The sequence below is a fragment of the Primulina eburnea genome, chromosome 18 (assembly GCF_022965805.1).
Source record: "Primulina eburnea isolate SZY01 chromosome 18, ASM2296580v1, whole genome shotgun sequence".
Lineage (NCBI taxonomy): Eukaryota > Viridiplantae > Streptophyta > Magnoliopsida > Lamiales > Gesneriaceae > Primulina > Primulina eburnea.
Window position 1 is genome coordinate 20,704,240 of NC_133118.1, and position 144,179 is coordinate 20,848,418.

At 38.9% G+C, this 144,179-nt stretch overlaps 1 protein-coding gene across 1 annotated transcript; it reads left to right on the forward strand.

Annotated features, from left to right (window-relative positions):
* The first annotated feature begins 118,714 nt into the window (after window positions 1–118,714).
* Window positions 118,715–121,252, forward strand: LOC140819152 (uncharacterized). The gene is made up of 5 exons (XM_073179163.1): window positions 118,715–119,465; window positions 119,537–119,885; window positions 119,993–120,089; window positions 120,140–120,229; window positions 120,419–121,252. Exons 1-5 carry the CDS (start codon window positions 118,715–118,717, stop codon window positions 121,250–121,252), a joined length of 2,121 nt encoding a protein of 706 aa, XP_073035264.1.
* Window positions 121,253–144,179: the final 22,927 nt, after the last annotated feature.

Sequence of the window (144,179 nt, forward strand, 5' to 3'; positions counted from 1 at the left end):
ATCAAAATCTTTAAGCAAATCAAGCCATCATCGCTGCCTCATATTCAGTTTTGACTGTGAAAACAGATATTTCAGGCTCTTGTGATCCGAATGAATCTCAAACTTCTCACCATATAGGTAATGTCTCCATATCTTTAGCGCAAATACAATAGCCGCCAATTCAAGATCATGAATTGGGTAGCGAGTCTCATATAGCTTCAATTGTCTTGAGGCATAGGCAATTATATGTCCTCGCTGCATCAGAACACAATCTAATCCTCTATGAGAAGCATCGCAATAAACAACAAATCACTAGTACCTGATGGGATAGTCAACACCGGAGCACTGATTAATCTCTTCTTCAATTCTAGAAAATTGGATTCACACTCTTCTGACAAGACAAACGGTGCATTCTTCTGAGTCAGCAGAGTAATCGGCTTAGCAATACTGGAAAAATCTTTAATAAATCATCGGTAATAGCCTGCTAAACCCATAAAACTGCATATCTCTGGCTCTGATGTCGGTCTCGGCCAAATGATCACAACCTCAACTTTACTAGGATCGACAGATATACCATCGCCGGATATAATGTGTCCCAAAAACACAAAATGTCTCCACCAAAACTCACATTTCGAAAGCTTGGCATACAGTTTCTCAGCCCTCAGAGTTCTCAACACAATCCTCAAATGCTCAGCATGATCAATCATATTCTTCAAATAAATCAGAATATGATCGATAAAAATAATCACAAAATCATCAAGATACTTCTGAAATACACGGTTCATCAGCCCCATAAATATAGCTGGAGCATTTGTTATACCGAACGACATGACTATAAACTCATAATGGCCATACCTGGTTCTGAACGATGTCTTCGATATATCAGAATCTCAGCTGATGATATCCAGATCTCATATCGATTTTGGAATAAACAGAAGAACCCTGCAACTGATCAAATAAATCATCGATACGAGGCAAGGGATATTTATTCTTTACTAGAGCCTTGTTCAATTTTCGATAATCAATGCAGAGTCTCATTGAAACGTCATTCTTTTTACCAAACAATACTGGAGCACCCCAAGGAGAAACACTCGGTCTGATGTATCCCTTGGCTAGTAAATCTTCTAACTGATCATTCAATTCAATCGGTGCCATTCTGTATGGAGTTCTAGAAATAGGAAATGTACCTGGTACCAATTCAATGATGAAGTCTATATCTCTGAATGGTGGCAAACCCGAAATCTCATCTTGGAAGACATCAGCAAACTCACATACCACTGGAAAATCTACAATGATGAGCTCGACTTCAGTACATCTACCGAATACACAAGGAATCCTCTTCTCCTTTTTGTAATAATCGAGTCATAGATAACAAAGATATCAAAGGAATTCTAGATCTAGAACCCTTACCGTAAAATTTTCATTCATCAACCAAAATCAGGTCTGAATCTCACAAACTTATGGTAACAATCTATGATAGCTTTGTACATGGACAGCATATCAATACCGATAATATAGTAAAAATCAGACAACCCAAGTACAATACAATCTAACTCAATCTCATGGCCATCATACTGTAGCATACAATGTTTAACAGAATTCACTGATATCAAACATGTCCCCAAAGGAGAAGAGACAGATACTACAGCAAATAAAGAATCAACATGCAATGCATATATCAATGCAAATCTCTCAGATATAAATGTATGAGATGCACCTGTATCAATCAATACGTAAGAAGGGTAACCACAAAGCGAACAGTTACCTGCAACAACATCGTCTCGTGCTTCATGTGCTGGTTCTTCAGTCAAAGCAAATACCCTGGCCTGCTGTCTAGGAGGCTGGCTAACTTTCTGGCTTCCTCTTGGCATTGACTGTGACTGGGCTGGTGCTGGCTGGAACGTGTGAAGAGAAGATGATCGTCTATCAGGCTTTGCCACTGATCCAGATGATTTTGCTCCATGGGATCGTTGAGACCCTCGTTGTGGATAAACTCTAGAAAAGTATCCATGTTGTCTGCAGATATTACAACTACCAAACACTCCCTGGCATTGCTCGGTCGGATGTCTTCCGCCACAAGCTCTGCAATAAGCCCATGTATATAACTCTGTCTGGAACCACTGGAGCTAGAAGAACTGCTGCCAGACTTCTTAAATTGTTTTCCTCTGGCTTTCAACTGATCTTTCTTTCCACTACTACTGCCAATCTCAAATCTGGGAGGGGGTTCTTGGAATTGAGTAGAGGGTTGTTGCAGTTTTGGTGCTGGTGCAACATACGAAGCTCCTTTCTGCCTAATCAGGATGGCTTCAGCACCTTTGGCTCTATTCAAAGTATCAGCAAAGTTATTCGGTCTCCCAGTATTCACCAGTGTAAAGATCTCAGGATTCAGCCCATTAAAGAACTGATCAGCAACAACTTCGTCATTCTCAGTCACGTGTGGAGCAAAACGCAACAAGGTAGATAACTTGGCCACATATTCTTCTATATTAAACTGACCCTGTCTCAGATTAAAAAATTCTGCCCCCTTGTCTTTCCTGTACGACACTGGGAAAAATCTTTGATTAAATTCAGTTTTAAAGATGTTCCAGGTAATCGTCTTGCCTCTATGCTCCGAAGCCCTCTTTGTTGTGAGCCATCAATTCTTTGCAACATCATGCAACTGGTGCCCAATCAGTCTGACTCGACGTTCATCAGTGTAATCCAATGAATCAAACAGCATCTCAATGTCATCTAACCAACTCTCACAATCAACAGAAGTCTCAGTGCCTTTCAGAGTGGGCGGTTTAAACGACTGAAACCTCTTCAGTAATGTTTCCATCGGTGTTGCTGTCACATCCATCGGATTCGCAGAGATACTACCCTGTTCTGGGATTCTTCGAGTAGGCATATCTGATTATCAAAAGGGTTAGTAATCAAACCTGAAAAATCTATCTCAGTCCCTTTCTGATCATCTTACCTCTGATCAATAATTGGTTTTGATTCATTATCAATAATACACGTTACCAATCAAATCATATAATCAAGTAAACATGTATTAAAGCAATAAAACATGCTAGCACAATAAAAGCAGGAAAGAAAACTTAATCTACCCCACTCACTCTCTTCTATCTCAGTCTAAGGAACCTACTGCTCTGATACCACATGCTGTGGGGACCCAGACGCTAATTCATTTCTTAATCATTTTTGAGAATAATTGGATCAATTAAATAAACTGGGTCTATATTTTTTAAAAAAAAATACAAGTGCGGAACATATCATAATCAATCTGATATAAACATCAAAAGTAAAAGTACAAGTCTTGTACAAAATACATTAATGTCCAACTAAAGTTCAATCACTACATAACAAGTGTCGAAACCAATTCTACTTCTGGGCCCGGATCTCCACGCTAATCTTGATCTCTCATCCTCTTCTTGACCCTGATCATGTCCCACCTGTTGTCATGCGCACATAAAAACACAACAACAGCCGTATAACTCCAGTGATAATATCATTCCCAGTATAAAAAACGTATACATGCAATCATAAAAAAATATACAAAAGCATATAATAGTTATCAATCACATGTGTCAAATCTGAAAACATGAAATGATATAAAACTGTAAATAAAACTCATATCTCTTACTCGACTCTAACCTAGTCTAGTCTACGGATCCCGGTTCCCGGACGTTGGTATATTATATCGAATCTCTGCAATAGAAGTCGATCTACTCTTAAGCAACATCGATATAACCAAACATCCAATGTCTAGGCACCTCTGCCCAAGAGTTGGCACCTCTGCCAATGACTCGTTCTCAATATCTATCTTCTTTTCTCTTTTATTCTATAAGTCAATAGAATAAGCACATACATTCAAGTAATACAAAGGTATTAAAACAATAATAAACAAGTATGTGGTTTAGGGAAAACTCAATTCAATCTAACTTGAGTCGTTTTTCCCGGTTAACATTGATTTACACCTTTCTTTCGTTGGGGTTTGGCTCTGTTCTGTCTTTGAATCTTCAATATCAATCTGGAATGACATATTCGAAGAAATACAATATCAACATATACCCAAATCAATACCAGATATAATCATAAATCAATCTAATTATGTTTCGACGGCATAATATCACAATCTCGATACACCGTCGATATAAATAACAGACGGCCAATCTCAACAACTCATAATTAATCAATAAACACAATCTGATACCAAATCTGTATAATCTCAATCAAATCATATCTGAAAAATCATATCAATTTCATACAGTATCCGTTCTTCAATCCGGTTTCAATTATACGATGTCTAATACCTCAAGAATGCCATATATCAATCACATCTGATTTATTCAATATCATATTTTCGAATCATAACAAACATAAGAAAACTTACGTCCTTGTGAAGCCTCTGTCAAGAGGAATACGGTACTAAACTCGGATTGAAATTTGAAAGGGCTGATCTTGCACAAATCAAATTCTAAGATAGGAGATAACTTGAAACCTCTCTGGAGCTTTCCTCGGTTTTCCTTGCTACTCCATCTGAAGGAATGAATGTATTATATATATCATGCATGTGGAGAAACGTGGCTCATTCTTTGGGGCAGCATGTGTCGCGCATATGCGCGTCCTTCCTCGGCGAATATGCACTAGACCTACTGTCTCGACGCACAAGATTTATTCTGTTCGCGCATATGCACACCCTGACCCTGCGCATATGTGCGAGACCTATTGTCTCGGCACTTGTCAAGTTCACCAACTCGCGCATATGCGCGCCCTCTCTTCGTGCATATGCGCGAGGTTCTCTATCCATCTCGCGCATATGCGCGGATCATGTCGTGCATATGCGCGAGACCTTCTGTCCTCGCACATAACAATATCACATGCCATCTCAAATCATCCTTCGAAGTGGTCCTTCTATAAGCACATCAATTTATCAATAATCTCGGATTAACAGAATAAAAATCTTGGGCATTACAAATTCAAACATGGATAATTGCAACAAATTGCGCAAATTACATCTTAATAAACTTGATTAACTCAAAAATGACGCGTATGTGAATCAAGGATTTATAAAGCAAAATCAAATCATTTCATTATAAAACAATTCTTAGAAAATCTTTAGAGATTGGTAAAAAAGTTTTGATTTATAATTCTAGACTTCACATATTCCCAGGAAAATTACGATCAAAATGTACATGTCCATATGTTGTAAAGCATGTTTATCCTTATGGAGCTGTGTACATTTAAAATCCTAAAAATGGTGATGGTTTTAAAGTAAATGGATAAAGACTTAAACCTTTTTTTAGAAAATGAAATCTTTCAAGAGGAATTTATTTCCCTTTCCGATACATGAATTTTTTTTGTTGTATTTATTTTTTTTTTTATTTGAGGTTTCCTTAATTTTTTTATTTTCCCGGTTAAATGATAGATAATGGTACTCCGTGACTCTCATTGTGGGGACCCGGAAGCTGATCTGTCTTATTAATCATCTTTGGGATTTAATTATCAATTAAGATAAAACAGGGTCTAAAAATTTTTCTTTTTAAAATATAACTGCGAAAGGTAATAGAATCTAAACAATATATACATTTTTGTATAACAACTACAGTTCAGTAGAAAAGTACAACCTAAGTCTAAGGTTCAATTACTAAATTCAAGTAATAAACCAAATCTGCTACAAGTCCGGAATCACCACGCTAACTCGTCTTCTCTCATCGTCATCTCGACCCTGATCCAGCCCCACCTGTTGTCATGCACACATACAAAACAAGACAACAGCCGGATAACTCCGGTGAGAATAAATCCCAGTATAAAACATCGTAAACATGCATATACACATAATAATTCATGAAACATGCTGTCATGAATAAATTGAAAGCAATAGTAATAGATTTCATCATCTATGAAATCTAATCTAACTAACCATGTAACTCAAATCAGATAAACATGCACATAAACAATCTTAATCATAAAACATGCTAACCCAACTGAAAGCAGTAATGATGGGTCCCAAGATCTAGGAGCCACATCCATATAAGCATGCAGTTCTAATCAATTCATGTCTAGACTTGACTCGATCTATAACTCTAGGGATCCCGTTGTGAATAAGACGTCACTGTCTGTCGCCTACCCTACCAATCGAGGTGTTGTACGTCTTATTCCTAGACTTCGGCCTGATCTGTATCCGCATCTACAAAGGGGCGGTGATCTTCCCCTAAGCTGAGATATCGCCGAACATCTAGAAGTCTGCCTGATCTCCAGACTGTCCTATCTTAATGCATGAATACACAATCTGTAAACACACATAATCATTCTAATGCAATGCCACAAGAGCTGTAAACAAAGCATAGCAAGATTTGTATACAAGTTCTATAAACAAATCTATAAACAATCATATCAAAACATAAATAATAGTCTAGTATGTGATTTTATTGGGAAACTCAAATGAGATCTGATTTGAGTTATATCTTCCCAGATATCACATGAATTATACCTTTGTCGTCCCGGTCTGACGAAGACGATGACCTGTATTCAACTCTGTCCATCTCGAATCTGAAATGACAATATCAAATACTCTGTATCAATGAATAACTCAATATACAATCTGTTCTGATCAATACTCAATTCAGTATACAATCTGATCAATATCTGAACAATATACAATCTGAGTCATATCAATAATATCACAATCTAATCGAAATCATATCTGAATTTGATCAATCTAACTCAACTGAGGTTTCGACGGCATAACAATACAATCTGAATAAACCCCGTCAATCTGAACATCACAAATATAATACTGAACTCATAATCTGTGTCAATACAATTCATACTCTGAATACTAACACACTTCTGATATAAAATCTCAGTCAATATCTTTCAAAAATCATAACAATTACAGGAACGGTCTGTTCTTTAATCTGACTTCAATTCTACAATATCTACGGTAGCAGAAACGCCATATCTGAATCATATTCAATTCTGACAATATCATAAATTTAAATCTTGTCTAAACGTAACAAAACTTACGTCCTTGTGTAGCCTGCGTTGCTAGGAACACAGTACCGAAGTTGGATAGAAAATCAGACGGCTGGATTTCTCGCAAAAGGCGTAAGGATTTTCTATAAATTTTCCTCGACTTCTACTTTCTCGTTTCCTCTGTTCTTCTGAGGGAAAATCCAAGTTCTTATATATATATATCTATATACATACACGTTGCATGCTTACCAAAACGTGTTTACTTTTCGTGACTTTCGGTCGGCGCTCGAGCGGTGCAAATCTACCGCTCGAGCGCGGTATCTTCTGTCCAGAATTCCAAGTCGTACCCTTGGCGCTCGGGCGGTCAAAATCTACCGCCCGGGCGCCGAACCTTCTGCCCGAACGATGAATTACCGAAACATTGGCGCTCGGGCGGTTGTTTTCTACCGCTCGAGCGCCGGAGGTTCTGCCCAAATCCTTGGCTACTTATACAACGACGCTCGGTCTCGGCATATTGGTTCGTTTGAGTTCAATCATGATAATTACTCAACGTCTGATTATAATAATTAAATCTCGGGCATTACATTTCTCCCCCTCTTAGATCTGAGTTCGTCCTCGAACTCTCAAGTAATCAATTCAGCTGTACAAGAAAAATGTATACTAGAGTTCAACTCGAACTCAATTCTCTGATTCCAATCTGGAATAAGAATTCATGAAGTATCCTATCATAATACTTCTTAAACTAACTCTGACAGAATCAATCTTGCCATGCTGATTATACAACATCTGTATAAACCAATTTGTGAGTTATAACGAAACAATACTACCTGTAGTTGTTATCATATTTGCTTATCCCAATCCAGGACATATTCAGTCTTTATCTTTAAATACCAATCGTCATCCTCCGATGTTGGTGTCTTAAATCTATTCATGCTGAACTATCTGGATAACTAGTGCTAACATCCAGCACTAAAGTTCTACCAATATCTACCAATATCTGATTACCACACCCTGACTATCTGTCAATCTCTTTGACTACCTGCCAATCTGTAATAAAGAGAGCTTATGATATAGTCTATCACAAGTACAACTCCATTAAAATCACAATCTGATATCATCTAATTCAATACTCTAATCCATCTATTATTTCTTTGACATCGATCTATGTCATCTAGTTCTGTTTGTACGTAATCTGGTACAAACTGATAGATATAGATTGAGAAATCTGTCAATCATAATCATATCATATCAAAATCTAAAGAAAATGGCTGTAATGTCATTACGAAACCATAGAAATGTACTCCCATTTCTATTCAGAAATATACATATTCTGTAACAAATCTTCGGATTTCTATCTTTCTATCTTCTTCTGTTAGCAATTAAGACTTATCAGTACAATTTCTGCCAACATATCAGTACCATTTCTGCCATAACTGATCTAATTTGTTTATATCACAACTATATGTTCAAATATAATACATTCACAATCATCTGAATGAAAACTAACTCACTACTGTGCATTTCTGACACTATCTGTGCTTTCAGATTCGAACTATTCTGTATAAACAAATCAGGTAATAATATAAATTAAAGAAGAAATACCTACCTGGTATTCGGCTCTGATTATAAATATCAATTCTGTTATACAATTCTGAAACATTCGGCTATCACAAGGTAATCAATCTTATACAAACCCAAATCACATATCAGTTGCTCTAATCTAAACTCTGTTCTGATTATCGAAATACAATTCTGAGCATTCTGATTACATTTCTGAACTGTTGCAACTCCCAACTGTTTACATAATTCTGTATCAAACATATATGCAAACTACAGTAATATCAATCAGATTCTAGATAAAAACAGCCTATACAGATCTAGTGAGTTTAATAAAACTCATAACATAACGATTGCTGGCAATACTGATAATTCTGACTACTGATCAATCTTCACAGTGCCCAAATCATCTGCCATAACTCATCTGCAAATAGAATATGCTCCCAACCAGATAAGATATCACAAATACTAATGTAGAACAATAATAATACTCAGCAGATATAACAATAAGAGAATAAGATAATCAGAATAAGATAATCTGCTGATGATAAATTTCTGACATTCCTAGCATTCCTGAATCTAAGAGTTAGCAATCGGTACCCTTCTATTAATCTTCAATATCATTCTGTACTGAATTCTAGTATATAACCATTACCTGGTATCGATTCAGTTCTGAAATCTACCTTTCTGCTATCAAACACATCTGAAATCTTATCTAGGCAAATATCAATCAATCCTTACGTAACTATCAAATATGTAGTTGCTAAACTCGATTTCAGTAGGTCTACTGAATACATAAGGATACCATCTGTTCCTTTCTGTAATAATCGAGTCATCAGCAATACAATTATTAAAGGAATTCTGAATCTAGAATCCTTATCGGAAAATCTCCGTTTATCAGCCAGATCTGGTCTGAATCTTACCATTTCTGGGACGATTTCTACAATATCTCTGTACTTGTTCACCCTTTCCATGTCAGTAATGCAATTAAATCAAATAATCAACAACACAAGTACAGCACGATCTATCTCAATCTCATCTTACTGTAGTATACAACATATACAGAAATCTCTGATATCAACATTTCCTTCACAAGCAAGGACATCAATACTACAGTACATACCATCCCAACCGATATAGCATATTTCCATGCAACTCAGTCAAAAATATTCTTAACAATTGCATTAGTATATATCAATACATATGCAATAGAATCATAAAAAAAATTTAGTACCTGTTGTGGATTCTGGGTCTGTTTCCCACATTCTTCTACTGGTAATCCACCAACTCCTGGCGGCTTCTCGTAACTGATAAGGTACCATTTTAACCCTCTGTTCATCTGTACAATCAAGTAAATCAAACAAGATTTCTATATCATCAAACCAGTTCTGACAATCTTCAGATGTCTCGGTACCACTCAGAATCGGCGGCTGTAATAACTCAAACTCTTTCATCTTTTCTTCTAACTGAGCTTCTGATACATCCATCTGTTCAGACGAAGTGCTACCCCTTTCTGGAAATCTCCGAGGCGGTATATCTGAATATCAAACAGATTAGTACCCAATCTATGCAGTCTGTCTCAGCCCTCCTCTGATCATATACCTCTGATCCAGACTCGGTTCTGATTCAGGCTTAACCATTACATGCTGCAATCAACTCAGATAACAAACAACATGTAATAGGGAAAGCGATAAATCATGCTAGCACACATCATGCAAGTCAACATTAATATAATTCTCATGCTAGCAATCACATGCAAGGAAAGAAAAATCCAATCTACCCCGCTCATTCTCTTCTATCTCACTCTAAAGAATCAATCAGTTCTGACTATCTCAGTCTAAAGGAACTATCAGCTCTGATATCACCTGTTGTGGGGACCCGGAAGCTGATCTGTCTTATTAATCATCTTTGGGATTTAATTATCAATTAAGATAAAACAGGGTCTAAAAATTTTTCTTTTTAAAATATAACTGCGGAAGGTAATGGAATCTAAACAATATATACATTTCTGTATAACAACTACAGTTCAGTAGAAAAGTACAACCTAAGTCTAAGGTTCAATTACTAAATTCAAGTAATAAACCAAATCTGCTACAAGTCCGGAATCACCACTCTAACTCGTCTTCTCTCATCGTCATCTCGACCCTGATCCAGCCCCACCTGTTGTCATGCACACATACAAAACAAGACAACAGCCGGATAACTCCGGTGAGAATAAATCCCAGTATAAAAACATCGTAAACATGCATATACACATAATAATTCATGAAACATGCTGTCATGAATAAATTGAAAGCAATAGTAATAGATTTCATCATCTATGAAATCTAATCTAACTAACCATGTAACTCAAATCAGATAAACATGCACATAAACAATCTTAATCATAAAACATGCTAACCCAACTGAAAGCAGTAATGATGGGTCCCAAGATCTAGGAGCCACATCCATATAAGCATGCAGTTCTAATCAATTCATGTCTAGACTTGACTCGATCTATAACTCTAGGGATCCCGTTGTGAATAAGACGTCACTGTCTGTCACCTACCCTACCAATCGAGGTGCTGTACGTCTTATTCCTAGACTTCGGCCTGATCTGTATCCGCATCTACAAAGGGGCGGTGATCTTCCCCTAAGCTGAGATATCGCCGAACATCTAGAAGTCTGCCTGATCTCCAGACTGTCCTATCTTAATGCATGAATACACAATCTGTAAACACACATAATCATTCTAATGCAATGCCACAAGAGCTGTAAACAAAGCATAGCAAGATTTGTATACAAGTTCTATAAACAAATCTATAAACAATCATATCAAAACATAAATAATAGTCTAGTATGTGATTTTATTGGGAAACTCAAATGAGATCTTATTTGAGTTATATCTTCCCACATATCACATGAATTATACCTTTGTCGTCCCGGTCTGACGAAGACGATGACCTGTATTCAACTCTGTCCATCTCGAATCTGAAATGACAATATCGAATACTTTGTATCAATGAATAACTCAATATACAATCTGTTCTGATCAATACTCAATTCAGTATACAATCTGATCAATATCTGAACAAGATACAATCTGAGTCATATCAATAATATCACAATCTAATCGAAATCATATCTGATTTTGATCAATCTATCTCAACTGAGGTTTCGACGGCATAACAATACAATCTGAATAAACCCCGTCAATCTGAACATCACAAATATAATACTGAACTCATAATCTGTGTCAATACAATTCATACTCTGAATACTAACACACTTCTGATATAAAATCTCAGTCAATATCTTTCAAAAATCATAACAATTACAGGAACGGTCTGTTCTTTAATCTGACTTCAATTCTACAATATCTACGGTAGCAGAAACGCCATATCTGAATCATATTCAATTCTGACAATATCATAAATTTAAATCTTGTCTAAACGTAACAAAACTTACGTCCTTGTGTAGCCTGCGTTGCTAGGAACACAGTACCGAAGTCGGATAGAAAATCAGACGGGTGGATTTCTCGCAAAAGGCGTAAGGATTTTCTATAACTTTTCCTCGACTTCTACTTTCTCGTTTCCTCTGTTCTTCTGAGGGAAAATCCAAGTTCTTATATATATATATATATATATATATATATATATATATATATATATATATATATTTATATACATACACGTTGCATTCTTACCAAAACGTGTTTACTTTTCGTGACTTTCGGTCGGCGCTCGAGCGGTGAAAATCTACCGCTCGAGCGCGGTATCTTCTGTCCAGAATTCCAAGTCGCACCCTTGGCGCTCGGGCGGTCAAAATCTACCGCCCAGGCGCCAAACCTTCTGCCCGAACGATGAATTACCGAAACATTGGCGCTCGGGCGGTTGTTTTCTACCGCTCGAGCGCCGGAGGTTCTGCCCAAATCCTTGGCTACTTATACAACGACGCTCGGTCTCGGCATATTGGTTCATTTGAGTTCAATCATGATAATTACTCAACGTCTGATTATAATAATTAAATCTCGGGCATTACACTCATAGTCGGTTAAATCAGTTTCCCACAATTGCTGATACAAAAATAAAAAAAAATCATTTCTTTTCTTTTCAAAATGGATGAAATTCTCTCAAAAATTTGTAAATATTTTCCCTCTGTTTCTGAAAATTTTCTAAGAAAAATTTATGTAGGAAGGTGGGAAAGATTGAGATTGCTAATGCAAAGAGGAATTCCAGAAGATATTCTTCTTGTAATAGAAGCTAAGGTCCGATTAGGAGGAGAAGTTCCACGATCATTGCTCATTCGGTATTTGACTGGATTAGGAAAAAGCACTTATGCGAAAAAACGAAGGGCCAAAAGTTTAGGGGTTTGTCATAAGTGTGCAAGATGGACTTGTGACAAATGATGCAGATCTTTGGGATGTGTTTCCAATAACAGAGAATATAAAATTGATTTCATTAAGAATGATCTAAGTAAGTCTTGGGAATCCGACTAAATGTTGAACCGGGAGATACGACTCAAGTTAGATTTGACTTGAGTTTCCCAAAACCACACACTTATTTGTATTGTTTAATACCTTTGAACTCATTGATTGTGTATGGTTATTCTATTGATTTACAGAAAAAATGAGAACAGAAGATAGATATCGAGAAAGAGTCACATGCGGATGTGCCTAGTCTTTGGCGGAGGTGCCAAGACATTGGATGTCGGTTTATATCGATGTTGCTTAGGAGTAGATCGACTTCTATTGCTGAGATTCGATATAGTATGCCAACGTCCGGGAACCGGCATCCCTAGACTAGACTAGATTAAAGTCAAGTCAGAGATTTCGATATCGAGTTTGATATACAGTTTATCTTGATTATATTTCACAAATGGTGATACATGTTATCTGATAATTGTTTATGCTTTCTTATATGCTTTACATGAAATGCATGTTTACATTGTTTATACTGAGAATATTATTCTCACCGGAGTTATCCGGCTGTTTTTGTGTCTGTATGTGTGCATGACAACAGGTGGGACAGGATCACAGTTGAGAAGAGGATGAGAGATCAAGATTAGCATGGATATCCGGGCCCAGAAGTATAACAGGTTTCAGCACTGGATGTATAGTTGTTGAACCTCAGTTTAATATGAATATATGTTGTACAAGACTTGTACCTTTACTTTTGATTTTTATATCAGGTTTATTACATTATGTTCCACACTTGTATTTAAAACAGAAATTAGACCCAGTTTATTTAATTGATCTAAATATTCCTAACGATGATTAAGAAACGAATTAGTGTCCGGGTCTCCACAGCAGGTGGTATCAGAGCACTAGGTTCGTTAGACTGAGATAGAAGCTAGTGAGCGGGATAGAATGAATTTTCTTTCCTTGCTTTTGCAGTGCTAGAATGATTCCCTGCTTTAATACATATTTACCTGATTATTTGTTTTTTATTGGTAATGTGTATTATTGAGAATGAATCAGAACCAATTCTTGATCAGATGTAAGATGATCAGAAGGGGACTGAGACAGATTTGTCCGATTTGATTGCTAACCCTTTTGATAATCAGATATGCCTCCTCGAAGAATCCCAAAAAACAGGGTAGTACCTCTGCTAATCCGATGGATGTTACAGCAACACCGATGGAAACCCTACTGAAGAGGGTTCAGTCGTTCAAACTGCTGACTCTGAAGGGCACTGAGACATCAGTTGACTGTGAGAGCTGGTTTGATGATATCGAGATGTTGTTTGATTCTTTGGATTATACTGATGAGCGCCGAGTCAGATTTATTGGGCACCCAGTTGCATGATGTTGCAAAGAATTGGTGGCTCACGACAAAGAAGTCTTTGGAGCATCGAGGTACGGTTTTTACATGGAATATCTTTAAAACTGAGTTTTATCAAAGATTTTTCCCCGTATCGTACAGAAAATACAAGGGATCAGAGTTTGCTAATTTGAGACAGGGTCAGCTGAATATTGAAGAATATGTGGTCAAGTTCTCTACCTTGTTGTGAATTGCTTCACATGTTTCCAAGAATGACGAAGTTGTTGCTGATCAGTTCATCAATTGGCTGAATCCTGAGATCTTTACATTGGTGAACACTGGGAGACTGAATAACTTTGTTGATTCTTTGAACCAAGCCAAAGGAGCAGAAGCGGGTCTAATCAGACAAAAAAGAGCTTCGTATGTTGTACCAGCACCGAGCCCACAGCAGCCATCTACTACTCAGTTCCATCAACCCCCTCCTAGATTTGAGAGTGATAGTAGCAGCACCGGGAAGAAAGATCAGTTGAAAGCCCGAGTAAAAAAGTTTAAGAAGTCTGGCAGCAGTTCTTCTTGCTCCAGTGGTTCCAGACAGATTTATACAGGGGCTTATTGCAGGACTTGCGGAGGGAGACATCCCACAGAGCAATGCCAAGGAGTGTTTGGTAGTTGCCGCATCTGCAAACAACCGGGAAATTTTGCCAGAGTCTATCCACAGAGAAGTTCCCAAAGATCCCAGGAAGTTGAATCAATTGGATCAGTGGCACAACCTGATAGAAGATCATTTGCTGTTCACTCTTTCCAGCCAGCACCAGCCTAGTCATAGCCAAGGCCAAGAGGAAGCCAGATAGTTAGCCAGCCTCCTAGACAGCAGGCCTGAGTATTTTCTTTTACTGAAGAACATGCACATGAAGCACCAGATGATGTTGTTGTAGGTAACTGTTCTTTTTGTGGTTATCCTGCCTATGTACTGATTGATACAGGTGCATCCCATACATTTATCTCTGAAAGATTGACATTGATACATGCATTGTCTGTTGAATCATTATCTGCTGTAATATCTGTTTCTTCTCCTTTGGGGAAAGGTTTGATATCAGTGAATTCTGTTAAACATTGTATGCTACAATTTGACGGCCATGAGATTGAGACAGATTGTTGTACTTGGGTTGTCTTATTTTGATTGTATTATCGGTATTGATATGCTGACCAAGTACAGAGCTACCGTAGATTGTTTCCATAAGATTGTGAGATTTAGACCTGAAATGGCTGAAGAGTGGAAATTTTACGGTAAGGGTTCTAGAGCTAGAATTCCTTTGATATCCGCTAGAGCCAAACAATATGGTGCTCTAGAAATAGGGTCTGTCCCTGACATTAACTCAATACTGAAATTTATTTCCCTTTAAGGCGAAAATCCATGAATTTCTCAAGAAATACATCAGAAGAATCTTTACCACAGGAATATCCGAAACTTTAAACATTTCTTCCTATGCCACATTAACTGCATTTATCATGAATCCTTCATTCCCTGCCAATAACAGTCTAAACATTTCCACTGCCGACACTAATGGAATGAGTGACAGAGAATCATTAATATAAAAGTTCCACTTATTGCCATAATATGGTCTAAATCTGACAACTCCATGGAAACAATCAACGGTGGCTCGATAATTCGTCAAAGTATCTATTCCCAAAATATTGTCAAAGTCAGACATATATAATTTGATTAGATTAGTTATCATAATGTTATCATCAAATCTAATCACACAGTTTAGAACTATCTCACGAGACATCAAATACACACAGCACGGGTAGACACAGACACTGTATCCGACAACAAGGTAGTAGCTATCTCATGCTGATTAAAACTTTTGTCATAAAAACATATTTTTACCATCTGAATTCAGATAATGTTGGAAATCTTAAATTCATTAATTGCTCTTATAATCTATCTAATTCAAGATCATTAGCTCCAATTAAATTAGATAATATAATGTAAATAAATGTATTAACATCATCAGATTTTTCTCGACCAGTAAGATCAATTATGACAAAATTAAGAATTTTATTCTTTGCTTATTTTGAAATATAAAAATCCTACCAACCTTGATGTTGGCCATTAAAACCAATAATAATGGCTTGGGCAATTGTCCTATCATTATACCTTTTATTTTAGTGACAAAAGAGTATATTAACTTTGTTTAATAAAAGGTTTTATCTGATATTCAGATTTTCCATCTATATTCTATTCAGTAATGGTTTTTCGATTAAATTGAAAGTATTCTCTTTTCCTTATATTTTAAGTTTAATTGGTGCTACCTTTTTATAAATGGTTTTACAATAGACACCTTATGCATTTTATTAATTTGCATTTCTTCTTCTGAAAAAACTTGAATTGTTCATTTTTATTTATTACTGTAACTGAATCCTTTCTTTTATATTAATTTTTTGTAGTATATCTATTAGACCTTCCATAAAATCATTATCTTTTTTAGAACTTAAAAGAATTTTTTTTTAAGAATAAGAGGAGGTTTTCTCATTAAAGTTTTTGAACATCCATCACCAAATGGTTCTTGTTTAGATCTGGATAACATTTCTTCTTTTCTGGTAGTTCGATTTCTTAAAGAATGTAATGTAAAATGAGTGAAATTATTTTGTTGTATTTTATGGTAAAAATTTTAATTTCCTAATTCTGAGTTTATAGGAGCAACATAAATTTCTTCATTTATTTTTTTAACTTGTAAAGTAGCAAAAAGATTATGAATTTCAAAAGATTCTTCTCCTGTTTCATGAACACATATTTTATATTTTTATTCAAGTTTCTAAAATATTTATCTGAAAAATCAGAAATTTTTTTATTTTTTCTGTGAAATATAATTTCTCCATCCACTTCAAAAACTTTAAATTTGATCTAGTTTGTGCTACCTATTTATTATATCTTAAACAATATAACTCTTGTTGTTTTGGTTTTAAATAAATTAAAAACCATTTTTATTATTTTATTTAAATTTTTTGAATTAAAATGTCACTATTAATGAGCATAATATAATAACTCATATTCGAAAATGTAAGGAAATTAGAAGTTCTATTATTAACATGATAACTTCTTTGAAATCTAGAATTACTAGATATACTGATTTTTTCAAAATCAGATATAAACTAAGTAGAATTTCTACTTTCTTCGAGTAATTTGATATGTTAATGTCTTTGGGATGATATTTTTATTTCAACATCACCATCCACATACTGGATAATACTTTCTGATTTTCTTTTTTCCTCTTTAAGAGAATGAGTGATATTCTCCATTTTCCAGATTTCTGGAAGAGTAACTTGATTCTTATTAAATTTTTTAGGAATCATAATATTACTTTTATTAAAATCAGCTATAAAGAGAGTATTTTCTCCTTTTTTGAACTAATTTGATTAGCATAAATTCTAAAATTAGAAATGGTTGAATTCGTTAATTATAAAATATTCTATTTAATAGAGCAACATTTTTTGTTCCATCTATCACATCAAAACCCTCAGTATTTATATTTAATGTGGGTGCTTATATGATATTTGGATCAGAAATTGAAATTGGAAAATTAGCGAAACAACTAAAATATATAGGTCTTTCACATAATGAAGACTCTATTATTCCTAATAAGAATCTTCAAAATTATTATGCCTTTGAACTCTGACGATAATTAAGGATGAGATATTTAAACCTAATATTTTAAGAGGTTTTAAGCCTACTTGGATCATTCCTAAATGCATAGATTTATATGATTGCTTATGAATATTAACAAGCTTTTCTGATAACAAACTAATTGATTCATATCCTCTTTTTAAAGGAATTGCTTCTTCTATTGTTTTTATGATATAGTTTGATCTAAAATTAAAACTATCAGATCTATAGATCTTCATATCAGAAGAAGCTAGTAATTTCCAATCTTGAACATTTTATTCCAGAATTATAATCATGTAAGTATTTTATGAGTTATGAATTTGATTATATCTCAATCCTCCCATTTATTAAATCATGCCTCAAAAAGTAAATTATTTGTAAAAAATTAAAACTAAAATAAAATCTACAAAAAATCATATTTCTTTTGTTGAGAATCAACTCAAAAATCCAGACATCAATCCAATCTTCAGAATTCGGTTTGTTATACCCAATTTACGAAGACTAAAAAAGTCTTTAAAATCTTTTGAAAAACAAAGCTCAATACTTGCTGCGTAAGTGGTATAAGAGCCATTTACTGAAGAAATTCTTCTAAGTTAAAGAGATCATATTCTCTTGTTCAGAAGGAAAGAAGGTAGCTCTATCCAAGATCAATCCTTAAGTCAGGTATCCATAAAGCCTGTAAAGCTTGAAGGTTAAGGTATGAATAAATCCTTGACAGTATCTACTTGAATTCCTGATGGACAAGATAAAAAGATTTTTTACTAAGAAGAAAAACTCTAGTAGTGGTAATACAAAAATTAAAGAATTAATTATTTCTTAATATTTTGAGAAAATATTCAAGACTGAAAATTACCAGCATTTTTTAATACGAAGATCTATAGATATGATAGTTTTTGATGGACTTAATTTAGTTGTGGTGATGAGAATCAAATTTAGTAGGAATAGAATTTACCAGAAGCTATCGATTCTATTTAATAAAGACTGTACTTTAGTTAGTACTCAACGGCTTAGAAAAACAGAAGCAGAACTAAGGAGAACTTGACTTCACTAGATCAGTACTTAACGAATTTTACTCGATCGTTTCAATCTTAAATGTTACCATTACTTTACCAAGTACAAGTATTAAATGCTTCATTAATGCTGAACAAAGTCATTTAATACGCATTATCTATTTTGGCATGAAACAAGACTGATTGTTTTGTAGTCTTTTTGTAGGAACCTTTTTAAGAAATAAAGTTTTTTTATCAGAGTCATAGAAGCCTTTTTAATTATAAACGTTGGATTCAAGTTATCTATATAAATGGATCAAACCCATTTAAAGAACAACGCTGATTATTTTATCAAGAAACACATTATCTATCCAATGTTACTTGGAGCAACCGCGAACCAATCGTTATCTTCCAAAATCAACTTGCATAAAAGCAGTACACGCTTCATATCTTACATGTGATCTTTGGAGATCATTTTGTACTGCTGTATCTTCACCTCTTCAAGCAAAACACTTTACGATAATTTTCGAAGAAGAGTTTGTAATCTGGAAAATAGTCTTTTCCAGAACCTTGTTGTATTGAATTATATTGTGTTGAGTTACTAAGAGTTTCAGTAGGCAAAAGATAAGTTCTGCTGAAGTGGGTGTGTACAAGTGAGTACTGTAAAATCCAAAGTCTTTTATTGATACCTTCTGGAAACAGAAGAAGGGGAGACATAGAAGATTTTATCTTCGAATTTCCAGAAACAAATACTGTTCTACTGCCTACTATTATTACTGTTTTCACTTTACTCCATCGGATCGTTTCCGCACTTATATTTGTGATCTGCCGAACTTACTCTTGAACAAGAACAACTACAATCTCTAACAGGATTCTAGCATCCTTTACAAAAACTATCTTCGAAGGAAAGAGTTTATCCACCCCCATCTAAACTCTACATCGATCCCCAATAAGTGGTATCAGAGCAGATATCTCTAGTTCTGAAAAATTTACAACATTTATGGCACATTTTAGCAAGGTTCTCATGTTCTCAAAAGAAGATTTTTGATAACTGGAAGATCCGGATGCAAGCTCGCCTTGCAGCTCAAGATGATGACATATGGTATGTCATCACAGATGGTCCATTAAAGATTTTAAAGTCTAATACAGTTGTTGCTGTTACTGATGGTGCGTCCCAAATGGTTGAAAAACCAAGAAGCGAATGTACTGGCGAAGTAAAAAAAAGGCAATTTCGACAACGTCGCGAAGGATATTATTTATAAAACTCTTGATAAGAACACCTTTAGCAAGATCAAGATGTGCTCTACCGCGAATGAAATTTGGGAAAAACTCATTCAAATATGTGAAGGAAATGAGCAGACGAAGGAAAATAAACTATCTGTAGCAATGCAGAGATTTGAAAATCTGAAAATGAAAGCTGGAGAAACTCTAAATGAGTTTGATGAACTGTTCAGCAGCCTGGTTAATGAACTAGCAGCCTTTGGGAAAGAGCATGGCAATAGGGAAATATCACTCAAAGTAATGAGAGCTTTGCCCAAGGAATGGGATGTTAAAACAATGGTCATTAGAGTATCTAAATATCTAAACAAGTTGGAGCTACATGACTTGTTTGCTGAATTGAAAGCCTATGAGTTTGAGCTATAAGTGAGAAGCGGAGAAGAGCCCTCCACAAATCTACCAACCAAGGCTCTTGCTGCTACTACTACTACTGTTTCTACTGTTGTTGCTGCTTCTACAGTTGTTCCGCTAGCATCACCTTCTTCCATTATTGAGAGCACTTCTGAAAAGACTGCTGAAAAGATCAGCAATGTTGCTATGTCTCTCTTTGTGAAAAAGTTCTCCAGATTCATGAAGAAGAATCGCCGAGCTTACCAAGTCAGTAAGTTCACTTGTTTACAAGAGAACAGCTGCAATTATTTAAAAGTTGAGATGAGTAAGTTGAGAACTGAGAATGAAAGAGTAAATGCAGATTACCAGACAATGAGGTCTGAAATTCAGAAGTTGTTTGTTCTGGTAAATGCATGGAATAAGTCGTCTGTTTCATTGGAAAATATGCAAGAATTGTAGAAGCAATCCAGAGACAGAAGTGGTCACGGATTCAGCAATAATGAAAGCACTTCTGAAACCAGTACCAAGCCAGAAATGGATTAAAGAAAAGGGAAATACATTCATTTTGTTAAATCCAGTGTGGTATATGAACCAGAAGTACCAACTGTTCTAGTTGAAAGGAATGTAAATCAGATGAACAGAAGGAAGCATTATGGTCTGGGTTATGTTGAACCTAAGGGGAGAGTTCACCAGAGTTCTGGATCCAGTACATGATTCAACTCAGGAGGACAACCCTTTATGAAGGTTAAAAACTACCAGTACTATAATTCTAGACCTGTTCAGAAGAGATATAGGCCAGAAAACAGAAACAAAAGGGAAGAACAACATTCAAGATGCATACTATTAGAAATAACAGGCCTTCTGTTGCACACACCTCTTTGGATACTTGAAGTACAAGGTCACCAAGAATTGTACAAAACTGAGTCCCTAAAGGACTGATAAGGCTTGGACCCAAATAGATAAGGGTACCAGATACTAAAATTTGTGTTTGCAGAAACAGAAGAAGAAAACCAACATCAGAAATTATACATGATACCTGGACAGTGGTTGTTCCAGACATAAGACTGGACAAATGAGTCTACTTTCAGAAGTAATGAGTTGTGTTGGACCAAAGATAACTTTTGGGGACAACTCAAAAGGTAAAACAGTGGGTAAGGGTAAGATTATCCATGGTAACATAACTATTAATGATGTACTTCTGGTTGAGAATCTTTGTTAAAATTTGATTAGCATTAGTCAACTGTGTGATAATGGTTATTCTGTGGCTTTTCAGAAGCACACATGCACAGTTAAAAATGCTGATGAATCTACTGTGTTAACTGTAAAAAGAGAAGGGAACGCATAAAAAGTTTCTTGGAATACAGATCCCATTAATGTTCCTACGTGTTTATTTGCCTCTCTTAATGATAAACATTGGTTATGGCACAAGAGATTGAATCACCTGAATTTCAAGTCAATCAACAATCTCAAGAAGCAGAATATAGTTGACGGTTTGCCTGATATTAACTTTATTAAGAATCATGTTTGTCCTGCATGTCAACTTGGCAAGCAGGTGAGATCTAGCTTCAAGAACAAAGGTAGTAAATCAACCCTTTCGTTTGGAGAAAATCACATCCTCCATCCTTGGTTATTGGAAATCCAGCAGCTCCTTTGAGAACCAGAAGGCAAATGATTAATGCATATATGCATGCTGCCTTTATTTCTCAGAACCAAAGAAAATTGAAGAAGCTCTTCTAGATCCAAGCTGGATCGAAGCCATGCAAGAAGAACTGAATCAATTTAAGGAATGATGTTTGGTTTCTAGTACCTAGACCATCTCACCAAGCTGTAATTGGAACCCGGTGGCTATTTAGAAACAAGCTAAATGAAGAAGGCACTGTGATCAGAAATAAAGCAAGACTGGTGGCCCAAGGTTTCAGAAAAGAAGAAGGAATAGACTATGATGAAACCTATGCACTAGTAGCAATGCTTGAAGCTATCAGAATATTTTTAGCCTTTGCTGCTTTTAATAATTTCAAAGTTTATCAAATGGATGTGAAGAGTGCCTTAATAAATGGTCTAGTACAAGAAGAGGTCTAAGTTGAACAACCCTCCAGGTTTTACTGATCATTTCTTACCACATCATGTATTCAAATTACATAAAGCCCTGTATGGTTTAAAACAGGCACCTAGAGCGTGGTATGACACCCTCTCACAATTCCTTGTCAATCATGATTTTACAATTGGCACATTAGACAAGACTTTGTTCACTTTAATCAAGAATAAGAACATTCTATTAGTGCAAATTTATGTTGATGACATTATCTTTAGGTCAACTAACCCCAAACTGTGTGCAAAGTTTGCCAAATTGATGCAAGAACAATTCAAAATGAGTATGATGGGGGAATTAACATTCTTCCTAGGACTACAGATCAAACAATTTGATACTGGAATTTTCATAAATCAAGCTAAGTATACCAAGGAGCTACTAAAAAAGTTTGGTATGGAAGCATGCTCTGCTGCTTCCACTCCAATGAGCTCATCTACCAAGCTTGATAAGGATGAAAGTGGAATTCCAGAAGAGGTAACTCAGTATCGTGGTCTTATTGGCTTACTATTGTATCTTACTGCCAATAGACCAGATATTTTATTTGATGCTTACATTTGTGAAAGATTTCAATCTAACCCCAAGCTATCTCATTATATTGCTGCGAAACGTATACTGAAGTACTTAAAGAGAACTCAAAATGTCGGCTTATGATATCCCAATGATACATCTTTCAATCTTATTGGATATTCAGATGTTGATTATGCAGGTTGCAAACTAGACAGGAAAAACACAAGTGGTTTTTGTCAATTCCTTGGTGATAGGTTGTTCTCCTGGTTTAGTAAAAAGCAGACTTCCATAGCTACATCTACTGTAAAAGCAAAATACCTTGCTGCTGGAATCTTCTGTTCTTAAATACTGTGGATGCAACAACAACTCAAAGACTATGGAGTTCAAGCCTTTGAATCACCTATCTTCTGTGACAACACCAGTGCTATTGCAATCACGCAAAATCCAGTACTTCATTCCAGAAAAAATCACATTGACATCAGACATCATTTTATTAGAGATCATGTGCAGAGGAAGTACATTCGTCTGGAATATGTTTCTACTTATTTATAGGCAGCAGACATCTTTACAAAACCTCTGACTGAGAATAAGTTTTCTTATTTTCGAAATATACTCGGTTTAATTGACTTTACTTGATTATATGGATGTTGTGACACCCTGACCCGTTACAATTAAAAATACAGCGGAATTTAAAATTTTCTTTCAAATGGAAGGAGTTTCAAAATACATTTCATAAAATGTTTACAAAATAGCAATACATGATCATTTAAATGACATAACAAAAATACAAAATATCATTCCTATGATCATGCCAAAATCTTCCTTCCAACGGTATATGCATATGACCCCTATCCACAGTCAACGTCCAGGGCCTCCACTCTGATCTGCATCACATGAATAAACTGAAATGAGAATAAATCTCAGCAAGTGGAACTCTAACATAGCAATGATACATAGTATACTCTGTAAAACATGGCTTTGAAATCATAAATACCATCAACTCTGAAACATGAATACTGTAGCAATAACTGTAGCAATAGCATATCAATAAGATAGCAATAAGATGGTATTCTCTTTTCTCTGGTTGGATTGATATCAATAGTATCTCTGCTCTGGTGTGCTTGTATCCCTATCGATATAAACCGATAACTCTGAGGGATATAAGCCTATGGTCGATGATCATATAATTGCATGCAATGCTCTGACTATGATTAATCAATCCAATAAAAACATTTGAACTCTGAAACATTTAAAGCCGTCGTTTCGCAATCTCTATCTTTTCTCTTTTATTCCCTTTTTAACAATAGTGAGACATACAATGCCTCCAATAGATAATCAATGAAATCAATACATAACAATGGATCAATGGAAGGGAATAACACTTTGAAACCTTTAAAACACAATACATATAATATCATGTGAGCAAAGGGATGAAATTCCACTTACAAACCAATAGAACACCTCAAATAAGCTCTTGGTTCACCATCTACAACAATAATCCATAAATAACACCAACATCAACTCTATATCCAAGAATCCATAACAATAAATCCATAAATCCACAAGAATAACAAACCCAAGTCAACTCCTAACTCAAAACCTTAAAAGAATCGCACCAAAAGCTTACCTAAGCTTCCTAGCACCAAGGAGAACGTCGCTCTCAACTCGAATCGTCAAAAAGAAGCTTGGATTGAAGATAGGAAATGAAAGAAATGGAAGAAAACCCTATAAGGTAGAGAGAAAAGTCGAAATGAAGGAGAAGAAATGAGTAAAGTGATGGCCAACCACTCCAAAAAGCACTAAATATCTCGGCCATACCTTGACCGCGGGTGCGCCAACACAAGGACTGCGGGTGCGCCAAGCCTTCGACCAAACGTCATTTTCTGAACCACTGGGACCGCGGGTGCGGTCCTTACATGACCGCGGGTGCGCTCCTGCATCGGTCCTGCCACAGCGTACTCTGCGCACATCTTCTTCAAAGATCGCCTCGGAAACGCCTCTTCCCGTCCGAATTAGAAAACGTGGTAAACTACAAAGTTGTAGCTCTATGTCTTATCTTGACTCCCTCAAAATTTCAGATCATTTGGATGTCTGAGTAAAAAGTTATGCTAAATCGCCCAACATGTGTCACTGGAGGAACGTCGAATCACACGACACACTTCGGGACACTTTTGGCTTACCTTCCACAATTATTTGAACAAAACTCAAAATAAGAAAGTTATAGCCTTATGTCTTATCTAACCACTCCAATTGGCCTCACCTCATTTGGATCAATATACCATTTATCATGAATTTAATCGTAACGCCGCTACAATAACACTGCACATCATCTATAACCAACCATACTATAAATCATAAATCGAAACTCTTAACATCCAAACTATACATAAACTTACCCAAATAGCCAATAATCATACAAAATCTTAAACCATACCGTACACCGGGCTCGGCTATTACAGATGTTACCATTCTGATATTTATTTTATCTGTTATATGATATTCGACTAACATTGATTTATTTGGAGAAAAGTAAGGAGACAACATCGTGTAACTACTGAAATTTGTTTAATCAGACATATCGAATTTGTGTTATTTAACACTTTTTGTTATAAACAACTCTCATTTAATATTGAAGAAGTTGAAGAATCGCAAGTCAACCGAAACGCGCAAGTCAACCGAAACGTCTTCTGATTTATTCAGACTAAGTTTTTCTTATCCCTTATTTACATTTACATTTCAATAAAAGCGGTAGATAAACAAAGACATGAAAAAATGAGCTTTTTATTCATAAAACTAGATGTTACAATATGGTTATCTACTAGATTTGTTGATATCAGCATAATGAAGTACTTAAGTGCAAAGTACTTCAGCAGGAATCTAACTAAGGACTGCTTGGAACCCCTCTCTTTGAATGATTGTGGTTGTGGAAGAGATGATTTGACGGCTTAGTCCTAATAATTTCGAACAATCTAACTGATTGTTCATATTATAGACCGAGGAATTTCTTCCAAGTCTTCATATCTTGAAAAGGATGTCTTCAAACATCTTCTTACGAGATGCTGGAAATCGCCTCTGGATCTCCTCTGCTGATTCAGACTCCGGAGACGACTCCAAAAGATTACTTGTTCTACCCATTTGATTTGATAAAAGTGTAAATGACTTAGTTTGTGAAATTGCACGCACTTATATAGAGTCTCGGGAAGCTGAAGAGACATCCATCCGCGGACACGAATACCAAGAATCATCTGTCATTCCCTCAGATTTCATATCATCGCCTTTATTAGTTGCATTAATTAAGGAGGAATAGTATCGTTTTCAGAGTTTTATTTTCGTGCTTTGTCAGAATTAGAAAGGGTGTTTGTCTTTTCGATAAAACAATGTTTCTACTGGTTTTGTATCCAAGTGCTGGAAATATTTCAGAACCTTATTATGTCCAGTAGATATTATCATAAAACGACAAACCCTTTTTTGAATATTTTCAGTAACCAATTGGACAGCCCGCTCTTTTAATTACCTTTCAAAATTTTAAAATCATTAGTGTCTCTGACACCCTCTATTTAACTTTTCAAATACTCAACCGCAAACATATTGACACGTGTCCTCATGTTTCACTGACGGCTGTACATTTTTGAATATTAACTGCCTCTTTCATTTCCTGTTACTTTTACGCTTCCATACTTTGCCTACCAGGTACTGATTTCTCTTGCTCACATTTCTCTTATAGATCTTACTTCAAATTTATCTTGTTTACAGAAATGGCCGGAGCTTACACTTTGAGCGTTTATCAAGTTAACTTTGCTTCTGTCCTAACTATCAAGGATGAAAATCTTGTCAAGTTTTTTCAAGCTATTGAGAAATTTGGTCTCAGAAAATTTTTGGAAGCACCTGCCAATATCTACAAAACTGCTCTTTTGAATTTCTATGCCAAGGCAACTGTACAAGAAGGAGAAATCATCTATTCTCAAGGGAACGCATCTATTTCCATCGACGGTGCCTTATTGGGATCTACTTTCTTTTTGCCTTGTTCTGGTTTCTCTGAATTTTCTGGCATTTCTAAGGAGGAAATGTCTACTGCCCTACTCAATTTCTCAGCTTCTGGAGAGGAACTCTCTCCATCCTGTTTTAAGAAGCTTTTGAAGATGGAATTTGAAATGCTTGCTGACATTGTCGCAAAAGCACTGTTGGTGAAAGCTGGAACTTTTGATCGGCTGACCAAGGAAAAAGTTCAAGTGATGATCGCCATCACTTCTTGGTATAAGGTGGACTGGATTTGATTTCTTTTCAAAATCATGACGGATATGATTGTTCGAAAAAGTTTTGGTTTTGCTGTGCAGATCAGCACAATGCTCAAGGATGTTGGTTTTGCTTTTACTAAACAGGAGGCCTCCTACGTCACAATGGTTGATTCTGACAATGTGCTTGCGCTAAGGCCAAAGCCAACTGTGGCTGAATTTATTTCTATGAAAAAGGAGGTTGGAGATGCACAAACTGAGGCTCAAGAAAATCAAAAGGAAAAGAGTGGTTATCTCCACTAATTCTCACAAAACAGTATCTGAGGAGTTTGCTACTCCCTCCAAGGCATCTCTACCAGCAACTCCAAGTCTGAAGAAGGCTCGCACTCTCCTTCGCATAAAGAAAACATCAGCAATTGTTGATTTAGACGTTGTCCCATTGCGGCAAGTGTTTCCAGAAGCCACCTCTGTCTCTAAACCAGCTGCTGCTTCTGTTACCACAACATCTACTGCTCCGACTCTCGGACCCTTGCTGGAGTTGTTATTCTTGAATCTTGTAATGCCCGGAAAATTAATCCTAGTAATCGGTAATTATTGAATTATAATTTGATATGATTATGAAAGGATTAATCAGGACACGAAATACACGTATGTGTGAAAAGTGTGTGTATGTGCAAAGGAAACAGCACGCACATGCGCGGACAATGCGCGCACATGCGCGCATCGAACAGAAGGGTTCGCGCATATGCGCGAGGGATGGCGCGCATATGCGTGAAGGGGACAGTAGCCCCCCTAAATTTCCATTGGCCCGCGCATATGCGCCGATAGCGTGCGCGCATATGCGCGAGGCAGTGTGAGATGCACGCGCAGAGATTTTGCATCTCGCGCATATGCGCCGCGAGGAACCGCGCATATGCGCGAGACGTGCAGGAGGTTCACTCGACCACTTGGCTCATTGCATGTTCGAGATATATATATATATATATATATATATATATATATATATATATATATATATATATATATATATATATATATATACATGCAAAATCATTTCTTCAGAAAGGAAAATCGAAGAAGGAAACGAAAGCTTTGGGAGAATTTAGCTTTTGTGATTCAAATTCAATCGTGCGATCAATCCGTCCGTCCAAATTATAATCCGACTTCGGTACTGTTATCCTATCGACGTAGGCTACACTTTGACGTAAGTTTTGCTACGTTTTGACATGCTTTGAAATTATGCTATTGTCAGAATTAAATAGGATTCATATATGATGTTCTTGACATGTTAGACATCATAGAATCGAAGTCAGATTAAGAAATAGACTGATTATGGAATTATTATGAATTTCTGATTATAATCGGTTGATATCGGACAGATTTGGATTATGGATTGATTATAGATTGAATTGGATATAGGTTATGGATTGTAACTGTTATCTGGTGATGTTGTATTGACGGGAATATTGAGATTGTACAGTTATGCCGTCAATTTTGAATTAAATCCAGATTGATCAGATTGTTATGGGATTGACTGGTATATTGATATGAGACTATTGATATTGTCAGTACCAGACAGGCTTTGAGTTCAGGACTTTGACTGAGCGGGAAACCGAGACTGCAACGAAAGGTATAAGTCAATGTGGTATTGGGAGATGAACTTGAGTCGGTTTAGAGTTGGGTTTCCCTAAATCACATACTTTACTTTATTGCATTGATATTTGCATTGATTGATTTATATACTTGTTCTCTGGATTTTATACAGCAGGTATTAGAGGAGTCATCTTATGACAGAAGTGCCGTTAGTGGTGGGATCACCACGGGCACATTGCACGATGTCATAAGATGGTGTATTGGCGGATGTGCCAAAGTCTGTCACTGGATGTTTGGCTATCGATGTGGATAGGATGGTGGCTTTTTCTATTACTGTTAATCAGTATTGTATCGATGTGGATAGATTAGTAGCTCTTCTATTACTGTTAATCGATGTCATATCGATGTGGATAGAATTAGAGTTGCTTCTATTACTGTTAATCGGTACTATATTGATGTGGATAGAATAATAGCTTCCTCTATTACTGGTAATCGATACCGTATCGATGTGAATAGAACTGGAGTCTTTTCTATTACTGTTGATCGATACCATATCGGCGTGGATAGAACTGGAGTCTTTTCTATCACTGTTAGTCGATATACACATGCCAACTTCTGGAAACCGGGATCCCTAGACTAGGATTGAGTCTAGTCTGAATTATGATTGATGTCGACAGTTTGATTTGATATTGTTTATGTTTCAGACTTTGTTACATATATCTGTTACCTGATTACATGCTTTATATTGTTTATATGATTGCATGTTTCGTTGATTTATACTGGGAGTATATTCTCACCGGTTTATCCGGCTGTTGTCTTGTCTGTATGTGTACTTGACAACAGGTGGGACAGGATCAGGGTCCAGGAGATGAAGAGAGAGATCGTGATTAGAGTGGTGGCACCGGACTTGGACTAGAGATAGGGTTGAACACTTGATAGTAGTTGTCAAACCCTAGTTTGAATAAATGTGTTGTAATACAGGACTTGTATTTTATATACTGATAAGTATATATAGTTTGATTTCACTACGTTCCGCATTTTAAAAAAAAAAAATTTTAGACCCTGTTTTTAATTGATTAATTAGTCCCAATTATGATTAAGAACTTGATTAGCGTCCGGGTCCCCACAACAGGTGGTATCAGAGCGATAGATCCCTTAGACTGAGATAGAAGCTAGTGAGCGGGGTAGATTGATTTTCTTTCCTGCTTTTGATTGCTAGCATGATTCCTGTTTTAATATATGCTACTTGAATTATCTGATATTGATATGGTATTGTATATTATTGGAATGGATCAGCTGTAAGATGATCAGAGGAGGATTGAAACGGGTAAGTGGTATTTGGAATTACTAACCTCTTCGATTATCAGAAGCGCACAACAGTCGTTTTAGCATTCATCCTGGTGGCAGGAAAATGTACAATGATTTAAAGACACAGTATTGATGGAAACAAATGAAAGCTGATGTGACTACATTTGTAGCCAAGTGTCTGAATTGCCAACAGGTGAAGGCTGAAAGAAAGAAACCAGGAGGATTGTTACAGAGTTTGTCCATTCCTGAATGGAAATGGGATCACATTTCCATGGACTTTGTGACACAGTTGCCGAGATCCTCCCGAGGTTGTGATGCGATTTGGGTCGTGATTGATCGACTGACCAAATCTTCTTGTTTTATTCCATACAAGATGACGTACCGATATGATCAGATGGCCGATATCTATGTCAAAGAAGTTGTTAGATTGCATGGAGTTCCGAAGTCGATTGTTTCAGATCGTGATCCTCGGTTTACTTCGCACTTCTGGCAGATTTTGCAGCAAGCTCTCGGTACGAAATTGCATTTGAGTACCGCATATCATCCACAGACTGACGGACAGTCAGAACGGACGATACAGACATTGGAAGATATGCTAAGAGCTGTGGTACTGGATTTTAGTACTAATTGGCAGGATGCATTGCCTCTTTGTGAATTTTCGTACAACAATAGCTATCAAACGAGTATTGAGATGTCCCCATTCGAAGCGTTGTACGGAAAGAAGTGTCGATCCTCTCTTTACTGGGATGATATCTCTGAAGTTCCTGAGACTGGACCTGATATGATCAGAGATATGACTGAGAAAGTTAAGTTGATTCAGAAGAAAATGAAGGCAGCTCAGGACCGACAAGCCAAATATGCCATCCTCAGACGACGACCGTTGGTATTTGAAGTAAGAGACCGAGTATTCCTGAAGATTTCTCCTTTCAGAGGTGTTGTCAGATTCGGCAAGAAAGGGAAATTGTCTCCAAGATATGTGGGTCCTTATGCGATTCTTGAAAAGATAGGAGATCGTGCCTATCGACTTGCATTGCCGCCTTCATTGTCCGAGATACATGATGTCTTTCATGTATCGATGCTGCGGAAGTATCTCCCTGACGATTCACATGTGATTCAACCCGACGAGACTGAGCTGGATGAGACATTGAGTTATGTCGAGAAACCGATCAGGATTATAGATCGTAAAGAGAAACAGCTCAGAACGAAGATGATTCCGTTGGTGAAAGTACAATGGACTCGTCATGGCGTTGAAGAAGCTACGTGGGAGACTGAATCTGACATGAGACAGGAATTCCCAGCATTGTTTCACTGATGTAAATACGTACTCGCCTGTAATTACAGTCCTTCTTAATGATATGATTTGATTATCGATGATTTCGAGGACGAAATCGTATCTTAGAGGGGGAGAAATGTAATGCCCGGAAAATTAATCCCAGTAATCGGTAATTATTGAATTATAATTTGATATGATTATGAAAGGATTAATCAGGACACGAAATACACGTATGTGTGAAAAGTGTGTGTATGTGCAAAGGAAACAGCACGCACATGCGCGGACAATGTGCGCACATGCGCGCATCGAACAGAAGGGTTCGCGCATATGCGCGAGTGATGGCGCGCATATGCGCGAAGGGGACAGTAGCCCCCATAAATTTCCATTGGCCCGCGCATATGCGCCGATAGCGTGCGCGCATATGCGCGAGGCAGTGTGAGATGCACGCGCAGAGATTTTGCATCTCGCGCATATGCGCCGCGAGGAACCGCGCATATGCGCGAGACGTGCAGGAGGTTCACTCGACCACTTGGCTCATTGCATGTGCGAGATATATATATATATATATATATATATATATATATATATACATGCAAAATCATTTCTTCAGAAAGGAAAATCGAAGAAGGAAACGAAAGCTTTGGGAGAATTTAGCTTTTGTGATTCAAATTCAATCGTGCGATCAATCCGTCCGTCCAAATTATAATCCGACTTCGGTACTGTTATCCTATCGACGTAGGCTACACTTTGACGTAAGTTTTGCTACGTTTTGACATGCTTTGAAATTATGCTATTGTCAGAATTAAATAGGATTCATATATGATGTTCTTGACATGTTAGACATCATAGAATCGAAGTCAGATTAAGAAATAGACTGATTATGGAATTATTATGAATTTCTGATTATAATCGGTTGATATCGGACAGATTTGGATTATGGATTGATTATAGATTGAATTGGATATAGGTTATGGATTGTAACTGTTATCTGGTGATGTTGTATTGACGGGAATATTGAGATTGTACAGTTATGCCGTCAATTTTGAATTAAATCCAGATTGATCAGATTGTTATGGGATTGACTGGTATATTGATATGAGACTATTGATATTGTCAGTACCAGACAGGCTTTGAGTTCAGGACTTTGACTGAGCGGGAAACCGAGACTGCAACGAAAGGTATAAGTCAATGTGGTATTGGGAGATGAACTTGAGTCGGTTTAGAGTTGGGTTTCCCTAAATCACATACTTTACTTTATTGCATTGATATTTGCATTGATTGATTTATATACTTGTTCTCTGGATTTTATACAGCAGGTATTAGAGGAGTCATCTTATGACAGAAGTGCCGTTAGTGGTGGGATCACCACGGGCACATTGCACGATGTCATAAGATGGTGTATTGGCGGATGTGCCAAAGTCTGTCACTGGATGTTTGGCTATCGATGTGGATAGGATGGTGGCTTTTTCTATTACTGTTAATCAGTATTGTATCGATGTGGATAGATTAGTAGCTCTTCTATTACTGTTAATCGATGTCATATCGATGTGGATAGAATTAGAGTTGCTTCTATTACTGTTAATCGGTACTATATTGATGTGGATAGAATAATAGCTTCCTCTATTACTGGTAATCGATACCGTATCGATGTGAATAGAACTGGAGTCTTTTCTATTACTGTTGATCGATACCATATCGGCGTGGATAGAACTGGAGTCTTTTCTATCACTGTTAGTCGATATACACATGCCAACTTCTGGAAACCGGGATCCCTAGACTAGGATTGAGTCTAGTCTGAATTATGATTGATGTCGACAGTTTGATTTGATATTGTTTATGTTTCAGACTTTGTTACATATATCTGTTACCTGATTACATGCTTTATATTGTTTATATGATTGCATGTTTCGTTGATTTATACTGGGAGTATATTCTCACCGGTTTATCCGGCTGTTGTCTTGTCTGTATGTGTACTTGACAACAGGTGGGACAGGATCAGGGTCCAGGAGATGAAGAGAGAGATCGTGATTAGAGTGGTGGCACCGGACTTGGACTAGAGATAGGGTTGAACACTTGATAGTAGTTGTCAAACCCTAGTTTGAATAAATGTGTTGTAATACAGGACTTGTATTTTATATACTGATATGCATATATAGTTTGATTTCACTACGTTCCGCATTTAAAAAAAAAAAAAATTTAGACCCTGTTTTTAATTGATTAATTAGTCCCAATTATGATTAAGAACTTGATTAGCGTCCGGGTCCCCATAAATCTACTGAAGGGTCTTTTGCTTTTAGACCTCCGTTGCCTGCTTTATCTTCGGGTAAAGGCAAAGGAAAACTCATTGAAGAACCACCATTTCACGCCGCCAAATAATTTTTTCACATGGTATTGATCTTCATTTTGAAGAAATTGAGAAATCTGCCAATGAAGAAATAACTTTCTTTTATGATTGGCACAAGGTTCGAGTATTCCATCCTCTCACATTCTTCAAAAAACCAGGTGCATTTGGTAAAATGGTAAAGAATGAAGAGAGAGTATTTTCTCTTTCCAAGACTAAAAATGTGATTGAATGTGGGGACCTGGACGCTAATTCATTCCTTAATCAGCTTTTGGAAATAATTTGATCAATTAAGATAAACATGGTATAATTTTTTTTAAAAAAATTCAAGTGCGGAACATAATGGAATCAATCTGATATACATATCAAATTACATATCATGTATTACAGTATATCATAACAAACTAGTGTTCTTTCACTACATAACTAGTAATGAAAACAACTATACTTCTGGGTCAGAATATCCACGCTAACTTGTCCTCTCTCATCCTCTTCTTGACCATGATCCTGTCCCACCTGTTGTCATGCACAGATACAAAGACGACAACAGTTGGATAACTCCGGTGAGAATATAATCCCAGTATAAACAATGAATAAATGAAATCATATAAAAAAAATATATAAAAGCATAAATAGTCATCAATAACATGTATCAAATCTGAAAACATGAATCGATATAAAACTCTAAATCAACTAGTGACTCGTCATCTCATACTCGACTCATCTCTAATCTAGGGATCTCGGTTCCAGGACATTGGCACATATATCGAATCTCAGCGATAGGAGTCGATCCACTCCTAAGCAACATCGATTTAATTCAATCATTCAGTGTCTTGGCATATCCGCCACAGACTTGGCATCTCCGCCCACAACTCAATACACACTTTGCTGTAAATCAATAGACTAAGCATATCAATCTTACGAATTGAAAATATCAATGCAATAAATAAAGTATGTGGTTTTTTGGACACTCAAGTCCAATCTGACTCAAGTTTATCTCCCGGTTAACATTGATTTATACATTTCTTTCTGTCAATCTAACTCTGTTGAAGTCTCGAACTCAAAGCCTGTCAATACTCAATCTAGCAATGACAATATCGAGGGGTATAATATCAATACACCATTAAAATCAATACTTGATATTATCATAACAATTTCATACGATATTTGTTATTCAATCCGGTTTCGATTATACGATGTCTAACATGTCAAGAACATCGTATATGAATCATATCCGATTCCTTCAATATCATAATTTCAAATCATATCAAAATGTAATAAAACTTACGTCCGGTTTAAGATATCGTCGATAGAAACCCGGTATTGAAATCGAATTGAAAATATGACGGACGGATCTTTCACAAACTTCAAATTTCTACAATAAAAGACGTAAGGATTTTTCAATACTCCCTCGGTTCTTCTTTCTGCTGAATTTTTAAGGAACCACCGAATTGTGACATATATATATCTACCATGCATGACAAGGAAACGTGGCATAATTCTTTGCAGTGCACGTATCTCGCATATGCGCGACTTTACCCGGCGCATTTGCGCGAGACCTACTTGTCTCGGCATATCCCTATTCGGCAGCTTGCGCATATGCGTATCATCCTCCGGCGCTTATGCGCGAGGTTCTCTGGACTTGAACTTGGCTTCCCTCATAGCTCGCGCATATGCGCGTCCTCTCTCGCGTATATGCGCGAGGTCCTCTGCCCACCTCGTGCATATGCGCGCATCAGTGTCGCGCATATGCGCGAGGGTACTGTCCTCGCACATCAATTCTTATCATGCTAACTCAAAATCATGTCTCGAATGGTCCTTCTAATCACATCAAATAATAAATCAATAATCGCAAATTAACAGCAAATAAATCTCGGGCATTACATTGAAGCAATGAGACGCCGAAGTTTCATTCTTGAGCAGCTTAAACGACAGAAGCTGGAATCAGTGTTGAAGACTCATAAGTCAATTTTGATGCCTTGATTCCAACTGCTGCTCAGGATCAGAATGTGATTCGTGTTCTAACTGACCGATTAAGAATGAAGCATGAGAAACTTCTTGCTCAGAAACAGACTTTTGAAGATTCTGTACCGTATTCAGTAGGCTTCATTCTAGAACTTGCTCTAGACTAAGCCAGTTGACGAAAGAACTATAGCTCCTCCAGAAGCTAAGGTTTCTAGTACTCTTGCTTCCCCCAAGTTGCCTACTCAATCCTCTCCTCTCATATTTGTCCGTGAACTGGCTTCAGTGGATGAAGTCGTTCAATCTATGCTGTTGATATCTCTGCTGCACCAGAAGCAGCTCGGGCTGATGACATGGTCCAACCTGAAACTTCTCCAGCAGCTCAACAATTAGCAGAATCAGATGTTGCCCAATCTCCATCACTGCCGAATTTGGATATCTTCTCCTCTGCACAAAAATAAGAAATTGTAGCTATCTTGAATGATCAAATTCCATCCGCTGAACAGTTGGAGGCCATAGAAGCCAATAAACCAGAAGAAAGAACACTTCCTGAATCCTCTGCTTCTGCTGAAAGATCTTCTGCTGAACAGTCTATTGGTATCACTACTGCTCCACCAGATCTTGTTTCAACTACTGGCTTAGTTATCCTTCTTACTAACTCACCCTCTCAAATTCCTCATATTGTGCATCTTACTGAAATCAAAGAACGAATGCTCACCAGAAGAACATCTCCACAGGAAGAACAATTAAATCTTGAGTTTGAAATTGACACACTCAGACGGAATATTTAAAGAATCTCAGAGATCGTCAAGCAGTTATCTCATGCACATTCTGGTGAGGTCTTTGCCACCACAAATTTCAGAGAACGAGTCACGAATTATGTAATCAACACAGCAGAATCATTGACAAAACATGAGGTTGGATCCGACCTTTTCAGAACTAATGTCATGAAAAGCCACGCTGACCTCGTGCTTGGTCAATTTGATGTTCTTCGTAGAATCTCTACTCATGACGCGTCTCTTCACTCCGTCTCTACCAAGGTTGAATATATGGACTCTAGACTCGAAACTATCAACACTCAGATTGAGTCCCAATCTCAATCGATTCAGGCTCTGAATGAACAAGTTTCGAGTCAAACACCACTTCTAGAGATACTGCACAATGGAATTGTTTCTCTAACTAAACGAGTGGATTTCTTACTCACTCGAGTCTAGGTCACTGATGCCAAAAAAGGGGAAACAGAGAACAGAAGCAGAAGGAAGGACTGGAGGACATCAAGCAAAATCATCCTTCAGAAATAAAGATCCTCAGGATGAGGAAACTTTGTTCGAGATATTGGAAGAAATGACTAAAATTTCTTACCGCTTTATGAACCTCGTTCAACTGGCATCACCAAAAATGAGGAAATTGATAGACTTAATTTTGTTGTGGTGATGAGAATCAAAATCAGTAGGAATAGCAATTACCAGAAGTCAATACAAAGCAGAAGCTATCGTTTCTCTTTAACAATAATTTTACTTAAGTTAGTACTCAACGGCTTAGAAAAACAGAAGCAGAACTAATCAGCACTAAGCAGAATTTGACTTCACTATATCAGTACTTATCTGCTTTTACTCGATCGTTTCAATCTTAAATGAAACGTCATGTCCTTTTTATTGCTTTAAAAGTAGTAGAATTTTTTTTTAAACCCTCAATTTCCGACCATGTACATTTACCACATGAAAATATTTTTATAAAATATTTTACCCTTTTAAAATAAAATACCAACCATCTAGCATTTTAAAAATCAAGTGCAATAGTCATAAAATGAAATCGTCAACTGTTTACCAAACCTAAAAGCAATAAGTTTGAAAAGTATAGCTCATACTAAACCTCTCAAAAATCTCTCAAAAGCTTAAATAAATAGTCTTAAAAATCTTTAATCATAAATCATGAGTCAAAAGTCATAATGCGGAATAATATAAGTGTTGGTCCTCGGGTTGTGTGCGCCATCAGTCCGGTCCAATCATCCATCAAGGCCTCCAGCACCCTCACCTGCATCCATCACACCTAGTGAGTCTAAAGACTCAAAACACCATCATCTTTGTGGCAAATAATACATATAAAACCACATGCAACAGTGAAAAATACTTGTAATTAAAATAATATTTTCATGAAGATGCATAAACTTTAAACATGAACATTTCATGACATGCAAACATGAATTTTATTTTTCCTCAACATGACACGACATAAAATCTTTAACATGATCATGAACATTTTCCTTTTCATTATATTTTTTCTTTGTTGAATTCAGATCGTTAATTGTGACTTTCCTGACATGACATGACATGAAAAATCGATGGATCCATCTACATGAAACCACAGTACTGGGCGGCGGGGACACCAGCAACACTCTCACCGGTCAACTGGGCCTTGGCCTAACATGATCGAATAGAAATACGATCGTCGGGGCTCCCTCTGGGGCCTTATCCCATAAATGGGCTCCTTCTGGGGCCTTCTCCCCTCACGATATTCCCATTCTTACCTCAAACCTCGTATCCTGATAACCTCATATTCGTAATAATGGAAACACGATCGTCGGGCTCCAACTAGGACCATCAACCTCACGATATCTCCACCATTATCGAATTAGTCACAATTACTTCACTTCCTTCAATGTTTACATTCTCATCACTTTTAAAAAAATCATGCATAACATAACATTTTGTTTTTGAAACCAATCATGCAACATGTCTTTTAAATGTCTTCCTTAAATCATAAAAATTAATGGTCATTTAAATAAATCATAATTTTATCATGAAAAACTTGTAAACATTTAAAAATAATCATGATATCATAAAAACAGCATTTAGAGCACTTCCATGACGTTTACTGATTCTAGGTGTAAAAAGACCTTTTTACCCCTAGACATAAAATTCTTCGAATTTGACTTTTTCTTAATTTCTTGACTCTAACATGTCCCAAATAATTATTTAAGCCTACATGAATTTTTTCATATTTTAATTTGGTTTAAATCGATAACTTTTAATTTATTCTTTAAATATGACATATTAAGGCGTTTTAATCACGAATTAAACCACACCTTAATATAAAATTCCCAAATTAAAAACATAGACTTATAATAATTATTTAAGCTTAAATATGAGTTTTCATAATTTTATAAGGCCTAAAACTAGGCGTTTCAATTAACTCGTTAATTAGCGTTTCGTGCGGCGATTAAATCCCGAATAAACACAAAACTCGTTATTTTGATCCCAAATTTTACACGTAACAATTTTAAGATTTATTCTACCCTTAAAAGTCATGAGCCACCCCCGTGGACCCTTGGATTCATTTTTTGTTCTTTAATTTCGAAATTGACACACCTACGAATATACCGAGTCATCTCCTAATTTACTCGATCCACGCCCGAGCCACCTTGAGCCAAAACTTAGCCAACCCATCTAGGGACCCTAATGTGCAAGCCCAAGCCCAAGCCCAAGAACCCGTCCCTAAGTCGCTAAACGCCTTCTGAAAGTTGACCCAATTGCATGACTGTGTGTGTGTGAGTCTTCTTTTAGTTTTAGGACTCCAACCTTGTCTAGGACTGTAATGCCCAAGATTTTGTATCATGTTAATCTGAGATTATTGATTATTAGTGGACACGATTATAACCCGGACCATTTTGAGTTTAATTTGAGATGACTAAATTGTTGGGCGAAGATGGCGCGCCCGGGCGGAAGTTTTTAACCGCCCGAGCGCGAGTGCCTAGTGGAAGAGGGCCGAGAGTTACTCGCCCGGGCGGAAGTTTGTGCTCGCCCGAGCGAGACTGAATCGCGCAGAAGGGCCGAGAGTTGCTCGCCCGGGCGGAAATTTATGTCCGCCCGAGCGAGAGACGTGTTGAGCCAAGATCGAGCCACTCGTCCTGATGCATGTTATGGATATATATATATATATATATATATATATATATATATATATATATATATATATATATACATGCGAAATTTCCTCAGAATCTCAGAGGAAAAGAACGAAAGTTTCCGGGGAGAAATCACGTTCAATTTGATTATGAGAAATCCGTCCGTTAGATTTTAAATCCGACTTCGGTACCGAGTTCCTAGCAACGTAGGCTACAACTGGACGTAAGTTTTGCTACGTTTTGACATGCTTTGATATTTTGCTGTTGTCAGAATTGAATGGAATTCATATATGATGTTCTTGACATGTTAAACATCGTAGAATCGAAGTCAGACTGAGAAACAGACTGATTATGGAATTGTTATGCATTTTTAGGATATATAGAGCTATACCGGACAGATTTGAATTATGATTGGATTATGGATTATACTGGATATAAGTTATGGATTGTAACTGTTATCTGGTAATGTTGTATTGACGGGAATATTGAGATTATACAGTTATGCCGTCAATTTTGAATTAAATCCAGATTGATCAGATTATTATGGAATTGACTGATATATTGATATGAGATTATTGATATTGTCAGTACCAGACAGATTGTGAGTTCAGGACTTCGACTGAGCCAGAAACCGACGAAAGAAAGGTATAAGTCAATGTGGTATTGGGAGATGGACTTGAGTCGGTTTAGACTTGGGTTTCCCTAAATCACATACTTTACTTTATTGCATGGATATTTGCATTGATTTGATTAATATACTTGTTCTCTTGATATTAGACAACAGGTATTGAATGAATTGTCTTGTGACACACCGTGCCGGATAGTGGTGGTATCGCCATGGCACATTGCACAATGTCACAAGATAGGATGCTAGCGATAGAGCTACAGTCCATGACGGTTAGGTCAGGACACTGGATGTATGGTTATATCGAGTAATGGAATCCATTACGGAATTCGATATAGGAACACCATATTTGGTTATATCGAGTAAAGGGGTTGGAATTCTTCTATTACGGAATTCGATATAGGAATACCGGGGCACTGGTTATATCGAGTAATAGAGATTATGATTCCATCCTTTACGGAATTCGATATAGGAATACCACATCTGGAAACCGGGATCCCTAGACTAGGATTGAGTCTAGTCTGAATTGTAGATCTACGAGTATTGTCGACAGCATGATATTGATTATGTTTCAGATTTGTTACATATTCTGTTACCTGATTACATGCTTTATATTTGTTTATATGATTGCATGTTTCGTTGATTTATACTGGGATTTATTCTCACCGGAGTTATCCGGCTGTTGTCTTGTCTGTATGTGTACTTGACAACAGGTGGGACAGGTCCAGGGTCGAGGAGATGAAGAGCTAGATCGTGATTAGAGTGGTGGCACCGGACTTGTACTAGTTGTAGGGTTAAACACTTGACTTTAGTTTTAAACCCTAGCTTGAATAAATGTTGAAATACAGGATTTGTATTTTATATACTGATATGTATAAATGTTGTATGTCACTACGTTCCGCATTTTAAAAAAAATTTTAGACCCTGTTTTTAATTGATTAATTAGTACCATTTATGATTAAGAACTTGATTAGCGTCCGGGTCCCCACAACAGGTGGTATCAGAGCGATAGATCCTTGAGATTGAGATAGGAGCTAGTGAGCGGGGTAGATTGAGATTTTCTTTCCTTGCTTTTGATTGCTAGCATGATTTACTGCTTTATAATGCATGTTTATCTGTTTATCTGATTTGATTTGAAAACATGTGTTATTGAGATTGAATCAGAGCCGATTCTGGATCAGCAGTAAGATGATCGGAGGAGGACTGAAATAGAACTTTGGGTTTGGGATTGCTAACCCTTCTGATTTCAGATATGCCTCCGAGGAGAATGCCAGAACAGGGGAGTACCTCGAATCCTCCCATGGATGTGACACCTACAGCTATGGAGAAATTGCTGAAACGGTTTCAGTCATTTCATCCACCGACTTTGAAAGGTACGGAGAACTCCGTGGAATGTGAAAGTTGGTTGGACGACATTGAATCACTGTTCGACTCTTTGGAGTATACTGAGGAAAAGAGGGCGAAACTGATAATACACCAGTTGCATGACGTTGCTAAACACTGGTGGATCACGACAAAAAGGGCATTGGAACAGCGAGGTACGGCCATTACCTGGAATGTGTTCAAATCTGAATTTTATCTACGGTTCTTTCCAGTTTCTTATAGGAAGGACAAGGGAGCCGAGTTTGCAAACCTGAAACAAGGCCAGTTGAACATTGAGGATTATGTGGCTAAGTTTTCGACATTGCTCCGATTTGCTCCCCACGTAGCTGAACATGATGAGGTCGTAGCAGATCAGTTCATAAATGGCCTAAATCCTGAGATTTTTACGCTGGTAAATACTGGGAGGCCCAACAACTTCACCGATGCCCTGAACAGAGCCAAGGGAGCCGAGGCAGGCTTGATGAGGCAGAGAGAGGCTTCATTTGTGCTTCCAGCACCGGGACAGCAACAACCACCTCCTCGATATTAAGGAGGCAGCAGCAGTAGTACCGGGAAGAAGGATTTCTTGAAGGCTAGAGGGAAGCAATTTAAGAAATCAGGGACTACTTCGTCCAGTTCGAGTGGCTCTAGACAGACCGGTCAGAGCCAGAGTTATGCAGGACCGTACTGTGGTACTTGTGGAGGGAGGCATTCCACAGATCAGTGCCGAGGAGTAGTTGGCAGCTGTCGTATCTGTAGACAGCATGGACACTTTGCCCGAGTGTGTCCACAGCGAGGTGCCCAGGGATCGCAGGCAGCTGAGTCATCTGGATCAGTGGCTCAGGTAGGTAGACGACCATCTGCCGTTCATTCCTTTCAGCCAGTACCGTATACTCTGTCACAGCAGAGGCCAGGAGGGGGCCAGACCGCGAGCCAGCCTCCTAGACAGCAGGCCCGATTGTTTGCTTTGACTGAGGAGCAAGCTCAGGATGCACCTGATGATGTAGTTGCAGGTAACTGTTTTATTTCTGGTTATCCTTCATATGTACTGATTGATACTGGTGCATCACATACTTTTATGTCTGAGCGATTTGCTTTAATGCATGCATTGCCTGTTGAGTCCTTAGCTACTGTAGTATCTGTCACGTCTCCGTTAGGAACAGGTTTGATATCGGTGAAATCTGTGAAATCGTGTATACTGCAGTACGACGGGCATACAATTGATTTAGACTGTATTGTTCTTGGTTTATCTGATTTTGTTTGTATTGTCGGCATCGACATGTTGACCAAGTACCGAGCTACAGTCGATTGTTTCCACAAGATAGTTCGATTCAGACCTGAGATGGTTGAGGAGTGGAAATGTTATGGTAAGGGTTCTAGAGCTAGAATTCCTTTGATATCTGCAATGAATATGACTCGATTATTGCAGAAGGGAGCGGAGGGATTCCTGGTATATTCAGTTGATTTATTGAAGTCGAGCCCATCATTGGCGGATTTTCCAGTGGTGTGTGAATTTGCTGATGTCTTTCCAGATGAGATTCCTGGATTGCCTCCGATTCGAGAGATAGACTTCAGCATTGAGTTAATGCCAGGAATAGTTCCTATTTCAAGAGCCCCCTACAGAATGGCACCGATCGAGTTGAAAGAGTTGAAAGAACAATTGGAGGATTTACTAGCCAAGGGATATATCAGACCGAGTGTATCTCCTTGGGGTGCTCCAGTATTGTTCGTAAGAAAGAAGGATGGGTCGATGAGACTTTGTATCGACTACCGGCAACTGAACAAGGCAACGGTAAAGAACAAATATCCATTGCCTCGTATTGATGATCTGTTTGATCAGTTGCAGGGTTCATCTGTGTATTCCAAGATCGACTTGAGATCTGGATACCATCAACTGAGAGTCAGGGATTCTGATATCTCAAAGACAGCATTCAGAACCAGGTATGGACACTATGAATTTATTGTCATGCCATTTGGTTTGACGAATGCACCGGCGGTATTTATGGGATTGATGAACCGCGTCTTTCAGAAATACTTGGATGATTTTGTTATCATATTCATTGATTATATATTGATTTATTCAAAGAATATGATTGAGCATGCTAGTCATCTGAGGACTGTGTTGAGAATTTTGAGGGCAGAGAAACTGTATGCTAAATTGTCGAAATGCGAGTTTTGGCTGAAACAGGTTGTGTTTTTGGGTCACATTATATCAGGAGACGGTATATCAGTTGATCCTAGTAAGGTTGAAGCCGTGATGAGTTGGCCGAGACCTATATCTGTACCAGAAATTCGCAGTTTTATGGGTTTGGCAGGATATTATCGACGATTTATTAAAGATTTCTCGAGTATTGCCAAACCGATTACGCAGTTAACTCAGAAGAATGCTCCATTTGTGTGGACAGAAGACTGTGAATCCAGTTTTCTTGAGTTGAAAAAGAGACTGACCAGTGCGCCTGTGTTGACGATACCTTCAGGCACTGGTGGATTTGTTGTTTATTGTGATGCATCTCACCGAGGATTGGGTTGTGTTTTGATGCAGCGAGGGCATGTGATTACTTATGCCTCAAGACAGTTGAAACCCCATGAAACTCGTTACCCAATTCATGATCTTGAATTGGCAGCCATAGTCTTTGCATTGAAGATATGGCGGCATTATCTGTACGGAGAAAAATTTGAGATATATTCTGATCACAAAAGCTTGAAATATCTATTTTCGCAATCAGAGCTGAATATGAGACAGCGGAGATGGCTGGATTTACTGAAAGACTTTGATTGTGAGATTAAATACTATCCAGGAAAGTCCAATGCAGCAGCAGATGCGCTGAGTCGAAAGGTATGTGCACTATCCTTATCGACCATAGGTGTTTCGAATTTGATAGAGGACTGCTGTTTGTCTGGATTGGCTTTTGAAACAGATTGTCAGCCTCTGAGATTATGTGCGATTCGAGCTGAACCAGAATTGATAGTGAGAATCAAAGAAGCACAGAAAATTGATCAGAATGTACAGAATTCGATTTCTATGGTCAGAGTTGGTCATCAATCGGAATACCAGGTTCGAAATGGTGTTTTGTATGTGAATAATCGTATTGTTGTGCCAAATGTTTCAGATTTGAGACAGCGGATATTGACAGAAGCGCACAACAGTCGTTTTAGCATTCATCCTGGTGGCAGGAAAATGTATAATGATTTAAAGACACAGTATTGGTGGAAACAAATGAAATCTGATGTGACTGAATTTGTAGCCAAGTGTCTGAATTGCCAACAGGTGAAGGCTGAAAGAAAGAAACCAGGAGGATTGTTACAAAGTTTGTCCATTCCTGAATGGAAATGGGATCACATTTCCATGGATTTTGTGACACAGTTGCCGAGATCCTCCCGAGGTTGTGATGCGATTTGGGTCGTGATTGATCGACTGACCAAATCTGCATGTTTTATTCCATACAAGATGACATATAGATATGATCAGATGGCTGATATCTATGTCCGAGAAGTGATTAGATTGCATGGAGTGCCGAAGTCGATTGTTTCAGACCGTGATCCTCGGTTCACTTCGCACTTCTGGCAGAGTTTGCAGCAAGCTCTTGGTACGAAATTACATTTGAGTACCGCATATCATCCACAGACTGACGGAAAGTCAGAGCGTACGATCCAGACATTGGAAGATATGCTGAGAGCTATAGTGCTGGATTTTAGCACTAATTGGCAAGAAGCATTGCCACTTTGTGAATTTTCGTACAACAATAGTTATCAAACGAGTATTGAGATGGCATCGTTTGAAGCGTTGTACGGAAAGAAGTGCAGATCCCCATTATATTGGGATGATATCTCTGAAGTTCCTGAGACTGGACCGGATATGATCAGAGATATGACCGAGAAAGTTAAATTGATTCAAAAGAAAATGAAGGCAGCTCAGGACAGACAAGCCAAATATGCCAACCTTCGACGACGACCGTTGGTATTTGAGGCTGGAGACCGAGTATTCCTGAAAATTTCTCCTTTCAGAGGTGTTGTCAGATTTGGCAAGAAAGGGAAATTGTCTCCTCGATATGTTGGTCCTTATGAGATTCTCGAAAAGATAGGAGATCGTGCCTATCGACTTGCATTACCGCCTTCATTATCTGAGATACATGATGTCTTTCATGTATCAATGCTGCGGAAATATCTCCCTGATGATTCTCACGTGATTCAACCAGACGAGACTGAGCTGGATGAGACATTGAGTTATGTCGAGAAACCGATCCGGATTATAGATCGTAAAGAAAAACAGCTCAGAACAAAGACGATTCCTCTTGTGAAAGTACAATGGACTCGTCATGGGGTTGAAGAAGCTACTTGGGAGACTGAATCTGACATGAGACAGGAATTTCCAGCATTGTTTCACTGATGTAAATTTTGATACAGTGTTTGTATACATACTCCTTATTAATACGATTGACAGTTTGTGATTTCGAGGACGAAATCGTATCTTAGGGGGGGAGAAATGTAATGCCCACATTTTGTATCATGTTAATCTGAGATTATTGATTATTAGTGGACACGATTATAACCCGGACCATTTTGAGGTTAATTTGAGAAGACTAAATTGTTGGGCGAAGATGGCGCGCCCGGGCGGAAGTTTTTAACCGCCCGAGCGCGAGTGCCTAGTGGAAGAGGGCCGAGAGTTACTCGCCCGGGCGGAAGTTTGTGCTCGCCCGAGCGAGACTGAATCGCGCAGAAGGGCCGAGAGTTGCTCGCCCGGGCGGAAATTTATGTCCGCCCGAGCGAGAGACGTGTTGAGCCAAGATCGAGCCACTCGTCCTGATGCATGTTATGGATATATATATATATATATATATATATATATACATGCGAAATTTCCTCAGAATCTCAGAGGAAAAGAACGAAAGTTTCCGGGGAGAAATCACGTTAAATTTGATTATGAGAAATCCGTCCGTTAGATTTTAAATCCGACTTCGGTACCGAGTTCCTAGCAACGTAGGCTACAACTAGACGTAAGTTTTGCTACGTTTTGACATGCTTTGATATTTTGATGTTGTCAGAATTGAATGGAATTCATATATGATGTTCTTGACATGTTAGACATCGTAGAATCGAAGTCAGACTGAGAAACGGACTGATTATGGAATTGTTATGCATTTTTAGGATATATAGAGCTATACCAGACAGATTTGAATTATGATTGGATTATGGATTATACTGGATATAAGTTATGGATTGTAACTGTTATCTGGTAATGTTGTATTGACGGGAATATTGAGATTATACAGTTATGCCGTCAATTTTGAATTAAATCCAGATTGATCAGATTATTATGGAATTGACTGATATATTGATATGAGATTATTGATATTGTCAGTACCAGACAGATTGTGAGTTCAGGACTTCGACTGAGCCAGAAACCGACGAAAGAAAGGTATAAGTCAATGTGGTATTGGGAGATGGACTTGAGTCGGTTTAGACTTGGGTTTCCCTAAATCACATACTTTACTTTATTGCCTGGATATTTGCATTGATTTGATTAATATACTTGTTCTCTTGATATTAGACAACAGGTATTGGTTGAATTGTCTTGTGACACACCGTGCCGGATAGTGGTGGTATCGCCATGGCACATTGCACAATGTCACAAGATAGGATGCTAGCGATAGAGCTACAGTCCATGACGGTTAGGTCAGGACACTGGATGTATGGTTATATCGAGTAATGGAATTCATTACGGAATTCGATATAGGAACACCATATTTGGTTATATCGAGTAAAGGGGTTGGAATTCTTCTATTACGGAATTCGATATAGGAATACCGGGGCACTAGTTATATCGAGTAATAGAGATTATGATTCCATCCTTTACGGAATTCGATATAGTAATACCACATCTGGAAACCGGGATCCCTAGACTAGGATTGAGTCTAGTCTGAATTGTAGATCTACGAGTATTGTCGACAGCATGATATTGATTATGTTTCAGATTTGTTACATATTCTGTTACCTGATTACATGCTTTATATTTGTTTATATGATTGCATGTTTCGTTGATTTATACTGGGATTTATTCTCACCGGAGTTATCCGGCTGTTGTCTTGTCTGTATGTGTACTTGACAACAGGTGGGACAGGTCCAGGGTCGAGGAGATGAAGAGCTAGATCGTGATTAGAGTGGTGGCACCGGACTTGTACTAGTGGTAGGGTTAAACACTTGACTTTAGTTTTAAACCCTAGCTTGAATAAATGTTGAAATACATGATTTGTATTTTATATACTGATATGTATATATGTTGTATGTCACTACGTTCCGCATTTTAAAAAAAAATTTAGACTCTGTTTTTAATTGATTAATTAGTCCCATTTATGATTAAGAACTTGATTAGCGTCCGGGTCCCCACAAGGACACTTCCAGCTGGTTAACCATCGACCACCCATGACCCTAACTTTCCCTGGACCACGCCCAGACCAAGCCCAAACCAACCCAAGCCCTGAACCGCACGCACAAACCACCTGAACAGCCAGAAGCCTCGCGCGTTGTGATGCCTCCTTCACGATTTCCACTTCCAGCGTAGCGAGCATCAAACCCAGCCGCACCAGCCCCTGCCAGACCATCGTGCACCCTCTTATGACCCTATGGATCTAACCTAGCCCAGCCCCCAAGCCCTAGACGCGAGCACCAACCCATCTGCACAAGACAACAGCCTCGCGTCCACTTTGATCCCTCACGGCTTCCCTTCTTTCTTCGAGCCACCAGCGAGCTCATCACTCAAGCACCTAGCCCGACCCCTGCTCATCATCCTAGGACCTTGATGAACCACCTAGCCCAGCCCCAACCGAGCCACAGCCCCTGGAGTCTCTCGGCCACCAGAAAACTGCTCGAGAAGAGCCCCACCCTGCGTGAACTCCCTCCCCAGCCACAAGCTCGAACCCTAGCCACCCTAGGACCCAACCCAGCCCTAGACCGAGACCACCCCTGACCCTGGACGAGCCCTGGTTGAGCCCCACCAACCCATGCAAAGGAACGAGTCCTATGAACCACCACATGCATACACATACTTTTACAAACTCACGGCCCCTTTCTTTCTTTTGTGTCCTACGGTTCCAGCCTAGTTCTTTTAGTTTTTTTTTTTGCAACGTTTTTGGTGTGTTTTAGGACTCTTTAAAACATGTAAACCATCCTTTACCAATCCCTAATCATGGCAGCCCCTTAACGACCCAATATACATGTTTTTGAATCATAAATCATGCTTTAAAAATCACGTATGCTAGAAAAACGAAAAATATAACAAAGTGTCCCTTGATTTTCATGCAAAACAATTTTAAATAATTAATATGGTGTGAAAGATCAGTAAAGGAAGAAATATGGCGTGTATTTGCGTTTTAAACGCACGATTATTCGTTGACAACGTCGAAGAACGGGGCAAGACCTTTGGCTTGAATCTCCCTGGCAAATTCTCGATTTTTCCTCTTGAATTGTTGTGTGTGCCGTGTCCATGAGTTGGGGAGAATTTCAGAATTTGTGAAGTGTGTGGCTGTGTAGTTGGATGCAAAGTGTAGGGTTTAGGTGCTTTAATATATTAAATACACTAATTAAATAGTTAATTAGGCTTTAGGCCTATTAAAGGGTTTAATTAGGCCCATTATTCTTAATTAAAATATTAAAAATAATTTTGGTAAAATAAGTTTGTAATTTAATAGCCGGGTTGCCAAGAAGTTCGTATTTTTGTTGAAAAACCAACACCGATAAAATTTATGTCACGGCGTATAAAATCACCTCAAAACCCCATATTTTAAAAAATACTAAAAAGCAACAACCATATTTTAAATACTTAAAAAAATTATTTAATAAAAACATTTTCTATTTTTCAGCCCTCGGACTCCGTTCCTCGATCGCAACTTGAATAACCTTTAAAAATACATTTTAATGCAACAATGTAGAAAATGTATTTTTAACATACAATTATGCAAAACATAATTAATTCATGCAACTAAAACATTTAATTAAAAATACAAGAGAATTTAATAATTTATATGCATGTGGTTCACGTGGACCTTTAAATTTTCGGGGCGTTACAATCCCCCCCCCCTTTAATTGAATTTCGTCCTCGAAATTCGCTTATCTTTAATATCCCAAAGTTTAAACTTAGTTCTAGTATCCCAAAAATCGACGCTTCCGCTGCGTTACTCTGATAAAACTTAAACTCTAGAAGGTCCTTCTGTCTCCTTGATCCCAATTAAATTTTCCTTCTAATTCCTTATTTACAAATCGCAACTTAAAAGACCCATAATGACTTAGTGCTATATTATTATAACCTCGAATTTCAATTTTTCTTACAATCCCCAATATTAAAAGATGGATAACCATACTTATCGTTTATTATTTTCCTTAATTTATACCCAAAATATTCGTCGACTTATCATATTTCAATCCTAAAATCCCAAACGTATCTGCTAACGCTTAGATTTTTCCAGCCTAATATCGATTCATCCTTAAAAACCCTTGATTAACATTCCTTATAACACCTATAACCATGATATCCAAATGTTCCATATATTCTTAAAAGTCTAAATCCTCAAAATGCTTAACATTTAACATATTCAATTCTCACTTATTGCTAAACTAGTTCCCACATCCGTAATAATTGCAAAATCAATTCTTAATTTCCTCAAAAATTATCTTCATTGATCCTTAATTTCGAAAATCCTACGATTAACCCATAAGTTCTCGGTATTCTTAACTCACTTCTACGGGTTTCCCATAATATAAATTTCAAAAAAATTTAAACTTAGTCACCCAAAAATCAATTCCTATAACCAATCTTATCTTTCATCAAACTTAAAATCCCAATTTATATATTTTCTAATTCCAAATCCTTGCAAATCCTTAAATCCTTATTCCTTACGTCTAATTCCCAAAAATTAATTCGACTAGTAACCATGAATCATAATTTTTCTTAGAAAATCTACATGTCCCAAAGCATTCATAATATTCATGATTAACTTATAGCCCAAAAAGTAAAACGTCAATACTAAAACCAAAAAATCAACATCGTCCAATTCCACCACAAAGCCAACATGCGTTGAAATCAAATAATTTTTTATTTCATATCGTATCACGTATAAAAATTCTAAAGCATGTAAGTCATATATTATCATGAAGCTATTAAACATGTGACGTGAACATATAATTCATGTACTTATGTAGGTAACATCATAAAATCATATAAAGCATGTAAAAACTTACAACTTTGAGGCTTGACGACTGATCTTTCCGGCGCTGATGGTGGCACAACCCTTTACAGAAACCATTGCTCTGATACCAACTGAAATGTCCTTCTCTTTTTATTGCTTTAAAAGTACTAGAAATTTTTTTTAAACCCTCAATTTCCGACCATGTACATTTACCACATGAAAATATTTTTATAAAATATTTTACCATTTTAAAATAAAATACCAACCATTTAGCATTTTAAAAATCAAGTGCAATAGTCATAAAATGAAATCGTCAACTGTATACCAAACCTAAAAGTAATAAGTTTGAAAAGTATAGCCCATACTAAACCTCTCAAAAGCTTAAATAAATAGTCTTAAAAATCTTTAATCATAAATCATGAGTCAAAAGTCATAATGCGGAATAATATAAGTGCTGGTCCCCGGGTTGTGTGCACCATCAGTCCAGTCTAATCATCCATCAAGGCCTCCCTCACCCTCACTTGCATCCATCACACCTAGTGAGTCTAAAGACTCAACACACCATCATCTTTGCAGCAAATAATACATATAAAACCACATGCAACAGTGAAAAATACTTGTACTTAAAATAACATTTTCATGAAGATGCATAAACTTTAAACATGAACATTTCATGACATGCAAACATGAATTTTCTTTTTCCTCAACATGACATGACATAAAACGTTTAACATGACCATGAACATTTTCCTTCTCCTTATCTTATTCCTTTGTTGAATTCAGATCGTTAATTGTGACTTTCCTGACATGACATGACATGAAAAATCGATGGATCCATCTACATGAAACCACAGTACTGGGCGGCGGGGACACCAGCAACACTCTCACCGGTCAACTGGGCCTTGGCCTAACATGATCGAATAGAAATACGATCGTCGGGGCTCCCTCTGGGGCCTTCTCCCATAAATGGGCTCCTTCTGGGGCCTTCTCCCCTCACGATATTCTCATTCTTACCTCAAACCTCGTATCCTCATAACCTCATATTCGTAATAATGGAAACACGATCGTCGGGCTCCCACTGGGACCATCACCCTCACGATATCTCCACCATTATCGAATTAGTCACAATTACTTCACTTCCTTCAACGTTTACATTCTCATAACTTTTTAAAAAAAATCATGCATAACATAACATTTTGTTTTTGAAACCAAGCATGCAACATGTCTTTTAAATGTCTTCCTTAAATCATAAAAATTCATTGACATTTAAATAAATCATAATTTAATCATGAACATCTTGTAAACATTTAAAAATAATCATGATATCATAAAAACAGCATTTAGGGCATTGTCATGACGTTTACTAATTTCTAGGTGTAAAAAGACCGTTTTACCCCTAAACGTAAATTTCCTTGAATTTGAATTTTCTTAATTTCCTGACTCAAACATGTCCCAAATAATTATTTAAGCCTTCATGAATTTTCTCATATTTTTATTTGGCTTAAATCGATAACTTTTAATTTATTCTTTAAATATGACATATTAAGGTTTTTTAATCACGAATTAAACCAAACTTTAATATAAAATTCCCAAATTAAAAAATTAGACTTATAATAATTATTTAAGATTAAATATAATTTTTCATAATTTTATAAGGCTTAAAACTAGGCGTTTCAATTAACTCGTTAATTAGCGTTTCGTGCGGCGATTAAATCCCGAATAAACCCAAAACTCGTTATTTTGATCCCAAATTTTACACATAACAATTTTAAGATTTATTCTACCCTTCCAAGTCATGAGCCACCCCCGTGGACCCTTGGATTCATTTTTTGTTCTTTAATTTTGAAATTGACACACCAACGAATATACCGAGCCATCTCCCAATTTACTCGAGCCACGCCCGAGCCACCTTGAGCCAAAACTTAGCCAACCCATCTAGAGACCCTACTGTGCAAGCCCAAGCCCAAGAACCCGTCGCTAAGTCACTCAAACTCCTTCTGAAAGTTGACCCAATTGCATGAGTGTGTGTGCGTGCGTCTCCTTTTAGTGTTAGGACTCCTACCTTGTCTAGGACACTTCCAGCTGGTTAAACATCGACCACCCATGACCCTAACCTTCCATGAACCACGTCCAGACCAACCCAAGCCCAGACAAACCCAAGCCCTGAACCGCGCACACAAACCACCTGAACAGCCAGCAGCCTCGCGCATTTTGATGCCTCCTTCACAATTTCCACTTCCAGCTGAGCTAGCATCAAACCCAGCCGCACCATCCCCTGCCCAGACCATCGTGCATCCTCTTATGACCCAAGGGACCTAACCTATTCCAGCCCCCAAGCCCTGGACGCGAGCACCAACCCATCTGCACAAGACAGCAGCCTCGCGTCCACTTTGATCCCTCACGGCTTCCCTTCTTTCTTCGAGCCACCAGCGAGCTCATCACTCAAGCACCTAGCCCGACCCCTGCCCATCATCCTAGGACCCTATTGAACCACCTAGCCCAGCTCCAACCGAGCCACAGCCCCTGGAGTCTCTCGGCCACCAGAAAACTGCTCGAGAAGAGCCCCACCCTGCGTGAACTCCCTCCCCAGCCACAAGCTCGAACCCTAGCCACCCTAGGACCCAAACCAGCCCTAGACCGAGACCACCCCTGAGCGTGGACAAGCCCTGGTCGAGCCCCACCAACCCATGCAAAGGAACGAGTCCTATGAACCACCACATGCATACACATACTTTTACAAACTCACGGCCCCTTTCTTTCTTTTGTGTCCTACGGTTCCAGCCTATTTCTTTTAGTTTTTTTTTTGCAACGTTTTTGGTGTGTTTAGGACTCTTTAAAACATGTAAACCATGTTTTACCAATCCCTAATCATGGAAGCCCCTTAACGACCCAATATACATGTTTTTGAATCATAAATCATGCTTTAAAAATCACGTATGCTAGAAAAACGAAAATATAACAAAGTGTCCCTTGATTTTCATGCAAAACAATTTTAAATAATTAATATGGTGTGAAAGATGAGAAAACGAAGAAATATGGCGGGTATTTGCGTTTTAAACGCACGATTATTCGTTGACAACGTCGAAGAACGGGGCAAGACCTTTGGCTTGAATCTCCCTGGCAAATTCTCGATTTTTCCTCTTGAATTGTTGTGTGTGCCGTGTCAATGAGTTGGGGAGAATTTCAGAATTTGTGAAATGTGTGGCCGTGTGGTTGGATGCAAAGTGTAGGGTTTAGGTGCTTTAATATATTAAATACACTAATTAAATAGTTAATTAGGCTTTAGGCCTATTAAGGAGTTTAATTAGGCCCATTAGTCTTAATTAAAATATTAAAAATAATTTTAGTAAAATAAGTTTGTGAATGTAATAGCCGGGTTGCCAAGAAGTTCGTATTTTTGTTGAAAAACCAACACCGATAAAATTTATGTCACGACGTATAAAATCACCTCAAAACCCCTTATTTTCAAAAATACTAAAAAGCAACAACCATATTTTAAATAATTAAAAACAAGTATTTAATAAAAACAATTTCTATTTTTCAGCCATCGGTCTCCGTTCCTCGATCGCAACTTGAATAACTTTTAAAAATACATTTTAATGCAACAATGTAGAAAATATATTTTTAACATACAATTATGCACAACATAATTAATTCATGCAACTAAAACATTTAATTAAAAATACAGGAGAATTTAAAAATTTATATGCATATGGTTCGCGTGGACCTTTAAATTTTCGGGGCGTTACATTAAATGTTACCGTTACTTTATTAAGTACGAGTATTAAATGCTTCATTAATGCTGAACAAAGTCATTTAATACATATTACCTATTTTGGTATGAATCAAGACTGATTGTTTGTAGTCTTTTTGCAGGAACCTTTTTAAGCAATAAAGCTGTTTTTATCAGAAGTCATAGAAGCCGTTTTAATTATAGACGTTCGATTCAAATTATCTATATATATGGATCAAACAGATTTAAAGAACAACGTTGATTATTTTATCAAGAAACACATTATCTATCCAACATTACTTTGAGCAACCGCGAACCATTCGTTATAATTCCAAGCTCAACTTGCAGAAAAGCAGTACATGCTCCATATCTTACATCTGATCTTTGGAGATCGTTTTGTACTACTGTTTCTTCACTTCTTCAAGAAAAACACTTTACGATAATTTTCAAATAAGAGTTTGAAATCTGAAAAAGAGACTTTTCCAGAACCTTGTTGTATTGAATTATATTGTGTTGAGTTACTAAGAGTTTCAGTAGGCAAAAGATAAGTCCTGCTGAAGTTGGTGTGCACAAGTGAGTACTATAAAATCCAAGGTCTTTTAGTGATACCTTCTGGAAACAGAAGAAGGAAAGACGTAGAAGATTTTATCTTCAAACTTCCAGAAACAACTATTGTTCTACTGCCTACTATTATTACTGTTTTCACTTTACTCCATCGGATCGTTTCAACACTTATATTTGTGATCTGCTGGACTTACTCTTGAACAAGAACAGCTACAATCTCTAACAGGATTCTAGCACCCTTTGCAAAAACTATTTTCAAAGGAAATAGTTTATTCAACCTCCCCCCATCTAAACTCTACATCGATCCCCAACAGTTTTAATTTTAGACCCAATTATATCATAAAAACAATACAAGAAGCAATTCATCTAAAAGGAAGATATGATTCATTTAGTTTGTTATCACAAAAATTTGTTAATATTCATAAACAATCATATAAATTTATGCATTTAGGAATTATCCAAGTATGCTTAAAAACTCTTACAACATTAGATTTCAATAACTCATCCTTAGTTATCGTCATATATCAAAGACATAATAAATTTGAAGATTAATTATTAGGAATAATAGGTCTTCATTATGTGAATGCCTATACACTTTAGTTGTTTCCCTAATTTTACTATTTCGGTTTTTGATCCAAATCATAAAAGCACTCACTTTAAATATAAAAACTAAGGGTTTTGATATGATAGATAGAACATCAAATGTTGCTCTATTGTATAATTTTTTTATAAAGTAAATAAATCAACCATTTATAATTTCAGAATTGATTCTAATCAACTTAGTTCTAAAAGATGAGATACTACTCTCTTTATAACTTATATTAATTAAAGTAATATTATGATTCCTAAAACAATCAATTGGAATCCACTTACTCTTCCAGAAATCTGGAAAATGGAGTATATCACCCCTTCTCTTTAAAAGAAGAATAAAAAATTAGAAAGTATTATCAGTATGTAGACGGTGATGTTGAAATAAAATTCTCATCTCAAAGACATCTATGTATTAATGTACCCGAAGAAAGTAGAAATTCTACTTTTTCTATATGTGATTTTTTTTAAAAAAAGTATATCTGGTATTCAAAAAACCAATGAAAACATTTTTCAACCTGAATATAAGGTTGATCTTCTTGAATATAGTAATTCTAGATTTCAAAAAAGTTATTCTATTAATGATAGAACTTATAATTCCCCTACATTTTCTTATATGGATTATAATATATGGTCATTAATAATGACATTTTAATTCAAAAAAGTTTAAATAAAATTAAAAATAAAAATAAGAAAAAAAAGGTTTTTAAGTTATTTAAAACCAAAACAAAAAGAGTTATATTCTTTAAGATATAATGAATGGGTAGAAAAAACTATATCAAATTTCTAGTTTTTCAAATGGATGGAGAAATTATATTTCAAAAAAACAAATAAATTTTTTTGTGATTTTCCAGATAAATATTTTATACAAATTCTTGAATTTACATATAAAATATGTGTTCATGAAATATGAGAAGAATCTTTTGAAATTCATCCTCCTTTTATTGCTTTACAAGTTACAAACGGAAACAAATAAATTGATGTTGTTCCTATAAAATCAAAATTATGAAATGGAAATTTTGACCATATATTACAACAAAATAATTTCACTAATCTTATTTTACATTCTTCAAGAAATCAAACGACCAGATTAGAAAATTTTTTATCAATCTAAAAAAGAACCTCTAGGTGAAGGATGTTTAAAAACATTAAAGATAAAACCTCCTCCTAATCTTAAAAAAGAAAAATTTCTTTTAATTTCTAAAAAATATGATGATTTTATGGAAGTGTGGGGACCCGAACGCTAATCATGTTCTTAATCATCATTGGGACTAATTAATCAATTATAATAAACATGGTCTAATTTTTTTTTTAAATGCGGAAGGTAATGGAATCAAACTCCTATACATATCAGTATAAAAGTATAAATCTGATACAATATACAATCATACACATCTCAGGTTCAACAACTAACTATCAAGTGTTTAAACCCTATTTCTAGTCCAAGTCCGTAGTCTCCACTCTAACTCGATCTTTCTTCACCTCTGTGACCCTGAACCTGTCGCACTTGTTGCCATGCACACATACACACAAGACAACAGCCGGAAAACTCCGGTGAGATATAAATATCCCAGTATAAACAATGTATTAATGCAATCATATAAAACATATATAAGAGCATAAACAATCATAAAAACATGTATCGATCCAATCTGATTACATGAATCGATACAAATCTGTACCTAAATCTAGGACTTATTTATATCTAGGGATCCCGATCTAATTTAGACTTTGGTATGCAGTATCAAATGTCTACAATAGACGTCGATCTACATCTAAGCTCATCGATACACCGTAAGTCTAGAGTCTCAGCTGTTCTGACAAAGACTCGGCGGTTCTGCCCTAGCTAGGCTGATCTGCCGTAGACTCAAACTCTGGTTCTGCTATCATTCAATAGACTAAACATATCAATCTGATAATCTGCAAATATCAATGCAATAAAATAAAGTATGTGATTTTGGGAAACTCAAGTCAAACTTGACTCGAGTTGTGCAATCCCGAATCAACATTTATTTATACCTTTCTTGCTGTCGTTCTGATACAATCAAAGTCTTGATTCAAAGTCTGTCACTGTTCAATCTGGCAACGATCAATAGTCTTCGTTCTGAGCTGTTTTTCTTTACGATCAATAATCTGAATCGGTTTTTAAACATAGCTCAACGTCTCATCTAGTTCGGCTTCGTCTGGTTGAATAGCATGTGAAGCTTCAGGAAGATATTTCGTTAGTAACGATACATGAAAGACATCATGTATTCCAGATAATGAAGGCGGTAAGGCAAGTCGATGGGCACGATCTCCTATCTTCTCGAGAATCTCATAAGGCCCAATGTATCGTGGATACAGTTTTCCTTTCTTGCCAAATCTTACAACTCCTCTGAAAGGTGAAATCTTCAGAAACACTCAGTCTCCTACTTCAAATACCAACGGTCTGCGTCGAACATTGGCATATTTGGCCTATCTATCTTGCGCTGCCTTCATTTTCTTTCCAATTAGCTTCATTTTTTTCTGTCATATATCTGATCATGTCAGGTCCAATCTCAGGTACTTAAGAGATATCATCCCAATATAGAGGGGATCGACATTTCTTTCCATACAACGCTTCAAATGGTTCCATCTTAATACTCGTCTGATAGCTGTTGTTGTACGAAAACTCACAAAGAGGCAATGCATCTTGGCAATTAGTGCTAAAATCAAGCACTACTGCTCTCAGCATATCTTCCAGTGTCTGGATAGTCCGCTCTGACTGTCCGTCGGTCTGTGGATGATATGCGGTACTCAGATGTAACTTCGTACCGAGAGCCTGCTGCAAACTCTGCCAGAAGTGCGAAGTAAATCGAGGATCACGGTCTGATACAATTGACTTCGGCACTCCGTGCAATCTGACCACTTCTCTGACATAAATCTCTGCCATCTGGTCAAATCTGTACGTCATCTTGTACGGTATAAAACATGCGGATTTGGTCAACCTATCAATCACGACCCAAATCACATCACAACCTCGGGAGGAACGCGGTAGCTGTGTCACAAAATCAATGAAAATGTGATCCCATTTCCATTCAGGAATGGACAAACTCTGTAATAATCCTCCTGGTTTCTTTTTTCTACTTTCACCTGCTGGCAATTTAGACATTTGGAAACAAATTCGGCAATGTCAATCTTCATTTGTTTCCACCAGAACTGTCTTTTCAAATCGTTATGCATTTTTCTGTCACCAGGATGAATACTGAATCGACTGTTGTGCGCTTCTGAAAATATCTGTCATCTCAAATCTGAAACATTCGGCACAACTAAACGATTATAAACATACAAGACATTATCACGCACCTGATACTCCGATCGATGTCCCGTTCTGATCATCACTACGGACTTCTGTACATTCTGATCAACTTTCTGAGCTGCCTTAATCCTCACAATCAGCTCTGGTTCTACTTGCACCGTATAGAGTCTCAACGGTCTATAATCTGTTTCAAATGCTAATCCAGACAAACAACAGTTTTCTATCAAATTTGAAACACCGATCGTCGACAAGGATAAAAAACATACCTTTCGACTCAGTGCGTCAGCTGCTGCATTAGACTTTCCTGGATAATATTTGATTTCACAATCAAAATCTTTAAGCAAATCAAGCCATCTTCGCTGTCTCATATTTAATTCAGATTGTGAAAACAGATATTTCAAACTCTTATGATCAGAATATATCTCAAACTTCTCCCCGTATAGGTAGTGTCGCCATATCTTTAATGCAAAGACAATGACTGCCAATTCAAGGTCATAAATTGGATAACGGGTCTCATGTGGTTTAACCTGTCTTGAGGCATAAGCGATAACATGCCCTCGTTGCATCAGCACACATCCCAACCCTCTGTGAGAAGCGTCGCAATAAACCACAAAATCACCAGTACCGGATGAGATCGTCAACACCGGGGCACTGGTCAATCTCTTCTTCAACTCTAGAAAACTGGTCTCGCATTCTTCAGACCAAACAAATGGAGCATTATTCTGAGTCAGCTGAGTAATTGGTTTAGCTATACTCGAGAAATCTTTAATGAAACGACGATAATATTCCGCTAAACCCATGAAACTGCGAATTTCGGGCACTGACGTCGGTCTTGGCCAAGAAATCACGGCTTCAATTTTACTGGGATTCACAGATATCCCGTCTCCGGATATAATATGACCCAGAAATACTACCTGTCTTAACAAAAACTCACATTTCGACAGTTTAGCATATAATTTCTCAGCCCTTAAAATTCGCAACACAGTTCTTAAATGCTCAGCATGCTCACTCATATTCTTTGAATAAATCAAAATATCATCGATGAAAATAATCACAAAATCATCGAGATATTCCTGGAATATACGGTTCATTAATCCCATAAATACAGCTGGAGCATTCGTCAGACCAAACGACATGAGAATAAATTCATAATGTCCATACCTGGTTCTAAATGCCGTCTTTGAGATATCAGAATCTCTGACTCTCAACTGATGATATCCCGATCTTAAATCAATCTTGGAATATACTGAAGAATCCTGCAACTGATCGAATAGATCATCAATACGAGGCAAAGGATATTTATTCTTTATCGTTGCCTTGTTCAGTTGCCGATAGTCGATGTAGAGTCTCATCGAACCGTCTTTCTTTCTTACAAACAGTACTGGAGCACCCCAAGGAGAAACACTCGGTCTAATGTACCCCTTGGCCAGTAAATCTTCTAGCTGATTCTTTAATTCTTTCAATTCAACTGGTGCCATTCTGTACGGAGCTCTAGAAATCGGCACTGTACCTGGCATCAATTCAATGCTGAAGTCTATCTCTCTAACTGGAGGTAATCCCGAGATCTCGTCTGGGAAGACGTCAGCAAACTCACGTACCATTGGCAAATCAGCCAATGCTGGACTCGACTTCAGTAAATCTACTGAATATACAAGGAACCCTCTGCTCCTTTCTGTAACAATCGAGTCATAGATAATACGGATACTAAAGGAATTCTCGATCTAGAACCCTTACCGTAAAATTTCCACTCTTCAGCCATATCTGGTCTGAATCTCACTATCTTGTGGAAGCAATCAACTGTAGCTCTGTACTTGGTCAGCATATCAATACCGATAATACAATCATAATCGGACAACCCAAGTACGATGCAATGTAATTCAATCTCATGCCCGTCATACTGTAGTACACAATGTTTAACAGAATTTACTGATATCAAACCTGTCCCCAAAGGCGAAGAGACAGACACTACAGTAGCTAAAGACTCTACAGGCAATGCATGACTCAGTGCAAATCGTTCAGAAATAAATGTGTGTGAAGCACCGGTATCAATCTGTACATAAGCAGAGTAACCACATAAAGAACAGTTACCTGCCACAACGTCATCTGGTGCTTCTTAGGCCTGCTCCTCTGTCAAAGCAAATACTCTGGCCTGCTGTCTAGAAGGCTGGCTACCCGTCTGGCTTCCTCCTGGCCTCTGCTGTGACTGAGCTGACGCTGGCTGAAATGTATGAACAGCAGCTGATCGTCTCTCAGTCTGTGATGCTAATCCCGATGACTTGGCCCCCTGAGATCTTTGGGAACCTCTCTGGGGACACACTTTAGCAAAGTGTCCCGACTGTTTACAGATGTTGCAACTACCAGTCACTCCCTGGCATTGCTCAGTTGCATGTCTTCCTCCGCAAGTCTTACAATAAACTCCAGTGTAACTCTGGCTCTCTCTGGAACCACCGGAGCTGGAAGAACTACTGCTAGATTTCTTGAATTGCTTTCCCCTGGCTTTCAAAAATTCTTTCTTTCCTCCCCTGCTGCTGCCACCCTCAAATCTGGGAGGTGGTTGCTGTGGTCTCGGTGCTGGAGGCACAAATGAAGACCCTTTCTGTCTCATCAGACCGGCTTCTGCTCCCTTAGCTCTGTTCAGGGCGTCAGTAAAATTATTCGGTCGCCCTGTGTTCACCAATGTGAAAATATCGGGGTTCAAGCCATTGATGAACTAATCTGTAGTGACCCGTTCCAGAATCACCTAGTAATCAAGAACTAAGCATGCGATTAACTTAATTAAAAACAATCAGAAATAAAGGCGGAAAACTGTCACCAAAAGATAGTTATACAACCCAATCGAAAATCCAGGACAACTCAAACTAAAATGAAATATACGGTACAACCATATCGAATCAAAAAGATACCGAAGAACTAAACCAATCAGCTACTCAACGTCCTCCTCCTCCTCCTCCTGAGCTGTCCAACCTGAGGCCTGCCCCGTGGGAATGGGGTGTCCAAGATAAACAAAACCGAGGACGTGAGCGATAAGAACGCCCAGTACAAAAGCATGAGTATACAAACCTATATGAAATGCACATGCTATGATATGATACCAGGGTAGTCAAGAAACAGGAGTAACAAAGGATCTCAAAATGCTCAGTCTAGAGGCGCCAAGTGGATAGTGCCGCGCGGTACTCCTCTGGGTCACTGCATCCACTACAAGAACAGACGTGGACCTAAAATGTCCCGGATCACCGAAGCCCTCCGGACCCGTCGGCCACTGTGTACTCTCGGTGTCCATGCGTCCACAAGACAGGGCTGAGCGGCCCCAAGATATAGCTTATCTCGAAAGAGATACAGCTCAACAGTAAAGGCTATCTCGAAGGAGATACGGCTCAACATGAAATGCAACATGCATCATAAAGCGTGACATAATAGCATGCATCATATGACATATATCAATGCAGCAAATAATCATGCAACACATATATGAATGTATACTCAACCAGGATATCTCGGATAGTACTTTCGTACCTCTATCACTGCAATCCTAACAATCAGTCCTAGACTCACGCCTGCGTCCGCAGTCAGCCCACTGATGCCGCTAGCTCCCAACTAGAGCACAGCTCCGCTACAAAGCCAGCAGCTCCCCGCTAGTGCTCGAACCTCGGAAAAAGACTAGAAACCTGTCAGAAACGACTGAAATGCTTTGGAATCCTCTGAAATGGCGAGTCAAATGTGAAGCCTCACGCCACTATTTATAGCCAATGTTCGGACGCTCCGAACCACTTCGTACGATCCGATCCGGTACACTTCGGACGGTCCGAACCCTGATCGGACGATCCGAACCTTGCATGACTTCCACGAGTACAGCCACCTGTCTCGGACGATCCGAACCCCGATCGGACGATCCGAACTTTACCACGTGTCCAGAACCCTTCGACGTCTTCCAGCCACCTGTCTCGGACGGTCCGAACCACCTTCGGACGCTCCGAACTCGCTTCGGACGATCCGAACCCGGTTCGGTCCTTCCGATCCTACCGAAAATATACTTAATCCAATAATTACTCAAATTAGGAATCGGGATACTACATTCTCCCCCCCTTAAAAAGATTTCGTCCTCGAAATCAGGCTTAGAGGATGAACAAAACTGAAATAACAACATTGTTATTATATCTCAATTGTTGTTGAACACAACTGATATTTCGATTACAACTGAAAACACAAACATATACAAAGCACAACTCAAAAGAGCTCTGGATGCTCTGAACGCATACGACTTTCTAGCTCCCAAGTGGCTTCTTCAGTGCCTCTGCGCTGCCACTGAACTAAGACAAGAGGAATGATCTTATTCCGCAATACTTTGTCTTTGCGATCGAGAATCCGCACTGGTCGTTCCACGTAAGACAAATCCGCATTTAGTTGAACTTCAGAGGGATGCAAGATGTGAGACTCATCTGCTACGTATCGTCTCAACAAAGATACGTGGAACACATCATGAATACTGGATAGGTACGGCGGCAATGCAAGTCTGTAAGCCAAATCTCCCACGCTTTCCAATATTTCAAATGGACCAATAAATCTCGGAGACAGCTTACCTTTGAGACCAAATCTCAAAATCCTGCGAAAAGGTGAAACTCGGAGAAACACTTTCTCACCTGGCTGAAAATAAAGAGGTCGCCGCTTGGTGTTCGCATAACTAGCCTGTCGATCCTGAGCGATCTTAATCCGTTTCTTGATTACTGCAACCTTATCAATAGCCTGCTGGACTAACTCCGGTCCCTCAACATGTCGTTCCCCAACTTCATCCCAAAATAATGGAGTACGACAACGTCGCCCATACAACGCCTCAAATGGTGCCATACCAATACTACGATGATAGCTGTTGTTGTACGCGAACTCAATCAAAGGCAAATGATCCTGCCAAGCGGTTCCGAAATCCATAATACAAGCTCGCAACATATCCTCAAGTGTACGGATAGTCCTCTCTGTCTGACCGTCGGTCTCTGGATGATAAGCCGTACTCAAACTTAGTGAAGTGCCCAACGCTGACTGGAAACTACCCCAAAATCGTGAGGTAAAACGAGGATCTCTGTCACTAACAATACTGACTGGCACTCCATGCAGACGTAAAATCTCTTGAATATACAAGCGAGCCATACGATCGAAAGTGAAATCACGGTTATATGGCAGAAAATGAGCAGACTTGGTGAGTCGATCCACCACTACCCAAATAGCATCACTGTTCCTTGACGATAATGGTAAGTGAGTAATGAAATCCATCGCGATATGCTCCCACTTCCATTCAGGAATAGGTAAGTTCAGCAATAATCCTCCCGGTCGACGGTGCTCTGCCTTAACCTGCTGACAAACCAGACACTTGGAAACAAACTGATAAACGCTGCGCTTCATCCCTTACCACCAAAATCGTGTCCTCAAATCTTTATACATCTTATTGCTTCCTGGATGGACACTCAACTTGCTTCGATGAGCCTGGGACAAGATCTCTTCCCTCAAATTACCATCCTCTGGTACTACCACCCGATTAGACAAACACAGAAGACCATTGGATTGATAATGGAAATTACTATCTCCACCAGCCAACCGAGCTAATCTCTGAGTCTTGAGATCAGACATCTGAGCATCTCGAATCCGAGCGAACAAAGCTGGCTCAGATAAAATGGTAGCAACACGAATGCTCTCCATACCTTTCCGATGTTTGAAATTAAATCCCAACGAACAACAATCCTGGATAGTACTAATCATAGCACTGGTCTGAAGTGCAGAGACTCTCACCTTGCGACTAAGAGCATCGGCTGTGAGATTCGCAGAACCTGGATGGTACTTGATCTCGCAATCATAATCTTTAAGTAGATCCATCCAACGACGTTGTCTCATGTTCAACTCAGCCTGAGTGAACAGATACTTCAGACTCTTATGATCAGTAAAAATTTCAAACTTAACCCCGTACAAGTAATGACGCCAGATCTTCAGCGCGAACACAATAGCTGCCAACTCTAGATCATGAATAGGATACTTCTCCTCGTGAGGTTTTAACTGCCTGGATGCGTAAGCGATCACATGACCATTCTGCGTCAACACACACCCTAAGCCTTGAAAAGAGGCATCGGTGTAAACACTGAAACCATCAGATCCTGACGGTAATGCCAAAACAGGTGCAGAAGTCAGAAGTCGACGAAGCTCTCTGAAACTATCTTCGCACTCAGATGACCATTCAAATGGAACATCCTTCCGAGTAAGTTGCGTCAATGGTCTAGCTACCTGAGAGAAATTCACGATGAAACGACGATAATACCCTGCCAGACCTAGAAAACTACGAATCTCGGCCACCGTCGTCGGACGTGACCAATTCAGCACTGCCTCAATCTTGCTAGGATCCACAGAAATTCCTTCCTTGGAAATCACATGACCAAGGAATACTACACGATCAATCCAGAACTCGCACTTACTCAGCTTAGCATACAATTGCTTCTCGCGAAGAATCTGCAACACAATCCTCAAGTGCTGGATATGCTCTTCCACACTGTGAGAATAAATTAAGATATCATCGATGAAAACCACAACAAACTGATCCAGGAAATCCCGAAAGACTCGGTTCATCAGATCCATGAACACCGCTGGTGCATTTGTCAATCCGAATGGCATAACTAGAAACTCGTAATGCCCATATCGAGTACGAAAGGCAGTCTTGGGAATATCATCATCTCTGACTCTCATCTGATGATAACCCGATCTCAAGTCAATCTTGGAGTAAACAGAGGTACCCTGAAGCTGATCGAACAAGTCATCGATACGAGGTAATGGATACTTGTTTTTGATCGTCACACGATTCAGCTGGCGATAATCAATACACAATCGCATCGATCCATCCTTTTTCTTGACAAACAAAACTGGAGCTCCCCAAGGTGAAACACTCGGGCGAATATAACCTTTATCAAGAAGATCCTGCAATTGCTGCTTCAATTCTCTCATTTCTGACGGAGCAAGACGATAGGGGGCACGAGAAATCGGTGCAGTCCCTGGCACTAACTCAATGCCAAATTCCACCTCTCTAACCGGAGGAAAACCAGGAATCTCATCTGGAAAAACATCAGGAAATTCACAAACCACTGGAATATCCTCTATACCAACACTACCTGTGGATGAATCAATCGCATAGATGAGGTAGCCTTCCCCGCCCGCCTCTAAAGCACGACAGGCTTTCAGAGCAGATACCACTGGCATCGGAGGTCGCGCTCCCTCACCATAGAAAAACCAACTAGAGCTCTCAGTCGGACGAAACTGAACAAGCTTCTGGTAACAATCCACAGTAGCTCGGTAGGTAGTCAATAGGTCTATACCTAAAATACAATCAAAATCTTCCATCTCCAGGATCATAAGATTCGCAGTCAACTCGTTACCCTCAAAATCTAAGGGACAACCCATCACTAGACGCTTTGCTAACACCGAATGACCCATCGGGGTAGAAACGGAAAGAATGACGTCTAGAGAAACATACGGTAACTTATGACGCTTAACAAATCGTGCAGAAATGAATGAATGAGATGCTCCGGTATCAATAAGAACAAAAGCAGGAATACCGCATAAACGAAAAGTACGGGCTATGACTCTCCCTGTCTCATCTGCAGCCTGATCCTGGTTCAGCGCAAAAACCTGACCTTGGGCACGAGGTCGAAGATTTGAACTATCCACTGCCTGACCCTGCCTCCTCTGCTGAACAATCGCCTGAGATCCGGAACCAGATCCTGCTCCACCTCGCAACTGAGAACAATTCTTCTTAATATGCCCTATCTCTCCGCACTGAAAACAAGCTCCCGCGGCTGATCGGCACTGCTCTGATGGATGGTTCTTCCCACAATGCACACAAGCATCCTTCTTCTTACCAAAGCGAAAAACACCGCTAGACCGTGATCCAGATCCAGAAGAAGAAGAACCAGATTTCTTGAACGACTGAGATCGAGGGCTCAAAGTATGCGAAGGTCTAGAAGAAAGAATAGACCTACCACGCTGAAGACTGATCTCGGCCTGGCGACACCGGTTCACTAACCCATCATACGAAGTAGGATTATCACAAACAGTGACTCGATCAAAAATCTCCTGTTAAGACCCTGAAGGAAATGGTCATACTTGGCCTCAGAACTGCCACTGATATGAGGAGCAAAGGGTAACAACTCGAAGAACTTCTGCTGATACTCATCAACAGACATACTACCCTGCTTAAGGTTCAGGAGCTCAATCGTCTTTGCCTGGCGAAGGGCTGGAGGAAAATACAGCTGCATGAAAGCTGCACGGAAATCGGCCCAAGTCACCCTACCCTGAGACTGGACTATCGGCGCAGAAGTCGATCGCCACCACTTGCGCGCACGGCCCTCAAGAAGAAAACTAAGGGTCTCCATCTTCTGCTCCTCGGTGCACTGGAATGCACGGAAACAACTCTCCATGCGCTCTATCCAATCCTCAGCATCATCAGGAGTCTCACCACCGACTAGAGGCTTAGGCCCCATCTGAATAAAACGGTGCAAATCAAAACGCCTAGGACCATCCCGACGATGACGATGTTCACGATGACGCCTACGATCGTCCTGGTCACCCCAACGACCTACACTCCCCTGGCTACTCTCGTCACCAAAATGGTCAGCCATCGCTACAAGATAGAATGGGGAAAATGGTAAAATGGTCAACAAAAATCCCAAAACAGAAATCTATATCCCCAAAATCGTAAGCATGCTCTGATACCATAAATGTAGTGACCCGTTCCAGAATCACCTACTAATCAAGAACTAAGCATGCGATTAACTTAATTAAAAACAATCAGAAATAAAGGCGGAAAACTGTCACCAAAAGATAGTTATACAACCCAATCGAAAATCCAGGACAACTCAAACTAAAATGAAATATACGGTACAACCATATCGAATCAAAAAGATACCGAAGAACTAAACCAATCAGCTACTCAACGTCCTCCTCCTCCTCCTCCTGAGCTGTCCAACCTGAGGTCTGCCCCGTGGGAATGGGGTGTCCAAGATAAACAAAACCGAGGACGTGAGCGATAAGAACGCCCAGTACAAAAGCATGAGTATACAAACCTATATGAAATGCACATGCTATGATATGATACCAGGGTAGTCAAGAAACAGGAGTAACAAAGGATCTCAAAATGCTCAGTCTAGAGGCGCCAAGTGGATAGTGCCGCGCGGTACTCCTCTGGGTCACTGCATCCACTACAAGAACAGACGTGGACCTAAAATGTCCCGGATCACCGAAGCCCTCCGGACCCGTCCGCCACTGTGTACTCTCGGTGTCCATGCGTCCACAAGACAGGGCTGAGCGGCCCCAAGATATAGCTTATCTCGAAAGAGATACAGCTCAACAGTAAAGGCTATCTCGAAGGAGATACGGCTCAACATGAAATGCAACATGCATCATAAAACGTGACATAATAGCATGCATCATATGACATATATCAATGAGCAAATAATCATGCAACACATATATGAATGTATACTCAACCAGGATATCTCGGATAGTACTTTCGTACCTCTATCACTGCAATCCTAACAATCAGTCCTAGACTCACGCCTGCGTCCGCAGTCAGCCCACTGATGCCGCTAGCTCCCAACTAGAGCACAGCTCCGCTACAAAGCCAGCAGCTCCCCGCTAGTGCTCGAACCTCGGAAAAAGACTAGAAACCTGTCAGAAACGACTGAAATGCTCTGGAATCCTCTGAAATGGCGAGTCAAATGTGAAGCCTCGCGCCACTATTTATAGCCAATGTTCGGACGCTCCGAACCACTTCGTACGATCCGATCCGGTACACTTCGGACGGTCCGAACCCTGATCGGACGATCCGAACCTTGCATGACTTCCACGAGTACAGCCACCTGTCTCGGACGATCCGAACCCCGATCGGACGATCCGAACTTTACCACGTGTCCAGAACCCTTCCACGTCTTCCAGCTACCTGTCTCGGACGGTCCGAACCACCTTCGGACGCTCCGAACTCGCTTCGGACGATCCGAACCCGGTTCGGTCCTTCCGATCCTACCGAAAATATACTTAATCCAATAATTACTCAAATTAGGAATCGGGATACTACATAATCAGCAGTAGCTTCCTCGCTGTCAGCCACATGTGGAGCAAATTTCAGCAAGGAGGAGAACTTTGACACGTACTCTTCTATGTTCATTTGTCCCTGCCTGAGATTGGAAAACTTCGCCCCCTTGTCCTTTCGATACGACACTGGAAAGAATCGTTGATAAAATTCAGTTCTAAATATATTCCAGGTAATAGTCGTACCTCTATGCTCCATGGCTCTCTTTCTAGTAATCCACCAGTCCTTTGCAACATCGTGTAACTGGTGTCCAATCAATTTCACTCTCCTCTCATCTGTATATTCCAAGGATTCGAACAACATCTCTATATCATCAAGCCAACTCTCACATTCCACAGCGTTCTCTGTTCATTTCAAAGTTGGCGGATGAAATGACTGAAATCGTTTCAGTAACGTTTCCATTGGAGTCGGGGTGACATCCATTGGAGGATTTGATGTACTTTCCTGTTCTGGTATTCGTCTCGGAGGCATATCTGATAATCAAATAGATTTGTAGCATATACCACAATTCTGTTTCAATCCTCCTCTGATCATCTTACTGCTGATCTAGAATCAGTACTGATCCAATCTCAATAAAACATATTACTATATCAAATCAGATAAAGAAGTAACATGTATTAAAGCAGTAAGACATGCTAGCATTCAAAAGCAGGAAAGAAAACCTCAATCTACCCCGCTCACTAGCCTCTTCTATCTCAATCTAAAGGATCTATCGCTCTGATACCACCTGTTGTGGGGACCCAGACGCTAATCATGTTCTTATTCATCATTGGGACTAATTAATCAATTATAATAAACAGGGTCTAAATTTTTTTTAAATGCGGATGGTAATGGAATCAAACTCCTATACATATCAGTATAAAAGTATAAATCTGATACAATATACAATCATACACATCTCAGGTTGAACAACTAACTATCAAGTGTTTAAACCCTATTTCTAGTCCAAGTCCGTAGTCTCCACTCTAACTCGATCTTTCTTCACCTCTGTGACCCTGAACCTATCCCACCTGTTGCCATGCACACATACAGACGAGACAACAGCCGGAAAACTCCGGTGAGATATAAATATCCCAGTATAAACAATGTATTAATGCAATCATATAAAACATATATAAGAGCATAAACAATCATAAAAACATGTATCCAATCTGACTACATGAATCGATACAAATCTGTACCTAAATCTAGGACTCATTTCTATCTAGGGATCCCGATCTAATTTAGACTTTGGTATGCTGTATTGAATGTCTACAATAGACGTCGATCTACATCTAAGCTCATCGATACACCGTAAATCTAGAGTCTCAGCTGTTCTGACAAAGACTCGGCGGTTCTGCCCTAGCTAGGCTGATCTGCCCTAGACTCAAACTCTGGCTCTGCTATCATTCAATAGACTAAACATATCAATCTGATAATTTGCAAATATCAATGCAATAAAATAAAGTATGTGATTTTGGGAAACTCAAGTCAAACTTGACTCAAGTTGTGCAATCCCGAATCAACATTTATTTATACCTTTCTTGTTGTTGTTCTGATACAATCAAAGTCTTGATTCAAAGTCTGTCACTGTTCAATCTGGCAATGACAATATTAATATACTGTATCAATATTCTATTCAAATCAAGATATCTCTGTCTTATTAAATTCTGTCGATACAACAGTACAATCTTGCGATAATGGGAATACCATATCAGTCTATACCAATTCCATTAATTTATAATCAACCACCATACAAATCTGACATCACATCTCAGTCAATTCAACTCTGAAATTCATAACAATTCCATATTCAGTCCGTTTCTTAATCTGACTTCGATTCTATGATGTCTATTATGTCAAGAACGCCATATATGAATCGTATCTAATTCTGGACATAGCATAATTTCAAATGTTCACAAAATGTAACAAAACTTACATCATGTTGTAGCTGTCGTTGCTAGGAACACGGTGTCGTACTCGGATTCAAGTTTGAACGGACGGATCTCAAAATTTTCAATTACAACTCAAAATCTTCCCTCGGCCTTTTTCTCGATTTTTGCTGAAAAATTTCGTTTGTATATATATATATATATATATATATATATATATATATATATATATATACGTTGCATGTAGATGGACGAGTGGCTCCATCTTTATAGCACACGTCTCGCGCATATGCGCGAAATCAACCGTGCATATGAGCGAGACATTCTGTCGGCGCGTCTCCAGCACGGCAAGTCGCGCATATGCGCGCACCTCTTCCGCGCGCACCTCTTCCGCGCATATGCGCGAGGAATTCTTCACAACTCTCGGGTTTTCTCGTGCAGGTGCGCCAACCTTTCTGGACCTCTCGCGCATGTGCGCGCATATAGTCGCGCATGTGCGCCGATGCTACTGTCCTCGCACATCAATTTTCACACGCGATCTCATTTCATGTCTCGGTTAGCCCTTTCATAATCGTCTCGATTAAAAATCCATAATCGTAATTTAACAGGATATAAAATCTTGGGCATTACAGGAAGTCTAATAGATAAACTACAAACGATTAATACAAAAGAAAAGGGTTATGTTTAAGTAATAATTAAAAATGAACAATTTGAAAAATGTTCAAGTTCTTATAATGTAGAAATGCAAATTAGTAAAATTCATAAGTTTTCAATGGTAAAACTTTTTATATAATGGCAACACCAACTGATATTCAAATAGAAGAAACAAAATAATAAGCCCAGTTTAATGGAGAAGCATGAATGAGATATAGATGGAAAATTTGAATATCAGATAAAAACTGTTATTAAAAAAATGTGAATATACTATTTTGCCGCTAAAATAAGAGGTAATAATAATAGGCAAATTGCATAAGTGAAGGAATTGTTCCTACTAAATATTATAAAAAACTAATCAGTTTATAACAACGGCTAATAAGCAACCGCTTATAGTTAATTACAAATTATCAGATGTGACAATATGTAATTCAAGAGTTTGTTTAGATACTACTTTTATTCTCATTAAAAATATTTCTACCCCTGTTATATTATGAACACTTTTTTTCCAAATGTCGTTCCAATGTCAAAATCTATAAAAAAAATTTTAAAAAAAATAGTTGATAACAAAGAAAACTTTGTTAATTCATTGAAAGAAGAAATTATTTTTAAAAATATTAGAGAAAAAATTCAAGAAAAACAGAAATTATTTCAGAAAATCTATCTAAAGAGATATGTGCAGAGGTTCCTAATGCTTTTAGGAATAGGAAAAAACATCAAGTAAGTCTTCCTTGTACCGATGATTTTACTAATGATAAAATTCCTACTAAAACAAGACCAATTGCTATGGAGCCTACACTTATAAAATATTGTAAAGATGAAATATATAGCCTTTTTAAAAAGGAATTAATTAGACCAAGTAATAGCCCATCATTTTATGTAGAAAATGCGGCTGAATTAGAAAAAGAGGCTCCTAGACTTGTTATAAATTATAAACCACTTAATAAGGCATTACAATGAATAAAATATCCTACAAAATAAAAGAGATTTATTAAATAGAATATTTAAAGGAAAATATTTTCATGCTTTGATTTAAAATGAAGTTTTTATCAAGTTGTTCTAAAAGAAAATGATAAATATAAAACAACTTTTACAGTTCCATTTGGTCATTATGAATGGAATGATATGCAATTTAGATTAAAAAAAATGCTTCAATGGAGTTTCAAAATGTTGGGGATCGATGTAGAGTTGGAGGGGGGGGGGGGAATAAACTCTTTCTTTTGAAGATAGTTTTTGCAAAGGGTGCTAGAACTCTGTTAGAGATTGTAGCTGTTCTTGTTCAAGCGTAAATCCAACAGATCACAATAATAAGTGTGGAAACGATCCGATGGAGTAAGGTGAACAGTAATAACAGTAGGCAGTAGTACAGTAATTGTTTCTGGAAGTTCGAAGATAAAATCTTCTACGCCTCCTCTTCTTCTGTTTCCAGAAGGTATCACTAAAAGACTTTGGATTTTACAGTACTCACGTTTACACACTCACTTCAGCAGGACTTAAATTTTGTCTACTGAAACTCTTAGTAACTCAACACAATATATTTCAATACAACAAAATTCTGGAAAAGACTCTTTTCCAGATTACAAACTCTTCTTTGAAAATTATCGTAAAGTGTTTTGCTTGAAGAGGTGAAGAAACAGCAGTACAAAATGATCTCTAAAGATCAGATGTAATATAAGAAGCGTGTAATGATTTTCTGTAAGTTGAGCTTGGAAGATAACGATTGGTTCGCGGTTGCTCAAAGTAACGTTGGATAGATAATATGTTCCTTGATAAAAATAATCAACGTTGTTCTTTAAATGGGTTTGATTCATATATATAGATAACTTGAATCCAACGTCTATAATTAAAACAGCTTCTTTGACTTCTGATAGAAACAGCGTCAGAGACATCCGAGACGTCTTTCCTGACGACGTCACAGGTCTTCCACCAGAGAGAGAGGTGGAGTTTGTAATTGAGCTCATGCTAGACACAGTTCCAATCTCTAAGGCAGCGTACCGATTAGCTCCAGCGGAGATGCTAAAACTCAAACAGCATATCCAGGAGCTTCTAGACAAGAAATTCATCCTCCCCAGTTTCTCACCGTGGGGCGCACCAGTACTTTTTATAAAGAATAAGGATGGGAGTATGAGACTGTGCATTGATTACCGAGAGTTGAACAAGGCAACGATAAAGAACAAGTACCCACTTCCTAGGATTGAAGAATTGTTTGATCAGTTGCAGGGAGCCACGGTGTTCTCTAAGATAGATCTTCGATAAGGGTATCACCAGCTGAAGGTGAAAGACGCAGATGTTCACAAAACAGCCTTCAGAACCAGATATGGGCATTACGAGTTCTTGGTGATGCCATTCGGACTGACGAACGCTCCAGCGATTTTCATGGACTTGATGAACCGAGTATTTCAGCCCTATCTAGACCAATTCGTCATAGTGTTTATTGATGATATTCTCATTTACTCGAAGGGCCATGAGGAGCACAGTCAACACTTGAAGACAATTTTGCAGACCTTGCAGAGTCGCAAGTTATTTGCGAAGTTCAGTAAGTGCGAGTTTTGGTTGGAAAAGGTGGCATTCTTGAGTCACATAATATCTAGTAGTGGAATCGAGGTGGATCCAGCCAAGGTAGCAGCCATTAAGGAATGGGTTGAGCCAAAGAATGCAACAGAAATCCGTAGTTTTCATGGTTTATACGGTTACTACCGTAAGTTTATTCAGGTGCTTTCGTCCATAGCAGTGCCACTCACTTCACTGACCAAGAAGAATACTAAGTTCGTGTGGAGTGGCGAGTGCCAGAAGAGCTTCGATACGTTAAAGCAAGCTCTTATTTTAGCACCAGTGTTAGACATGTCGACAGGGCAAGGTAATTTTGTGCTATACACCGATGCATCTAAGCTCGAGTTAGGCGCATTATTGATACAGAAGGGTCGGGTTATAGCTTATGCTTCCAGGCAGTTGAAGGTGCATGAGAAGAATTACTCGAAACCCGACTTAGAATTAGCAGCTGTTGTCTTTGCATTAAAAATTTGGATATATTACTTGTACGGCGAGAAATGTCATATATTTACTGATCACAAGAGTCTCAATTATTTCTTCACTCAGAAAGAGCTGAATATGAGACAGAGACGGTGGTTGGAGTTAGTTAAAGACTACAACTGCGAGATTAGCTGCCATCCAGGAAAGGCTAATGTTGCCGCAGACGCCTTGTGTAGGAAAGTGGCAGTTGTAGCACAGTTGTCAGTACAAAGACCTCTCTAGTCTGAGATTCAGAAGTTTGGTTTAGAGGTTTATCGCAATGGCAGAGCTCCAAGGCTGTCTAATCTGACAGTCAAATCTTCCTTGCTAGAATGTATTCGTGTGGGCCAGCCTTCAGATGAACAATTACAGAAATTGAGACAGAAGGATGAAGCCAAGGGCAGTGTACTCTACACAGTATCAGATGGTATTGTGAGATACAGAGGCAGAATGTGGGTGCCTAGTGTTGATTCGATCAGAGAGGATATTCTGGCAGAGGCACACGCATCTCCGTATTCTATTCACCCAGGAGGTACCAAGATGTACAAGGACCTACAGATTTGTATTGGTGGCCGGGGATGAAGAGAGACATTCGCAGATTTGTGTCTGAATGCCTCACTTGTTAGCAGGTGAAGGCAGAGCATCAGAGACCAGCAGGATTGATTAATCCACTCCCCATCCCAGAGTCGAAATAGGAGAATGTTACAATGAACGTTTTGGTTGGTTTGCCAAGGTCAGTCAGGGGATCCAACTTTATTTTTGGTTATAGTGGATCGACTCACTAAGTCAGTGCATTTCTTGCCGGTGAAGATGACTTTCTCCGTAACGTAGTATGCGGCTCTCTATATCAAGGAGATAGTTTGGTTGTATGGGATCCCAGTTTCAGTTGTGTCTGATAGGGACCCGAGGTTTACATCGTACTTTTGGAAGAGCTTACATGCAGCCATGGGGACAAAATTGCTTTTCAGTACAGCTTTTCACCCGCAGACAGATGGCCATTCGGAGCGAGTGATTCAGGTTTTGGAGGATTTATTGCGAGCCTGTACGATCGATTTCAAGGGGCTTGGGAATCGAATTTACCTCTAGTGGAGTTTACCTACAACAACAGTTTCCAATCATCTATAGGTATGGCTCCCTATGAGGCGTTACATGGAAGGAAGTGCAGATCACCAATTCATGGGGATGAAGTTGGTGAAAGAGCAGAACATGGTCCGGAGATAGTTCAACAGACTGCATATGTGGTGGTCAAGATTCGAGACAAAATGAAGACCGCCCAGAGTCGCCAATAGAGCTATGCTGATAATAGAAGGAGAGATCAAGATTTTTCCGTTGGTGATCACGTTTTTGTCAAGATAACACCTATGAAAGGTGTTATGAGATTCGGGAAGAGAGGCAAGCTCAGTCCGAGGTTTATTGGACTTTTTGAGATCCTTGACAGAGTTGGGACACTAGCTTATCGTGTTGCCCTTCCGCCGAATCTGGCCGTGGTACAAAATGTGTTCCACGTCTCGATGCTGAGGAAGTATCTATCTAATCCTTCGCACGTGTTGAGCTATGAGCCGTTGCAGTTGGCCCCAGACCTGTCTTACGAGGAAAGACCTGTCCAAATCCTAGACAGACAGGAACGTAGACTTCGGAACAAATTTACCAAGTTAGTCAAAGTCCGGTGGTTGAATCAATCAGTAGAGGAAGCCACTTGGGAGACTGAGGCATATACAAGGAACCGATACCCGGAGTTGTTCGGTAAGATTTAATTTCAAGGACAAAATTTATATAAGTGGGGGAGGAACTGTAGTGCCCAAGAATCAGTACACGTATAACCCATGCATTATTTAAATTGTTAAATATTTTATTTAATCTTAAAATGATTTTAGTGATGCACGTTAAAATGTCTTTCGAGTTTCATGTTTCAGGTGATTATTCGAGGCGGGATCGAGGAAAGTACCGGTGACGATTTTGGCAATTTAAAATACGGTATTTTTATTTTAAGTTGAGGATCGGGCATTTTAAAGGATTTAAGAAGTTTTAGTATTTTAAAGTCTTATTTATTTAATTAGTGATTTAAGAGTTAAAACTTTTAAAGTTAGCATTTTTGGTGTTTTATTGGGCTAATTAGATAATTTTATAAATTGGGGTGGGTGCTTTTTAATTAGGAATTTTATTAAAGTTAATTGAAGGTTGGCATTTTAATTAGTGACTAATTATCTTTAAGCATAATTTATTCCCTAGCTATTAAAAACACACGCACACACACAATTTCACACACACACTCACGTAAAAAAAACACACTACACACACATTTTTATTTTCGGAATTTAAAAAAGAGAAACCTAGGGTTCCATAGCATTCAGCAGCCATACCCTTCTCTTCGAAGCTCCTCGCAATTTTCGTGAGTTTTATTGCAAGAGTTTAGTGCCACGTTCGTCCCGGATCAAGCCTCGCTCCGTTCCCGCATCGGTATCGCCGTTTCGGTAAAGTTTATCATCAAAAGGCACGTATATTCTGTTATTTTTGCATCAATCTCATCATATTTTGTGTGGTGTTATTTTTTATGCGTAAAAATTTATGTGTGACGTTCGTCGTTTAAGAAAAAAATGGTTTGGATCAGTTTTGAAATAATTTTTAGATCTGAAAACTCGATTTTGATGTCTTTTTAAATACTGCGATTTTTCGGTCATGATTCTGAGAAACCTTTAAACGTGAAAATTTTAGAAAATTTTTATACCTTCGATTTGACAGTAAATTCGAAATATTCGGATAAAAATTGAGCGAGTTATGTTGTTTTTCGTGGGACTGCTCAAACTGCGTTTTCAGAAAATTACGACATTAATACGTTCTTGAAGTTTTATGGTTGCAGGCTTCGTTGGAGATCAACGGTTGATTGTTTCTGCATTTAGGTATGCTTAGTATGATGTTGGGTTGGTATTTTGTATGCCGGTTAGTGTCGATAGGCAATTGAACTCATTAGAAGCCGCAAGAAACGTTTGGTGTCAAATTCCGTGTTTATGAGATTATATTGCGTTAGGATGGGCATCGTTGTTTCGGGGTGATTGCACAGGTTGTATCAATGGGGTATCGCTTTAGGATGGGTCTCGAGGTTCCAGCTCATAGTCCGTACGATCGAGATTAGATGGTTAAGCATTATGTGTATTGAATTTTCGTGGATTAAAAACTTGCGCAGGTACACGGACCCTTACGCGGGGTCCGTGCCTTCATTTCTTCTTGGTACCATTTTTGCGACCCAACACGGACCCGGATCCGGACCTGGGCACGGGGTCCGTGACCCTTCAATTGCCGAGTATCACATTTTGCGCACCTACACGGACCCAGAGCTGGACCAGGGCACGGGGTCCGTGTCCCTTCTTTCTTGTTGGTATTCCCTTTGCACACCTACACGGACCCAGACCTGGGGTCCGTGTACTTCATGTTTTGGGAAAAACTTAATTGTTTGCTTTTAAGCAATGCAAGTTAAGTATTTTAAATTCACTTAGTATTTGGAGCAACGACCCCAATCGAAGTCCAACGAATCCCTCAACGCCAAGTAATTATGTTGACTTGCAAGAAAATATTTTAAGTTTTTGAGGTATGCTAAATGTCTTGTGACCAAATTATGTTTAGGATTGGAAAGCGTTAAATTATGAACGGGGACCAATACGCCCGTTAAATTATGAACAGGTTTAGATCGAGATCGGACAGCGTTAAATCATGAACATGGTCCGATCAGCCCATTAAATTATGAACGGAGATCTCATGTATGTGGCAGTGGATATGTCCCTTTAGTCCCAGTACTGTGGTTTATTCTGATCAGGCGAATTATATTATGGGTCACTTGCATTGAAACATATCTCTACGCAAAATGATGAAGCTATATATGTTTAAGTATGTTCAAGTATGCAAGCATGTTTAAGAAAAGTTTATGGCACGCCTATGTATGTATGTACGTATGTTCAACTTTTGTCTTGCAAGTTCAAGTTTTAAGTATGTATGTCCTATTTTAAAGTTGCATGCGATCTTATTATGTAGTACTCGTTACTTCCAGTTTATACGTGTTGAGTCTTTAGACTCACTAGACTTGATCGATGTAGGTGAGGATGTTTATGAGGAGACTGACGGTGGGGACCGAGGAGCAGGCTTGGGCTAAGCGGGAGGCTAACCCGAAGACCGTCGTGTTTTATGTTTTATGCAAACATTTAATACTTTTGTCAAACTTTAACATTCAAATCTTTTGTTGCAACAACTTGCGAGACGTAGAGTTTAACTCTTTTAACAAATTTTAGGTTCACGTTTTATTTAAGAAAATTTTTAATTTTTCCGCAAACTTGAATAGTAAAATTACAGGTACATTACATTGGGTGACTGCTGTTACGTTTAAATACTGTGAATATGATGTTAGGTTGATGTTTGGTGCTTCGTCTCGGGTCGATAGGCACATGGTTGGATTAAAAATCGTAGAAAGTATTTTGGTGTCAACATTCATGTTTACGGATTATTTTGCGTAGTTGTTGTGCGTCGTTTTGTTTGAGTTGAATCCTTGAAATAGCGTCCTAAGATAAGTCTCGTTGCATCGGGTCGAGTCTCCTGAGCGTGACTTTTAAAATTGCATCAAAATGTGTTATTTTGGGTTGGTTGTGCACAGGATCGATCGTCGGGAGCGCCGTAGCACTCGTTCTGCGCAAGCTTGGTGCCGCGGTGCTGCCTTTGTGGTGCCGCAGCGCTTGGCCTACGACATTGGTAGTGCTGAGGCGCTATGCAGTGCCGCAGCGCAGCATTGTCCAGTGCCTAGGCGCTCGTCCATTACTTTTTAAAACACTATTTTAAGCTCATGTCTTCTATGTTTGGGAAATGTTCACGCATCATTGTAGGATTTGTTTCGGGGGTTGATGTCAAGGTTTAGTACAATGATTAAAAGATGTCAAGTCCCGAGCGATTAAGAACGTCATAATAAAATTGTCATTTTTGGTGGTGAGCACGATTTAAATGTCTAAGTATGGAAATTAAGTGCTTGAAATTCATGTTAGCATGTGCAGCAGTGGCCTCAAGCGAAATCCAACGAATCCCTCAACGCCAAGTAAGTATGTTCGATGTGTAAAGAAAATAATTTTAAGTTTTTGTGGTATGATAAATGTCTTGTGACCAAATTATGTATGTGATTGGAAAGCGGTAAAGCATGACCAGAGACCAATTCCTCCCGTTAAAGCATGAACGGGTTTAGATCAGGATTGGAAAGCGATAAATCATGACCAGAGACCAATCCACCCGTTAAAGCATGAATGGGGATCTCATGTATGTGGCAGTTGATTTTCCCTCTCTGCCCAGTACAGTGGTTTAGTATGATCAGGCGTATTTATGTATGGGTCACTTGCTTTGAAATATGCCTCTACGCAAAATGGTGATATGTATGCTCATGTATGTATGATGCAAGCATGTTTATGAAAAGTTTATGTTTATGGCACGTCTATTTATGTACGTATGTAAGTTCAAGTTTAAGTGCAAGTTCAAGTTCATGTATATACGATCTATTTTAAAGATGCATGTAGTTTTATTACGTATTACTCGTTACTTCCAATTTATACGTGTTGAGTCTTTAGACTCACTACACTTGATCGATGCAGGTGAGGATGAATTGGAGGAGACCAGGGGTGGGGACCAAGGAGCTGGCTTGGACTGAGCGGGAGGCTAAACCCGAGGACCGCCATGTTTTAAGCTTTTTGAAATGATCAAAATACTGTGATTTATGTTACTGGTTATGAGATTTTAATCAGATGCTTTTGGTGAACTTTATTTTTAGATCTTTTTTTTCAACCACTTTTGGATACGTACAGTTTATTTTAAATCGAAATTGAGAGTTATTTTATATGAATAAATTTTTTATTTTTCCGCAAATTATAAGTAGTAAAAAGTATAGTACATTACAGTTGGTATCAGAGCGGTGTTCTTGTAAAGGGTTACGCATACTGCCAGTTGCGAGAAGCTCACGAAGTCACACCTCAAGTTTGTAAGTTTTAAGTTTTTTGATTTTTTCCATGTATTAAAAATTAAGTTATGATTTCAGCATGTCCATGTTTCAAGTTCAAATTACGTGCATCTTATGCTACTGATATCATATTCATGCATGTTTGGTTTACGTTTGGGTAAATTTTGGAACAATATGCCTCCTAGACGTATGGTTAACCTCGAAGCTTGGGATGAGGACAGAGAGGCTCGAGAGGAGGGGATAGACGCACCACCTCCTCCACCGCCAGATATGAAGGCACAGATTCTTGCAGGTATGACTCAGTTCTTTGCACAATTTACGGGGAACCAGGCTGTAGTTGATACGTGGGCTAGGCCCAGACCAGAGGCAGTGTACGAGAGGTTTAGGCGGATGATCACAAAAGAGTTTTCGGGAACCACTGACCCGATGATAGGCGAGGGATGGATTAAGTCCATCAAGGTGATTTTTGTCTTTATGGAGCCGCAAGATGCAGATAGGGTCAGGTTTGCAACATTTCTACTGATCGGGGACGCCAGATTGTGGTGGGAGAGCGCGTCTGTATCAGTGGATTTGTAGACCCTTTCTTGGGATGGCTTTAAGGAGATATTCTACTCCAAGTACTTCACTAAAGAAGTATGATCTAGACTGACCAGGGAATTCATGACACTACGACAGGGAGACGATAGTGTTGCAGAGTTTGTCAAGATGTTTGAGAGGGGGTGTCACTTTGTGCCCCTAATAGCTAATGATGCCCAGAGTAAGTTGAGGCATTTCATGGATGGATTGCAGCCGATCTTGCGCCGTGATGTTCGAAGTTGCTGGTCCTACTACTTACACAGTCATCGTGTCTAGAGCTTTTGCGGCAGAACAGGATCAGAGGGATATCGAGAATGACAGGCAAGGCAAGAGGCCCTATCAAGCACCAACATCAACATCAACAGCGACCACAGCCTAAGAGGCCTTACTAGGGTCCGCCATGCAAGAAGCTTTATCAGGGGCCACCGAAAGGCAAGGGCCCTATTCCGCAGTAGCAGGCTCCCAGAGGTCGAGAGAGTACCCGGTGTGCCCGAAGTGCAACCGCCAGCACCCAGGATAGTGTTTGTATGGGCCAGAAAAGTGTTTTAAGTGCGGAGCAAGTGACAACTTGCTAAAGGAGTGCCCTCAGTGGAGGCTGCCGACCCAGGGCAGGGTGTTAGCCATGCATGCTCAGGAGGCGAACCCAGACACGACATTACTGACCGGTAAACTTTTCTACCTAGGCTTAATATTACTTTGTCATGCATGTATTGAATTTATTTGGGATTATTAGTGTGCTAGTACTATTTTTGAGTGACTTGGGATATAATTTCTATTTTGCATGCGGTTAAGGTTAGAATTTTTAGATATAAGTTTTGTGTTGTGCTAACGTCTCTCAGGAAATATTTTCGTTAAGGGATTAGCTACTAAGGCCTTGATAGATTCCGGGGCCACTCATTCATTCATCTCGGAGACGTTTACTAGTCACTTAAATATCAAGACCATCGGCCTTGACGTGGATTATTCCATGGCAAACCCATCAGGGGAAGAGTTGTCAGCAACCAGCATGGTCCGGGATATTGATCTCGATCTGCAAGGAAACCTAGTGTATGCAGATTTTATTGTGTTGCCGATGCCAGAATTCGATATTATTTTGGGTATGCACTGGCTGACGAAGAACCGAGTCCTAATTGATTTTCAAAAAAGGTCGGTATTGGTTAGACCTTTGGGTATGGAGAAGTTTCTTTTTGAACCAGCTAGATGGAGAAGTTTCCCTCGCATGATCTCTTGCATGCACACACGGAAGCTTATTTCTAAGGGGTGTCAGGCCTTCTTGGCCAGCATTATTTCCACACCTGACGTGCCCGCTCCGTCAATATCTGATGTGCCAGTAGTCGGAGACTTCCAGACGTCTTTCCAGATGATGGCACATGCCTTCCACCAGAGAGAAAGGTGGAGTTTGCTATTGACCTTATGATAGGCATAGTGCCAATCTCTAAGGCACCGTACCGCCTAGCTCCAGCCAAGATGTCAGAGCTCAAGCAAGAGATTCAGAAGCTTTTTGACAAGGAATTCATTCGCCCTAGTTTCTCACCGCGGGGCGCACCAGTGCTCTTCGTAAAGAAGAAAGATGGGAGCATGAGACTGTGTATCGATTACCGAGAATTGAACAAGGTAATGATCAAGAATAATATCCATTACTAAGGATCGATGATTTGTTAGATCAGTTGCAGGGAGCTTCAATGTTCTCTAAGATAGATCTTCGATCGGGGTATCATCAGCTGTAGGTGAAAGATACAGATGTTCACAAGACAGCCTTTAGAACCAGGTGTGGGCATTACGAGTTCTTGATGATGCCATTTGGACTGACTAATGCTCCAGCAATTTTCATGAACCTCATGAACCGAGTATTCCAGCCCTACTTAGATAAGTTCGTCATAGTGTTCATTGACGACATTCTTATATACTCTAAGACCCTGAGGAGCACAGTCAGCACTTGAGAACAGTTCTACAAACCATGCAGAGTTGCAAGTTATTATCGAAGTTCAGTAAGTGTGAATTTTGGTTGGAGAAGGTAGCATTTTTGGGTCATATAATTTCTAGCAGTGGCATTGAGGTAGATCCAGCGAAGGTAACAGCCATTAAGGAATGGGTTGAGCCGAAGAATGCATCAAAAATCCGCAGTTTCCTAGGCTTAGCAGGCTACTACAGGAATTTTATTCAGAGATTTTCTTCAATAGCAGTGTCACTCACTTCACTGACCAAGAAGAATGCTAAATTCGTGTGGAGTGATGAATGTCAGAAGGGCTTCGATACTTTGAAGCAAGCCCTTATTTCAACGCCAGTGTTAGCCATCGGGGCAAGGAAACTTCGTGTTATACACCGATGCATCTATGCTGGGGTTAGGCGGAATGTTGATGCAACATGGTCGGGTGATAGCTTATGCTTCCAGGCAGTTGAAGGTGCATGAGAAGAACTACCCGACTCATGATCTTGAGTAAGCCGCTGTCGTATTTGCGTTGAAGATATGGAGACATTACTTGTACGGCGAGAAATGCCAGATATTCACTTATTACAAGAGTCTCAAGTATTTCTTCACGTAGAAAGAACTGAATATGAGACAGAGACGGTGGTTGGAATTGGTAAAAGACTATGATTGCGAAATTAGCTACCATCCAAGAAAATCTAATGTGGACGCAAACGCCTTGAGAAGAAAAGTAGCAGTTGTAGCACAATTGTCAGTGCAGAGACCTCTTTAGACTGAGATTCAGAGGTTTGGATTCGAGGTTTATTCCAAGGGCGGAGCTCCCAGTGAGACGTCTGCCCTTTTTATTTCTTTAAAAGTACTAGAATTTTTTTTTTTCTAAATAATTCGGCCCACTCAATAAACACATAAAAGTATTTTTATAAAATATTTTTCCCTCTTTAAAATAAAACCTCAAACCACTAGTATTAAAATCCAAGTGAAATAATAAAATCGTCTACTGTTTTACCAAAACTCAAAAGCAATAGTTTGAAAAGTAAAGCCCATATTAAACCTCTCAAAAATTCTCTCAGAAGCATAAATAAATAGTCTTAAAATCTTTAACTTAAAATCATAAATCATAATGCGGAAATGACGCGCCGGTCCTCGGGTTGTGTGCACCTTCAGTCCAGTAGTATCATCCGTCAAGAACCCCATCAATACCACCTGCATCCATCACACCTAGTGAGTCTAAAGACTCAACACACCATAATCTTTAATAACGAGTAATACATAATAAAACCACATGCAACAGTGAAAATAATTTTAAGTAAAAATAGCATTTCATGACATGCAAACATGATTTCTTTTTCTTTAACATGACATGACGAAAAACCTTGAACATGATTCATGAGCATTATTGTTTTCTTTTGTTGAATTCAGATCGTTAATTGTGACTTCCCTGACATGACATGACATGAACGATGGATCCATCTGCGTGAAACCTCAGCACTGGGCGGCGGGGACATCAGCGACACTCTCACCGGTCAACTGAGCCTTGGCCTATCATGATCGAATAGAAATACGCTCGTCGGGGCTCCCTCGGGGGCCTTTTCCCAATACATGGGTTCCCTCTGGGGCCTTTTCCCCTCACGTCATTCCCATTCTTAGCGTTACCATAAAACTTGATACCATAAATTCGCAATGATAGAAACACGATCGTCGGGCTCCCACTGGGACCATAACCCTCACGACGTAACCACCATTAACGAATTAGTCACAATAACTTCACATCCTTCAACGTTTTCATTCGCATCACTTAGAAAAATCGTGAATAAAGTTTACGTTTTTCTTTTCGAAACCAAGCATGCAACATGTATTTTAAATGTCTTATTAAACCATGAAAATTTCTTAGACATTTAAAAATCATAATTAATTCATGTTAAATTCATAAACATTTAAAAATATCATATTTAACATGAAAACAGCATTTCGGGCACTGCCATGACCTTTACTAATTTTTCGACGTAAAAAGACCGTTTTACCCCTGGACTCGACTTTTTAAGAATTCGACTATTTCCTTGATTTCATGACTCTAAAATGTCCCAAATAATTATTTAAGCCTATATGAATTTTTTCGTAATTTTATTTGGCTTAACATTTAGACTTTTTAATTTATCTTTTCTTAATTATTTTAACGGTGTTTTAATCCCGAAAAATACCAAACTTTAATATAAAATTCCTAAATTCTAAATTTAGTCTTTTATATTAGTTTAGCCCTTATGGACCACGACTCGACCCCCGTGAGCCGTTTTCCAAATTATCTTTATTTTGAAACTCAATTTGACACCTAAACTTCAACCCCGAGCCATCTCTTAATTTTATCGAGTTACCACCGAACCATATCGAGCCAAAAGGTGCCCAACATGTTAAAGTTACCAACTGGACTCTAATTTCGACAAGGAAACCGCCCCAAACCCAAAAACGAAGCAACAACAGCCCTCAAGTGCTGGCCGAGAGTGTGCTAGTGTACCATTCTGGTTTTGAGTGAACTAAGAGCCCTACCCGTCGACTCCTACCCCGAGACAACTTCCTGTACACCTTCATAGGACCACGAAGGGTCACCCTACCATAGACCATAAGCCCTAGATCAAGCACACTCACTCACATGAAGTCTGCAAGACTGCACGCATGCAGTCTTGCTTCTCGGCTGGAGTCCTTCTCGCGAAGGACTCTTCGCCGCCTTCCAACATGAGTCCTAGCGTGGCAAGGACTCTGCCCTAGACTCGATCGAGACCTTAGCCAAGTCCTGGACCAAGCCAAGAACCCAGCCGGCCCTTACAACGTGAGACCCGATCCCCCCAAGCCTAGACAACACATGTAGTTTTCTTTCTTTTTTCTTGGGTTTTCTTGGCTTTCTTGGTTTTCTTGGGTTTTCTTGGCTTTTCTTGGGTGGGTAAGGGGACTAGGTTATTACTTCAAATCGTTGTTACAACTTATTATAGGATCATGGCAGCCCTTAACGAGCAAGAAACGCTATAAAGAAACATGAATCATGAGTTCAAGCATACATGCGATAATAACCAAAAATCTTGAATATAAAGCCATGCTTTTTCATGCACACACCAATTTAAAACATATTATGATATGATGGATGATAAAAGGGAGATTAAGGTGTGCCTTTGCGTTATAAACGCTCGACTAAACGATGACCACGAAGAACGGAGGAGACGACGGGACAAGAACCTCTCGATCACCCTCCAACTCACGGCTAGGCTGCTGCCGATTTTCTTTAAATTTGATGTGCCGTGTGTGAGAGTGTTTGAGGGAGAGAGTTTTAAAATTTTTAAAAAGTGGCCGATTGAATTGTAATCTAGAATGGGTTTGTGAGTCTATTAATATCTTATATACTAATTTAATCAACTAAATAGGCTTAGGCCTAATAAGCCATTAAATTAAAGCCCATTTAAATTGACTAGATTTTAAATAAAATAAAAACAAAGTTTTCTTTTAAATAAAAATGTGAATTTATTAGCCGGGATGCTCGAAAGCTCGAATTTTATTTAAAAAGCCAATACCGATAAAAATTACGTTCCGGCGTATAAAATCACCTCATAACCCGATACTTTCAAAATTTTACTTAAAAACATCGACCGCACTTTAAATAATTAAAAACAATTATTTAGTAAAAATCTTTTACATTTTTCAGCCCTCGGTCCCCGTTCCTCGATCGTCACTCGAATAATCCTAAAAATGTAATTTTAATGCAATCATGTAGAAAATATATTTTAAACATGTCAATAAGCTCAACATAATTAGTTAATGCAATTAAACCAATTAATTAAAATACAAAAGAATTTAATAATTGCATGAATGTGGTTTGCGTGGACCTTAAAATTTTCGGGGCGTTACAATCTTCCCCCCTTAAATTGAATTTCGTCCTCGAAATTCGCTTATCCTTAATAACCCAAAGCTTTAGACTTAGTTCTAGTATCCCAAAAATCCACGCTTTCCGCTACGCTTACTCTGATAAAACTTAAACTCTAGAATGTCCTTACGTCTCTTTATCCCAATTAAATTTTCCTTCTTAAATCCTTATTTTCAAATCGCACTTAAAAGGACCCAAATACTTAGTGCTATTAGCATTATAACCTCGAATTTCAGTTTTTCTTACGATTCCCAATATTAAAATATTAATAACCATACATATCATATATTACTTTTCTTAATTTATACCCAAAATGTTCATCAACTTATCAAATTTAAATCTTAAAATCCCAAACGCATCCGCTAATGCTTAAATTTTTCAAGCCTAATATCGATTCATCCTTAAAAATCCTTGATTCAAATTCCTTATAACATTATAACCCAAGATATCCTTATGTTCCAAATATTCTTAAATGTCTAAATCATCAAAATTCTTACCATATAACCCATTCAATTCGCACTTATTGCTAAACAAATCCCCAAATTCCTTAATATTCGCAAAATAAATTCTTAATTTCCTCGAAATTATCTTAATTGGTCCTTACTTACAAAAATCTTACAGTTAACCATAAATTCTCGGTATTCTTAATTTTCTTCTACAGTTTTCCCATGACATAATTTCACTAAACTTAAACTTATTTACCCAAAGATAAATTTCTATAACCAATCTTACTTTTCATCAACTTAAAATCCCAATTTATCTTTTTTTTTATTCCCAAAGTCGTTGTAAATCCTCGAATCATTATTCCTTACGTCTAATTCCCAAACATTAATTCGTCTAGTAACCATGAATCATAATATTTTCTTAGAAAATCTACATATCCCAAAAACATTCATAAAATTCTCGATTAACTTATAGCCCAAAAAGTAGAACGTCAATACTAAAACCCAAAAAGATCAACATAATCCAATTCCACCACAAACCAACATGCTTAAAATAAAATAAAATAATTTTTCATTTCAGATCGTATCACATATAAAAATTAAAGAATATAAATCATATATACTCATAATGCTATTAAACATGGGATGTAAACATGTAGTTCATTTAATCATGCAGGTAACAACATATAAATCATATAAAGTATGTAAACTTACAAGTTGAGGCTTGACGACTGATCTTCCCGGCACTGATGGTGGCACAACCTTTTACAGGAACCACCGCTCTGATACCAACTGAAACGTCTGCCCTTTTTATTTCTTTAAAAGTACTAGAAATTTTTTTTTTTCTAAATAATTCGGCCCACTCAATAAACACATAAAAGTATTTTCATAAAATATTTTTCCTCTTTAAAATAAAACCTCAAACCACTAGTATTAAAATCCAAGTGAAATAATAAAATCGTCTACTGTTTTACCAAAACTCAAAAGCAATAGTTTGAAAAGTAAAGCCCATATTAAACCTCTCAAAAATTCTCTCAGAAGCATAAATAAATAGTCTTAAAATCTTTAACTTAAAATCATAAATCATAATGCGGAAATGACGCGCCGGTCCTCGGGTTGTGTGCACCTTCAGTCCAGTAGTATCATCCGTCAAGAACCCCATCAATACCACCTGCATCCATCACACCTAGTGAGTCAAAAGACTCAACACACCATAATCTTTAATAACGAGTAATACATAATAAAACCACATGCAACAGTGAAAATACTTTTAAGTAAAAATAGCATTTCATGACATGCAAACATGATTTCTTTTTCTTTAACATGACATGACGAAAAACCTTGAACATGATTCATGAGCATTATTGTTTTCTTTTGTTGAATTCAGATCGTTAATTGTGACTTCCCTGACATGACATGACATGAACGATGGATCCATCTGCGTGAAACCTCAGCACTGGGCGGCGGGGACATCAGCGACACTCTCACCGGTCAACTGAGCCTTGGCCTATCATGATCGAATAGAAATACGCTCGTCGGGGCTCCCTCGGGGGCCTTTTCCCAATACATGGGTTCCCTCTGGGGCCTTTTCCCCTCACGTCATTCTCATTCTTAGCGTTACCATAAAACTTGATACCATAAATTCGCAATGATAGAAACACGATCGCCGGGCTCCCACTGGGACCATAACCCTCACGACGTAACCACCATTAACGAATTAGTCACAATAACTTCACATCCTTCAACGTTTTCATTCGCATCACTTAGAAAAATCGTGAATAAAGTTTACGTTTTCCTTTTCGAAACCAAGCATGCAACATGTATTTTAAATGTCTTATTAAACCATGAAAAGTCCTTAGACATTTAAAAATCATAATTAATTCATGTTAAATTCATAAACATTTAAAAATATCATATTTAACATGAAAACAGCATTTCGGGCACTGCCATGACCTTTACTATTTTTTCGACGTAAAAAGACCGTTTTACCCCTGGACTCGACTTTTTAAGAATTCGACTATTTCCTTGATTTCATGACTCTAAAATGTCCCAAATAATTATTTAAGCCTATATGAATTTTTTCGTAATTTTATTTGGCTTAACATTTAGACTTTTTAATTTATCTTTTCTTAATAATTTTAACGGTGTTTTAATCCCGAAAAATACCAAACTTTAATATAAAATTCCTAAATTCTAAATTTAGTCTTTTATATTATTTTAGCCCTTATGGACCACGACTCGACCCCCGTGAGCCGTTTTCCAAATTATCTTTATTTTGAAACTCAATTTGACACCTAAACTTCAACCCCGAGCCATCTCTTAATTTTATCGAGTTACCACCGAACCATATCGAGCCAAAAGGTGCCCAACATGTTAAAGTTACCTACTGGACTCTAATTGCGACAAGGAAACCGCCCCAAACCCAAAAACGAAGCAACAACAGCCCTACAAGTGCTTGCCGAGAGTGTGCTAGTGTACCATTCTGGTTTTGAGTGAACTAAGAGCCATACCCGTCGACTCCTACCCCGAGACAACTTCCTGTACACCTTCCTAGGACCACGAAGGGTCACCCTACCATAGACCATAAGCCCTAGATCAAGCACACTCACTCACACGAAGTCTGCAAGACTGCACGCATGCAGTCTTGCTTCTCGGCTGGAGTCCTTCTCGCGAAGGACTCTTCGCCGCCTTCCAACATGAGTCCTAGCGTGGCTATGACTCTTCCCTAGACTCGATCGAGAACTTAGCCAAGTCCTGGACCAAGCCAAGAACCCAGCCGGCCCTTACAACGTGAGACCCGATCCCCCCAAGCCTAGACAACACATGTAGTTTTCTTTCTTGTTTCTTGGGTTTTCTTGGCTTTCTTGGTTTTCTTGGGTTTTCTTGGCTTTTCTTGGGTGGGTAAGGGGACTAGGTTATTACTTGAAATCGTTGTTACAACTTATTATAGGATCATGGCAGCCCTTAACGTGCAAGAAACGCTATAAAGAAACATGAATCATGAGTTCAAGCATACATGCGATAATAACCAAAAATCTTGAATATAAAGCCATGCTTTTTCATGCACACACCAATTTAAAACATATTATGATATGATGGATGAGAAATGGGAGATTAAGGTGTGCCTTTGCGTTATAAACGCTCGACTAAACGATGACAACGAAGAACGGAGGAGACGACGGGACAAGAACCTCTCGATCACCCTCCAACTCACGGCTAGGCTGCTGCCGATTTTCTTTAAATTTGATGTGCCGTGTTTGAGAGTGTTTGAGGGAGAGAGTTTTAAAATTTTTAAAAAGTGGCCGATTGAATTGTAATCTAGAATGGGTTTGTGAGTCTATTAATATCTTATATACTAATTTAATCAACTAAATAGGCTTAGGCCTAATAAGCCATAAAATTAAAGCCCATTTAAATTGACTAGATTTTAAATAAAATAAAAACAAAGTTTTCTTTTAAATAAAAATGTGAATTTATTAGCCGGGATGCTCGAAAGCTCGAATTTTATTTAAAAAGCCAATACCGATAAAAATTACGTTCCGGCGTATAAAATCACCTCATAACCCGATACTTTCAAAATTTTACTTAAAAACATCGACCGCACTTTAAATAATTAAAAACAATTATTTAGTAAAAATCTTTTACATTTTTCAGCCCTCGGTCCCCGTTCCTCGATCGTCACTGGAATAATCCTAAAAATGCAATTTTAATGCAATCATGTAGAAAATATATTTTAAACATGTCAATAAGCTCAACATAATTAGTTAATGCAATTAAACCAATTAATTAAAATACAAAAGAATTTAATAATTGCATGCATGTGGTTTGCGTGGACCTTAAAATTTTCGGGGCGTTACAATCTTCCCCCCTTAAATTGAATTTCGTCCTCGAAATTCGCTTATCCTTAATAACCCAAAGCTTTAGACTTAGTTCTAGTATCCCAAAAATCCACGCTTTCCGCTACGCTTACTCTGATAAAACTTAAACTCTAGAATGTCCTTACGTCTCTTTATCCCAATTAAATTTTCCTTCTTAAATCCTTATTTTCAAATCGCACTTAAAAGGACCCAAATACTTAGTGCTATTAGCATTATAACCTCGAATTTCAGTTTTTCTTACGATTCCCAATATTAAAATATTAATAACCATACATATCATATATTACTTTTCTTAATTTATACCCAAAATGTTCATCAACTTATCAAATTTAAATCTTAAAATCCCAAACGCATCCGCTAACGCTTAAATTTTTCAAGCCTAATATCGATTCATCCTTAAAAATCCTTGATTCAAATTCCTTATAACATTATAACCCAAGATATCCTTATGTTCCAAATATTCTTAAATGTCTAAATCATCAAAATTCTTACCATATAACCCATTCAATTCGCACTTATTGTTAAACAAATCCCCAAATTCCTTAATATTCGCAAAATAAATTCTTAATTTCCTCGAAATTATCTTAATTGGTCCTTACTTACAAAAATCTTACAGTTAACCCATAAATTCTCGGTATTCTTAATTTTCTTCTACAGTTTTCCCATGACATAATTTCACTAAACTTAAACTTATTTACCCAAAGATAAATTTCTATAACCAATCTTACTTTTCATCAACTTAAAATCCCAATTTATCTTTTTTTTTATTCCCAAAGTCGTTGTAAATCCTCGAATCATTATTCCTTACGTCTAATTCTCAAACATTAATTCGTCTAGTAACCATGAATCATAATATTTTCTTAGAAAATCTACATATCCCAAAAACATTCATAAAATTCTCGATTAACTTATAGCCCAAAAAGTAGAACGTCAATACTAAAACCCAAAAAGATCAACATAATCCAATTCCACCACAAACCAACATGCTTAAAATAAAATAAAATAATTTTTCATTTCAGATCGTATCACATATAAAAATTAAAGCATATAAATCATATATACTCATAATGCTATTAAACATGGGACGTAAACATGTAGTTCATTTAATCATGCAGGTAACAACATATAAATCATATAAAGCATGTAAACTTACAAGTTGAGGCTTGACGACTGATCTTCCCGGCACTGATGGTGGCACAACCCTTTACAGGAACCACCGCTCTGATACCAACTGAAACGTCTGCCCTTTTTATTTCTTTAAAAGTACTAGAAATTTTTTTTTTCTAAATAATTCGGCCCACTCAATAAACACATAAAAGTATTTTCATAAAATATTTTTCCCTCTTTAAAATAAAACCTCAAACCACTAGTATTAAAATCCAAGTGAAATAATAAAATCGTCTACTGTTTTACCAAAACTCAAAAGCAATAGTTTGAAAAGTAAAGCCCATATTAAACCTCTCAAAAATTCTCTCAGAAGCATAAATAAATAGTCTTAAAATCTTTAACTTAAAATCATAAATCATAATGTGGAAATGACGCGCCGGTCCTCGGGTTGTGTGCACCTTCAGTCCAGTAGTATCATCCGTCAAGAACCCCATCAATACCACCTGCATCCATCACACCTAGTGAGTCTAAAGACTCAACACACCATAATCTTTAATAACGAGTAATACATAATAAAACCACATGCAACAGTGAAAATACTTTTAAGTAAAAATAGCATTTCATGACATGCAAACATGATTTCTTTTTCTTTAACATGACATGACGAAAAACCTTGAACATGATTCATGAGCATTATTGTTTTCTTTTGTTGAATTCAGATCGTTAATTGTGACTTCCCTGACATGACATGACATGAACGATGGATCCATCTACGTGAAACCTCAGCACTGGGCGGCGGGGACATCAGCGACACTCTCACCGGTCAACTGAGCCTTGGCCTATCATGATCGAATAGAAATACGCTCGTCGGGGCTCCCTCGGGGGCCTTTTCCCAATACATGGGTTCCCTCTGGGGCCTTTTCCCCTCACGTCATTCTCATTCTTAGCGTTACCATAAAACTTGATACCATAAATTCGCAATGATAGAAACACGATCGTCGGGCTCCCACTGGGACCATAACCCTCACGACGTAACCACCATTAACGAATTAGTCACAATAACTTCACATCCTTCAACGTTTTCATTCGCATCACTTAGAAAAATCGTGAATAAAGTTTACGTTTTTCTTTTCGAAACCAAGCATGCAACATGTATTTTAAATGTCTTATTAAACCATGAAAATTCCTTAGACATTTAAAAATCATAATTAATTCATGTTAAATTCATAAACATTTAAAAATATCATATTTAACATGAAAACAGCATTTCGGGCACTGCCATGACCTTTACTAATTTTTCGACGTAAAAAGACCGTTTTACCCCTGGACTCGACTTTTTAAGAATTCGACTATTTCCTTGATTTCATGACTCTAAAATGTCCCAAATAATTATTTAAGTCTATATGAATTTTTTCGTAATTTTATTTGGCTTAACATTTAGACTTTTTAATTTATCTTTTCTTAATTATTTTAACGGTGTTTTAATCCCGAAAAATACCAAACTTTAATATAAAATTCCTAAATTCTAAATTTAGTCTTTTTATATTATTTTAGCCCTTATGGACCACGACTTGACCCCCGTGAGCCGTTTTCCAAATTATCTTTATTTTGAAACTCAATTTGACACCTAAACTTCAACCCCGAGCCATCTCTTAATTTTATCGAGTTACCCCCGAACCATATCGAGCCAAAAGGTGCCCAACATGTTAAAGTTACCTACTGGACTCTAAGTTCGACAAGGAAACCGCCCCAAACCCAAAAACGAAGCAACAACAGCCCTACAAGTGCTGGCCGAGAGTGTGCTAGTGTACCATTCTTGTTTTGAGTGAACTAAGAGCCCTACCCGTCGACTCCTACCCCGAGCCAACTTCCTGTACACCTTACTAGGACCACGAAGGGTCACCCTACCATAGCCCATAAGCCCTAGATCAAGCACACTCACTCACACGAAGTCTGCAAGACTGCACGCATGCAGTCTTGCTTCTCGGCTGGAGTCCTTCTCGCGAAGGACTCTTCGCCGCCTTCCAACATGAGTCCTAGCGTGGCTAGGACTCTGCCCTAGACTCGATCGAGACCTTAGCCAAGTTCTGGACCAAGCCAAGAACCCAGCCGGCCCTTACAACGTGAGACCCGATCCCCCCAAGCCTAAAAAACACATGTAGTTTTCTTTCTTGTTTCTTGGGTTTTCTTGGCTTTCTTGGTTTTCTTGGGTTTTCTTGGCTTTTCTTGGGTGGGTAAGGGGACTAGGTTATTACTTGAAATCGTTGTTACAACTTATTATAGGATCATGGCAGCCCTTAACGTGCAAGAAACGCTATAAAGAAACATGAATCATGAGTTCAAGCATACATGCGATAATAACCAAAAATATTGAATATAAAGCCATGTTTTTTCATGCACACACCAATTTAAAACATATTATGATATGATGGATGAGAAAAGGGAGATTAAGGTGTGCCTTTGCGTTATAAACGCTCGACTAAACGATGACGACGAAGAACGGAGGAGACGACGGGACAAGAACCTCTCGATCACCCTCCAACTCACGGCTAGGCTGCTGCCGATTTTCTTTAAATTTGATTTGCCATGTGTGAGAGTGTTTGAGGGAGAGAGTTTTAAATTTTTTAAAAAGGTGCCGATTGAATTGTAATCTAGAATGGGTTTGTGAGTCTATTAATATCTTATATACTAATTTAATCAACTAAATAGGCTTAGGCCTAATAAGCCATAAAATTAAAGCCCATTTAAATTGACTAGATTTTAAATAAAATAAAAACAAAGTTTTCTATCACCCAAATAGAATTTTTTATCCCTTAACAGTTTTTTGCAATCCCACAACAAGGTTCATAGTGATATTGTAGAACCCAAAAATTAGATTACGTATAAGCCATGCATAATTGTCATTATTTATATTAAAAATTAATTTTTATAAATATATGAAGTGTTTAATCCATTTCTATAATTGTTAAGCCATGATTAATTATTTTAAAGATAGATGTTTAGTTTTTAAGGATAAATACGCGAGGCCGGACCGGAGTTTGGAGATTAGAGTAAGACTAATTGTAAGGCTCGAAAATTGTTAGTGGTCATTGATGTTAGATTTGAAGATATGAGAATGCATAACCTTAAAATGAGAATTTTTGAAGACAGGTCGAAGCCACACCGCACCTGCAGTGCTAGGAAACAGCGCACCTGCGGTCTTGCAGAGACCGCACCCGCGGTCGACGAATTTCAGAAAATGATAGGACTGCCGAGAGCATAGTGCACCCGCGGTCCCAAGATACCGCACCCGCGGTCGTGCGTGTAACTTGAAAAATAAACCATGTGTCCCTTGAGCATGCAATATAAGTGTGTTGTCTTCCATTCAGCTATTTCAGAACAAGAACGAGCAGAAGGAATTCAGAGAGAAGAGCAAGGCTTCTTTTACCTCAAAATTCATCTTGTGCAACATCTAATCATCCAAACTTGAATTTAAGTATAGATTTGGATTCCTCTCTTCAAGGGCTTCAAAAAGATGTGAGTATTGTTAACTTTCAGCATGGTTTGAAAAAGGTGTGTTGAGGAAATTGTGATATGATGTATAATGTGTGTTCTTGAGATTATAAGCATCGTAGAAACGTGAACGGATCGATTGTCAGACGTCGTATGATGTTGTTTCGATTTTCCAGCTTATGTTATGTGAAAATTATGCAGATTTCAGAATGTATGTTGATGTTTAGATGAGATTATGAGTTATTGGGATTGATTATGAAATTTTTATGTTGAGATTGAGTTATCGGTATCGAGAAATCACGCCGTTACGCCGTCAAATTATATTGAAACCGATTTCAGCTTTGTATATTGAGTTACTTGAGATATATATTGATGAAGTGTATATTGATTATGCCATTTCAGATTTGTATTGGCTATTGTGAACTCAAGACTTCGACTACGACACAGACAGTGCGACGAAAGGTATAATTCATGTGGTCACGGGATTGCACAACTCGATTAAGAATTGATACGAGTTTCCCTAAATCACATACTAGATTGTTATTACATTTGATTATGTAATGTCTTGTTTATTGATTTATATTCGAGTCCTGAGATAGGAGATATTGACAGATCAGCCAAAGCTAGACGTTTCGGTGTATCGACGCATAGTAGTAGATTTTCTCTATGTGTAGACCCTCGATACAGAGTTGACCGAAGTCTAGGAATAAGACGTACCGTCACCCCGAGTGGTTGGGTAGGTGACAGACCGTCTTATTCACACCGGGATCCCTAGATTAGAAATGAATCGAGTCAAGAACTAAATGTTGAATACAGATTTGTATTCCTTTACATGTTTAGATTTTAATTCATGATAATTGATATATGCTATGCTTTCATACTTGATTTAGTTACATTGCATGCATTCATGTTTTATACTGGGATTTGTTCTCACCGGAGTTATCCGGCTGTTGTCGTGTCTGTATGTGTGCATGGCAACAGGTGGGGCAGGATCTGTGTCTCGTGCTAGATGAGAGATTGAGGATAGCGTGGAGATCTTGGGCGTTGAAGATTTCTAGTGTTTTCTTACTAGACTTGTTCTACTTCTGTTTGTAGTTGGTATTTGAACACTAGTGTATGTTTGTACTAAACAGATTCGTATGTACATTATGTTGTTAATCATTATGGAGATAGATTATGTTTAATCACACATTTGGAATTAATGTTAAAAGCAAAATTTTGACCCACATTTTCGAGCAAAGATCCGATAAATCCCAAAAGAATTGAGTTAGAGCCCGGGTCCCCACACTAATAATAAGAAAAGTATTCCTATATTTAATTTAAGGCAAGGAATGATTTAATTTAAAGAAATAGAATGTTTTAGGATTTATTAAATTAAATGGAGCTAAATTATTAAATAAGTTCTTTTAGATTCAATATTTAATTAAAGCTTAAATTAAAATATGTAAACAAATGGGGATAAATTAATTTAGGTATAATATATTCAAGAAATTAAACATATACATGGTTCATACAACTCTCCATCATGTCTAGATCGAGCCATGGTCGATCAAATGTCCCTTGGAATGAGACAAGACAGTAAAATATTTCAATACAACACACTACACAACAAGTGGTGCTCTCGGCTGGTATGCTGTGATTGTTCTAGGTGTTTGCTTGGGTTGTGGTTGGCTTTTATCCCTTAGCCATTTTCCAAGCCATGCCTTAGGATGTTGGTAAGAGTCTTTGGTCGGTGGTTCAAGCCAATGGTCATTAAATTTTTTTTTGACAGCAACTTTCAGTTTCGATTTTGGTGCTTGTTTGAGTCCTTGGTTGGCTTTTAGCCCATGGCCTTGGACTGGACAATACCTTAATGAGTTAGAAAAGTCATTTTTTGGCCGTTCGTGATTCGGCTGAGTTTAGAGGTCGTACAAGAATTTACGGTGCAATGTGCCAAAATGACTCTCGAAAGAGTGTTTTGTTTTTGGATTCCATTCACCAATTTTCGTGTACAGCTATCATCATGAACATTTATCAGTATGTTAGGGGTATTTTTAATCATGGTTAAATGTCTGTTTAATGTTGGTTCGGGTTGGTACGAAGCCATGATTAAAAATCAAGTTATTGGTTCTAATCATCTCGTTTTTAGTTCGATTGTTAAGTTTTTGTCAAGTTAAGATTAATTGCATGTGTCACCTATTAGAACTAGGTTGCAAAAAACCTGGGAGCGATCTAATTCATCCGGTAAAAAACAAGGTTATAATTATATTACGTGCACAAAAATATAAAATGGTTATTTTTGAGATATATGCGATATGTCTTGTGGCCACCTTACGTTTATGGGTTTTGAAGTCGGTAGGTGCAACCGAGGACCTCTCCACCCAGTGATTTACGACCGGTTTACGATTATGTATGGGTACGGATATCCAGTCCAAGGGCCGTGGTGATCTCTACCGCTCGGTATATTGTGGTTTAGTCTAATCAGGCGCTCATGTTATGTTATGGGCCACTTGCTTAGAAACATTATCTCTACCAGAAAATTTTGATATTATATGACTGAGCTCTATTGAGCAAAGCTTCTACGTATGATTTCATAAATGCACGTAGTTATAATTAATCATGATACATCTTTCACTGTACGCTTTTCGATACCATATTTTTACGTTGCATGCATTTTATGATATATATTTACTTCTTATTCACGATATATACATGTTGAGTCTTTAGACTCACTAGACTTGATTGTTGTAGGTACTGATGAGGTCGAGACGGAGGGCGGAGACCAGTGAGCTGTCTTGTGGCAGCAGTAGTAAACCCAAGGACCTCAAGTTTTAGTTTATGCACTTTCTTATGTTCAAACTCAGTTTTAATACGTTGGATATATTTTGAATTTGTTGTTTGAAAACAATATTTGCTTCCGCTGTTATTTGAAAGTAAAATTATTTACATGTTTATTTTATAAATTAGGAAAGATATTTATTTATTTAGAAAATTTTTAATAATTCCGCTAAAATAGGAATACGAAATACGGGCATTTACAGTTGGTATCAGAGCCTATGATCTTGTTAAGGGTTGTACCACTACTGCTCTCGAGAAGCTCATGAAGTCACGTCTTTGGTCTGTAAGTTTTACGATTACGCATTTTGTTTAAAGCATGAAATATTTTTTTACATCATGATTGCATGAAATATTTTATGTCAAGATTACGATTATGTAGTATTTTTTAAAAATTTAAATAAAATAGTGGGATTATGCATGTTGGTTACGTATGGGTTATAATTATGGAACAACATGCCTCCTAGACGCATTATTGATCGCACGGGAGGTGATGAGCATCGTCATGAGAACTAGGAGAGAGATTTACCACCACCCCCTCCACCAGACTTGAATGCCCAGATGTTAGCAGGGATGACTCAGTTCTTCGCACAGTTCACGGGGAACAATGCTGTGGTAGCCAGACACACGGGGCCTGAGGCTGTCTGTGAGCGGTTCATGAAGATGAGGCCGAAGGAGTTCTTAGGGAAGTCAGATCCTATGGTTGCAGAGGGATGGATTAAATCCCTTGAGGTTATTTTCGAGTTCATGGGGCTCGAAGATGGAGATAGGGTTTGTTGTGCGACTTATCTGTTTGGAGGAGACGCTCGCCTGTGGTGGGAAGGAGCATCTACAGCTTTGGATTTGGCTACTTTGAGCTGGAGGCGCTTCACCGAGGTATTCTAATCTAAATATTTTACTGACGAGGTGAGTTCCAAGTTGACCAGGGAGTTTATGACCCTGAGGCCGGGAGACATGACTGTTACGGAGTATATCCATAAGTTTGAAATGTGTTGTTACTTTGTACCCCTGATTGCAAATGACGCTGGTGCCAAATTGAGGCATTTTATGGATGGTCTGCGGCCGATCTTGCGCCGTGATGTTATGGTGGCTGGCCCTACTACCTATGATGTTGCTATTTCCAGAGTTTTAGCGGCAGAGCAAGACCAGAATGATATTGAGCACGATCGCCAGGGTAAACGACCATTTCAGGCACAACACCGTCCTCCTCCGCAACAACACCAGAATAAGAGACATTTCCACAGTCCACCCAGGAACAGAGGACAGCAGCAGCAGGAGGGATGGACAGTCCCGAGGACAGTGGATTATCTAGTCTGTGCCAAGTGCCCACGTCGTCATGCTGGGACTTGTATGTATGGTTACAGAAAGTGTTACAAATGTGGTATGCTGACCACATATTGAAGAATTGCCCTCAGAAGAATCTGCCTACCCAAGGCAGAGTATTTGCTCTCCATGCAGCGGAGACTAACCCAGAGACGATGCTCATGACAGGTATCCTAAAGCTTAGTTCTTGTAAAACTATTGGGTTTAGCATGATATTCCAATATTTCTGGGAGAATCTTTATAACCGGTTCAGCTACGAAAGCCTTGTTAGATTCAGGGGCTACTCATTCATTCATTTCAGAAACCTTTGTAAATTCTCTCAAGATCAAGAAAATTGGGCTAGACATAGCGTATTCAGTAGCATTGCCTTCTGGAGTGGAGATGACAGCTACTAATGTGATTCGAGATATAGACCTTGAGCTTCATGGTAATCTTGTGTATGCGGATCTTATCGTCCCGCCGATTCCAGAATTTGATATCATTCTGGGGATGGACTGGCTATTGAGGAACACAGTTTTGATTGATTTTCAGCGGAGATCTGTTCTAGTCCGACCGCCTGGGATGGAACAATTCTTATTCGAACCAGACAGGTATTTTAATTTATCGCATATAATACCTTTTGTCCAGGCTAGGAAACTCATGCATCGAGGGTGCCGAGAATTTTTAGCTAATCTTGTATCTGTTCCCGAGACGCCCAAACAGTCAGCATCCGATGTTCCTATTGTCCGGGAATTTCTAGACGTTTTTCCTGATGACGTCACTGGTTTGCCACCGGTGGGAGAGGTGGAATTTTCTTTTGAGCTTATGCCAGGTACCTCATCGATTTCAAAAGCACCGTATCGATTAGCACCGACAGAGATGGCAGAACTCAAGAAACAGATTCAAGAACTTCTTGAAAAGGAATTCATTCGCCCTAGATTTTCACCATGGGGCGCGCCAGTCTTATTTGTGAAGAAGAAAGATGGTACAATGAGGCTCTGTATTGATTACCGGGGGTTAAACAGAGTTACAGTGAAGAACAAATACCCACTTCCGAGGATTGAAATTTATTTGATCAGTTGCAGGGAGCTTCAGTATTCTCCAAGATTGATCTGCGTTCTGGTTATCATCAGTTGAGGGTGAAAGACGCCGATGTTCTCAAGACTGCTTTTAGGACTCGTTATGGCCACTTCGAGTTTCTTGTGATGCAGTTCGGTTTGACGAATGCACCAGAGATTTTCATGGATCTCATGAATCGCGTATTTCTTGCGTATCTTGATCAGTTCGTGATAGTCTTCATAGATGATATTCTCGTCTACTCAAAGAATCAAGAGGATCACAGCAGAAATTTGACCACAGTATTGCAGACCTTACAAAAGCACAAGCTATTCGCGAAGTTCAGCAAGTGCGAGTTCTGGTTAGAGAAAATGGCGTTCTTAAGCCACGTCATTTCTAGCAGTGGTATTGAGGTAGACCCAGCGAAAGTTGCAGCAGTCAAAGATTTCGTTGTGCCACAAAATGCATCAGAGATTCGTAGTTTCCTTGGGCTAGCAGGATATTATCGAAAGTTTATTCAGGGATTTTCCTCCATCGCAGTTCCATCACATCATTGACCAAGAAGAATGCTAAGTATGTGTGGAGCGAAGAGTGTCAGAAGAGCTTCGATACACAGAAGCAAGCTCTTATTTTGGGGCCAGTATTGGCCATACCTTCAGGACCCGGAGATTTTGTTCTGTATACCGATGCTTCGAAACTCGGGTTAGGTGCAACATTGATGCAGCATGGGAAGGTGATAGCATATGCTTCTCGTCAGTTGAAGATTCATGAGAAGAATTATCGTACCCATGATCTAGAGTTGGCAGCCGTAGTATTTGCATTGTAGATTTGGAGGCATTATTTGTACGGAGAGAAGTGCCAGATCTTTACCGACCACAAAGTCTGAAATACTTCTTTACACAGAAAGAGCTTAATATGCGGCAGAGGCGTTGATTGGAGCTAGTGAAGGATTATGACTGTGATATTAGCTATCATCCTGGAAAAGCTAATGTAGTTGCGGATGCGTTGAGCAGGAAAGTCGCCGTGATGGCTCATTTGGTGGTTTCGAGACCTCTTCAGTTTGAGATGCAGAGGTTTGATCTAGAGACATATCTTCGAGGTAGAGTTCCTCGTCTACCTACTTTGACGATTCAGTCTTCTCTTCTAGACCGTATTCGGAGTGGACAGTTGGCAGACGAGCAGTTGGCAAAGTGGAGACAGAGAGATGAGGCCAAGGGCAGTATCTTGTATACAGTTAGAGACGGTATTGTGAAATATCGAGACAGAATGTGGGTTCCTAGCGGCGATTCTACTCGAGAGGATATCTTATCTGAGGCTCATATGTCGTCGTACTCTATTCATCCTGGGAGTACGAAGATGTACAAAGACCTGCAGTTATTATATTGGTGGCCAGGAATGAAGAGGGATATCAGACGATTTGTATCCGAGTGTCTAACATGTCAGCTAGTGAAAACGGAACATCATAGACCAGCAGGTATGCTCAAGCTTCTTCCTATTCCCGAGTGGAAGTAGGAGAATGTTACCATGGACTTCGTTGTCGGATTTCCGAAGTCAGTCAGAGGGCCAAATGCTACATGGGTGATAGTTGATCGTCTTACGACATCAGCTCATTTCTTGCCTATTAAGACGACTTTCTCCATGATCCAGTATGCAGAGTTATATATCCGGGAGATCGTTAGACTTCATGGCATTCCAGTTTCTATAGTGTCTGACCGAGATCCTAGATTCACTTCCTAATTTTGGAAGAGTTTGCATTCAGCGATGGGTACGAAGTTGTTGTTTAGCACAGCTTTCCACCTTCAGACAGATGGTCAGTCAGAGAGAGAGTTATCCAGATTTTGGAGGATCTTCTTCGTGCATGTGCCCTAGATTTCTCCGGGAGTTGGGAATCAAAGCTACCGTTGGTGGAGTTTACCTATAACAACAGTTTTCAGTCGTCTATAGGTATGGCTCCATATGAAGCACTGTACGGTCGTAAGTTTAGATCACCTATTCATTGGGATGAAGTAGGGAGAGATCAGAATTGGGCCCGGAGATTGTGCAGCAGGCTGCTGATATAGTAGTCAAGATCCGTGATAGGATGAGGACTGCTCAGAGTAGACAGAAGAGTTATGCAGATCAGAGGAGGAGAGATCTGAAGTTTGCTGTTGGTGATCATGTTTTCGTGAAGATAGCACCGATGAAAGGTGTCATGCGGTTCGGGAAGAAAGGAAAGCTCAGTCCGAGATTCATCGAACCATTTGAGATCCTCGACAGAGTTGGGACGTTAGCTTATCGTGTTGCTCTTCCGCCGAATCTGGCCGGAGTACATAACGTGTTTCACGTCTCTATGCTGAGGAAGTATATGGCGAATCCATCGCATGTCTTAAACTTTGAACATTTGCAGCTCACTCCGAACTTGTTTTATGAGGAAAGACCAGTGCAAATTTTAGATAGACAGGAGAAAAAGCTACGAAACAAACTGGTCAAGCTAGCGAAAGTCAAATAGCTTAATCATTCGGAGGAGGAAGCTACGTGGGAATCCGAGCTAGAGATGAAGAGTCGTTATCCCGAGTTATTCGGTAAGTTATAATTTCGGGGACGAAATTTCTTTAAGGAGGGAGAGTTGTAGAACCCAAAAATCAGATTACGTATAAGCCATGCATAATTGCCATTATTTATATTAAAAATGAATTTTTGTAAATATATGAAGTGTTTAATCCATTTCTATAATTGTTAAGCCTTGATTAATTATTTTAAAGATAGATGTTTAGTTTTTCAAGATAAATACGCGAGGCCGGACCGGAGTTTTGATATTAGAGTAAGACTAATAAAAAGAAAACTATTTCTAAATTTAATTTAAGGCAAGAAATGATTTAATTTAAAGAAATAGAATGTTTAAGGATTTATTAAATTAATTGGAGCTAAATTATTAAATAATTTCTTTTAGATTCAATATTTAGTTAAAGATTAAATTAAAATATGTAAACAAATGGGGATAAATTAATTTAGGTATAATATATTCAAGAAATTGAACATAGCCATGGTTCATACAACTCTCCATCATGTCTAGATCGAGCCATGGTCGATCAAATGGCCCTTGGAATGAGACAAGACAGTAAAATATTTCAATACAACACACTACACAACAAGTGGTGCTCTCGGCTGGTATGTTGTGATTGTTCTAGTTGTTTGCTTGGGTTGTGGTTGGCTTTTAGCCCTTAGCCATGGTCCAAGCCATGACTTATGATGTTGTTAAGAGTCTTTGGTCGGTGGTTCAAGCCAATGGTCATTAAATTTCAGAGTTTACACCACAAACACACAAGCTGCTACTGCTGTATTTCGACATCAACTTTCAGTTTCGGTTTTGGTGCTTGTTTGAGTTCTTGGTTGGCTTTTAGCCCATGTCCTTGGACTGGAAAATACCTTAATGAGTTAGGAAAGTCATGTTCTTGGCCGTTCGTGATTCGGCTGAGTTTAGAGGTCGTACGAGAATTTACGGTGCAATGTGCCAAAATGACTCTCGAAAGAGTGTTTTATGTTTTTGGATTCCATTCACCAATTTTCGTGTACATATATCATCATGAAAATTTTTCAGTATGTTAGGGGTATTTTTAATCATGGTTAAATGTCGGTTTAATGTTGGTTCGGGTTGGTACGAAGCCATGATTAAAAATAAAGTTATTGGTTCTAATTGTCTCGTTTTTAGTTCGATTGTCAAGTTTTTGTCAAGTTAAGATTAATTGCATGTGTCACCTATTAGAACTAGGTTGCAGCAAGCCTGGGAGCCATCCAACTCATCCGGTAAAAAACAAGGTTATAATTATATTACGTGCATTAAAATATAAAATGGTTATTTTTGAGATATATGTGATATGTCTTGTGGCCACTTTACGTTTATGGGTTTGGAAGTCGGTTGGCGCAACCGAGGACCTCTCCACCCGGTGATTTACGACCGGTTTACGATTATGTATGGGTCGGATATCCAGTCCAAGGGCTGTGGTGATATCTACCGCCCAGTATACTGTGGTTTAGTCTGATCAGGCGCTCATGTTATGTTATGGGTCACTTACTTAGAAACATTATCTCTACCAGAAAATTTTGATATGATATGACTGAGCTCTATTGAGAAAAGTTTTTACGTATGATTTTCATATATGCACGTAGTTATAATTAATCATAATATGTCTTTCACTGTACGCTTTTCGATACCATATTTTTACGTTTCATGCGATTTTATGATATATATTTATTTGTTATTCACGATATATATATGTTGAGTCTTTAGACTCACTAGAATTGATTGTTGTAGTTACTGATGATGTCGAGACGGAGGGCGGATACCAGTGAGCTATCTTGGGACAGCAGTAGTAAACCCGAGGACCTCAAGTTTTAGTTTATGCACTTTCTTATGTTCAAACTCAGTTTTAATACGTTGGATAAATTTTGAAGTTATTGTTTGAAAACAATATTTGCTCCGCTGTTATTTGAAGTAAAATTATTTACCTGTTTATTTTATAAATGAGGCAAGATAATTATTTATTTCGAAAATTTTTAATAATTCTGCTAAAATAGGAATACGAAATACAGATATTTTCCCATTTCCACTCGGGAATAGGGAGTGGTTTCAATTTCCCCGCTGGTCTTTGATGCTCTGCTTTAACTTAATGACAAGTCAAACACTCGGATACAAATCTCAGAATGTCCCTCTTCATTCCTGGCCACGAATACAACAACTGAAAATCCTTGTACATCTTCTTACTTCCCGGATGAATGGAGTGTGGTGTATCATTAGCTTCCTTCATAATGAGGTCTCTCAAAGAATCATCGCTAGGAAACCATAATCGATCTCGATGACGAACTATACCATTCACCTCTGAATATAAATTCCGACCCTTGGCTTCATCTCTAGCTCCCACTTCTGTAACTGCTCATCAGTGGACTGCCCATCACGAATTTTGTCTCTCAAAGTCGACTGTAAGGATAATGTGGCAAGATTAGGGGCCTCGCCCCTAGCATAGACTGTAAGCTCAAACCGATGTATCTCGGACTGCAACTTTCTTTGGAGTGATAATTGTGTGATAAATGCTGCTTTCCTACTCAATCCGTCTGCCACAACATTAAATTTCCCCGGATGGTAGCTAATCTCACAGTCGTAGTCCTTTACTAACTCAAGCCATCTGCGGTGTCACATATTCAACTCCTTTTGGGTGAAGAAGTATTTCAAACTTTTATGGTCGGTGAATATTTTGCACTTCTCCCCATAAAGGTAATGTCTCCATATTTTCAGTACAAAAACTACTGCTGCATGCTCAATCATGAATAGGGTAGTTCTTCTCGTGAATTTTCAACTGCCTCGACGCATAGGCGATAACTCGGTCATTTTGCATCAGAACTGCGCCCAAAACAAGTTTAGAAGCGTCGGTATAAAGAACATACTCCCCTTGCCCTGATGGCATAGATAACAGTAGCGCTGAAATCAAAGCTTGCTTCAGCTTGTCAAACTGTCTTGACACTCGGATCCCCAAATAAACCTTGCATTCTTCTTAGTCAAAGATGTCAAAGGTACTGCAATAGATGAGAATCCCTGGATAAATTTGCGATAATAGCCAGCTAGTCCTAAGAAACTGTGAATCTCGGTAACACTCTTTGGTACTGGCCATTCTTTGACTACCTCAACTTTACTTGGATCAACTTCCACTCCACTACTAGAAATGATGTGGCCGAAGAACGTCAATCTATCAAGCAAAAATTCGCACTTACTGAATTTTGCAGAAAACTTTCTGTCTTGCAGTACTTGCAGTGCTGTCCTCAAATGACGCCTATGCTCCTCTTTATTCCTCGAATAGATCAATATATCATCAATGAAGACTATAATAAACTGATCCAGACAAAGCTGAAATACGCGATTCATGAGATCAATGAAGATCGCTGGTGCATTGGTCAACCCGAATGGCATGACCATAAACTCATAGTGCCCATATCTAGTACAAAATGCCGTTTTGTGCACATTTGACTTTTTTACTTTCAATTGATGGTATCCCGAACACAAATCAATATTAGAAAATATCGATGCTCCTTGTAAATGGTCAAATAAATCTTCAATTCTTGGCAGTGGATTCTTATTCTTGATAGTGACCCTATTAAGCTCTCGATAATCAATGCAAAGACGCATACTACCATCTTTCTTTTTCACGAATAAAACCGGTGCACCCCATTGAGAAAAACTAGGTCGAATAAAACCCTTGTCTAGAAATTGTTGAATTTGATCTTCTAGTTCCTCCATTTTAGCAGGTGTTAGAAGATAAGGTTCTTTTGATATAAGAACAGTGCCCGACATTAGATCAATAGAGAATTCCACTTCAAGATCGGGTGGAACGCCAAAAATGTAACGTACCGTGCTTTTTACTATTTAAAATTTGCGGAAATACAAAAACTTTCTTCATTATAAAATAACTCTCAATTTCGATTTAAAATATTATGTACGTCTCCAAAAGTGGTTGCAACAAAAGATCTAAAAATAAAGATCACCAAAAGCATCTAAATAAAATCTCATAACCAGTAACATAAATCAAAGTATTTTGATCATTTCAAAAAGCTTAAAACAGGGCGGTCCTCGGGTTTAGCCTCCCGCTCAGTCCAAGCCAGCTCCTTGGTCCCCACCCCTAGTCTCGTACAAGTTATCCTCACCTGCATCGATCAAGTCTAGTGAGTCTAAAGACTCAACACGTATAAACTGGAAGTAACGAGTAATACGTAATAAAACCACATGCAAATTTAAAATAGAGCTTACATACATGAACTTGAACTTGCACTTAAACTTGAACTTACATACGTACATACATAGACGTGCCATAAACATAAAACTTTTCATAAACATGCTTGCATCTTACATACATGAGCATACATATCACCATTTTGCGTAGAGTCATGTTTCAAAGCAAGTGACCCATACATAAATATGCCTGATCAGACTAAACCACAGTACTGGGCTGACAGGGAAAATCCACTGCCACATACATGAGATCTACGTTCATGCTCTAACGGGTGGATTGATCCCTAGTCATGATTTACCACTTTCCAATCCTGATCTAAACCCATTCATGCTTTAACGGGGTGGATTGGTCACTGGTCATGCTTTACCGCTTTCCAATCCCATACATAATTTTGGTAACAAGACATTTAGCACACCTTAAAAACTTAAAAGTATTTTCTTTGCACGTCGAACATACTTACTTGGCATTGAGGAATTCTTTGGATTTCGCTTGGGGCCACTGCTTCACATGATAACATGAATTTCAAGCACTTAATTTCCATACTTAGACATAATAATCGTGCTCACCACCCAAAATGAAAATTTTCTTATGACATTCTAAATCGCCCAGGACTTGATCTCGTTTAATCATTGTACTAAATCATGACATCAATTCCCGAAACAAATCCTTCAATGATGTGTGAACATTTCCCAAACATAGAAGACATGAGCCTAAAATAGTGTTTTAAAAAGTCATGGACGAGCGCCTAGGCGCTGGACAGTGCTTAGCGGCGCTAGCAATGCCACAGGCCAAGCGCTGCGGCGCCACAAGGGCAGTGCCGCGGTGCCAGGCTTGTGCAAAACGGGCGCTACGCCGCTCCCTGGCGAACGCCGCGGCGCTAATCCTGCGCACAACCAACCCAAAATAACACATTTTGATGCAATTTTAAAAGTCACACTCAAACGACTCGACCCGATGCAACGAGACTTATCTTAGGACGCTATATCAAGGATTCAACTCAAACAAATGTCCCCAAAACAACGACACACAACAAATAAGCAACATAATCCGTAAACATGAATTTTGACACCAAAATACTTTCTATGATTTCTAAAGCAACCATGTGCCTATCGACCCGAGACGAAGAACCAAACATCAACCCCACGTCATACTCATAATATTTAAACATAGCAGCGTTCACCCAATGTTTCCCAACGAAGACTGCAACTGAGAACTTCAAGAATACATCAATAACATAATTTTCAAAAATGCAATTTGAGCAGTCCCACGAAAAACACCATAACTCACTCAATTGTTGTCCAAATATTTCGAATCTTATATCAAATCGAAGGTATCGAAAAGTTCTACGTTTCACATGTTGAAAGTTTTTCCAAATTCGAGACCGAAAAATTGCAGTTTTCAAAATATAGTGAAAAAAGAAATTTTAGATCTAAAAATTATTCCAAAACTGATCCAACCAATTGTCTGCTCAAACTATGAACATCATACCATAATTTTACGCATAATAAACATCAACATATATACTTTGACAAGATCGACGCAGGCAAAAGAGAATATACGTGACTTATGATGTTAAAGTTTATTGAACCGACGATACCGTAGCGGGAATGGAGCGAGGGTTGATCCGGGACGAACGTGGCACGGTTTTCTTGCAATAAAATCACTAAAAACTTGCTGGAAAAAGAAGGGGAGAGGTGGATGCTCTTTAATCTCAAGAACCCTAAGTTTTCACCACATTCCATTCACCCAGGTGGCCTCCTCCACTGATTGATTTAGCCACCGGACTTTAACCAGTTTGGTCATCTTGTTACGACGTCTACGCTCCTGTCTATCTAGGATTTGGACAGGGCTTTCCTCAACATCGAGACATGGAACACTTTGTGTACCCCGGCTAGATTCGGCGGAAGGGCAACACGATAAGCTAGTGTCCCAACTCTTTCAAAAATCTCAAATGGCCTAGTAAACCTCGGACTCAGCTTGCCTCTTTTCCTAAATCTCATAACACCCTTCATAGGTCAATCTTTACAAAAACCTAGTCACCTACGGCAAACTCTAGATCCCTTCTCCTTTTATCAGCATAATTATTTTGACGACTCTGTACGGTCTTGATCCTATCTCGGATCTTGACCACCACATCTGCAGTCTGCTGAACAATCTCCGAACCAAGTTCTGCTCTTTCACCGATTTCATCCCAATGAATCGGCGATCTGCACTTCCTTCCATAAAATGCCTCGTAGGGGGCCATACCTATAGACGATTGGAAACTGTTGTAGTAGGTAAACTCCACTAGGGGTAGCTTCGATTCCCAAGTCCCCTAGAAATCGATCATACAGACTCGCAATAAATTCTCCAAAATTTGAATCAATCGCTCAGACTGACCATCAGTCCGCGGGTGAAAAGTTGTACTGAATAGCAACTTCGTCCCCATGGGTGCATGCAAACTCTTCCAAAAGAACGATGTAAATCTCGGGTCCCTGTCGGACACAATTGAAATTGGGATCTCGTGCAATCGGATTATCTCCCTGATATAAAGATCCGCATACTATGTCATGGAGAAATTCGTCTTCACTGGCAAGAAATATGCCAACTTAGTATCTCGATCCACTATAACCCAAATAGCATTGGATCCTCTGACTGATCTCGGCAAGCCAACGACGAAGTCCATAGTGATATTTTCTCCTATTTCCACTCGGGGATAGGGAGTGGTTTAAGAATCCCTGCTGGCCTCTGATGCTCTGCCATCACTTGCTGACAAGTGAGACATTCAGACACAAACCGACAGATATCTCTCTTCATACCTGGCCACCAATACAAACTCTTCAAGTCTTTGTACATCTTGGTGTCTCCTAGGTGAATGGAATACGGTGATGCATGTGCCTCTGTCAGAATATCCTCTCTAATCGAATCAACACTAGGCACCCAAATTCTACCTCTGTATGTCACAATACCATCTGACACTGTGTAGAGTACATTGCACTTGGCCTCGTCTTTCAGCCTCATTTTTGCAACTGCTCATCTGAAGGCTGTCCTCTACGGATTCGGTCTAGCAAATAAGATTTGACTGTCAGATTAGATAGTCTGGGTGTAACGCCCCGAAATTTTTAAGGTCCACGCAAACCACATGCATGCAATTATTAAATTCTTTTGTATTTTAATTAATTGGTTTAATTGCATTAACTAATTATGTTGAGCTTATTGACATGTTTAAAATATATTTTCTACATGATTGCATTAAAATTGCATTTTTAGGATTATTCGAGTGACGATCGAGGAACGGGGACCGAGGGCTGAAAAATGTAAAAGATTTTTACTAAATAATTGTTTTTAATTATTTAAAGTGCGGTCGATGTTTTTAAGTAAAATTTTGAAAGTATCGGGTTATGAGGTGATTTTATACGCCGGAACGTAATTTTTATCGGTATTGGCTTTTTAAATAAAATTCGAGCTTTCGAGCATCCCGGCTAATAAATTCACATTTTTATTTAAAGTTGATCGTCTTACGAAATCAGCGCATTTTCTACCTATTAAGACGAATTTCACCATGATCCAGTATGCAGATTTATATATTCGAGAGATAGTCCGTCTGCATGGGATTCATGTATCTATTGTTTCTAAGAGAGATCTGAGATTCACTTCATCTTTTTGGAAGAGTCTTCATGCAGCGAAGGGTAACAAGTTATTATTCAGTACAACATTCCATCCTCAGACCGATGGTCAGTCCGAAAGAGTTATGCAGATTTTGGAAGATCTACTGCGAGCATGTGTTATTGATTTCCAAGGCAGTTGGGAACAAAAATTACCTCTAGTGGAGTTCACCTACAATAATAGTTTCCAATCATCTATCGGGATGTCTCCTTTTGAGGCACTTTATGGAAGAAAATTTAGATCTCCTATTCATTGGGACGAGGTTGGGGAAAGAAGAGATGTTGGTCCGGATGTGATTGAAGAGACTGTCGAGCTTGTAGTCAAAATTCGTGATAGAATAAAGACTCCACAAAGCCGACAAAAGAGTTATGCAGACAAGAGACGAAGAGACTTAGAGTTTGTAGTAGGATATAATGTTTTTGTGAAAATAGCACCTATGAAGGGTGTTATGCGCTTTGGCAAGAAAGGCAAGTTAAGTCCAAGATTCATTGGTCTGTTTGAGATTTTGGAGATGATTGAGACATTAGCTTATAGAGTGGCATTACCACCAACACTTTTTGGAGTTCACAATGTGTTTCATATTTCGATGCTGTGGAAGTACATGTCGAATCCGTCACATGAACTAAATTATGAACCACTTCAATTAACTCCAAATTTGACTTATGAAGAAAGACCAATCCAAATCTTGGCAAGACAAGAAAGTAGATTGCGAAATAAAGTCATTCCAATGGTCAAGGTCAAGTGGCTGAATCACTTGGAATAGGAAGCTACTTGGGAAACCGAGAGGGACTTGAAGGGTAGCTATCCAGAACTATTTGGTAAGTTCTAATTTCGAGGACAAAATTTTATTTATGGGGGAGGAATTGTAAGGTCCAAAATTAAGACGACGTAATCCACCTGCATGCAAACCTAGGAAATATGAAAAAAGGGTAATTAAATGATTTAATTGCTTAATTAATTATGTGACATGCATGATTATATGTAAATAGGATTTTAGTGTCATTATGCATAAAACTGTATTTTTAAGGTTTATTCAAGTTGCGATCGAAGAACGGGGACCGAGGGCTGGAAAAACATAAAATGTTTTGATAAAATAATTATTTTTAATTATTTAAAATATGGGTGTTGGTTTTTAATATTTTTGAAAATAAGGAGTTTTGAGGTGATTTTATACGCCAGGACGTAAATTTTATTGGTGTTGGTTTTTCAAAAAAAATAAGACCTTTTTGGCAACCCGGCTAATAAATTCACAAATTTACTTAAACAAAACTATTATCATATTTTAATTAAATCCTAATCAAGTACTAATGGGCCTAATTGGGGGCTTAATGGGCCTAAACTTAATTAAGGGAATATTTAGTATTTAAATATGTTAAACCCTCCCCAAACCCTTACTCAACTCACGCCTCCAATCAGAATTTTTGCTCCCCCAAACACACCAATACACGACACAACACACAAAATTTAAGAGAAATAATCGTGAAAGCTCAAGGAGGAATTCAAGCCAAAGGCCTTACCCCGTTCTTCGCCAATCGTCAACGAATAATCGTTCGTTTAAACCGCAAAGGAACATCATATTATCCCTTTACTCATCATCACACCATATTAAGATTTTATACATGAAAAGATTGAAAACAAGCGACACCTTTGTTCAAGTTTCGTTTTTTGCATATAACATGAAATTTCAAGTAGGATTTTTTATCCAAATTTTGTTGTTTATGTGCATAAAGGGTCTTCCATGATTAGGAAGTGATATGGTATTGTTTTACATGAATTTAAGGTGTCATAGTACCACACAACACAAGTTGGGGTTGGAAAGCTTTGGTTTTGGGGCTGGGTTCGGTTCATGTGGTTTAGCTGGGGTCCAGTGGATTCCTAAGTAGTCTGGGTAGGGGTTGGCTCGAGCATGGCTCGTGAAAATCGAACCTTGGCTCGGAGTCGATACAAATAGGTCAAGTTAGGGTTTGTAAAGGCTAAATAATTGAGACATGGCTCACCGGGGTAGAGTCGTGGTTCATAAGGGCTAAAATAATATAAAAAGACTAATTTTAAAATTTAGGAATTTTATATCAAAGTTTGGGATTTTTCGGGATTAAAACGCCTTCGGAACGACTAATTACGAATTAATTAAAAAGCCAAGTTTTTAAGCTAAATAAAATTATGGGAATTTTATTTTATGCTCAAATAATTATTTGGGAGATGTTAGTGTCAAAGAAATTAAGAAAAAGTCAAAAATAAACGTCACGTCCAGGCGTGAAATGGTCTTTTTACACTTAAAAATTAGTAAACGTAATGACAGTGTCCGGATGCTATTTTATATGCTAATATGATTATTTTCAATGACTATGCATGTTTATGAATTGTTATATGTTAAATCATGATTTTTAAATGTTCATGGATTTTTATGAATTAATGATTGGACATTTAAAAGAAATGTGCAATGTTTGGTTTCAAAAATAAAAACGATACGTATATGCATGATTAATTTAAGTGATGATAATACGTTGAAGGACGTGAAGAGATTGTGTAAGGCCCAAGAATTTAATTACCGTAATCTGAAATGATTTGGGTATAATTACCGTAATTTAAGAATAATCAGAGATGATTTATTGATTATGAATTGATATGATTATGATCGGGCCATTCCGAGATCAGATTAAACAAAGCATGTGATTATGCATATTTTGTACAGAACTGTTGGCGCCCGAGCGGCAGAAAGTTACCGCCGAGCGCCAATGCACCACAAGAAGGGATTTGGACAGAATGTCTAGCGCCCGAGCGGTAGTTATTGACCGCTCGAGCGCGAGAGGATGAGAAGAGGAGAATCCGAGCAGAAGGTTCGGCGCCCGGGCGGTAATTTTTGACCGCCCGAGCGCCGATCGAAAAACATGGAAATGTGCCACGTTTCTCTAGTATGCAAGTTGGATATATATATATGTATATATCAAGTTCGTCCCTCAGAATTCAGAAAGCAAGAATTGATAAAAGCCACGAGGGAAGCTTCTGAAATCCTTACGCCTTTTTATTTTGATCCGCCCGTCTGATTTTGAATCCGACTTCAGTACTGTATTCCTATCAACGTAGACTACAACTGGACGTAAGTTTTGCTACGTTTTGACATGTTTTGAAATTAGACTATTGTCAGAATTGAATAGGATTCATATATGATGTTCTTGTCATGCTAGACATCATAGAAGCGAAGTCAGATTGAGAAACGGACCGTTTATGTAATTGTTATGATTTTCGGAGTCGATGTGACTGAGAATTCATATCATATATGTATTGTTATTGAGATTATGACTAATATCGATATTGATTATGAGCTCTGGTATTATATCTGTGATGTTGGGATTGACGGGGTTACTGAAATTGTATTGTCATACCGTCAAAACATCAGTGAATTGATATTGATCAGACTCAGTATTGATTGTGATTATATCGTGATATTGTCGATATGAATTGGATTGTGTCTTGATTCGATATTAATCAGAACATGCTTTGAACTGAGCTGTATATTAACACAGTCTGTTCGATATTGTGAATTCAGATTGACATGGACAGACGTGAAATGGAGTCTTCGTCTTCGTCAGATCATGAAGACAAAGGTATAAGTCAATGTGGTATTGGGAGATGGACTTGAGTCGGTTTAGACTTGGGTTTCCCTAAATCACATACTGTACTTTATTGCATTGATTGATTGATATACTTGTTTTCTTGAGTTATAGATTACAGGTATTAGAAGAGTAATCTTATGACAGAAGTGCCGTTAGTGGTGGGATCGCCACGGGCACATTGCACGATGTCGTAAGATGGTGTATTGGCGGTAGTGCCAAAGTCTGTCATTAGATGATGGATTATCGATGTGGGTAGACTGATAACTTCTTCTATTACTGTTAGTTGATATTATATCGATGTGGATAGATGTATAGCTTATTCTATTACTGTTGATGGATATTATATCAATGTGGATAGATTCATCGTTCCTTCTATTACTGTTAATCGATGTTATATCGATGTGGATAGAATCAGACTTTGTTCTATTACTGGTAATCGATATCATATCAATGTGAATAGAATCAGGGCTTGCTCTATTACTGGTAATCGATAATATATCAATGTGAATAGAATAAGGGTTTCGTCTATTACTGTTAATCGATACTGTATCGGTGTGGATAGAACTGGAGTCTTTTCTATCACTGTTAATCGATACTATATCGGCGTGGATAGAACTGGAGTCTTTTCTATTACTGTTAGTCGATATATGTAGACCGACATCTGGAACCGGGATCCCTAGACTAGGATTGAGTCTAGTCTGAATTATGTAGCTACGAGTATTGTTGGGAGTATGCTATTGATTATGTTTCAGATTTGTTACATATGATTGTTACCTGATTACATGCTTTATATTTGTTATATGATTGCATGTTTCATTGATTTATACTGGGAGTTATTCTCACCGGTTTATCCGGCTGTTGTCTTGTCTGTATGTGTACTTGACAACAGGTGGGACAGGTTCAGGGTCGAGGAGATGAGGAGAGATCGAGTTAGAGTGGAGAATTCGGACTTTGATCTGAGATAGGGTTTGAACACTTGACATTAGTTGTTAAACTCTAGTTTGAATAAATGTTTTGTAATACAGGATTTTTATTTTGTATACTGAGATGTATATATATGTTTTATTTCACTACGTTCCGCAATTCAAAAAGAAAAATTTTTAGACCCTGTTTTATAATTGATTAATTAGTCCCAATGATGATTAAGAACTTGATTAGTGTCCGGGTCCCCACAGATTGTGACTAATACGATGATATGTTGGAGATATCGTGAGGGTTATGGTCCCAGTGGGAGCCCGACGATCATATTTCCTTGGATACAGATATGAACACGTTTACGATGATATGTTAATACGTAAGGCCAGGGCCCAGTTGATCGGTGAGAATGTTGCTGGTGTCCTCCGCCGCCCAGTACTGTGGTTACATGTAGATGGATCCATCGCCCAACACGTATATGAACACGAAAGTCACAATCAACGATCTGAATTCAACAAAACACGAATGGTGATACCCCCATTAGAATCCGGGTCAACATTAACCCGGTTTGTTACTTGGATAGCCGAGATTATGACCCATGTGCATGATAAGTTTCCTAAAGACCCGGACAAATCTTCTCTTCCCGGGCATTATGGCTTTACCCGAGCTCTCTGCCAAACAGCTCGAGCCCTCACGGAGCCATCCGGGCGCTTCTCACCTTCTCGGGCAGAGTTACCGGGTACATTACCACTTGGGCAACCTCGAGAACTGCACCACCTCGAGAAATGAACCATACTCGAGTGTGATTGATACAGGCAATCCAATCTGTCAGAACAACTTGGGCTTGGAGTGTCCGAGAAGTCATCAGAAGCTAGTTTGGTAAACCGACTTAGTAGATGGCACCGAAATCGCGGTAACTACCCATTCTTCTACTATAAATAGCAGGTATTAATGTCATTTAATGATCCTGAAATCTTTGAACTCTAAGCATTATACATATTTTCTCTCGAATATTGCTTGTGTTCATCTCCAACCTGCTGACTTTAGCATCGGAGTGGCTACGTCGGACACCCCTCCGACGCCCATTCACGAGTTACTTTCTTGTTTGCAGGTGTTAATCTCAGCCATTATCTTCACTAAAAATTCCCAAACACTATAAATTGTTGGTTTGATCTATTGGATCTCCTTACCAGGCTCATCCTTTTCAACGAGATCGCATCATTGGTGCCATCTGTTGGAAAATTGAGCTCAAAGCGTTGATATAGCTCGTACGAGAAGAACGGACCAAGATAATTCTCGGGCCCAGGAGGACGGGGGACAAACGTCGAGACAAAGAGGTGTTAATAACACCAGGCCAAATCTCATAACCGTGACCCCTGAAGAGCTAAAGAAAATGATGGCCGATGCCATTGTGCAAGCTATGGCCATAAAGGAAGTCTCTCAGCCTATCATCCCATCCGAGAGAGAACAAGAACAGGAGAAGGAGCAAGAGCGGGAGTTGGGGGAGCAGGAGGAGGCGGGAGGAGAGAATGAAGAGTACAGTGCTGGGTCGAAATCTCCGACTACGACAGAAGAACTGCGGGAGTTGAGGAAGAAGATGAAGGTCCTGGAAGGACAGTTGGAAAGTTGGAGCGTTGCCCGGGCAGTCCCGAGAGGATGCCCATTTACTGATATCATTTTCGGGAGCCTCTTCTCAGAAATTTCAAATCTGCGAATGTAAAAGACTATGATGGCAATGCCGATCCGGAGGAGCACCTAGCCAGGTTTGAAAATATGACCATGTTGTACTGTTACACTGATCGAATCAAGTGTAAGGTGTTCCTTACAACACTAGTGGATTCAGCTCAGAGGTGGTTCGAGGGCTTGACTTCCCAAAGTATCAGCTCTTTTGAAGGCTTCCAGAAGGTGTTTTTACACCATTTCAGCAGCAGTAGTAAGTACAAAAAGACTGCTTTTAGTCTTTTTGAAATTAAGCAGAGCCAAGAAGAGAGTTTAAGGGCCTATATCAGAAGGTTCAACAGAGTGGCCTTAGACGTCCCTACCTGTGCCGCTGAAACAAAGACTATTGCATTCACCCAGGGTTTGAGAGAGGGTGAATTCTTCAAGTCACTGACCAAGATGGTGCCTGGGGATTTCGAGGATCTGTTGTCACGAGCAGAAAAGTACATCAATATGGAGGAGGCCCAGAAACAGAAAAGGGAAGTTGTGAGGAAGGAAAGAGGAGACCGAGTGTCTAAGCCCGAGGAGAGGGGACCGAAGAGAGGCAATACAGGGCACTTTTCTCATCACGTGCCTCTGAAAATTGCCCGGGAAAGGGAAGTGCAGGAGTGCAGCAGAGATTTGGCCCCAGATCATCAGTTATCCCGGCCAGAGAAGAGTGGATTTTGCTCCTTTCACAAAGTGTGACACCATAACACTGAAGACTGCAAAGCACTGAAGGGGAATTATGTCTCACCTTCCATCCCGGGACCCAACAACAATAGCAGAGGCCGAGAGTGCCACCTTGGACATCTCGGCAACCAGGATCCGGAGCCCGAGGACGAAGTGTGAGGAATATTCCGAGGATTGAACTCAGTAGAAGAAGGGAGCCTGAGCCCGAGAGAAAAAAGAATTCGCCCCCTGCCACGGGAATGATTGAAATGATATTAGGAGGCTCTACTGATGGAGACTCCAACCGGGAAAGGAAGTCGAGAAGTACGAGGGAGTGTTTGGAGGTGGAGGGAGCAAGAAGGAATGAGGCGGTCCTCAGTTTTGGCCCGGAAGATTTGAGAGGGGTGAATCTGCCCCACAACGATGCCCTGGTGATCCAAGACCGAGTGGCAAATTATGATATTCTACGAGTCTTCGTGGACTCGGGCAGTTCTGTAAATGTAATTTTTAAGGATGCCTTTATGCAGATGGATTTGCAGGGCTATCACTTGGAGGCTGTGGAAACTGCCTTCTTTGGTTTTGCTGGCCATGTGGTTTACCCAGAAGGGGAGATTGTTCTGCCATTGACCTTGGGTGGTTCTCAGGATCTTAAAAGGACGGTGATGACTTCATTTACCGTGGTGGACTCCCCATCATCATATAATATCATTCTGGGGAGACCGGCTATGAACGAGTTTACAGCCGTAGCATCCACCTACCACCAGAAGATAAAGTTTCCAGTGAGAGCCTGGGTGGGAGAAGTCCGGAGAGATCAGCCATCTTCTCGAAAGTGCTATGTCGAGGTAGTCCGCGCTGATCAAATCAAAACCAGGAGGGAAGGGAAGAGGGAAAAGGTGGATGGAGTAGAAGGGAGAGTGAGGGAGAGAGGGGAGGTGGATTTCGTAGCAGAAGAGGAACAAGAAGTGGTAGAAGTCGGGAAAAGACAACAAATCCGGGTGGCTCGGGATCTCAGTGCATCCACCCGGGTTAGTTTAATTAACTGTTTAAAAGCTAATATTCATGTGTTTGCTTGGTCCCAAAAGGAGTTGACAGGGATTTCCCCCTGATAGCGGAGCACCAATTGAACATTCTCCCAGGATCTCACCCGGTGAAGCAAAAAAAGAGACACTTTGGTCCTGAGAAGGACAAAGTTATTGATGAACAAGTAAAAGAGCTCCTAAAGGCTGGCCACATTCGAGAGATTCAATTCCCTTCATGGCTCTCGAATGTGGTCTTGGTGCCCAAGTCTAAAGGAAAGTGGCGTATATGTGTAGACTTTTGCGATCTTAATAAAGCCTGTCCCAAGGATCATTATCCTCTGCCCCACATTGATCAACTGGTGGATTCCACATCGGGCTTCGAGTTGCTAAGCTTCATGGACGCGTACCAGGGGTATCATCAAATCCCCCTGGCCAAGAGTGATCAAGATAAAACCAGTTTCATTACCTCGGGAGGTACATTTTGTTATATTTTAATGCCTTTCGGGTTGAAGAATGCAGGGGCTACTTACGAGCGTCTGATGAACAAAGTCTTCGAGAAGCAATTGGGGGGAACATGGAAGTCTATGTGGATGATATTCTGGGCAAAACCCGGGAGGTGGCAAGCTTTATTGTGATCTGGAAGAAACTTTTGCCACTCCCATGCAGTACGGGATCAAGCTCAACCCTGCCAAGTGTATTTTTGGCGTAAAAAGTGGCAAATTCTTGGGATTCATAGTGACAGATCGGGGAATTGAGGTGAATCAGGAAAAAGTCAAGTCTGTGCTATGCATTCCATCTCCTCGATCTGTCAAGGAAGTGCAGAAGTTGACCGGGAGGATTGCTTCCCTGTCTCGATTTATTTCCCGGTCAGCGCATCGGAGTTATCCTTTCTTTCAAGTCTTGAGGAAGGCCCAACAATTTGGATGAGATGATAAATGTGAACAGGCCTTCCAGGACTTGAAGATTCACCTTGCAGAACTCCCTGTATTTGTGAAGCCGGAGCCCGGGGAGAAATTATATGTCTATTTGTCTACTACGGAGTATGCTGTCATCTCGGTTTTCATAAAAGAAGAAGGCTCCGATCAAAATCCTGTTTATTATGTCAGTCATACTCTAAGAGGACCCGAGCTCCGACACAGTGAAGTAGAGAAGATTGCTCTTTCCCTGGTGACTGCCCGGAAGCTAAGACCTTACTTCCTGTCACATCAAATAAATGTTCTTACCAATAGTCCTCTTGGCAGGATCATGACTCACTCTGAGGTATCCGGGCGTATGGTCAAGTGGACAGTAGAGTTGGGGGAGTATGACATTGAATACAAACCTCGGGTGGCCATCAAAGAACAAGCTCTGTCAGATTTTTTATCCGAGATGGTCCAACCCAATGAAGAGGAAGTATGGAGAGTATTTGTGGATGGGGCGTCTAGCCTTGCCGGATGCGGAGTAGGGGTTGTGATAATATCTCCCCCGGGAGAAAAGATTAAACTAGCACTTGGAATTGACTCCCGGGTAACCAAAAATGAGGCCGAGTATGAGGCTGTCCTGGCTGGTATCCAAGCCGCCCGAGAAGTCGGGGCTTCCCGGATTATTCTATATTCCGATTCACAACTCATTACTCAACAAATAAAGGGCGTGTATGAGGCTAAGGATGACAGGATGTTAAAATATTTACAGCTCATCAAAGCCCGAACAGAAGTTTTTGCGGATTGGGGTATTGAACAAATACCCCGGGAAAAAAATAGTGAGGCAGATACTCTGGCAAAAATGGCTGCTTCTTTGTAAGAAGTTAATACCCGGGAGGTCTTGCGTGTTTCCCGGTTGATCCTTTCTACTGAGGAAGAAATGATACCAGAACCAGAGGACTCCTGGATGACACCTCTGATCAAGTTTATGGTAAATAATGAGTTGCCTGAAGATAGAGCCCGAGCTCAGAAAACAAAGAGACAAGCTCCCAGGTTTGTTCTCTTAAATAACATTTTGTACATGAGATCATTCCAGGGACCTCTTTTGAAATGCTTATCTGAGAAAGAAGTGGATTATGTCCTCCGAGAAATTCATGAAGGTTGTTGTGCCGAGCACCTCGGAGGAATATCTTTGGCCCGAAAAACAATGCTTGCTGGTTTCTGGTGACCAACTTTAAGTCAAGATGCTGCTAGGGTGGTCCAAGCTTGTGAAGGCTGTCAGCATCATTCGAATTTCAAACACAGCCTGGCTACCCTCATGAAGCCTATTTGGGCATCTTGCCCCTTTGATCAATGGGGCATGAATATTGTGGGCCCTTTCTCCATTGCCCGGGCTCAGAAAAAATTCTTGTTAGTTGCCGTTGACTACTTCTCCAAATGGGTAGAAGCTGAGCCCTTGGCAAAAATAAACGAGCAGGAAGTATTGAAGTTTTTGTGGAAAAGCATCGTGTGCCGATTTGGAGTGCCCAGGAAACAAATCTCAGATAATGAGAGACAATTTCAGGGCAAAGAAATCACATCATGGTGCCGGGAGATGAAGATCCCTCAGTCTTTCACCTCTGTTGCCTATCCTCAAGCAAATGGCCAAACGGAGGTAGTCAACAAAATCATTGTACAAGCATTAAAAACCCGGCTTCAGGGCAAAGGAAAGGACTGGATGGAGGAATTACCCAGTGTTATCTGGGCTTACAGAAATACTCCTCGGGCACCTACTCAAGAAACTACTTTCAACTTGGTATATGGTTCTGAAGCGTTCCTTCAAGTAGAAATCGGGCAGACTTCTTCTCGGGTAGAATCTTACCCGGATGATAATGACCAAAGCAGGGCCATGGAATTGGATTTAATAGAAGAAAAAAGAGACCGGGCATTCATTCGAATGGAGGCATACAGTAGCCGAGTTATGAAATCATATAACAAAAAGGTCCGCATCCGAGACTTCCAAGTGGGGGATCTAGTCATGAAGAAAGTCAAGCCTGCTGGGGAAGTTGGGAAGCTGGAAGCTCGGTAGGAAGGACCTTACAAAATCACTAGGAGAATCAGCTCGGGATCTTTTTATTTAGAAGATGCGCAAGGACACTTTATTAAAAGACCCTGGAATGTATTTAATTTAAAGCAGTACTACGCATGACAAATGTAATTATTTGATGGATGAAATAAATGAAGGATATATTTTCTCAGAGCGTGTTCTGAATACTCTTGTTATGAAGTCCCGGGACATGCTCCTCGGCCCAAGGCTCCGCACCTTGGTTCTTAAAAAGCCAGGGCATTACACCCTGGCTCGAGGAACCACACCTCGACCATTCACAAATCCCGGGACATACTCCACGGCCCAAGACTCCGCACCTTGGTTCTTAAAAAGCCCAGGGCATTACACCCTGGCTCGGGGAACCACACCTCGACCATTCACAAGTCCCGGGACATGCTCCTCGGCCCAAGGCTCCTCATCTTGGTTCTTAAAAAGCCCAGGGCATTACACCCTGGCTCGGGGAACCACACCTCGACCATTCACAAGTCCCGGGACATGCTCCCCGGCCCAAGGCTCCGCATCTTGGTTCTTAAAAAGCCCAGGGCATTATACCCTAGCTCGGGGAACCACACCTCGACCATTCACAAGTCCCGGGAGATGCTCCCTGGCCCAAGGCTCCGCACCTTGGTTCTTAAAAAGCCCAAGGCAATACACCCTGGCTCGGGGAACCAAACCTCGACCATTCACAAGTCCCGGGACATGCTCCCCGGCCCAAGGCTCCGCAGCTTGGTTCTTAAAAAGCCCAGGGCATTACACCCTGGCTCGGGGAACCACACCTCGACCATTCACAAGTCCCGGGACATGCTCCCCGGCCCAAAGCTCCACACCTTGGTTCTTAAAAAGCCCAGGGCATTACACCCTGGCTCGGAGAACCACACCTCGAACATTCACAAGTCCCGGAACATGCTCCCCAGCCCAAGGCTTCGCACCATGGTTCTGAAATAGCCCAGGGCAGTACACCCTGGCTCGGAGAAACACACCTCGACCATTCACAAGTCCACGGATTTTTCTCCTCGAAATCATGACGTCTCGTTTGTCTGTTAAGATATAAGCATCCTGTTATCTTATATGGACTTGAAGCCCGGATATTCACGAGAAATTACCAATCAAGTCCTTAATGCTTATAAATTTCTGGTGACTTATCAAATATCTCGGTTATTGTAAAGACATGACGCTGAGCACTTGTCAGAGAAATACAAGGGTGTTAGAAGGAAAGGAATATTGCATTAATAAAAACCTAAAGGCTTGAAAGTTACAAACAAAAGCAAATAAAAAGGGAAAAATAAAAGTACAAGTCCTAGTCTATATCCACGTGTTCAGGCCCGGGTTGCTCTTCTTGAGTCGCCTCCTTCTCCTCCTTACCATACTTGGGAAGGGATGCAATGGCCAGACCAAAATCGGGAAAATTTTCCTTATCTGGGGTAGGAGTCCGGTTTTCTCAAATTGTTCCTGGCATTTCTCAAAATCGGTCTGAAAAAGAGGATAGGCTTTGTCCGTCACGGTCTTCTTAAATTCTAGAGATTGGAGGAAGGAAGCCTGCCACTTATTTTTATCATACTCCACCAGGGTCAAAGCATTCTCGACCTTTTCTGCCCGGGACATCTGCTCCTCCATCTGCTCGGGTAGAGAATGGTTTCTCACCTCCGAGGTAGACAGGGCACCTCTAAGATTTTCCTCCCGAAGGGCAACTTTGTTGAGATCTTCCCGAGACTTTTCCAGAGCCATGTGGGCCGACTCCAAGGAAGCTTTCAGGACGGAAATTTCCTCATTATGAAGGCTTTTGGCCCGGGCAAGCTCTCCGTGCAACTGATCTTGAACTTCCTTGGCAGCCCGGGCTTGTTGGCCTTTCTTAGTGGCCGCCGCTGCCACTTCCTCAAAGGCCGAGATCATCATTTGGGCAGCCTGTCCAAAACAAATTAAAGGAAAGAGAGAGAAGAAAGAGGAGGGAGGATGAAGAGGAAAATTTACAGATAAGAAGCGGTTGGATCCCTCAAGAAACCGAGCACTATGCCCAGAGTTCTTCAAGAAGGCCTCCTCTGCAGGAGTAAGCATGTGCTTGAAGCGCCGAATGCTTGTTGAAGAAGCCCCCTCAAGGAAAATGATGGGCCAGGTGGGTTGATCGATAAGAAGAGTTTCTTGAGGAGGTTCCTCTGCAGTTTGTTGTGGAGGAGGGGTGAGTGACTGAGTTGCCTGGGAGGTGCTCTGCCCTTTTTCCTGATTAGCCTCAGTCAGGATCAGCTCCGGGCTCGTGGTAGCCTTTCGCTTCCGCTGAAGGAGGGGGACGTGGTCCTCAGGGTCCTCTTGGGTGCTTCCCGGGCCACTTCCTCTTGTTGAGTCTCAACCCGGTTTGACTCAAAACGCCGGGCTGCTGCTTCCTCGGCTATTTGCTTCTCAAGGGTAGCTTTCCGGGCTGCCAATTTTTTCTCTTTGGCCGCCTTTTCAGCCGCCCATTTCTTGGCGAAGGCCTCCTGCATTTTTGAGTTATCTACACATGAATAAGAAGAAGTTTCAGCACGACTAATAAGTATGAAATTTGAAAAAACAAAGACTAAGGATGTCAAGAATTACCGGGTTGAGTGTCCGAGACGGCAACTTCGTCAATCACCCTGTCCAAAGGGTCCTCAGCACGGGCACTCAACCCATAAGTAATTAGGTTCTCATCTGCGATGAGAACAGAAGAGGAGTATTTCCGCCCCTCCACCAAGGTTTGACTCATGAGGAAAGGCTCCTCGAATTTGTAGGATTGTGGCAGGGAAGGTTGTTGGGGAAGGGAAGGGAGAAAGCCGGTTAGACAAGGTAAAGGACCCGGAAGTCGGATGTAGAAAAATTTTCCTTTCCACCCCTTCTGAGAGGAAGGGATATCATCAAGAAATCGGGCATTCAGCCGGGCGGTCAAGGAAAAGGCATTATCCCCAAGCCGGCAAGAGAAGCAATAGTGAATGATAAGGGGGGTGATGAGAAGATTGTTCATTTTGAAAAGGACATAGGCCGAGGCCATAATCCTAAAAGAGTTGGGATGAAGTTGGTTAACCGGTACGCCAAAAAACTTTGCAACCGCAATATAAAAAGGGTGGACGGGAAATCGGAGACCATTTCTGACCTGGTCCCGAAGGAAAGTAGTATAACGGGAGGACGGTTGTTAGCTCTGTCAGAGGGCTTGGGTATCAAGATAGAAAAAGAGGAAGGAATATTGCCCAGGGCCCGATGTAGAACCCGTAAATTAGACTACGTATAAGCCATGCATAATTCTAGTATTTTAAATTAAAATGATTTTATTGCATGAGTATTTAAATGCTTTTCTTTAAAGTTAATTATTTTATGCAGTAGTTTAAATATTTATCTTATCAAAGTAGCGCATCGGAAGCATTGATTATTCGGATTCTAGAATTAAGAGTCTAAACTTTTGTTTATCGAGGATAAGCGAATTTCGGGGACGAAATTTCTTTTAAGGGAGGAGAGTTGTAGAACCCGTAAATTAGACTATGTATAAGCCATGCATAATTCTAGTATTTTAAATTAAAATGATTTTATTGCAGGAGTATTTAAATGCTTTTCTTTAAAGTTAATTATTTTATGCAGTAGTTTAAATTTTTATCTTTTCAGTTAATTCAATGAGGCCGGACTGGAGTTGGAGTTTTGAGATAGAATTTAAGATTTATAAATCATTTCTAGAGTTTATTTTAGCTATCTAGTAAGTTTATTTAAGTTAAAAAAGAGGTTTAAGGAATTATTTTAGTAACTTGAGGTGAGTAGGAAATAAGTTCATATAGGTTCCTTAATTGAGGTGTTAATTCACTAAATTATTTAAAGAATAGGTAAGACTCTTAAGGTTTAAAAATTTACTAACCAAAAAATATTTCCCTTCCATTTATTGAATAATTTCGGCCACCCCCCCTTAGTGAGACAACAATTCTATGCCAACTCACCCTTTGACCATTTCCTTGTCACTCCTTAGCATGGTATTCTTTTCACCCTTAATTAATTAATATTAGAAAATTATCCTAGTCTAGATTAGCATGAGAATTCGGCCACACCTCATTCTAGATCCCTCCAACAATCATTTGATATCAACCAATTCAAAATTCAAAAGAGAGGAGACTTGGTCATACCATTTGAATTCCTTTATTATTGGATCTCCCCTCACTCTCCTAACCATTCCCTCCCTCTCCATTACTTCGAAATTCAGAGAGAAATTGAGAGAAAATTTGTGAGCAAGCCTTAGCAAAAAAAACAAGAGAAAAATCGAGTAGAATAAAAGAAGGTAGCAAAGCGCTCCGTCTCCTCCGCGCCACGTCGTTGCGTTTCGTTCGTTTCTTTTCAAAACGAAACCAGGCATGTATATGTACTTCTTTGCTCTTCAATCAAGCCATATTAATATTTTGAAACATCATAATCATGATTTTATTAAGGGAAAAACCGAAATATTGATGAACCATTTCAAAAAAAATAGTGCAGAATTTTGTTGGCTTCACTCTATGCTTCACGGTTTGCTTGTTTTTGTGAGTATAGGTGAATGGTTCGATTCCAGGCTCCCAAGGCTACATCTAGACATGTTCTTGGATGTATTAGGACCACGTTGGTCCATTAGTTCAGCCCCCATTCTTGCTGGAAATCGAAATGACAGCAACTCCCCCAAACATGTCCCAAGTGCATTCGATTTTCTTGATTGATGTCAAAGGTTGATGGATCTGATATTGGCTGCCCTAAGGGCTATAGCCATGGTTAGAACCTCTCCTTGTCATGTCTAAGACGTGATCAAGTCGCCCTTTTGAGGCTTGGTCCATGGTCGCATCGGTTTTTAAGTCAAAGAACAAGAACAACCCCTTTCCCCTTTCGGCTTCATCATTTTTCAGCAAGTGTAACATTCGGTTTTGAGGAATGGTGTTGATCTTGGTTGGCCTATGGACCTTAGCCACGGTTCATACCATACCCCATGATGTCTAGATCAAGCCATGGCCAACCATATGGCCACTGGTATGATGCAAGACAGCAACAAAACGAAATTTCAGAAACATCACCGTACAGATTTTTGTGTTCTCGGTTGAAGCTTGGTGTTGTCCTAGGTGTTGGAATGGATTGTGGTTGGCCTAAGGCCCTTAGCCATGGTTCAAGCCACCCTTAGGATATTGGGAATAGACTCTGGTCGGTGGTTCAAGCATCAATGACCAATCGTCTCGCAAACGAAGCAATGCAAGCACAAGTGCAGTTCCTGGAATTTTCTGGCAGCAACTTGGTGCTTCGGTTTGGAGGCTCGTTTGAGTTCTTGGTTGGCTTTTAGCCTACGGCATTGGACTGGACAGTGCCGCATCGAGTTAGGAAGGTCATGTTTTTGGCCGTTCGTGATTCGGATCATTTTTGAAGTCGTACGAGAAATTACGGTGTGATGTGCCAAATTGACTCTCGAAAGAGCGTTTCATGTTTTGGCCTCCATTCACCAAAATTTCGGCCCTTATCATTTTTGGAGTATTATTTCATCATTTTAAGTGTATTTTAATCATGAATAAATAATGGTTCGGTGTTGGTTCGGGTCGGCACAGAGTCAAAATTAAATACGGAGTCGTTGGGCGTAATTGTCTCGTTTTTGGATTCAATTACAAAGTTTTGTCAAGAAAATCATTTGTATATTTTTCATGTCAAATTTAGGTCGCAGCGAGCCTGGAAACGATCCAATCCATGTGGAAAATAATACAGGATATTTCATTATGCCATTTAATTATATTACGTGCATAGAAAATATTCATTTTTGAGATTTATACGATATTGCTTGTGGCCATCTCACTATTACAAGGCGCCTTTTTTTGTAGTGCACATGGGCTGTTCTCGATTGGGCTTAAGTCATGATTATATAGATCTTGGCATCAATCCTGATAGTGAGATGGCCACAAGCAATATCGCATAAATCTCAAAAATGAATATTTTCTATGCACGTAATATAATTAAATGGCATAATGAAATATCTTGTATTATTTTACCACATGGATTGGATCGTTCCCAGGCTCGCTGAGACCTAATTTGACATGAAAAATATGCAAATGATTTTCTTGACAAAACTTTGTAATTGAATCCAAAAACGAGACAATTACGCCCAACGAATCCGTATTTAATCATGACTCCGTGCCGACCCGAACCAACACCGAACCATCATTTATTCATGATTAAAATACACTTAAAATGATGAAATAATGCTCCAAAAATGATAAGGGCCGAAATTTTGGTGAATGGAGGCCAAAACATGAAACGCTCTTTCGAGAGTCAATTTGGCACATCGCACTGTAAATTCTCGTACGACTTCAAAAATGATCCGAATCACGAACGGCCAAAAGCATGACCTTCCTAACTCAATGAGGCACTGTCCAGTCCAAGGCCATAGGCTAAAAGCCAACCATGAACTCAAACGAGCCTCCGAACCAAAGCACCAAGTTGCTGCCAGAAAATTCCAGCAACTGCACTTGTGCTTGCATTGCTTCGTTTGCGAGACGATTGGTCATTGGGGCTTCAACCACCGACCAGAGTCTCTTCCCAACATCTTAAGGGGTGGCTTGAACCATGGCTAATGGCCTTAGGCCAACCAAAATCCAATCCAACACCTAGGACAACACCAAGCTTCAACCGAGAACTCAATAATCTGTACGGTGATGTTTCTGAAATTTCGTTTTGTTGCTATCGTTCATCATACCAGTGGCCATATGGTTGGCCATGACTTGATCTAGACATCATGGGGTATGGTATGAACCATGGCTAAGCGCCATAGGCCAACCAAGATCCACACCATTCCTCAAAACCGAATGTTACACTCGCTGAAAAATGAGGAAGCCGAAAGGGGGAAGGGGCTGTTCTTGTTCTTTGACTTGAAAACCAATGCAACCATGGACCAAGCCTCAAAAGGGCGACTTGATCACGTCTTAGACATCACAAGGAGAGGTTCTAACCATGGCTATAGCCCTTAGGGCAGCCAAGATCAGATCCATCAACCTTTGACATCAATCAAGAAAATCGAATGCACTTGGGACATGTTTGGGGGAGTTGCTGTCATTTCGATTTCCAGCAAGAATGGGGGCTTAACTAATGAACTAACGTGGTCCTAATCCATCCTAGAACATGTCTAGATGTAGCCTTGGGGGCCTAGAATCGAACCATCCACCTATACTCACAAAAACAAGCAAACCGTTAAGCATAGAGTGAAGCCAACAAAATTCTGCACTATTTTTTTTGAAATGGTTCATCAATATTTCGGTTTTTCCCTTAATAAAATCATGATTATGATGTTTCAAAATATTAATATGGCTTGATTGAAGAGCAAAGAAGAACATATACATGCCTGGTTTCGTTTTGAAAAGAAACGAATGAAACGCAACAGCGCGGCGCGGAGGAGACGGAGCGCTTTGCTACCTTCTTTTCATCTACTCGATTTTTCTCTAGTTTTTTTCTAAGGCTTGCTCACAATTTTTCTCTCAATTTCTCTCTGAATTTCGAAGTAATGGAGAGGGAGGGAATAGTTAGAAGAGTGAGGGGAGATCCAATAATAAAAGAATTCAAATGGTATGACCAAGTCTCCTCTAAATGTCTTTAATTATTTATCAAGAGTGAATTGCATGTCGATCTATGAAATCCCCTAGTTTTCGACCCTCGGGACTATGACTATCGGCGCGTATCCAATTTCATATATTTATGCAAATTGTAGATCCACGGATTATACTACTCGTTCCTATCACAAGTTATTCTCTCGAACTCACTCGCAATATAAAGACGTTGTTAAAGTTAGCTACGCTCTAACAACACGATAAAACAATAGTATAATCAAGAATAAACCAACTATTGAGATATAAATTAATTAAAACAAAGTTTGGGGTAGGATCCCCTTAAATACCAACAAATTATAAAAGTTAGCTACTAGAATTCATATTGAAAATAAACACGACAATGTTTAAAAGATGAAAACTGAATTAGAAATACGAGAATTGACGAAAAACGCGAAGAACGGTACCCGGAAATCCTCGAATCTTCAATCCAAGCGCAAAAGTCTCTCCAAAGCTTGTGGCGGCTCTCAATGAAGTCCAGAATCCTCCTTAATTTCGTGCCTCTCTTTTCTTTTTCAGCCCCCACTACCTTCCAAGTTGAAGAAAAGATAAAATAGGAATCTTTCCATGTTGAGTCGCGCGGGGGCGGTCAAGTTTCACCGCCCTAGCACGAGGTCTTCTGCCCTGCTGTGTGCTTCGCAACCTCTCGCGCTGGGGCGGTCAAGTTTCACCGCCCTAGCGCGAGGTCTTCTATTATTTTTTTCTTCAGTATCATGCGCTGGGGCGATCAAGTTTTACCGCCCTAGCGCGACACCTTCTGCTATGCACTCGTTTTCTTGCTGCACTCGCGCTCGGGCGGTCAAGTTTCACCGCCCTAACACGATACATTCTGCCCTCAGTCCTCTTTTAATTTGTTTTTCTCCATTTTTCTGCACATTCACAAAACATCAGTGAGCGGTGATCAAATGTAACAAAATAAGAAAAATATAGACAAAATGCAGACCCCATGTAATCCAAAACGATGCAAACTATGACATACACAACACATTAAAATATGTAATATGACCTCTATCAGCTACTCAGGGAAGAGAACCAAGGGGCTCCCGAGATCTCAGTAGGAGGAGGGCTCGAAGCCCGGGCTTTACCCTTACCTTTGCTCTTGGCAAGAGCTCGGGAGTGGCCAGAAGTAGAAGGTTTTGAAGAAGTTGGTTTAGTTTGGATAGATGAGGGTGTTCTAGAAGGCAGGGTGATAGAGCGGCGATGAGGAAACGGAGGGGAGTCAGAGCGCAGCGCGGTAGACTGGTCACTGGGCAAGCCCCGCGCATTTGCTCCTGATGTCGAAGTGGTAGAATTTGACATATTTTTGAAATCAGGAGTTTCATCGGAGATGGAGGATTTTGCGCGGAAGAGCTTCGAGAGAAAAATTTTCTAGGGCTTCGCCGAGGTTGTGAATTCACAAATGATTTTGCAGAAATCGGTCATCCACTATATATAGGAGGAGACGAATAATCCTCGCCGTTGATCTAAAATGAATCGGACGGACCAAATTAGCCTCGAAAATTGAGCGGGATAATTAGGCGGGATATTCAAAAAGATAGGTGCACAAATCGAGGCGTCATAATCATTCATATTCTCGGAAAACGTACAGACTCTGACAACTTGTCAGTATGCGGTGCGTCATTATGACATCGCATTAATTGCCCAGGAAAACCGAACGACATCTTATCTATAAGCCCGGGTGGCGAAAGAGCCCGGTATCTTATATATAAGCCCGGGAGACACGAGGCCCCGGCATTTCATTTTAAGTTCAGAATACATTAGGACTTGGCATTGCAATTTCATTTAGCGATGGTTGTATATTATTCAAATTACACTGAATCATTTGCAGAAGAATAAAAAGGCAAGGTACGTCAATAAAAATTTTATTAAGAGAAATATCGACGAACTGTTATATTATCAATTATCGAAGATACAGAAGCTTGCCACTCAGTTATCAAGTCAGTCAATTCATGAATCCGAAGATTGATGAAAGACTCAGCAGTTAAGATTTTGTTCAACTGATGCCATTCTTTCCACAACATCATGTGTAACAGAACCTGATCGGTAGCCAGATCTGTAACTCGATCTACTACAAACTCTAGGGTATACTTCCTTGCTCTTGCTCTTTGTGCCCGAGTAGGAGCCAAACCATTCCGGTAGGTGTCATTCAGGTCTTGGACCTTATACCAGGTGGACATGACCTTCACCCAGATGAACTCTTCAATCGTTTTCTTTAGCTCCTCCAGATGAGGACATATTTCATTGGTTACTAGGACGTGTGTGCTGCTGCAAGCAGTGGAATCACTTGAAGACATATTGAACTGATACTCACATTTCATTTATATCCTCTTATTTATAGGCAAGTGACATTTAATGTGGAGGAAGTTGGAAGGTCACAAATTAATGTGAAACGTTTTACCATTTATTCAGAATAAGAGTTAATCACAAACCAGTGATTTAGACACATGTGGACAGTTAGGATGCACCTCGTAAATTATATCGAGTAGACAAAAGGACGTGCACAATTATCGAATCGTCAATCTTATCCATCTCGAAATATGAAACGTTTTTCGGCGGGAAATTAATGTTGATTCGTGCATCATTATGATACCATATCATATCCCGGGAGGTTTGAGGCCCCTGCATCTTATTTTATAGTCTGGGAGGTTCGAGGACCCGACATCTTATTTGATAACTCGGGAGATTTGAGGCCCCGGTACCTGATTTGATAACCCGGGAGATTTGAGGCCCCGGTACCTGATTTAATAACCCGGGAGATTGGAGTTCACAGTATTTTATTTTTGAGTTCGGGGATCATTAAATCATGCCATTTCGATTGATTCGTCATCGGTTATTTATCTTCAAATGATTTCATCGGGTCATTTATCAAGAAATAAAAAGACATAAACCAAAGTAACTTTTTATTCATTTGAGGGAATTTTTGCGAATTACATTGAAGTACTTTTCCTCTACAGAAGCCATCCACTTGATCATCAAGCTCTTTACAGAACTTCCAGTGAACGCCTTCATAAAGCTAGCAGAATTGGCAATGTTCTGCAGTATCTTCTTCTCCTTGTAAAGCTATTAGCTGGAGGACATAGTCGTCCTCAAAAAGATTTACGGTATCGGAAATGTGCAAGCGTTCCCGATATTTCTCAAGCTTTGCCACCAGCCGAGGAGTGGTAGGAGAATCGTAGAGGAACTGCAGTGCTTGCAGCTCCTCCCAGTAATTAAGGATCTTTTGGAAGACTTCATCTTCCAGTTCAGCTTTTCGCTTCTCAAAAGCTGCGTTCATGAACTCTGCTGCCATATCGGGAGCTTTCGAACTACTTGAACCCGCCATCGCACTTCTCGAGTAATAAATTGCTGGAATGAAGGAGAACAGGTAAGTGGGTTACTATATATAGGGGAAGGAATTAATCTCCACCGTGGATCCGAATTTAATCGGACGATTAGAACGAGTCTAGGAAATTGTGCAGGCAGATGAAAAGACATGTACGGATATAGAGGAAACAAGCTCATTATTACCTCGGAATACGAACAATTTTCGGCGTTACCAATATTCATGCATGTGTCATAATGACATTTCTTGGACTTCCCGAGCGTACTAAACGACAAATATGACTGATCGGGACAGCGAGTCAAGCTCTAGCCCGACTATTTTAGGGATTGGTGGTGATACCCCCATTAGAATCCGGGTCAACATTAACGCGGTTTGTTACTTGAATAACCGAGATAATGACCCATGTGCGTGATAATTTTCCTAAAGACCCGGACAAGTCTTCTCTTCCCAGGCATTATGGCTTTACCCGAGCTCTCTGCCAAACAGCCCGGGCCCTCACGGAGCCATCCAGGCGCTTCTCACCTTCTCGGGCAGAGTTCCCGGGTACATTACCACTTGGGCAACCTCGAGAACTGCACCACCTCGAGAAATGAACCATACTCGAGTGTGATTGATACATGCAATCCAATCTGTCAGAACAACTTGGGCTTGGAGTGTCCGATAAGTCATCAGAAGCTAGTTTGGTAAACCGACTTAGTAGATGGCACGAAAATCGAGGTAACTACTCATTCCTCTACTATAAATAGCAGGTACTAATGTCATTTAATGATCCTGAAATCTTTGAACTCTAAGCATTATACATATTTTCTCTCGAATATTGCTTGTGTTCATCTCCAACCTGCTGACTTTAGCATCGGAGTGGCTACGTCGGACACCCCTCTGGCGCCCATCCACGAGTTACTTTCTTGTTTGCAGGTGTTAATCTCAGCTATTGTCTTCACTCAAAATTCCCAAACACTATAAATTGTTGGTTTGATCCGTTGGAGCTCCTTACCCGGCTCATCCTTTTCAACGAGATCACATCAACGAACATGAATATGAATATGAATATGTTTATGATGATATGAAAATGGTTATGGTTTTACATGTTTATGAAAATGTACAAGTTTAAAGTTTATGAATTATTATGAAAATATTATTTTAAATACAAGTATTTTTCACTGTTGTATCTGAACTGTATTATGTATTACTTGTTATCAAGGATATGACGTGTTGAGTCTTTAGACTCACTAGGTGTGTATAATGCAGGTGAGTTAGATGGAGGTCTTGATAGTTAACCTGACTGGACTGAAGGTGAACATAACCCGAGGATCAGCGCTTCTATTTTACGCATTTAGGTTTATGATTTTACATTAAATATTTTTACGACATTTATTTAGGCTTTTGAGATATTTTTGAGAGGTTTAGCATGGGCTACACTTTTCCACATTTTTTACTTTTTAGGTTTGGTAAAACGTTTTAGGACTTCATGTTTTGACTATTTCCTTTGGATTTTCTAATAGTAGTTGGAAGTTTAATTTTAAAATGGTGCAAAATTATTTTATTAATATATACAGTATTGGCCGAAATTTTGAAAGTTTTAAAAAATATAAATATTTCTAGTACTTTTTAAGCAAAAATAAAAGCAGACGTTTCAGATTATGTGGCACGTTTATGTAATGTTTTAGTAGTTTTTCTACTTACATGCATTTAAATGTATTTTTAAAGGTCATTCGAGTTGCGATCGAAGAACAGAGACCGATAGCTGAAAAATGAAAAATGTTTTTATTAAATAATTGTTTTTAATTATTTAAATTAAGGGTGATGCTTTTTCTTATTTTTGAAAATATGAGGTTTTGAGGTGATTTTATACGACGAGACGTAAATTTTATCGGTGTTGGTTTCTCTGCAAAAAATACGAACATTTCGGCAACTCGGATAATAAATTCACAAACTTTATTAAACAAAATTATTTTTATAATTTTAATTAAGCACTAATAGTCCTAATTAACCTTTCTAATGGGATGAAAGTTTAATTAATGATTAATTAATTATAAAATACTCAAAACCCCACCCCAAACCCTCTTAAACTCACACCCACATTCAAAAAATTCTCTCCATCAATTCACGACACACACAATATTTGGTGGAGAAAAGTCGATACATTCAAAGGAAATTCAAATCTAGGCCCTCCTCGTCGTCATTCTTCATCGTCAACGTAAATTCGTGTGTAAATTACGCAAAGGCACGTCATACATCTCCTTTTCTTGTCTATCACATCGTATTATTGTTTTAAAACATGTTTGTATAAAAAAAATGAAGTTCTTATTAATATTTTCGTGATATGACATGCCCATGGGGTAAACTTATGATTCTATGATTCAAATAAATTATTTTATGTGTTTAAGAGGGCTGCCATGATTAGGACTTGATCAAGCATGATGTTACATGAGTCTAGAGTCCTAGAGACACATACAAAACGCAGAAATCAAGAATTAAACAAGTTGGAAGCCATCGGGAGTCAAGACGATCATGGGAGTTCGGTTTTTTATCATGGGGGTTTGGCTTGGGGCTAGGGCTAGCCAGAGACGTGGTTGAGTCGAGGTAAGTGTCCTAGCCATGCTAGGACTCGTAGATCAGGGGCTGTGAGGAGTCCTAACCAACTTGGACTCCTACTCGAGACGCACATGGGAGTTGCGCATGGCAGCAGCGCGCAAGGGGTGAAGGCTCGGCCAAGGGGGCTTCGGGCTGAATTATGATGAATCACTAGGGTAATAAGGGGGTGCATAAGGGGTTGGTTCAGGGTCTGGGTCGATGGCTAGGTCCTAGGCGTTTGAGCGAGGAGTCCTTGTCTTGGAAAGGATCTCGGCCATGACTTGCATAAGGGGCTGTGGCTTGTGGTTGAGGCTAGCTTCAGGTTCCATTGGTTCTTAGGGTCTAGTAGGGTGTAGGGAGGGGTTGGATTGGTGTTGGCTCAGGCCAGCTCGAGCGTGGCTCGATGAAAAATCATCTTGGTTCGAAGATGGATAGGTTCGAAGGTTAAGGTTTCCTTTTGTTCTGAAAAAATTCGAAACATGGCTCATGGGGGACGAGTCGTGGTTCACGAGCGGCTAAAATAATATAAAAGGCTAAGTTTTAAATTAATGAATTTTATTTTAAGGTTTGAAATTATTCGAGATTAAAACGCATAAAAAACGAATAATCACGAATTAATTAAAATTTCTAGTATTTATGCTAAATAAAATTATGAGAAATTTAATTTAAGCTTAAATAATTATTTGTGACATGTTAGAGTCAATGAAATTAAGAAAAATTCAAAAACGTGAAATTTTACTTCCAGAGTTAAAACAGTAATTGTACACCTAAAGATTAGTAAATGTCATGGCAGTGCTCTGAATTATGTTTATAATGCTAATATGAGTATTTTAAATTTTTATGATTTTTTATGATGCTAATATGTTTATTTCAAATGTTTATGGATTTTTATGATGAAACGATAAAGTTAAAAGATATGTTGCATGCTTGTTTTTAAAAGAAAAGGATTTTAAATGCATGATTTTTATAAAGTGATGAAGATTTGAAACATTGGAGGAGGTGAAATAATTGCGAGTATTGAGGATATGAGGATAAGAATGGGGATAGCTTGAGGGAAAAGGTCCCAGAAGGAGCCGACGATCGTATTTCCATTCGATGAGGATAGGCCAAGGCTCAGTTGACGGGTGAGAGTGTCACTGATGTCTCCGCCGTCCAGTACTGTGGTTACATGTAGATGGATACATCGAGTTTTTGAGGATGAGTAAAGTCACAATTGACGATCTGAATTCAATAAAAAGGAAAATGTATATGCTAATGATGAAAGGATATATGTTATGAAATGAGGAAAGGGAAAAATGTTGATGTTTATGTTATGAATGTCATGAAAATGTTATTTTTACGTAAAATTATTTTCACTGTTGCTTGTGGCTTTATACGATTTATAGATGCAGGTGTGTTTGATGGAGGTCTTGATGTTTGACCTGACTGGACTGAAGGTGCAAATAACTCGAGGACCAGCGCTTCTATTTTTCCGCACTTAAGATTTAAGTTTATGATTTACTTTAGAGATTTTTATGACTATTTATTTATGCTTTTGAGTGATTTTTGAGAGGATGATACTTTTCACATTTATTTCTTTTAGGTTTGGTAAAACGTTAGACGATTTGATGATTTGACTATTCCCTTGATTTTCAAATACTAGTTGGGCGTTTTATTAATATTAAAATGGTTCATAATATTATATATATATATATATATATTTATATGTACATGTATCGGCCAAATAGTATAAGTTAAAAAAAGAAAAAATTTCTAGTACTTTTAATCAAAACGATTAGTAGACGTTTCAAATTTGACTTTTTTACCGACTCATATGAGGTCATCAGGTGGCAAGATTGAGTTTTTGTCTAAACATATAGGATTCGTTTTATTGTAGTTGGGGATTCACCGCTTACATTCGGATATGGATATCCTATGTGATATCATGTGTATGTAGTTTGAAATCTCTTATTAGAGTGTTGGTGGTAATTAAGAAATGAGTTTATTAGATTACACCATCGATACAACTACGACATGACACATAATATTAATTCTTTGACAACTCTCCATATACCAATAGTTGTCTAATCGGTCGTGATATATGAGTTGAAGGGACCTTACTGTATGCTAACCATGATGTAACGGTTCTTGCAGGCACTATTATTTGATACCTAGGGAATCATGTAAGCGATGCTGCTAAGCATTTAACATGATTGGTTGGGCACATTCAGACTTAAGTTCTGACGTTGTTATTATCAAGGAGTTGATAAATAAAAATTGAGCAATTGGGGTATGCTCGTATAAGGACATGTTTAGTCCTGAATCACATAGAGATGTGAAACCACTGCTAGTTGTATCATTGAACCATTGAGGGTCACACAAGTACTAAATTTCTAGATCTCGTTGAGAAGGTAATTTGTTCAATGTGTTGAACGGCTTATAAAGGAGTTTATAAGTACAAGGAAAAATTAGAAGTATGATTTCTATATGGAGAATGTAACTTTTAATTTCTGGATGTTTTCCTAAATTAAAAGTTGGCCAAATAAATAATGTATTTGAAAATTATGATTTTCATAAACATTATTATGGAATAAATTAAATTAATTCAAGTGTTGAATTAATTAAACACTAGTGGACCTAGACATTCCAAATAATTAAATCAATTCAAGTGTTGAATTAATTAAATAACATTGGGTCTTGTAGAGCCGAATTGGAAACAATTATTTAATTAGTGGATTTGAGTAAATTCAAGCAAAGTTTAATTGGTCTCAAATGTGTTTGAGATATTTAAATAAAATTCCATGGGCTTTGTAATTTTTACAAGCCCAAATAAATTGTATCCTTAGGAGGTGAAAGGTTGGAAGCCAACTTTTTGAGTTAAAGGCAAGAATGCCTTTGAAAAACACTTTTTTTAAACTTTTTCAAGAACCAAGAATAGGCTTTTCCTTCTTCTCTCCTACACACTACCTTGGCCAAAATTTTTGGTGAAAAATGTCTTTTAAGGCCCTTAAGTTTAAATCTAAAAAATTTGTATATATATTTTCTCATAAATAAATAAATGAAGTTGGACTTTAGTTATTTATAGTAAATTGTGATTTACAAGAAATTCGGTTATAAATTAATTAATTAGAAAGTAAACAAAGGAGTTTGTTTACTTTGTTGATTTAATTTATAATCGTGGAAATTAGTGGTTGGATCAAGATATATAATATTGGATCAATTGATTATTGTGATAATTAATTGATGGTGTATGATATGAGATATTATGCATGAAGAATGATCAAAAGCCCAAGCCCAATTTCCTATGTGTATGTTAGGATATTTTGTGTTGAATGATTGTAATAATTATCAATTTATAAGTGGGATTGGTTTATAGCATGTTCCCACCCCATGAGATGTATCCCTATTTTCTATGGATATTTATTTGTAAATATTAGTATAGTGGAAGATCAATATTGGAAGATGGTCGGCCTTGAAGATTATGAAGAACGAAGACATGTAAATATTGTAAGCTTATGTAATTATGGATTTGCATATCATGTATTCCCTAGGATTGGACCTAGGCCCGTGTCTGGATCACACGGGCCATTGGTGTTGGGGTGATTGATCATCCTTGTTAAGTTTACTGTTTATAATATATACATGATATATTATAAATAATGAGTGTGTGTTATTATTATGATAATAACAAAGTTGCATGAATCTATGAAACATACGATCAAACATGGCGAGCATTTAAATAAAATTAATGATGAGACCTTTAAAAATTAAAAAAAACCTCATTTTGAATAAGATTCAAAATTAATATCAAGCCTAAAAATGGGAATTATAAAGGTGTTTATAATTTCCATGTCTTCCAATGACAATGCATGCATGATGAACGCTACCAAGCCATTACCAGATACTAAGTTTTCTTACTTTAGAAATATCTTAGGGCTTATTGATTTATCTTAAATGCTTAATTTAGGTGGAATGTTGAATTTTTGTAAATCAACTGATAAGACACCAGTCAATTGTTCATAAACTGAACTGATTCAGTTTCAGATTGATCTTCTGGTATCTAAATAAACTGATCATATCCCATAATTTGATGAACTTTAATTCTTTTAAGTTCCTTAATGGAAATCGTGATCAAGTATAAAATGCTTATTTAAATTTGATTCAATTATTAAACCAACTTTTTAATCTCGTTTTTGCATAACTGCAAATTTTCAGTTTCTAAATTTAAATAACCAACATTTGAATATCTTACTTATTTGGTCAAAATCTTTAAGGGACTACCACGTGTCCAAAATTTGAACGGTCACGAGATATAAATAGAAACTGCTCTCTCAGACGTGTCTCACCATTTCCAAAGTTTCTGACTCTCTAGTTTTCAAGAAATTCACTTGCGTTCTTATTTTTTTTTTTTATAGCTAAATTCAATCAAATGGCTTCCCTGACACAAGCTTACCTCTCAAATGTTGTGTTAATCGATTTTGAATTTATTTTTGTACACTTTGAAGAATCAATTTGTAGCTTATTCGAAAAGATCGAAGCATCTCGGCATCATACCTTCCTAGGGTTGGCGACCCAAGAAATCTATACTGTGGAGATTATGTCTATCTATGAATCTAGCTCAGTCACTGATGACGGGAAGATTCAGTGAAGGTGAACAACCACGTTCTTATCGTGGATGAAGAATTTTTCAGGATTTTGTTTCAACTCCCAACTGAAGACCTCTTGAGTTTCTCAGAAGTTTCTGTAGCTGATATTGAAGAGATTTAGACCACACTTTCAACAACTGGCTAAAGATGAAAGTGTCTAATCCAAAGAAAGAGTTGAAGCAAGAGTAGTAGCAACTAGCTGATATTGTTGTTAAGGGCCTCGTTGGAAACTTAATTTCAGAGTTTGACAAACTAAGCGTAAAAATCTGAAAAACTGATCAAGAAAAGGCAACTAAACTGAATGTAATTGAAGATTAATGTGTATCAAGGCAACCGAACTAATATAAACTAACTGAAAACTGTGCATACAACGTAATGACCAGTTGAGAACTGGTCAATTAGTCAACCATCAACTTATCCTATCAGCTCATCAGCCTTACACGTATTCAGTGAAAAGGACAAAGCCCAACAACCCACAGACTGTAAAATGATCAGCAGGAACGCCGCATTTCAGTAATTCTACAGTGTACGACTGTCAAAGGAATGTTGACGTGACTAACAACGGATATAAAGATTCAAAATAAATTCATTGTTACCGTTGGAAGCAAGGCCTATAAATAGTCGAGAAGAGCAGCTGAGAAAATACATCACGTACTCAATCAACCAAGTTGTTACTCTTCCGAAATCTGCACAAACTTTCTGTTCATATTCAAAGATTTCAAAAGCTCACACTTAGCATATACATTCATAGCATTCAAGGCTATACTTTATGCTTACAAGCACAAACACTTACTTTTGTATTATTTGATTGTATAGAGATCAGTTGAGTACTGATAAACTGTATTGATACTAAGAGTTTCAGTCTTGGCACTGGTAAGTCCAAACTGAAGTGGGTTTTGTTGTATAGATCAAAGTCTTTTAGTAAATATCATGTCTTTGAGATAGAAGGGGTAACGTAGGAGTGTTTGAAATCTCTGAAAATCCATAAATCTTGTCTCTTATTTTAAGTTTTGTTCTATCTTTCATTCAATTTATTTCTGCACTTTCATTAGTTAACTGATTGACATTGATATAACAAGATTCTCGAGTTCAGTTTATCACTAAACTGACTCATTATTCGATAAAGTGCTAAAATTGTTGAGTGTTTATTCAAAATCCCCTTCTAAACACTCTTTCACTTACCAACCGATCCTATCAAGTCGCAACAGAGCAGTTGAATATTGTTCCTGAATATTCCTACCTATAAAATCTGATCATCATGTCTTCCTTCAACAAAATTCCAATGTTCTCTATAGAAGAGTTCGATGACTGTAAGATTAGGATGCAAACTCATCTAGCTGCACAAGATAATGACATGTGGTATGTCATTACTGACGTACCCATGAGAATACTGAAAGCAAATATTGTTGTTGCCATAACTAATGGTGCACCCCATCGCATTGAGAAGCAAAGAGAAGAATGGACAGTAGAGGACAAGAGAAAAAGAAAATCTGGACAACGTAGCCAAAGACATCTCGTACAAAGTGCTGGATAAAATCACTTTCAGGAAAGTAAAGATGTGCACAACTGCAAAAGAAATCTAGGAGAAGTTGATTCAGTTCTGAGAAGGCAATGAGCAAACCAAAGAAAAAAACTTTCGGTTGCTCTTAAAAAATTCGACAATATTAAAATGAAGATTGGAGAATCCATTCACGAATATGATGAAAGAATCAGTGGCATAATGAACGAACTGAATGCACTTCGAAAGTTGTATTCTAATAAAAAATTTGCATTGAAAGTTGTTCGAGGTCTTCCCAAAGAATGAGATGTTAAGACCATGGCCATGCGAGAATCAAAAGACCTAAATAAGTTCGAGTTACATGATCTATTCGCTGATCTGAAGGCCTACGAGTTTGAGTTGCAAACAAGGGAAGGAGAACCTTCCACACCAACAGCTACAACAGTTCTTAGTGCTGTAAAACTGGAACAAACTGGTTCAGTTGAGAAATTCGGTGATCAGCTAAGTAATGAAGCAATGTCATTATTTGTAAGGAAATTTGGAAAAATCATGAGGAGAAATCAGGGTTCTTACCAAAGAAGCTATCAAAAGAATACCTCCAAAGAAGAACCAAATGTTTGCTACAACTGTGGCAAAACTGGACACTTCATTGCTGACTGTTCTAAGCCAAATAAAGATATTCGATTGTTATCTGAAAATGGAAAGAAATCACATGAGCACAGAAAAATAACCAAAGATGATAAGATATCAATCACAAAGAAACACAAAGTTCTTCTATCTGAGGAAAGTAATTCAAAATGGGATGAAATCTGACAGTGATGAATCAGAACTTGAGAGTTTGAGCAGCTCCAGTGATGATGAGAAGTCAAGTGTCTGATGGCTGATGACAAAGAACTATTGTAGAAGCCCGAAATTCGTATTTGCAAATTTGTGGAATAATTTAAAATTTTCACTTTAAATAAGTAACATGCCTCATTCTAAAAACATACTGATAAAAAGATTCAATGTTTAAAGTAGCAGTGGAAGTAAATAATGTTTTCAAAATAACAACTTAAAATAATTCAACAAAATAAAACTGAGTTTGGAATAAAAATAGTAAGTGCTGAAAATGAGGTCATCGGGTTCCTACTACTGCCGACCCAAGATGGCTCACTTGTAAGGCTCGAGATTCATTAGTCTTCATTAATACGATACTCAAAGATATGAGAATGCATGACGTGCAATGAGGTGAGAAAAGGCATGAGAAATTAGAGTTTTGAGTACAAGATAGACCGCACCCGCGCCTAGAGAAGGAGTGCACCCGCGGTCATTAAATGTGAATTTGTGAAGGTGAGGCCGAGGGGACACCGCACCCGCGGTACTAGAAGGACCGCACCCGCGGTCGATGTCCAGTAGGGTAGGAAATTTTATTTGAAGCAAGACCGCACCCATGGTGCAACCAAGACCGCACCCGCGGTCGTTGAATTTTAGAAAATGAAAGGCATGCCGTGGGCACAGCGCACCCGCGGTCAAGGAGGGACCGCACCCGCGGTCGTTGAATTTTGGAAAATGAAAGTGCTGCCGAAGCATGAGCGCACCTGCGCTGAAGAAGTCACCGCACCTCCGGTCATGCGTGTTGCTTGAAAAATAAGACACTTGCCCTTGAACATGCAGATATAATGTGTTGTCCCGTGTAATTCCATACCATTCTCCAGAAAGAGATCGAGGAAAAGGGTGAAAGGAAAGAGAAGGCTTCTTCATCTACAAAGCGAGATTGTGTAAGATTAAATCATCCAAACTTCAATCCAAATATATATTTGAGTTCCTTGCATCAAGAGCTACAAAAGGATGTAAGTTTATTTACATTTCAGCATGGGTTGGAGATTAGATATTGGAGAAATTCTGATATAATTATGAATATGTGTTCTTATGATTATTGTGAACGTATATTCGCTACCGGATCGAAGAAAGGATATGATATGCGATTGTTATGAAATTTCAGATTATGTGGTTATGAGATTATGCAGATTTTCAGAGTTGGAAAGGGGTTATGATATTGATTATGAGTTGTGGATATTAGTTGATTGTTGTTTGAGTGACCGGTATTGAGAAATCACGTCGTTATGCCGTCGAAAGTTATACCGAG

Excerpts from the sequence above, each read along its gene's own strand:
- LOC140819152 (XM_073179163.1), top strand. The coding sequence starts at position 118,715 with ATGATTGAAATGATATTAGGAGGCTCTACTGATGGAGACTCCAACCGG. Across the intron at positions 119,466-119,536 it reads CCGGGTGGCTCGGGATCTCA|GAGTTGACAGGGATTTCCCC; the intron begins GTGCATCCACCC and ends TGGTCCCAAAAG. Across the intron at positions 120,230-120,418 it reads TGACAGATCGGGGAATTGAG|GCCTTCCAGGACTTGAAGAT; the intron begins GTGAATCAGGAA and ends AAATGTGAACAG.